The sequence below is a fragment of the Ambystoma mexicanum genome, chromosome 3q (assembly GCF_040938575.1).
Source record: "Ambystoma mexicanum isolate Mex_15411 chromosome 3q, UKY_AmexF1_1, whole genome shotgun sequence".
Lineage (NCBI taxonomy): Eukaryota > Metazoa > Chordata > Amphibia > Caudata > Ambystomatidae > Ambystoma > Ambystoma mexicanum.
Window position 1 is genome coordinate 510,244,983 of NC_090926.1, and position 144,179 is coordinate 510,389,161.

Sequence of the window (144,179 nt, forward strand, 5' to 3'; positions counted from 1 at the left end):
ATGCTCAGGCACCCCAAATCTGCAGTAAAACCGTGCACGCAACCCTGCAGCCTACGTGCGTGGATTCAACCTCCCGCAGTACGCGGTGGCACCCAGTAACACAAATAACGCGTACGCGTGGGACACACAGGCTACTATGACATCGAAAATTGGTGCGATACACAGGGGCACCCGCAGCGGGAAAAAGAGCGTGTGCGACTCACCGTCTGACTAGCACGATGCAGAAAAACACGCATAGCCAATACCCCCACCAAAAGAAGAGATACGTCCTTGATAGCTGTGAAGTTGTGAGGGCGCGCGAAACAACAGGAAGCAGCAACACACGTCGGTCTCCACGAAAGGCACGTACAGCGAACTGCTGGCCCCGCTCACCTTTAACCCATGCTGAGGGAAACGCCTGCACGCGTCACGTCACTTACGCGCATGGGCTCTTTCCTCGGATTACACGTGGACGTGCAGTTTGTCACGTGTGCTGAAACGCCCATGCACGCCTGCGCGCATCACGTCACAGAGGTGCTTGCGCTTGAAGGGCCTTCTGTCCAATGAAATTGCGTATGCGTGCAGACGTGCTTAAGTGCTAAGGGCCTTTCCTCGAATTACAGGCTGACGTGCAGAATTTTCACGTGCCAAATCACTCCGTATCAAGCTGGCCACGCGTAAGCACACAGAAGACCACGCTCCTGCCCAGAAGGCCGAATTACTGCCCCCCAGAGCCCCGAGCACGCTGCCACCTGCCATCTGCTGCTGCCTGACTGCCTGCTGCCCACGTGCCCTGCCATTTGCTGGCTGCACATCAGCAGGGGCGCTGTTGCTGTGACCACCCATGCTGGAACCGAAGACTCCCAACTGGGATTCCATCGCTCCACAGCCCAGCCCCAGGACCCAGTTGCCCACCCACTCCTGCCTCTGCGGTTGTCATGTCGGGCACTGCAACATCTGGCACCACTGACAACCCCCGGCCAGAGAGGCAGAAGGGCACCAGCTTCAGTGCCAGGGAAGTTGGTGTCCTGGTGGAGCAAGTCCTGGGGCAGTATGATGCCCTCTTCGTAAGTTCCCGCGCCGACAAGGAAGGACGGACTTGGATCTGGACGGACATCATGACTGCCATCAACGCAGAGGGGGTGGCAGTCCGCGACTTCCTACATGTCAAGAAGCACTGGGAGGACTTCAGGTCCAGGACCCTCAACAAGGCCCAGCACCTCTTGAAGGCAGCGGATGCTAAGGGGCATCGGGGCCACTTGTCGGAAGATCAGATGAGGGTCCTGGAACGCATATCCCCAGCGCTCCACGTCCAGGTCCTTGAGAGGCAGACCCGTCTGGAGTCGAGCGGTAAGTGTACATGCATCCTGATTCTAAGCTGTGCGTGTGGTGATGTTTCAGTAGTGTGCAGGTTGGACATCTGTTTGTATGGGCCGAGTATGGGTGGGGGTGTACAGGGCGATGAGGCTAACACATGCGAGGGCTGTCATGTGTGAGACATGGATGGTGCTTGTGTGTGTAGGCTTGAATGCCAAATGCAGTTGTGTGGGCACACATGTTTGGGTGAATGTGTATGTAAGTAGGCATGTTCGTGATGTCACGCATGTATGTTGTTTTCAGATGCATGTATCAGCACTGTGTACATGTGCATGTGTGTTTATTTGACAAGGGTGCAACAGTGATGCAACATGGATGCATGTGACAGCAGGATGTGGAAGCCTGATTGGCAGATGTGACATGGATGCCCATCTGAACACTGCGACAGTTGGCAGAGGTGTACACATGCATGCAAGTGTGGTGGTGTGTGCATGTGTAGTGCACTCCCTGTGTTGCATGTGATGTCTGGCTCACCTTTGCCTGCTCATGCTGTTGTATGTGTATGGATGGTGCTGGCAGTTGCGATATGGCTGTGGTATGGCTCATGTGTGCAAGTTGAAATGACATGTGTGTTGGGGATTGTGATGGCATGTCTGAGGTTTGCCAATGCCACTCATGTACAACTGTCTTGTGTGTATGTGTCCATTGTACAGTGCCCTGATGCCTGTGTTTCATTTCTCCCTGTCTTCAGAGTCAACTGATGAAGAAGGCGGAGAAGGTGCTGTGGAGCACAGCGGCGGGGATCCCACCGCCAGCCGGAGACGCAAGGCCCGGCTCCCCTCCCAGGTTGTGATCTCGTCGGGGAGTGAGGAGTCCGGTGCCGCGTCCCAGGCCGCAGCTGCCGGGGGGAGGTCCAAGAGGCGGAGGTTGGAGTTGGACTCCTCGGCAGCAGAAGGGGCAACTGGGACCCCACAGGGCCCAATGGGGGAAGATGGCACGGAGTCATCCAGGTTGGTGGGGGGTTTGGTGGAGGAGGAGGCCGTGCAAGCAACAGAGACGGCGTCTGGAGGTGGGGATTCCACTGGTTCTAGTGGTGCAGTGCAGGACCAGGGACAGGAGGCAGCACAGGCCGCCGCGGAGGTGCCTGTGTGCAATCCTGTCCCTGATCCTGTCACTGCATCATCTTGCACCAGCAGGGATGCCTACGTCCAGACCCGTTTTCAGGCAGGGGATGAGCTCACGACAACTGGCCTTCCTCTGCCTGCGGACGTGGCTATCCGGGTCCGGGTTGAGCCTGTCCTGACTGGTGTGGCTTTGCGTCAATGGGCCATGCGAGGTGACCTGCAGTCTTTTAATGAGGAGACTGCACGTCATCTCGAATGGCTCATTGACCGCGTCGGCCTACTGGGACAGGTCACCCAGGCCGGATTCCTCCGTTTGATGGGACTTGCTACGACCCCCTCCTCAACTGAACCCCCTATGCGCCAGTCGTCCTCCGTGCCATCTTCCCACCCATCAGTCACCTGGGTGCCCTGTGGAGCTGCCTCTGACGGTGCAGCCAGGCTGGTGGAGGAGGCATCCCTACCACAGTCGGGAGTTGGACGTCCAGTAGGGGTGGCCACATCAACGACTGCACCCCAGCCAGCGTAGGATGTGCAGGCAGCAGGAGGCAGTGCACGGGCAGAGGCACAGCAGCAGCAGCAACGTGGTGGGAGCCATGATGGCTCAGGGCCTTCGACATCAGAGGGGCAGGCATCGGCCAGAGGGCAGGAGGACCCAGGATGGGAAGTGTCTTCCGTGTGGCAGCGGTTGGGCCACGCCATAAATGCGGAGCGGCAGCGGGCGGAAGAGGCACGGCTCACGATGGTCAGGGCGGAGAACTCCATGCGGAGGGCCCTGAGGTGGGCCGAGTGCCTCGAGGCAATCCGCAGGGGGATGGAGGTGGACACGTCGACGGCCCTGCAGACCCTCAGGGCCATGGAGGAGGACCGCCTCTGGGACATTGAGCAGGAGTTCGATGATGCCCTGGCCCGGGACATCCAAAAGTGAGCCGTCGGACTAGCCCGCTGCCCTTGTAAATAGTTCTGTAGTTAGTGTTAGGTTTCCTTTGGTTTTGCAATTTTTTTGGACCTTTTGGACAATGGGCCACATTTTTGTATATAGTTTTTTTTATTAGGTAGTGTTATTAGATAGGTTTCATTTCTTGTGTTGGGATCATGGACCCTGGATTGTTTATCTGTACATAGTTGACTGTTGGATTTTCATTTTTTTTTACAATTTACCCATGGAGCAATGGTTTTCAATTTTAATTTTCCATTGGATTTACTTTTGTGCACTGTGACTTTGGACACCTTTCCTTTGGATTATGATTTGTGGTTTTGCATTATTTCACGGACATGCTGGTTTTTATTATTTTTGAATTCCCATTTTTGTTTGTTAATTTTTTATTCAATTTATGTTTCTTTTAATACATATTTTTTGTTCAAACTTCAATGTGTAGTATCATCTCATTGGTTTCGAGATTCACTGACACCCATTGGGTGTATGTAAGGGACATGTGTTCATTTCCAAACTTGCAATTGGGGTTCTATCATGTTATTGCCATTTAGGTGGATGCAATACTCGGGTGGGTGTTTGGCATTTGGAGGCTGAGCATAAGGGCCAGGGATCTAGATTGTGATGACATGTTGGCTGGGGGACATGTGTGGGGGCCTGGTGGAGGGTGCCCCACAGTGCTGGGGGGTGGGGGTGCAGGGGGACATGAGTTGGGGCCTGGTGGAGGGTGCCCCACAGTGCTGGGGGTGGGGGTGCAGGGGGACATGAGTTGGGGGCCTGGTGGAGGGTGCCCTGCACTGCTGGGGGGTGGGGGTGCAGGGGGACATGTGTGGGGGCCTGTTGGAGGGTGCCCCGCAGTGCTGGGGGTTGGGGTGCAGGGGGACATGAGTCGGGGGCCTGGTGGAGGGTGCCCCACAGTGCTGGGGGGTGGGGGTGCAGGGGGACATGAGTTGGGGGCCTGGTGGAGGGTACCCTGCACTGCTGCGGGGTGGGGGTGCAGGTGGAGATGTGTGAGGGCCTGGTGGAGGGTGCCCCACAGTGCTGGGGGGTGGGGGTACAGGGGGACATGAGTTGGGGCCCTCGTGGAGGGTGCCCCACAGTGCTGGGGGGTGCGGGTGCTGGGGGACATGAGTGGGGGTGCAGGGTAGTCCCCCGTGGTGTGGGCTGCCTGCAGGGGGCCGTGGAGGTTGTGGAGCGAACACCTGGGAGGACCCACATGGCCAATTCACGTGTAATACTCCACGGAACCCCCAAAATACACGTACCCAGGACATTCACGTGTGGAACTTCCAGCGCACCCCTGATATACACGTACCCTGATGGAATCGCGTGTAGAACTTTCCGCGCACCCCTGAAATACACGTACCCTGCTGAATTCACGTGTGTGACTTCCCGCGTACCCCGAAATACACGTACCCAGGACATTCGCGTGTGGAACTTCCAGCGCACCCCTGATATACACGTACCCAGCTGAAATCTCGTGTGAAACTTCCCGCGCACCCCTGAAATACACGTACCCTGCTGAATTCACGTGTGTAACTTCCCGCGCACCCCGAAATACACGTACCCAGGACATTCGCGTGTGGAACTTCCAGCACACCCCTGATATACACGTACCTTGATGGAATCGCGTGTAGAACTTTACGCGCACCCCTGAAATACACGTACCCTGCTGAATTCACATGTGTGACTTCCCGCGCACCCCGAAATACACGTACCCAGGACTTTCGCGTGTGGAAATTCCAGCGCACCCCTGATATACACGTACCCAGCAGAAATAGCGTGTGAAACTTCCCGCGCACCCCTGAAATACACATACCCTGCTGAATTCATGTGTGTAACTTCCCGCGCACCCCGAAATACACGTACCCAGGACATTCGCGTGTGGAACTTCCAGCGCACCCCTGATATACACGTACCCAGCTGAAATCGCGTGTGAAACTTCCCGGGCACCCCTGAAATACACGTACCCTGCTGAATTCACGTGTGTAACTTCCCGCGCACCCCTAATGTACACGTACCCAGCTGAAATAACGTGAGGAACTTCCTGCGCACCCCAGTGATACACGTACCCCGCTTGCAGTGCTGGTACAGGGTTAGCGCAGCCCTTTGCACTGGATTGGGGATTTTGATGGCTTTTCCCTGCGCAAGGGGCGTTCTTGGGGGTGTAACTGGCGCTGCTGCAGGGTCGCTGCGCCACTGTGCGCCACGGCTGGTTTTGGTGGCTGGAATCCATGAATACGCTGTGCGTGGAAATGTATTTTGGCGCACGCGGCTGGCACAGGGATTCGCACGCGCACACTGTGCACCAGCGGAGTGCGCCACTTGTGCACTGAATTCTATGAATTACCCCCTTAGAATCTAGAGAAATCATTAGGCCTATTCATAGTACATCAAATACTCCTATATTAGGTGTACTAAAACCCAGTGGCCAATGGCGCTTGCATGCAGATCTACGAGAATTAAACAAAAAGGTACCTGTATCAAGGTGGCCTCTTCCATTTATTGATCAAGCTCTTGCACAGATTCATGGGTCATAGGTATTTACCACCTTAGATCTTAGAGGCAGATACTGGTGGGTCCCACTGACTGAAGATATTTAAAATGTATTTGCATTTTGATTTGAAAAATCACAATATGCATGGTCCCAGACCTCTTTTGGATGTGTCAATAGTGGCAGTGAGTTTGGGATATTCCTGAGCAAGGCATTCCCAGATGCAACTGAAAGAGGGACAATTGTTAATGTGGATGATGTGCTAATCAAACATGAAGATCTGAAAAGGTATTTGAAAGCCATTTCAATGAGATTCAGTCAGCTAAAGAAGGCTGGGACAAAAGTATCTTTAAAGAAAAAACAGTGGTTCAGAAAAAGGGTAAGCTTCCTATGTCATGAAGTGAGAGAGCATGGGATAAACCCACAAAAGAAAAAGGTCGAAGCGTTTCAAAAACAAAAAGATCTGACTAACTTGAAAAGCTTAAAGAGCTTGTTAGGAATGACAAGTTCCAACAGAACATGCATTGAAAATTATGCAGAGATTACACAAACATTGATTGAGATTACTGAAGCAGGGTGTTCCCTGGAAATGGGAAAAAGGAAGAAAGTGAGGCAGTGGCCATGCTGAAAGGGTGTCTAATGAAAACACCATGTTGGCATATCCAACATAAAAACAGGATTTATTTGTAGAAATAGGATTCACAGATCAATGCATGTCAGCAGTGTTATATCTAAAACATGATACAAATAACAAAACCATTACACATGCTAGCAAAGCATTGTCGCAGGTAGAGACCAAATTTAGTGAATGTGAAAAAGCGCTTCTATCCACTTTCTGGGTATTACAACATTTCCATCTCATAATTCAAGGGGAGTGGGTGATTGTTGAAACAAATCACCAGCCTCTGCAATTTTTGCAAAGTAAGAGAATCAGATCTGGGAGTTTGGCCAAGTCAAGAATAACTTCATGGACATTAGCACTTCAGGGATTTCCAGTAGAAGTGAGATATCGACAAAATAAAAAGAGCTCAGTTGCTCAAGGGCTAGCAGAGTTGCATGATTGTGCAGCTGTTTGTGTGCCTGATGACACGGAGCTAGAGACAAGTTTGAATGAATTTGAGCAACAAGACTTTCAACAAAGAAACATGTAAGAATTTACCAACTGTGTATGCAGATGGATGTGCAGACCATGTAGAAAATGATTCTGAGAAAGAACTTGTAGCAGTCATGGGGAAAGTATGATTTAAATGTGAAAGCATTCCAAGAGTAAGCATAAGGATAAGCCCTAAAAGCAGTCGAGTGGCAGAAATGGACGCTATTTATAAGGCAATAGCTACAGCAGTAGAAAATAGACTCAAATAAATAGTTTTGGTCATTGATTCTGATTATGCTTAAAATAGTTTTGTGGAGTATATACCTGTCTGGGCGGCGAAAGGGATGCTCACATACAACAAGAAGCCACTTAAATATGGCAAGATGATTCAAACTATAGACAAACTTGTGTTAGAAAATGACGTGATAATACATTGTAGGAAAATACATGGTTATTTGAAAACACCATATGAGAATAAGGAAGGAACTAATAAGGCAGATCAATTAGCCAAAATTGTAGCTGTAATGGGGGAGTTCTTTTCTATTGAACAACTGCTTGGTGAAATACAGGTGGATGCAATAACACGTTCAAAAACTCTGAAAACTGTTGAACAGCCTGTGGCATAATGGAGCTTTGATACTCCAGGTCAAGTCTTGATTAAGGCACAAAAGGAAGATCTTATTCTATACCCATTTTACAACCATTTGCTAGATGTAGAACAAAGTCCACTGACTGAAGAGGACTGCAAAGGGAAAGAGGAATTGAGAGTGCTATTCAAAAATAAAACGAGAATTAGTTTACAAGATGGACTAATGATTATAGAATCTGTGACAGGCCAAATTCAATGGGTAGTGCCTTTGTAATTTTGGGGATTGATGTTACATCATGCCCACGATGCCATAACTGCAGGACACAGAGGTTCACAGAAGACTTTGGATATTTTAAAAGATTATGCATATTGACCACACATGTCTCAAGATATTTAGCTCTACACCAGAGGATGTTTAGTGTGTACACAGTTTCAGCCTGCGTCACCAGCTCATAGAGCACCATTAATGAAAAGGGGTTTGACACTCCCATGGTCTGATTTACAAGTTGATCATGTTGGGCCTGTGAGGAGATCATCAAGGGGAAACAGGTACATGCTGGCAGTCGGTTCTCTAATGTCAAAATGGGTGGAGTGCATTAAAGCTCCAAACTGCAGTGCACAATCAGCTGCCACTTTACTTGTAAATCATATTTTTCCAAGATTTGGTTTACCTCAAAGAAAAGAATCAGACATTGGAAGTAATTTCACTGGTGCATTAATGACAAAAATCTGGCAAATTTTGGGTGTGAAGAGGAAGCTACACATTTCTTACTGGCCCTTCTCTTCAGCTGGAGTGTAACAGTGTAACAGATCGATAGTTGATATGCTGAAAATGTTTGTAGCTGAAGCTGGATCTAGTTGGGAGTCATGGCTTCCATTGGTATTAATGGCTTTCAGGTCGACGGCATTTAAATGAAATCAACAAATCTCAGCCCCCATATAATTTTGACAGGAAGAAAAATGGTTTTGCAACAACACTTACTTTACAGAACAAATGAACAGGTTCTTGTAAATGCGTCCACAATTTATGAATATGTGGAAGAACTGAGAAAGCACTTGCAATATGCATTTGTATTTGTGCAGACATTTTTTAAAAGGCTGCCTACAGTGCAAAGACATATTACGATAGGAAGATATATTTGAGAAAATATGAAATAGGAGACCAGGTCTACAAATATAATTTTGGGAAAAATAAGCACAAACACTCTAAGGGGGTAATTCATAGAATTCAGCGCACAAGTGGTGCATGCGGCTGGCGCACAGTGTGGCCATGTGACTTTCTGAGCCAGCCGCGTGCACTAAAATCCATTTCCGCGCACAGCATATTCATGGATTTTAACATCCAAAACCAGCCGTGACGCAGAGTGGCGCATCGACCCTGCAGCAGCGCCAGTTACGCCCCGAGCCCCTCCCCATGCGCCATGTACAGCGCACAAATACCGCACATGGAACACAGGCTCACAACCTCGAAAACGCCTGTAAAACTCCCCGCACACCCCTCCGAATACACGTACCCCGCTGCGCGGGTAGTCTCACACGCGATTGGCCCTGTGCGAGCGGGGTATGTGTATTACTGGGGTTCGCGGGAAGTTTCACACACGATTGGCCCTGTACGAGCAGGGTACGTGTATTACTGGGGTTCGCGGGAAGTTTCACACGCGATTGGCCCTGTGCGAGCGGGGTATGTGTATTACTGGGGTTCGTGGAAGGTTTCACACACGATTGGCACTGTGCGAGCAGGGTACGTGTATTACTGGGGTTCGCGGGAAGTTCCACACGTGATTGGCCCTGTGTGAGCGGGGTACGTGTATTACTGGTGTTCGCGAGAAGTTTCACATGCGATTGTCCCTGTGCGAGCAGGGTACGTGTATTACTGGGGTTCGCGGGAAGTTCCACACGCAATTGGCCCTGTGCGAGCGGGGTACGTGTATTACTGGGGTTCGCGGGAAGTGTCACATGCGATTGGCCCTGTGCGAGTGGGGTACGTGTATTTCGGGGGTGCGCGTGAAGTTTCACACGTGATTTTGCTCTCAGAGCGCGGTACGTGTATCCAGTGTGTTGCACGGGGAGTCCTACACGTGAAATGGCAGTGTGGGTCCTCCCAGGTGTCCCCTCTACCCCCTCTATGGCCCCTGCAGGCAGCCCACACTACAGGGGAATACCCTGCACCCCTGGTCATGTCCCGATGGCAGTCCATCCACCATAGGAATGCCCCCCAGCCAAGCCACATGTCACCTTGCAATATGATCACCAACTCATGTCCCCCTGCACCCCTACCCCCAGCAGTGAGGGGCACCTGCCAGCAGGACCCCACTCATGTCCCCCAGCACTCCAACCCCCCAGCGGTGAGGGGCACCTGCCAGCAGGCCCCCACTCATGTCCCCCTGCACCCCCACCCCCCAGCAGTGAGGGGAACCTGCCAGCAGGCCCCCACTCATGTCCAACCCATGTCCCCCAGCACCCCCACCCCCCAGCAGTGAGGGGCACCAGCCAGCAGACCCCTCTCATGTCCCCCTGCACCCCACCCCCAGCAGTGAGGGGCACCTGCCAGCAGGCCCCCACTCATGTCCCCCTGCACCCCCACCCCTCAGCAGTGAGGGGCACCTGCCAGCAGGCCCCCACTCATGTCCCACTCATGTCCCCCAGCACCCCCACCCCTGGCAGTAAGGGGCACCTGCCAGCATGCCCGCACTCATGTCCCCCAGTGCTCCCACCCCCCAGCAGTGAGGGGCACCTGCCAGCAGGCCCCCACTCATGTCCGACTCATGTCCCCCTGCACCTCCACCCCCCGGCAGTGAGGGGCACCTGCCAGCAGGCCCCCACTCATGTCCTACACATATCCCCCAGCACCTTCACCCCCCAGCAGTGAGGGGCACCTGCCAGCAGGCTCCCACTCATGTCCTCCAGCACCCCCACCCCGCAGCAGTGAGGGGAACCTGCCAGCAGGCCCCCACTCATGTCCCCCAGCACCCCCACCCCCCAGCAGTGAGGGGCACCTGCCAGCAGGCCCCCACTAATGTCCCTCTACACCCCCACCCCCAGCAGTGAGGGGCACCTGCCAGCAGGCCCCCCTCTCATGTCCCACTCATGTCCCCCAGCACCTCCACCCCGCAGCAGTGAGGGGCACCTGCCAGCAGGCCCCCACTTATGTCCCACTCATGTCCGCCCACCCACTCACCCACCCAGCAGTGGCATGCCCATCTCATGACACAAACCAAAAGTCAAATATGTACATCAACACATGTCCGTCACACACACACACACACACACACACACACACACACACACACACACACACAGGTTGCCGTTGATTGAGTAAACCCACATGTCAACATACATAAACCCAATGAGTGAATCTCAAACATTGAAGTAAAAGATTAAAATGTATTAACATGAAAACCAATTGAAATTACTTAAAGCATAAAATAATGGCAAACATGAAATGAAATGCATGTCCAAATAAAAATTAAAAAAATCCTCAAAAAAACAAGTCATCCAAAAGAAAAATGGCCACCAAACCAAATCCAATTGAAACGCAAAAAGGTAAAACCATTGATCCATGGTGCAATGAAATTAAAATGTCCAAATAAATTCAACGTCCAACTATGTACAATACAATTTTCAAGGGTCCATGAGCCCAACAAAACAAATGAAACCTATCTAATAACCTACCTAACAAAAAAACTATTTACAAAAGTGTGGGGCATAGTCCAAAAGCCCCCCCCAAAAAAAAAAAATAAGGAAACCTAACACTATAAACTATTTACAATGGCGACAGGCTGACGTTTTTGACCCAGGGCATCATCGAACTCCATGTCTATTTGCTGGAGGCGGGCCTCTGTCCTGGCCCCTAGGTCTCGCAGGGAGGCACTCATGGCCTGTGCCAACTCCCTGCGAGTCGCCTCGAGGCACTGTGCCTGCCTCAATGCCCGACGCATGGAGAACTCTGCCCTGACCATGGTGAGTCGCGCCTCTTCCGCCCGCCACCGCTCTGCACCTATACGCTGGCCCAACCGTAGCCACACAGAAGACAAATCCATTCCAGGGTCCTCCTGCCCTCTGGCCGATGCCTGCCCCCCAGATTTCGATGGCCCTGAGCCATCATTGCTCCCACCTAGAGCCTGCTCCTGCTGTTGCTGCTGTCCATGTGCCCTGTCCGATGATGCCTGCACATCCTCCATCAGCTGGTCTCCAGTTGTGGTGTCCACCCCTGCTGAACCGCCGACTCCTGACTGTGGCAGGGATGGAACTCCACCAAGCTGGCTGAGTTGGCCAGCCCAGGTCCACAGGGTGCCCTGGTGGAATCTGGGCTAGAAGACTGCAGGGAGAACAACTGGCGCATAGTCTACACAGAGGAGGAGTGGTCCGCCAGAGTGCGCGTCACATGTAGGAACCCACCAACCAGGGTCCCTCCCAACAGTGCCACGTCGCGGCGCTGCTGTTCGTGATGGCGTACGTTGTCCACCCAGGAAGAACTCACATCATCACGAATCATCACGAATGTCACGCGTGCGCAACGCAACACCAATCAGGACTGAGCCCATACGTTCATGGACCCCTCGTCCGCAGGTAGTGGAGAGGCAGATGACATGGCACTCTCCCCTACCTGCGACGGGCCTGGGACGGGGCATCCTTGCTGGTGCATGGTGGTGCAGTCACAGGGTCAAGGACAATTACATGAACAGGCCCCTCCGCTGTGACCTGTGCTGCCTCCTGACCCTGGCCCTGGACTGCACCACTTGCACCAGGGGTACTACCCCCACCGGGCCCCATGTGCGGCTCAGTAGAGGGCTCCTCCTCCTCTGTGGAGACCACCAACCTGGATGTCTCCGTACCGTCTTCCACCATTGCAAGCCCCTGTGGGGGCTCACCTGGCCCTTCCGCCACAGCCGTAGTGGCGGAAATGGCACCAGCCCGCTCTCTCCCGGATGATGGCAAGTCCTGGGAGGGTGGCTGGGCCTTGCGTCTCCGCCCAGTGGAGGCATCCCCACCGCTTGGCTCCACAGCGCTATCTCTGCCCTCTTCTTCACTTGACGCTGCGTAGAGGGAAATATAGAACACAAGCATCAGGGTACAGTACAATATTCCCCTAGACAGGAAGTAATAACACATGAATGGCAGTGTCTAACGTCACTTCCATCCTGTCCCTCCACAACACATGGGTGAATGCACGCAACACACATGCATAAACAGGCATGGCGCCTGCAATCAACATCAGCATCCATGTACAAGGGCCTCTATTAATCAAAATGTTGCCTTCAAATTCACATGCATCATGGCTCACACTGATCCCATGCACACACATCACCGGAGGGTTATGCATCATGCCTTGTACACCACAGACACAGTGGATAGACACAGTGCATACAACGGGGACCACACTGCATGAGTGAATGTCATCACAGACATGTGTCATGAATCCATGGCGTATCGAAGTCACAGACACACTTCTCAGACACACACACATGTGCACCATACATGTACATGACAGCAGCACCCATCCCTCACACCCCCACCATGTGCAAGAACAGACAATGGCATGCTTTCATGTGTGCATTTGCCATACAGCTCCCCATGTAGCATTGGAACTCATGCACCAACCATGTTGTTCGCACATTACTGGTCTCACATGCATGACCATGATGTCCCTGCACACACACATCCATACATGGCCCATGTCACACATACAGGCAAGTATTAGACTACCAGCACACTGCAACATGTCCTATCTCACACACCAATGCATGGCCACTTACCGCTCAACTCCAGACGGGTCTTCCTCCGAAGGATCTGGGCGTGGAGCGTTGGGCATACGTGTTCCAGGACCCTCATGTGGATGTCACTCATGCTGACCCGGCACCCCTCCATGAGGCGCTGGGCCTTGTGGAGGGTCCTGGACCTGGAGTCCTCGCAGCGCTTCTTGATGTGCTAGATGGAGTTGCCTCCGTGTTGATGGCAACCACTATGTCATCCCAGATCCTCTCCTGTCCTTCCTTGCTGGCGTGTAATGTTCCGAAGAGGGCATCATAAAGCCCCAGGACATGCTCCATCAGGACACCAACTTCCTTCACACTGAAGCTGGTGTCCCTCTGCCTCTCTGGCTGGGGGTCGCCAGTGGTCTCAGATAGTCTTTGCCCCGACATGGCGACCCCCGAGGCAGGCATGGGTGGGCAACTGGGTCCTGGGGCTGGGCTGTGGAGCGATGGTATCCCAGTCGGGAGTCTTCTGTTCCAGCAGGGGTGGACACAGCAACTGGAACTCTGGCTGACGAGGAAAGGCCCTTAGCACGTAAGCGTGTCTGTGACGTTACGCGCACCGGCGTTTCCCTCATGACGTGGGCATAGTGGTTCAGCGTGCGTGAAAAAACTGCACATCTGCATGTGAATGCGTGTAATCCGAGGAAAGGGCCTATGCGTATGTGACGTGATGCGCACGGGCGTTTCCCTCAACACGGGTGCATGATCATCATACACGTCCAAAAACTGTACTTCCGAGTGTCAGCTTGTGTAATTGGAGGAAAGGGCCTTAGCGCGTACACGCGTAAGTGACGTTGTACATGTGGGCCACTTTAAAAGGTACGTGTAGGACCCCATTTCCTTGTACGTGCTTTTCGTGGAGAGCGAGTGGGTGAATTCTGTACTTCTTGTCGGTTCACACGCGATTACTTCACAGCGTTTCAAGTTCGTACTCCCTGTTACCTCTGACAGCATTCATTTTATTTTTTGGGCCTGTTTCTTAAAACAGTGTTCACTTCTTCTTTTGTCCTGTCTCCTCAAACTGCGTACAATTCTTCTTTTGACGGGGGTGTTGCAAACGCACGCAGACACATCTTTTTCATGTTCTTTTTCCAGGCAGACGGTGAGTCGTGCACGTATTTACCAACTGTGCTTACCCCGTGTGTCGCGTACCCCTTCAGAGGTCATTGTAGGCTGCATGTAACACACGTACGCTTATTTTTGTGTTCCTGGGTGCCACAGCGTAGTGATGGTTCATTTTTCCACGCACGTGGTCTACGAGGGGTGTGTGCACGTTATTTTTTGTTTTCGGGGTGCCTGTGCATTGCATGACCCGTCCTCTTCCCCCAGGGGTCACAGACAGCCTTGCTAGAGCACTAGGGTACGATTTCCATCTAGTACCCTACCCCTTTCACCCCCAATTGCCCAGGACAATCGTTTACTGCTACTCCCATACGCACAACAACATCAGTGCCATGGTTGGGAGGTAAAGGTGGCCGACCTCCAAAAGGTGGGTGTGGTGGGCACGGTAGGGGACGTGGTCAGGATTTGCAGGGTGCCCCTAGACCCCCATGTGTGGAGGACCAATCAGGGACACCCATGCCCCCCCCATGGTTGTGGGAAACATAGCTGACACCATCCCAGCTCAGCCCTTGTTGGACCAATCCATTGTGGCACCTGAACCGACACAGGATGACTCCCAAGCTGACTTCCAGGTCAGCAAGTCTAAGCCATGTGTGGTGGTGCAAGTTGGTGTCACCAGGCCACGTGGATCTGGGGCAGCAATGTCATCTGCTGCCCCAAGTAGGCAGGATGGGGAGGCTGCAGGGGCAGCTGCAGCTATATCCACCCCAGCTCTGGGTCTCCCAGCCGGGACAGTGTCGGTCCAGGTCCATCAAACCGACGTTGCCCCTGCCAACATCACACTTCAGCCAATGCCTGCACCAAGACCTATGGTCATTGATCATTCGCACACTCCTAGTACCCAGTCCACCGGCGCTATCGAGGACCGCATAAGTGCCCTTGGATTTGTGAGGCGCACAGTTGATGATGGCTACAAGCGGTGGAATGACCTGAAACGCAGAGCAAAGAACAAGCTGGCCTCAAATCATGCCGCTACTCTGGTGACTGGCGGTGGGTCTCCACCAGAGGACAAGGAACTCACTGAACATGAGTCTGTTTCTGGGACCTTCGTCACAGAGGAACAGATCAAAGGCGTTAGAGACCTACCTGATTACGACGCATTGTCCGGTGAGTGCCCATGCATGTGTGTGTGATCCATGTGTATGTTGTTTGGGTGACGGGTTCTGATTGAGTGCCAGGTGAGGGTGTGTACTCCTGAGTATTATGGGTCACCCATGTGCTTCTTCCAATACATTCACGTGCCTTTGTTTTGGGTATGACAGTATCCCTTCTTCCCACAGTAGCCAATTAGCCCCACATTACTGCTATTGCCCTTCAACTATCATCTTGCAACAACATTCTTCTGATTTTTTCTGTGTTCATTCAGGCTGATTGTTTAGATCATATGCTTTTTTCATCCCGAATGCCACATATGTGACATGCTTCTGTCATTGTTTACACCCCACATTGTGCCACATTAGTTACCTGGTTATGTGAATGATTAGACCATTCAGGGCGAGAGAGTATTGGCCTGCTGAAATTTACTTTTAGGGCCTGTTTGCATGTGGAACATGATAGTTGTTTCCTGTCATGTTGAAGTGATCAACCGTTGATGTGTACATCTGCCTACAATCTCTGTATTATTGTACACTGGATGTGTTGCAGTGTGTGGCACATGCATATTTTGCAACACTATTCTGCATTAATCTTCTCATCATGTCCATGTGACATGGATGTGTGACAGTACTCATTCACTGACATATCACTGTAGTTGTCTAATTTACCATGGCTATGCTACATGACATCTGTATGCTGGCATATGTCATGTATGTGTAATTGACATGCCACTCACAGGCGGATGTGTGATGCCAGTGCTACACGACATGCTGCAAATGTGTTGCTTTTCCATCTTGGTGTCCTCATTGTCTGCCTTTTTGACTCCCTTTCAAACTCATTGACAATGCATGCATGCCAGGGTTATAGTCAAGTGGGACATGTGTAAAGCATGTACAGGGACTCTGTCTTGGAGAACAAAAGAAATTCAAATTATGGAGAAAGCAGTTTCCACTCTCCTAAGGGAAAATGAGTGCGTTATTTTTTTTAAAAAGGAAAGGTAAGTTTAAATGGGCTTAGAGAGGTTGCCCATTCATAGAGACTTACTTGTACAAAGGTCTGTAGCGGAGATGGGGCCAGGAAGAACAGCTTTCTGACCGCATCTTCCACGGCTCTGTTTTTCTATGGTAAGTATTTCGTATGATAGTGACGTCACTCGCGCGAGCGACGTGAATATTGTGCATATGGATGCTGGAAATGTCATGAGAGAATGTAAATGGTAATGATGTCACTCGCGATCACGCGAGCGACGTCACGTCTTATGTGAGTATTGCACATTTTAATGTTGGAAATGTGTCTGACTCTCTGTTTAGAGAGCAACGCGCGTGCACGGCTGGTGTGCACAATGATGACGTCAATCTTGGCACATGTAGACTATCGAAAATAAGGAAAGTGATGGTTGGAGCCAGAAATAAACTCAGTTGGTAAAACAGACAAAAGCCTGGGAGCAGGCATGCTAAAAAGATTTGTATAGAGTAAAGAGGTGTAAAAAATTAAATAGACAAAAGCTCAAAATGGAAATAAACACTGTGTTGTCAAAACAGACAGACATGTGAATAAAGTGGTATTCTGGGTGGGAGCTAGGTAAACTCGCAGACAAAGAAGTGATAAAAGAGGGATGAATCACAAAAGAAAATATGGTTAAGATAATGACAAAGTGGTGGGTAGCCTACTTGTCTGAACACGGCTACTATATTAAAGCAGATATATGTGAGGAAAACGGCCTATTGAATTTACTTATGAATCCTAGCACATTTTGAACTTTGAATCTTAAGAGATACTAACCCAATGTCAAAAAACTCAAACCTTTTTTTTGATTAACTCATTTAGGCTCTTTGCCTCTTAGAAAGTGTGCAGGGGACGCAGTTCTCCATAATTTGGATTTCTTTTGTTCTCTACTATATTCTGGCCTAGATACCAAGGCTGAGTCCTTCTCCCCTTCACCTTGAATATTATCACTTCACCTTAAGAATGTATATTGTCTATGTTCCATTGATTTTCTATTGAAAATTGGTGTGCAAGTGTAAATCCGTGTTTTGTCAGGATCTCTGTCTTGTTAGGCCTATGTTTGTGCTATGGTGCTCATGCCTGTATCCATTTCTTGTATTTCATGTTTTTGCAGGTGACGACACACTTGATGCTGGTGAGGTTCAGGAGATGGTGCAGACCCAGGAGGATTCTCAGCCACGACCAAGCACCAGTGGGGGACGTGGTGTGGTGGTGGGTGAAAACACTTTGGTACTGCAGACCATACTGTCGAGGGGTGTCTCTGGGTGCAGCTCCCCAGACCTCTATTCAGGTGCTGAGTCGGATGATGAGACTTATGTGCTGTCGCAGGTCAGTGCTTCTGGCAGGGATTCTGTTCTGTCCAACCCACCTGCACCAGGGGTAGAACCCTCTGTGGGGATGTCAGTGTTGATAGGTCTGCCTTTGGTGGTTACGGATGCAAGGTCACACTCCACAGCATCTGATCCTGTTCCTGGGCCAGCAGATCAGAGGGGGAATGCAGTCCTGCAGCCTCAGGCAGTGCCAGCACAGCAAGGTGCAGATCGCCTTGCCCCGAACAGGTGTGGTGCCCGCCGACGCGGTGGTCGTGCGCCACCAGGCAATACTGTATGGGAAAACTCCATGTACGGTATGGCAACCCAACAGGCAGCATCAGTAGAAATGATGGCTCAGGCAATGGAGAGGGTGGCCACTTCCATTATCCCCCCTGAAAGGCAGATGGAGCAACAACAGCAGGCAACAGACTCCATTTGCCAATCACACAGAGAAGACATGTTGGCGTCCAGCAGGGTCCGACAGGCGGCACAGGAGACTCTGTGCGAATCCATATCAATAGAGTCACAGTGCCACAGGGAAGCCCTGAGGGTAAAACTCCATAACCTCAGGCAGAGTCTGCTTGAACATGAGGCTTCCCGAAATGTTAGGGCAGCACAGCAGCTGGAACAGCTCACACGTTCGCTCTCAGCTGAGCTGCAGGCAACACTGGAGGAGTTCTGGGCATCACGCGAGGCCATGCGTGCAGAAGTGCAGGCAACCCGTGAGGTGCTGCATGGGGATCTCCACACTTTAATCCTCCAGAATCAGACCTTCCAGAACCGCATGCTTGCTGCCATGGAGGACCATACCAGGGCATTGCGTGGGCTGCCTCCCATAGTGCCACCACCTCCTTGTGCAGCAGCAGAGGGTGAAGAGAGCCACAGCAGTTCTCCCACAATGGCATAGCCATGCAGGTCATGAGCCCATGGAGGTATTTTTTTTTCTTTATTTTTCGCAACATCCATGCAGGTGGGTGTTGGTGTGCACCCTGTCCTCGAACCTCCTGGGTGCCCCCCCCCCGGACACCCACATGGCCATTTTTGATTTTTTTTTTTTTTTTACAATGTGTTGCCTTGTGTGGATCCCGTGGGCATCCACTGTATTCCGGCTGGGCAAATGCAGGCTTGTCCTGAGTTTGGGTTAGATGCTTGGGCTTGTGACACACACACCCTTCCTGCTTCCCGTTTCCATGGGCTTGCACCGGGTGTGACCAAGTGACAGTGACTTACACAGTGACATTGGGCTCCCATGAGCTGTGTGGGCAGTCTGTAGTCAATACTGTGTGGACATCCCTAGTGGGTATTTTTGTTGTATTGTACACTGCATGGTGTATTGATATGTGCTTGTGCATCCATGTCTTCCTCCTAATTTGCAGGTTCCTTCCTTATGTCTTCACAAGGCCGTCTCCTTTGCAGATGGAGTTCATGTTGTATGCAGTACACTGACACATTTGCGTGGCAGCAACACCCTACAGTTGGAAGGGGTCGATGTGCTGGCTTATTCAGGTTGTAAGACTACCACTACTTTGACTTAGTACTGTCATGTTTTTGCAATGTGTCATGGTGTGTTGCTGTATTGTGTTGGTGGTAAGTATTTGTTCATGTGTGCTGTTTGTTATTGATTACTGGGAGCATATTGTCTGTGGGCAGTTTCCATTTGGGACAGTGCACTTTGTGACACTTGTGTCAGGTCTTGTGCATTGCTTTGTTTGCTTTCACATTGCATGACGTGCCATGGTGTGTTGGGTGGCGGAGCTGGGGATGGGTTGGGTGACATGGTGCTGTTTTCATGTTGTATTTTGCAAGGGGGTAATCAATTTAGCAGCATAGATGTATGTCTTATAATGACACAGCATTGGTGGTGTTTCGGTAGGTAGGGATGCACACAATGTAACACTTCCAGGTGACCAATCTCAGGCTGGTATGGTTGTGACAGTTGACTGTCCCTTATGTCATCATCATTGATTGTCAGCTGGTATGTGCCAGGGCTGTGTGCACTCCACAGGGGTGTGATTTTAGGTGAAGTAATTAGCCACCAGCTACGTACGGGCTGCCTCACCACGTGCCCTTTCCCCTCCCATGCGCAGCGGCCGTGCATGAGGTTGGGGATGTGGGGGCACCACCATGTCCACCCGCAGGCCCCGCAACGTTGTGCAGGACACATGCTGCCACCATGATCCTGCACACAACTGGGGGAGCGTACAACAGCTGCCTGTCAGAATCCTTTAGGAACTGCTTATGATTGAGCTTGTCGTGAAGAAATTAGTTCTTCCTACCAATGTGATTCTCAGGGGTACGAGAGGAAAGACTGAGAAACCAATTGGTCGGAAGATGTTATGGCGACACTGGGAGACCCCGATGGCTGCTCGATGTTATGGAAATACAGGAAACTCTCGATGGCTGAAGAGGAAGACACATCTAATTACCAACTATATCTGACAATCTCCAAACAATACCTAACAAAAGTCGGAACACTAACCTGCAGAGGAATGTAGAGTAAGCCAAAGACTTGCAGTCAAAATCAATCATCAAGGAGGATGGGTTGTGCAAACCACAAAGAATATGTTTAGCGTAGCAAGGGACTAAGATACCAAAGGACAGGAAGAAGAATAGAAGCTCTTACCAGTGTGCACAAAATGCGAGTTGTTACCATCTGATGTTGTGGGCGTGAAGTCTCTTGTAAACAGGATACAGTCCGAGAACAACTTGACTCCAATGCACCTACCCCGACGGCACGAGGACGCCTATGGTGCCCAGGCAGTCTCAAGTACAGCACCAATCCTGTACCCGCCGGCACGAGGATGCCTACGGTGCCCAGGCAGTCTCTAGTCCAGCACCAATCCTGTACCCGCCGGCACGAGGACGCCTAATGCATAAACAGAGCCAGACAGAGACTCGGAGAATAGGGGCAGGGGTGTGTGATAGTAATAGAGGCAAGTGGAAAAAATTAGCCCAGAAAAGGTAGACAAAAGATGTGCCCAAAGAGCACCAAATAAGCTAGTGGTCAGGAACCCACCCAAATCGAGATACGTGAACCAAGTAAAAACCAAACCATTAAGTAAACCAATCCAAGAACAGTCCGAGGTCGAGGTATCCAAGAAAGCAACAATACGAGGGCAATCCAAGCGAAAACCAGGTGAAACAGGCCGAGGTCCAGAATAACGAAAAATCCAAGAAAAACGCTGCTGTTGGAACATCGATCAGAAGCGCCGGCTGGAGAGTGAGGAGGAGTTAAATACTGGAGTTCCGGCACTATTCTTATCACGTGATCTGCAGCGTGCGGGATCACATGAGATGCGACGTGACCATTGCTTCAGTCGCCATGGCAACTTCCAAACGAAGTGCCGAAAATTCGGGCCCAGAAGGGAGCGTCTGTGAAGGTCGGCTCGCGGACAAAACGCCGTCCTTCGCCGCGTTATGCCAGGTGACAGTGCCCGCTGCTGCCTGCCAGAGGATAAGGTACCGGGGGGAACGTTACGTGTCTGGGAGCGTTTCCTGACAGTATCCTCCCCTAAAGGTACCCCTAAACCCCAGAATGCCAAAAAACGGGAAACCAACAGGGGAGCATGAATGTTAGCCGCGGGTTCCCACGTACGCTCATCCGGACCCTAGCCTTTCCAATCCACCAAAAAGAATCTCACCCCATGGGAGACTTTAGAGTCAAGGATAGTGTTTACTTCATACTCCTCAACGCCCTGGACTACCACTGGAGAAGGAGGAGCAGTGATTCTAGTTTGGTCTATGCAAGGCTTGACCAAGGATACATGAAACACTGGATGTATTCTCCAAGAGCGGGGCAAATCCAATTTGACCTCTAAAGGGTTCAGTCCTTCCTTTATAACATAAGGACCAACAAAACGTGGCAGAAGACATTGACGTCCCGGAATACGAAGATTTTTAGTGGAAAGCCAAACTCGAATTCCCGGGACATAATTAGGTGACTGGCGGCGTTTACGATCTGCGTATAACTTGGCTTGCGCTTGAGCTTGTACTAAATGTTCCAAAACGTTAGCATGAACCACTGATAAATCTGTGATACATGAATGTACAGCCGGGCAGCCTGCGGGGAGCACCAAGTCCAAAGGCAGGGTGCGAGGGTACTGACCATATAATGCAAAAAAAGGTGTTGTTCCAGTAGAAGAGTGGAATGAATTATTATAAGCAAATTCTGCCATAGGGAGAACCGTTAACCAAGATTCTTGATGCTGGAGAATGAGGCATCTGAGATATTGTTCCATTGTAGCGTTAACACGCTCAGTTTGGCCCTCTGTTTGGGGGTGGAAAGCAGAGGAACACTGGTCATCCACACCCAATGAGGACATGAGATGTCTCCAGAAATGTGACGTCAATTGGGACCCCCTGTCAGAGACCACTATTTCCGGAAGCCCAAAAAAAGAAACACGTGTCGTAAAAACATTTCTGCAAGCTTAGGAGCCGACGGTAATCCTCGGCAAGGAACAAACAAGGACATTTTGGAAAAGCTATCCACCACCACCCAGATGACATCGTACCCTTTGACCAATGGTAGTTCTATTACAAAATCCATAGATATCATCTTCCATGGTCTGGTTGGTATCGGCAATGGTTGCAGCAGCCCCATTGGCTTCGTCGAGGTATATTTACACTGGGCACAAATTGCACAAGTTGAAATATATTGGGTGATGTCTCGCTGTATTGATGGCCACCAGCACCAGCGTTTGAGGAACTCCAGGGTCTTGCGAGAACCGGGGTGAGCTGCGATAGCCGTGTTGTGACATAATGCAATAGCTGCATAGCGAGTATCATGATCGGGCATATAAACATGACCTTGGACGTATGGCAAACTCTGAACAACGTCCATGTTGTATTCCGGTATCTCAGCTGGTTCCATAGTTACCCAGGCTTGGAGAGCTGTTTTTAAAGTAGGTTGTAACATACAACCGAAAACCACTTGTGTAGGCAACATCCGCACCCCATCCTGTAGATGTGAAACAGGTTCCCCATGGATTCTAGATAAAGCGTCGGCCTTGGAATGCAACGCTCCTGGACGATAGGTCAAGACAAAATTGTACATAGAAAATAATTCATGCCAATGGGCGTGCCTGGCAGTGGTACAAGTCAAAGATTGTAAAGGCAGTAGGTTTCTGTGGTCCGTATATACTTGATCCGGAATATCCGTACCCAGGAGGTGATGCCGCCACACTGTGAAGGCTTCTCGAATCGCCAGTAATTCTCGATCCGTGATAGTGTAGTTTTGCTCATAAGGTGTTAGCTTACGTGAATTGTAAGCAACTGGGCGGAGGTCAACTGAATCAGAACACGGCTGTGACAAAACTGCGTCAATGGCAACATCAGAAGCATCTGCCTCAACATAAAAAGGTTGCTTGACATCCGGATGTAGTAGTACAGGGGCACAGGTTAAGGCTGATTTCAAAACCTCAAATGCTTGTTGAGCCTTATTGCTCCAAACAAACGGTTTCTTGCTACTAGTTAGTTCAGTGAGTGGGGTTGCGATATACGAGAATTGCCTAATGAAGCGGCGATAAAAGTTGGAGAAACCTAGGAAAGACTGTAACTCCTTCCTAGTAGAGGGTACAGGCCAATCTAACACTGCCTTGATCTTATTTCTACTCATCTGAACTCCTTTATTAGTGATGTCATAACCAAGGAATTCTAAATGGGTAGCGTGATAAAACACATTTTTCCAACTTCACGAAAAGTTGGTTGTCTCGCAGGCATTGTAAAACTTCAGAGACATGACGCACATGCAGCTCCATGGATGGTGAATAAATGAGTATATCGTCGAGATAAACGATAACAAATCTATCTATCATATCACGGAGGACGTCATTAATAAAGTTCTGGAAAGTGGCTGGGGCGTTGCAGAGTCCAAATGGCATTACCAGATATTCAAATAGCCCATATCTGGTCTTGAATGCCATTTTCCATTCGTCGCCATGACAAATCCTCACCCAGTTATAAGCCCCTCTAAGATCCAGCTTAGTAAAGATCACAGAGGAACCCAACTGGTCCAACAAGACATTAATTAGAGGAATGGGATATTGGTTCCGTATTGTGATTGCGTTAAGCTTGCGGTAGTCAATACAGGGTCTTAACTTGCCTTCTTTCTTAGGTACAAAGAACAAAGGAGAAGCAAACGGAGACTGTGAAGGAGGAATAAACCCTAACTCAAGAGCCTTATCCAGATATTCCTTTAGAACAGCATCCTCCTTTTGAGTAAGAGAATAAATGCGTCCTGACGGCACCTTAGCATCTGGTTTCAGATCAATCGGACAGTCGTATGGCCGAAGAGTAGGCAGTTTTTCGGCTTTTCCTTTATCAAAGACATTGGAATAAATGGTATATTCTGCAGGCAGGGTGTTATTAATAACACCGCCAATAGTTGCTGCTGAATCCAGTAAAGCCAGACTAGGAGCTGTAGGTACATGATCAGCCGATTTACAATGCGTGACACACTGCTGAGAATCAAAGACAATAGCACCCGTACCCCAATCAATCCCTGGGTTGTGTAGCTTAAGCCATGGTAGTCCCAAAATCAACTTATATTGCAGTGCCGTAATTACATCAAAAGTGATGGTTTCCGAATGCTCATTAACAATGGTAAAATTGCATAGGCACAGTATGCTGCGTAACCAATCTGGAAAGAAGAGTAGTACCGTCAACAGCATTAACCACCTCTGGGACTTCCTTAGGAACGAGGGGAATATGCCACTCTTGGACATACTGAGCATCGAGCTACACAGGAACCCTGCATGGAACAGCTCGGAGTAGGGGTTCCTTCTACTGCCGGGATTTGGCGTTTCCCGACTTGTGTTTTTTTTTAGGGCAGGCACGAAGCAAATGATTAGAAGACCCACAATAAAAGCACAGATTGTTCTGTCTACAGTTTTCTCTCTCTTCCATTGACAACGGGCCTCTGACTGCACCTATTTGCATCGGCTCTTCAGAATTAGTCTTGGGGACAGACAAACCAGCGGGTTTGGTTGGAGTTGTCCTTTTTTCCCCTTTTCTCTTGGCCCTTCGGAGGTCAATCTGGAGTACCAAATCAGGAAATCAGGAAACGACGTAACAACCACAGGAACAGTGGCTATAGTATCCTTCAGGGAGTCTGATAGTCCCTTATAGAATAATGCCGCCTTCTTCTCCTCCGGCAAACCGGTTTCTGCAATCAGTTGATTAAATTTGGCAAGGTACGACAACAGAGGAGTGTCTCCCTGACGAAGATTTAATAGTTCCAAATCAGTGGCCTGTGTCTTGTATCGAGTATCAAAAACCCGAGTCATACCGTTAATTAACACGTCACAATCAAACAATAAAGGGCTCCCCTGTTCCAACAATGGGTTAGCCCAAACTGCGGCCATACCTCCAAGGTTAGACAAAACAAAGGCTGCTTTAGTAGTGGCATCAGGAAACAAAGAAGGCCAACACAGAAAATGTAATCTGCATTGATTAATAAAAGACCTAAAAGTCTTGGGGTCCCCAAAAATCTTTCGGGGGGAGCTAGAGGAAACTGAGCGGCCATGTACACAAGCGCAGAGTCTGGTCTAGCTGTGGTCCCCGCCTGACCTGAAACAGAAGCGGACATCGGAGACGGGGACCCCATGGTAACCTCCCTCAATCCGGCCTGCATTTCATCAATGCGTCGATGGGTATCAGTGTGTGCGGCTGTCATATCCGTACGCAAATCAGTCACTAATTGGACCAGTGCGGGCAATGGGTCACTTGCTGTAACCATAAGAGCGGCTTCCGATTCTGTCAGAATCCTTTAGGAACTGCTTATGATTGAGCTTGTCGTGAAGAAATAAGTTCTTCCTACCAATGTGATTCTCAGGGGTACGATAGGACAGACTGAGAAACCAATTGGTTGGAAGATGTTATGGCAACACTGGGAGACCCCGATGGCTGCACGATGTTATGGACATACAGGAAACTCTCGATGGCTGAGGAGGAAGACACAACTAATTACCAAATATATCTAACAATCTCCAAATAATACCTAACAAAAGTCGGAACACTAACCTGCAGAGGAATGTAGAGTATGCCAAAGACTTGCAGTCAAAATCAATCATCAAGGAGGATGGGTTCTGCAGACCACAAAGAATATGTTTAGCATAGCAAGTGACTAAGATACAAAGGACAGGAAGAAGAATAGAAGCTTTTACCAGTGTGCACAAAATGCGAGTTGTTACCATCTGATGTTGTGGCTGTGAAGTCTCTTGTAAACAGGATACAGTCCGAGAACAACTTGACTCCAATGCACCTACCCCGACGACACAAGGACGCCTATGGTGCCCAGGCATTCTCTAGTCCAGCACCAATCCTGTACCCGCCGGCACGAGGACGCCTACGGTGCCCAGGCAGTCTCTAGTCCAGCACCAATCCTGTACCCACTGGCACAAGGACGCCTAATGCCTAAACAGAGCCAGACAGAGACTCGGAGAATAGGGGCAGGGGTGTGTGATAGTAATAGAGGCAAGTGGAAAAAATAAGCCCAGAAAAGGTAGACAAAAGATGAGCCCAAAGAGCACCAGATAAGCTAGTGGTCAGGAACCCACCCAAATCAAGATATGTGAACCAAGTAAACACCAAAGCATTAAGTAAGCCAATCCAAGAACAGTCCGAGGTCGAGGTATCCAAGAAAACAACAATACGAGGGCAATCCAAGTGAAAACCAGATGAAACAGGCTGAGGTCCAGAATAACGAAAAATCAAAGAAAAACGATGCTGTCGGAACAACGATCAGAAGTGCCGACAGGAGAGTGAGGAGGAGTTAAATACCAGAGTTCCGGCACTATTCTGATCACGTGATCCGCAGCGTGCGGGATCACGTGAGATGCGACGTGACCATTGCTTCAGTCGCCATGGCAACTTCCAAACGAAGTGCCGAAAATGCGGGCCCAGATGGGAGCGTCTGTGAATGCTGGCTCACGGACAAAATGCCCCCCTTCGCCGCGTTATGCCAGGTGACAGTGCCCGCTGCTGCCTGCCAGAGGATAAGGTACCGGAGGGAGGGTTACGTGTCTGGGAGCATTTCCTGACACTGCCCACCGGAGCGGTCAAGGGAGCGAAAGCATGACTTGCGCACTCCAAATGTGTGCTCCACTATGCCCCGGGTTGCAATATGGGCTGTGTTATATCTTACCTCGGGTGGTGTGGTGGGGTTCCGAATTGGCATCATCATGTGGTGCTCAGAGGGTAGGCACTGCCCCCTCGGGAGGTGGTGATGGGTATCATTAGTGGGGTTGTGACATTACTCAGTATCTGACATGCATGCATGTCCAGTGGCATTTATACTCACCAAGCAGCCATGTATCGCCATGCCGCCCAGCTTCTAGGTCCCGGTTTAGGGTTGACATTCTGTAAATGAAACTGTCATGGGTGGACCGTGGATAGTTGGCATATACTGAGGTGATGATTCCCTTGGCATCACATACTACTTGCACGTTGATGGAATGCCAGTGCTTGCGGTTTCTATAGATGTGCTCCGTTGCCCTGGGGGGACGCAGAGCCACATGGGTGCAATCAATGGCACCTTGCACTTTGGGGAATTGTGCCACCCTGTAGAAATCCTGGACGGCAGCCTGCCTTTCTGCAGGTGTTCTGGGCAGGGATATGTGCCTGCGGACTGATGGGCGTGCAGTCATGATGGCCAACACCTGGTGTAGGCAGCGTGACTGCGTGGCCTGTGACACCCCCCCACTATTGCACTTGTCCGCTGAAATGATCCAGTGGCCAAGAAGTACAGTACATTAAGCACCTTTTCCAGGGGGCTCAGTGCTTGGGAGCAAAGGGTGGGTGATGTGAGGTCATCCTCCCACTCACTCACCAGGTCGAGTATTACGTGAGGTGGAAACCTGTACCTCCCATACATCTGGTCATCGGGTATCCCAAAAAGGCTGGTTCTGGGTGTAAAAATTCTGGGCCTGACTATCCTCCTCCTCCTGCGGTATCCCACGACCACTGCTGCAAGGAACGGTATATTCATCTTAGCGTCTGAGCTTGTTTGTTGTTTGCGCACACTTTTATGCTGCGCGGGTTCATGTACGCCTGCTTCCTACTGGCGTACGTGTTTCCGGATTAGCGCGTCTTTTCTGGCGCACGCATTAGCCCCATTCGATTCCATGAATATGTGTTTTAGACGCGCATGTGGGCATTCCGCACATTTTCCTCCTGTACTTCCCCCGTGACGCCCACATTTTCATGCGTTGTTCCCCATTCCGCATGTTACGCCCCGTGTTATGCCTACTTTTGTTGAGTGCGCAGCGCTGTGTGCACTTTCGCTGTGTGCTTTCGCTGTGCGCGTAGCGCACGCTGTTTGAAGACGTGTGCGCCAGCATGCGCCACGCAGGATTTTGGTGCACATCCATGGATTTACACGCGCACGGATTTCCATTAATCGCTGTGTGCGGGTTTCGCTGCAATTTTCGCACTTGCACTGCGATTCACCCACTTTCGCACGCTTGCGCGGACATTTTCAGCGCACAATAATTCCATGAATCGGCCTGATAATTTCTTGCAGCATAGCAAGGGCCATATAGAATTGTAGATGAGGTTTCACCTGTGTTTTACAGAATTGCTAAAAGTGAGAGAGAATTAACAGTAGAACAGTTTGTCCATGTTAATCAAATGAAGCCCTTCCACCAGAAACATGAAGTGAAAAGACTAGAGGGAATTGAGACTAGCAGGGAGTGAAAAAGTAAAGAACTTACTTATTAAATAGAATTACCATAGCAGGTGCACAGGTGTAAATAGTGTTAAGAGAAACAAATATATAAATAAGCAACTAAGAGAAAGGTGTGTTGTGTTTGAGACTGTTGCCTGAAAAATACCATGTGGGATTAGTGTGCATAATTTATGTTATTTTCAGAAGGTCCTAAAAGATGTCCTCACTGCATTATATGGTTTGATACAATCTGCATTTGTGTGCATAATATACATTGATATCATGGTGAGAAAGGAAAAGTAAAGTGTTTGTTGTACTTGATTCTTAAGTTGTCTTTTCTTTTTACTCTAGAAAAATAATAGTTTTCCCCATCAGTGTATGGGATCCTTGGAGTGTACCGATCCCAGAAGGGGGCCACTGGAATGGAGTCGCCTGGAAAAAACCCTGACCCGAAGAAGTGGGTGAAGATGAACACACCTAAAGATGTCCCACCTACAAAAGATTGGAAGTTCACTTCACCAAGAACAATTTCCTGAACAATTTCTTATCTACAAAGGATGGAAGTTTACTTCACCAAGAACGGTTTCCTGAACGATTTCTGAATTGACTGTTAAAGACTATATTTTTGTTATTTTTACAAACTGATGTTTACTGATTCTTAGAGCAGACTGAGGCAACGGACACAGTCCTATGTACATATGGTTGTTGAAAGGGACAATATTTCCTTTTAATATTTTTAAATACATTTTTAAAAAGTTTTTTTTAACAGGTGCAAAAAACAAATAGGAGATCGCCAATGAAAAGACGGTAAAAGATAAAGGGTAATCAAAAGATAAATATAAAAAAGGAAAAGGAAAAAAAAAACTTTTGAATATGACTAGAGATATATACATAAAGGTTTTTGGTATGAATATTTCCAATTCCATGTTGTTTCTTGACTATTAAGATCAAGGTAAAATGTGGTGAAGATGGGATTATTGCATGTTTGTTTTTTCCTGCAGTGTTTTTTGTGGTGTCCCAAAAGGAGATACAAGGTAGCTCCGCATTTCATCATCCACATTTTATCCAATGGTTTGAATTTTTACTAGGGCCAAGGGTGTGAGACTCATATGTGTAACTCATGGGTATGATACTCTGGATGAATCTAAATAGATGCCAATGCACATAACACATTCTAGAAAATAATCACTTTGCTCCATGATGTCACAGTTGAGAGTTGAGTTGCACATAAAATAAAACTAACATGAAACTAACATACTAATTCACCTTACTCATTTAACATATAACAGACTTCCACCCTAACATTTAGTGAAAACCAGTCCATGATATAAACTGGGTGCAGATTGTTGGAAACGCATGGTGGTCTGGAAAATAAAAATAAACTAAACATGCAGTCTTAAAGCTTCGCTGTGTTTCAAAGTGTGGAATGTAGATCCGTTTGGCCAAAGACATTGCATTGTCTCAGGGCAGGAAGCACTGGAGGAATGTAACACGTTCTCTTCAGTACAGGGAGTACTTTAAGCATGTGATTTTGCCACCTCCATATTGGGCGGTTCGTCAGAAAACACTGCATGCAATCACTGATGTTGTGTTGGGAAATCACAGCAAGAAAACATCAATGAATGCATCCAGTGCATTTTGTGCTGCCGTCCAGGCAGCCATGGAGGTGAGGAAATCCCATAGGAGCTTATTCTATGGAGATCGGAATCACTGGCGTAGTGGGGCTCCCTGCAGTCCTAATGGTGTGGGCTGCCTCCACACCACATGGCTCCTCGGACTACAAAAATAAACCATTTATTTTTGAAATCACTCTGCTTTCATAAAGACATTATTTCTGTTACAGCATAACAGAAATAATTTATTTATGAATGCAGAGTGATTACAAAAAGGAGACTATTTCTTTTTGAGGTCCGAGGGCTGCTCCCTCCTCATGTTATGGAAGCCTCCAGGCTGGAAGCCTCCATGTCACGGGGTAAGGGAGCCCCATGACTTCAAAAAGAAATAGTTCCTTATTGAAGTAATTCTGCCATCATAAAAAAAAAGATTTCTGTTATGGTTCGGTCCTGTAACAGAGCTAATTTCTTTATGAAGTCAGAGTGACTTCAAAAAGAAACCATTTCTTTCTTAAGTAACAGGGCTCCCCTCAACCCATGTCAGGGAGGCCTCCAGATCTTCTCTAGATGATGGGAACAAGTGTTCCTGGCTTCAGCAGGGAGCTGAAGACCTTGTTCCCTGGAACAACAGATTAAAGGTAAGAAACTGTATTTTCTTTAAATGTTTGTGCATGCATGTATATGTATATAATGTAATGTGTGTGCATGATGTATGGGTGGCTGCCTGGGTGTGCCTGTGTGAGTGTATGGTTAAAGGATACACACTTAAATGTATGTGTGGCTGGGTGTGTATGTGTCTATGATGAATGGTGATAGTGCTTGTTTTCAGTGAAACCAGGGGGCGGGGCAAACCTGTCAAATGTTGGCAGAGGCACTAGCTTTGGGGGCGGTGGGTTAGGGGCACCCTTATTTCTGTGGGGGTATCTAACTTCTTTGCATATTCTAATGAGACCATTGTAGTGCAGCTTCAATGTTACAAGCAGTTAAATCTCTCCTGAAAGCACACACTTAAGGACTGCTGTCAGAATGAGAAGTCTCCTGTCCGCTCTTTACCCTTCCAATCACTCCCCTGGCATGCAAGTACTAATCCCACATCACAATTTTGATTGCCTAAAACATTATGCATTTGAATGCAGGTACTAACAGCGAAATGTTTTAAGTTAGTAATGGCTAACAGTGAAACCCAGGCACCATTTAACATCAGTGTCCTGTTCTGTCCGGCAATGGCTCTGGAGGTGAGCCAACATTGCCCAAAATTCAAAATTTCAATTGGTTGAGGCCCGGTTAACTCAATGGTGTTGTGCCACTGCTTGTGTTTAATGCCTTGATTACTTATTGGCAATTTTCATTTACTCCTAGCCCTAGTCTTCCTCGTCCCAGTACTTGTGTTTGAGGCACTTTGCCTCATACACAAGTACTGGGATGACATAGAGGGACATAGAGGTAATGCCTGGCTTAGTTACCTGTAATCTTCATTACTCATAGTCCCACGTGTCCTCGTCCCAGTACTTACCTATGAAGCAAGGTGCATAACACATAAGCATCGGGACAAGGAATGGGACGTGGAGGTACTTGTGTGCAGAGGAGCTGATTTTGGGTGTTGTAGCAGGACGTGAGAGAGAGAGGGAATCTGTTGGGGGCTAGGGCCACCAGGGATTGTGCGATAAATCATAATGGTCAACCATGTCCAGGCTAAGCAGGCATGATATGTGGTGTAGTAATAGTGGCTAGAGATGCATTTGGGTGCAGCCAGTCCAGTCTTTTCTTAGTTTGTCTTGACTTTTTTTTTTAACTGGGCTTCTCTGATAAAGCAGTCCTGCTAAGTGTATTTACCTGTCTAGACTGGCATTTGGGTAATGCAATACTAGCCATTTCTTACTGTGGCATTGTATATTTTTCAAGCCATCAGTGATTTAAAAAACGTGATAAGTGGTATTGCTTTGACTGGCATTTTGATGCAACCACTCTAGGAATGTCTAAATGTGGCCTGGCCTGGCATGTTTTAATGCAATATGTTATTACGTGTCTAGACTGGTCTACATTGTGCAGCCAGTGAGGCATGTTTTCATTGTGGCATGGCATTTTTAATAGCAAAGCATTACATTAATGAAAGCATTAATGTTCCTGTGCACTGTTGGTGACTTGCATGTATTGGAGTTTGCAATGGCTTTTTTGCCAATGTTTCCTCAGAAAGTGTGCTGTATAATGCATCTAAACACATTTATATATCTTTCTCCTAGTGCATTGTGCAGCATACCCAGGCAGCAGCACGTTTGTACGCATTGTGCAAGCGTGGTAATCTAGGCCATCACAGAGTATGGCGTGACCTGTGATTTGTTGCCTAGCTGGGGGGGGGGGGGCTCTCAGCATGGCTCGAAGGTGGGCCCCCAAATCATGTGCTACTCCAGTGATCGGAATATACATGCAAACATTCCCCAGTCCATTCTGCAGATATTAGTACAGCCCTGGATTTAAACCACATTCTGCATATCCCAGAATACAACGGCTGAACTGATATCTCCTGAATGGAAAGACGCATGTTGATATGTATGACCTTGTATTAGAATTCCCTCACCTCTGTGTTTGTGTGGCTTAGTCAGAACACACTACATGCAATCATAGATGTTCTCTCACTTAAAAATCTGTGTTTCAATTGTCTGTCTGTGTTCCTAATATACGATCCTAAACTAGTGGTGTTACATGCATTGAAAACGAATTTTGCCCTGAACATTTATTTTAAGTATGTGATTGGGCTATTCGTTGGCTAGTTCCTAACTCTCGTTTGGACTATAAATGGGTTTCCCGTTCTGGCAACTCTGACTGGAGCTATCGACTTGCATTTGGCTACTTTGCATAACCCCATTGTGTTTTCTTGTGATGGCTACGGGTCAGCCATGTGTGTCTGGTCTCAGATGGCTTATGCTACTGTATTATTTTACAAAGCCAGCAGCAAATTCACAATATTGCATTCGCAGTAGTATCTGATCTCCCAGCGTTTCATAGCACATCTGAGAACTGTTTACATGACACATTCTAATTATTGCGGGTGGGATCTCATTAAGCACCTCGGAATCTGTTTTCTTTAGAAGCCCAGTGGATTAAAGCACTCCAATTTAGAGACAGAATGCTTGCTCCCTTTCCAGGAAGGGTAGCTATTATGTGAGGGTTAGGTCCCTTGCTGCAGCGGGGTATCCTCAGAGTTCATATTCTCCTAGCTTGACTACTGTCCCATGTGGATTCACAGACGAGGTGTGAATTGTTAAGTAACGGCAAGTATCTCGCCGCCTAAAAGATCACACGTGGCACAAAAGAACATTCTAGGGAGATTACAGCTTTACTATCCAAATGAGAATACATCCCCTTCACAGCTAAGGCGTAAAAAAAGAAAAACAATGTTGTATTTATGCTGCTTTCCCAGGAGGACCATGAGAGACGTTTTCTTTTTTCTTTTTTTTTAATAGATGTATCTATTATTATTCTTATTTGTATTAATATTATAATTATTCATGTTATTTTTATTGTTATTATAATTAGTAATATTATTATTAATTTGTAACGCGCACCATCAGGCCCGAGGGCATCCGGGGTATTATTATTGGTATTATTATTGATATTACTATTTTGATGGTTTTGTTTTAGGCGGATCGATAAGATAGTTTACATTTATGAACGTCTTGCGAATGGTTACGTTGTATCGCTTATTATGCGTTTGGTGAGCTGAGCTACGTGTTTCCTTTCAATAACAGTTAACTAAAGACGAGAGTTGCAAGCGAGTGGGACGCCAGTTTGAGGACCAGGAACAGCGCCTTTTCGATATTCACCAGGGAGATCGTTCAACTGGAATGCATTCTCCGAGGCCCTAAACCACATGCTCGAAAATGTGTGTTTACAATAGCTAAGACTGATAATTGGCCCGGTGCGTACACACACATGCAAATTGCACAGTCTGAGATATTTTCGCCAAAAAGTCTTTCCCTTCGGAGATGCATTTCCATAACAGCGTTGTTCAAGTAAATGGCTGCAAAGTGTGTTCCGCTTTGGCGGCGGTTCTACCATTAAGAGCACTTTTGCTGCTGCTGCTAACGGAGTACCCGAATGGAGACGACAGCAATATCTTATCCGTCAGCTTGGCACTAACCGGCGCTGATGAAGTGCGATTGCGCTGAACCGACATGGGGTTTGGTCTCCAGTGAATGCTTTATTTTAGGAAGATAATGAGTCAAGGGAAGGGATTGGGGAAAATTCAAAAATTTCGGAAGTACTTGAGTTCATGTTAGGTTAGGTTATAGGTACTTATATATCGCACCTTCACCAACTGAATTGGTCCCCAGGCGCTCTGGCAGATCTGTAAACAGGAAGGAAGGCAGGTAGGGGTAGTCGGGAGGAGGGGATGTACGATTGCAACTATGGATGACATATAGTGGTGACATGTATAAGATGGCACCCCTGTACACATTCTACATGGTGTAGCCCCACAGGTTTCAGTTGGAACTGTCAACTACAAACCGCCAACAGGGGTGACAATGGCGCCTAACATGAATGGTTTATTTGTAATGTCAGCGACTACTCACAGAGAACTGATTGCATCCACCGCTAATGTGTAAGACTACTAAATCAAACTCCTGCATGTTCTCAATTCGCAGCTGAGTGAGCAAGGTGTCCAAGGAGGCATGCAGAATCCTGTGGTGCTCACTATGTGGAACACGCAATGTGCGTATGAGAAGGCTGAATGGCAAACAGTGGCGGAATCATGGCATTGCACCGAGGAGTGATTAGAGACGGGCTACACGGGCGACGTGGAAATGGATGATCCCATCAAGAAACTTTCCAAGTACTTTATGCCAATAGATACATCATGTTCCAAGAAGGGACAGGCATTTGTGCATAGCATGCATCACTCATTTGCGTTGAACACTTGCTGAGGTTGCAAGTACTTCAACATGGCTGAAGCCTGTTTCGGTAAAATGATGTATGTATAAGGTTCATCATGATACAATCCGACGTTTGGATGCTGTATCTAACGTTGGAACATTGGAACATATATATATTTTTTAATTATGTGCTTTTGTAAATGTTATTGAATTTTATATTCGAAATAAACTTGATGATTTATGTATGTATTGTTTGCTTGTTAAGTGCTTATACAGGAAGTAAATACTGTTTCAAAGTGACCACAGCTCAGCAGGGAGGGGACATGGGGATGTGAAATGAAAAAAATTAATACAATTAAATGCATACGAAATAGTAAATACAGTGGGTGGGGGGCGATCCTATTATGCCAGTGTTCAGAATGTGCAAGTACAGAAGGGAGGAGTAATGGGATAGGTGCAGTGGTGCTCATGGGTGAGCAACAGGTAAAGTGCTATGTAGGGTAAATGCGAGCCAGCATGGTGGAGGGTTAGCCGGGGCAAGTGCTGAGGAAGACTGAGGCTGGGGGCAATTTGGTGAGGGAGGTCAGGGCACTGAGGATGCATAGGGTCCCTGCACATAAAACAAGCAACTGTGTGATTAGCAGAGGAGGGTGAGGGGGAAGGAAGAGGTAAAGAGTAAAGTCTTAATGAGCTTCCAGAATTTAAGAAAATCCTGCTCAAGATGAAGAGGGAGAGGGAGGCTGTTCCAAAGAAGGGGCCAGCAGAGGAAAGCGAACAACCACCTGCCCTCTGTTTAGCTAAACTCTTTACACACAAAGAGCTGGTGCCAGAGGAGTGCAGGGGTCTGGAGGGTGAATATGTAGTAAGAGAGTGTTGCAGATAGTGGGGTCCCCAACCCCAGACAGCCTTGTGGGTGATCCAGAGGAATTTGAATTTAATCCGTGAAGCAACCGTGAGCCTGTGAAGGCTTTTTAGGGCAGGAGAGTTGTGGACCCTGGGCTTGAGGCCAAGTATAAGTCTTTCTGCCCTATTATGGATTAGCTGCAGAGGTTATAGAGTGGAAGAGGGGAGATTCATGAGGAGGCTGTTGCAATAGTCCAACCTAGAGAGAACCAGGACTCGGGTAACATTGAGCTTCTGGGGGAAAGTGAGAAAAGGTAGAATTCCTTTGAGAAGGAAGAGCGGAAAGTGGGACATCTTGGCAATGTCCTGAGTGTGAGGGAGGAAGGAGAGAGAAGAGTCGAAGATGACTCCAAAGTTTCCGGATTCAGAAGAGGGAGCAGTGGGAGAGCCCAAGGAGGAAGGCCAGAGTGAAGGGATGAAGTTGGTGGGGTAAAAAATAGTCACTGAATGCCAGAAATAAATAGGCCAGAATGATTTGTGAAGTCCCATCGAAGTATAAGGCTAGCACAAAAATGATGTCAGACATTGGACCTATTGAACCAAAAACAAGCCTAAATCTCTGAGGAAAGAAAGTGGGCTTAAATCTCAAAAGTGTGAAGACATGCAAAGATATGCGCAATGCAGTTCAGCAAGGAAAAGAAAGACATGTGGCTGACAATGCTGTTTTACTAAATACATGGAGGGCTACACTTTCTACTTAAAGAGACAGATAACAGTGTGTACATTACCTTCTCCAATTTAATACCAGATTGTGCTCCTGTACTCTTAATTGAAACCAAGCTTCTTGCATTCATAAGAAATACAATAACTTTCTTTTTCCTCATCCAATTGACAGTATGCAGAGAGAAGTGGTTTTCTCACATAACTGCCCTATACATATGGACAATCCAGAAGTGATACTCATGTATTTTGCAACTGTGAGATTAAAGAAGTACATTGCACATGGATAAAAGGCCCAAGCGCCTTATAAAATGTCATGTAAAATGCATTGGGTGTGAGTTTAAAAGCAATTTCTTGCAGGATTTTACCTGCAGCTGGCCATTTTATCCTGAAAATGAAACTTAACCTCCAAGACCTTTCCTCTGCTAGTCCTGGAGAGGGAGGTCTGGTTGTTAAACATCAATCAGGTCCATCACTTGAAACAATAGAAAGAAATACACACCCTGGAGATTTAAACCACAGTGGAAATAGATGTTCTTTCAGCAGAAGTGACTTTGAGGTCACAACTCCCATAAAATGTACATTAGAGTTCAGCCAGGGCCATTACAAGGCCACAAAGGGACATATGAAGATTAACATGAACCAGCCTTTGGCTGATCACATGCTTAAGGGGAAATGAAACTTAAGGAAACAAAGGAAATGCTGGTGTTCAGTTATTGGAAAAATACAAATGATTTCATGAAAGGGCAGTGTATATGCCTCTACGGTCATTGCAGACTTTTATCATTGATTTGTGTGTGATAAACATAACATAAGTTATTAATGAACATTTGATTTGTGCCCTTGATTCTGAGAGATTTGAAAGTCGGTGTAAGGGTGAAGGACAAAATGAACATGAGAACTATGAAGTGGCATATTTTTCACTGATACGCTCCTGAGTAAATTAAGAAAAAAAGCATCTCTGCATAGGAAGGGCATGCTGACTTCAGATTAGCATCATCTGATTTTCTTCAAAATGTAGTTCTTAAAAATATATCCATACATGTAACGATTTGAAAAATTATGGTACTTGCCATGTGGATAGATTTTCAGAGTTTTAACAACCCAAGCCCACATGTCAGCTTGGGATGAACAAGCTTTCTCCTGCCACAGCTTTCCTAACTCACACCCCTCATTTCCTTGTCCTATTAGAACACAGGGGGGAGCTGGGTAGAGAAAACCAACCAATCCCTTTTTGCAGGAAACATGACAAGTTTCTGATGTCATTTGCCCCATAAGTAAACCAGTTTGTATCAGAACTAGGCTTTTTTCGACTTATTCAGAGAAGTAACCTGCTGCTGTACTCTTGTGAGAAACACCCAAGCTGAGAGGCCCCAATGCTTGCATTGGAGACAAGGACAAGGAAACACAGGGCCTCATCAGAGTTGGGCGGTATCCCGGCTGTAATATAGCCTGACTGTAATAGCCTTAGCACCCACGGTCCGGTGGCAATACAGCCGGATTACGGGTTGGGTGTTAATGGTAAATCCACATTCCCATTGAGTCCATAGGATCCAATGGGGCATTTTCTGCGCTAATACTACAGGCTAATATAGCTGGTGGTAATACTGTCAAAAACAGGGCGCTAAATGGGATTGTCATCTCCAGAAAAAAGCTGGTGATAAAAAAGCCAATTTAGCACCCAACTCATGATAGAGCCAGCCCTTAAATGCGGTGGTAATACCATTACTGTCACATTTAAGGGCTACAGCCCAATTCATGATGAGGCGCATACTGAGACCACTTGGAGGTGACAGAGGGGACTATCTTTGACTGACACCCTTGCTGTTCCAGAGGTGCCCTGCTGTTCCCTCATACCCATTACAAGGCCTCTCCTGTAAATTAAAATATCCCAAAACCATAGATTGTGTAGGCCCTGCATTTGTTCTCAAGTTTTGTTCTAGCAAAATACCCTGATTGTATGTGTAGATCCTTAGCATGTTTAATTAAAGTAAATCAATTAATTCCCCTATAGAAATCACAAGATGCGTGTTGTGAGCTAACAAACACTCCTCAGTGTGTTTTGAGCCGGTATAAACCTAAAGATTTGCCAAAATAATTAATCCCAATACCCTGGTTCCAAGTGAGGGCCCAGGGTGCAAAACAAAATTCCCCATTGAGCCCCTTCATTTTGAATCAGAAGTGTGAAGCCTTGTATTTCCTTTGCATGTGTGATGGGAAAAACTAAATTGTCCCTTTGTTCCCATTGTGATCTGACCCAAACCACAAAGCCCAGCCTGTGGTTTTTAAGAGTGCATTTTATCAGAATCCAAAAACAATGTTCCCATTGTGTTCCCATTCTCTGCCACTTGCCTTCAGTTCAGAGGGGTCAAGTCTAATTGATGTTTGGCGGATGGGGGTTGCTGGGAGAAAAACAGTATTATAACCAAAACACCAATCACTGTGTGTTTTTAAATTGTTCTTTTTCTGTACTGGTGTGGGTGATTTAAAAATAAAGCTGTGGGAAATTGTGACTGCATATCTCAGTATTACCTCTGTGTTGGTACCATTACGGAAGTCATTTTTGTTCTTGCATTGCCACAGCATTAGTGGCTGATGTTAGTCTGTTTGTCAAATTTGGTTTAATTAAATTAAGAAATCTATGTTCTTACTACACTCCGGCCTGGTACCTAGTCCATTGTGCCACCGGATATTTGTTGGGGTTCAGTGCGAGACAGATTGGAGGCCTTACCAAAGTGAACCTTAACAAACTTATAGTGCTTTGTTGTGTGCCACCTTGATTGGCAGTAAAATAACTCCCTCAGTTGAATCTGACTGCATAATAAACCGCAACAAGTCAGGAGCAGGGGTACTAATGGGAAGGATCTCTGTTTTGCTGCCATTTATTCAGAGATCATTGGAGGTGCACCAGGCCTGGATGGCAGAAGGACAATCTGGGATGATGGAGGGTGCAAGAGGTTCAGCAGGGAATTTAAAGAAGAGCCGTGTGTATTCAGCATAACACTGGATGTTGGGGGAGAAGGAGATGTTTAGTGGCAGCTGGGAGAGGTAGATATTAAAGAGCAAATGCGAGAGAATAGAGTCTTGGGGGATGCAACAGGTGGAGTAGGAAGTAGGAGAGTATGACTTGAGAGGATGACTTCAGAGGATTGATCAGTAAGGAAAGAGGTCAGCCAGTCCAGTTCCCGCTCCGAGATATGAAGGGTGTCGTGGAGCCTTTGTATGAGGATGGAATGGTTGACCGTGTCAAATGCAGAAAAGAGATGAAGAAGAATGAATTGGAATCAAGGGATGAGAGCAGTTCTTCACGGTTGTTCAGGAGAGCAGTTTCCATGACTCTGGATGCTCGGAATCCAGATTGATGATCGTGGAGACCACCAACTAGTTCAGTGTGAGAGTTGAGTTGGGACAGGGCCACATTTTCCAGCACTTTCCGCAGTAAAGGGGTGATGGAGATAGGGCGGTAGTTGACCAGACAGGTAGGCTCTGCTGACTTTTTCTTAGGAGGGGGCACACAAGAGCGTGTTTGAGGGAAGAGGGGAAGGAGCTTGTCACAGAGGAGTGGTTACAGAGATCAGCAAGTTCATGGGCAAGAGAGCCAGTATTGTCCTGTTTGGATGAGACCTTCATGGAGCGGACAACTCTGCTGACTTCAACAGGCAAGAGAGGGGCTAAGAAGAAGAAGGATGAAGGAGTCAGGTGAGTGGCCAAGGGAGACAAGGGGGTGAGGGATGGGTTTGGAGAGTGTGGAACAGGGCTGTTCAGGATGTCCTGAGATTTGGTGGAGACATGAGTGGCAAGTGCATTGCAGAGAGCCTAAGAGGGAGTAGGGAAGGAGGATACAGGATTGTAGTCCTCCAATCAAATTTCTTTTCAAACCCGGTGCGAATGCGCCGGCGTGCATGGGCAGGCACAGTCTGCTTCAGCATAAAAGCAGTGTGCCAGGCCAGCCCGAATTAGAATCCTTTGAAAAATAATTGCTTATCAATTGTTAGCTGGTTTAGGTCAGATATTTTAATTTAAGTTTTATTAGAAGTGCTTTTAAGATTTTACTAGTCAGTTCCACTATTTTACGTTTGGTTAAGCATTGATTCCTTTGTTAACTCATCCTGCTGAGCTTACCTTGTGTTTGACTGTAAAGACAGCCGTTGCTTTATTTCACTGCAAAGTAAAGCGAGCAGACTCTTTGCAACGCTGCTCCCGGCACGCGTTTTCAGACGGTAGGAACTACAATCCCCAGCAGGATTGTAGTCCTCCAATCAAATTTCTTTTCAAACCCGGCGCGAACACGCCGGCGCGCACGGGCAGGCACAGTCTGCTTCAGCATAAAAGCAGAGTGCCAGGCCAGCCCGAATTAGAATCCTTTGATAAATAATTGCATATCGATTGTTAGCTGGTTTAGGTCAGATATTTTAATTTAAGTTTTATTAGAAGTGCTTTTAAGATTTTACTAGTCAGTTCCGCTATTTTACGTTTGGTTAAGCATTGATTCCTTTGTTAATTCATCCTGCTGAGCTTACCTTGTGTTTGACTGTAAAGACAGCCGTTGCTTTATTTCACTGCAAAGTAAAGCGAGCAGACTCTTTTCAATGCTGCTCCCGGCACGCGTTTTCAGACGGTAGGAACTACAATCCCCAGCAGGATTGTAGTCCTCCAATCAAATTTCTTTTCAAACCCGGAGTGAACGCGCCGGCGCGCACGGGCAGGCACAGTCTGCCTCAGTCTGTGCAAGGAGGTGCAAGGTGGTCCCGGAGGTAAGAGAGGCAGTACTCAGGAGATCTTTACACCTATCCTATTTTGTGTTTTGGCAACCTTATACACCTTAGAAACCCTTACCTGTACCCTTGATACGTACCTAAGCACCTTTACGTTCTCACAGGGCGGGTCTAAGGTAGAGAGAGGGGTGAAACTACCATAACGTTGGAAGTATGTGTGAAGGCGCTACCCCTCAGCAACTCCCACACTCTCCACTCCAACAAGATGTTACAGGGAGCACAGAGTCACACACTAAACAGCATTATAAAAAGGCAAGGCTGAGAATAGATGGTACACAAGACAACACAAGATTGAAAATAGGTCTGTTAAATACGCGTTCACTAAGTAAACATGCGCTTAGCGTCCACGACCTTATAAAAGAGAGCGATTTGGATATAATTTGTCTAACAGAAACCTGGCTGAAGGAGCCTATTGGCCCTGTAGCTTCAACCGCCGTTCCAGAGGGATACATTATGTATAATAAAAATAGAGACAAGGGTCTGGGCGGTGGAGTGGCAGTTATAGCAAAAGAAACCCTGCATTTCTTTAAAGCTAGTTTTAATTGTACGGGCTGTGAGTCAATTCAATTAAAACTGACCCATACACCCAACAAGTGTTTGAATGTTATTGTGGTCTACAGACCCCCTGCGCTATCCTCAGATTTCGATAATGAGGTGGCCAGTCAAATCAGCAAGTTAACCTTGGTAAACTCTGCCACCATATTAGTAGGTGATATAAATAGGTGGAGGGGGGATCCGGCAGATAAAGAGGCATTGGCATTTGAAAAGTCCTTGAATAACATGGGTTTTTATGTTATTAACAATGACCCGACCACACCCCAAGGGAACCAGCTGGACTGGGTTTGCACAAACAATGTACAATCAGAACACCTCACTACTGAGCCGTGAATTTGGTCCGATCACAGTCTGGTTACCTTCGTAATAACACTAGAACCACCCCCCAAAAGACAGGAAAACCCACACATAGTAATCCGGAGTAGTAATTTTAAGAACCTAGGGCCAGCACTCCTGAAACCATGCCTACAGCAAGTCCTAGAATATTTTGTGGAAAATGATAGCTGTGAGACTATGCTAGCAAAATACAATACTGGGCTGGAACAATTAGTAGATAAGCATGCTCCATTAAAAAACAAGTCTGTTAGGAAAAACAACAACCAATGCAAATGGTACAGTGACGAAATTAATACACTGAAACAAGAAAAACGCGCCAAAGAAAGAGTTTGGTTTTGAAACCAATCACAAGAGAATAGAAATGACTGGAAACTTAAGGACCTAGAGTATAGAAAGGCAGTCAAAGAAGCCAAACTAAACTACTATAATAGAGAAATAGAGTCAGCTTCTAACTCTACAAGCAAACTTTTCGAAATCCTCAAGTCTATCGAAAAACCTAAGGCACTTTCACTACCACACAATCCTTCTAAAGAAGATTGTGAGAAAGTACAAGAAGCATTTGCTGCTAAAATATCAAAAGCCAGAACGAATATAATACAGGCAAGGGAGTCCACTATTATGGAAACCTGCACCATGGAAGAACCTAGACCGAACAACGGAGAAGGCTTTCAGTTCAAAGTAACGGAGGAGGATTTCTGTCTGTTATTGTCCAAGATGAAACCCACATCCTGTGCGGAGAACATTCTGCCCACAAAAATCATCCTGGACAATAAAGAGCTTTTCGCACCTACCCTCACTAAAATAATTAACGCCTCATTTTCCGAAGGGAAAAAACCCAACAACATTAAAAAAGTAACAATAACTCCCTTGGTTAAAAAGGCAGGCCTGGATCCGAAAGACCCCAGCAACCTACGCCCTATAACAAACTCTAATTTTGTACTGAAGATTCTGGACAAAATCGCCACGAATCAGTTACAAAAACACGTGGAGACTTTGGAGATGTTACACACACAGCAATCAGGCTTCAGAACAGCACACAGCACGGAGTCAGCTATGCTCGACCTACAGTCCCACATGTTAGAGCTGATAGAACAGGGCAAATCAGGGATGCTCATGCTTCTGGATCTCAGCACAGCATTTGATTTAGTGGACCATCAACTACTTCAAGTGGCACTAGATAAGATCGTAGGCTGCTCTCCATCACCACTGGCTTGGATAGCGTCCTTCCTAAGTGATAGGAAGGCACGTATTCATTGGGGAGACACATTCTCTGATGCAGCTCTCATCATCTTCGGAGTACCGCAGGGAGCCAGCCTGTCTCCTCTGCTTTTCAACATTTATATGCGTAGTCTCTGTGACTTATTAGAAAGCATCGGTGTGTTTTTCACTAACTACACCGATGATACTCAGTTGGTTTTCGAAATGACGGAGATTACACCACAGACTGCGCAAAAATAGAAGAAGTCTATAAAATCATCGACATCTGGATGCAGAAGCACTGGATGTGTCTTAATAACAGCAAGACCGAGCTCATGATCTTTGGTTCTAAGCATGTAAGATCCAAATTAGGAGACCAATATAGGGAGTTCATGATAAAAGGAGCCAAAATTGCAGTGCTACCCCAAGTTAAAACATTAGGGATGCTGGTAGAAGCATCAGTGGGGGCCAAAGCTCAAGTAAATTATTTGCAGAAAAACAATACATACTACTTGCGACTGTTGAGAGCAATCAGACCCTATATAAGTGAAGCTAATGCTGCAAATATCGCAAGAGCGACTATTCTGTCCGTTTGGACTATGGTAATGCGATGCTAGTGGGCGCCACCAAGAAGGAGCTGCAACGATGCCAGGTTATGCAAAATGATGCCGTTCGCATTGTTAAGAAAATCAAACATGGAGAGCACATATCGGCGGCAAGGAAGGATCTTCATTGGCTCAGAATTGAAGAGCGAGTCCTCTTTAAGGCCTTGACGATCGTTCATAGATGCCTACATGGCAAGGCCCCAAAATATTTTAAGGAGAAATTCTCTATCTACACACCTAAGAGAAACCTGAGATCAGCCGACACAGGCCTCCTGGTCGTCGCATTGGTCAAACGAGCAGCAGGTGGTGGCAGAGCTTTCCCGACTAGAGCGGCTAAGTCCTGGAACAGCCTTCCAGTGAATTTAAGACTGGAAGGTAACTATAGCAAGTTCAGGAAACTATTGAAAACACATCTTTTCCAATAACTTTCTGACTCTACAGGGCCACCTTAGGTAGATATATGACTGACCTGTTTCTCGCGATCCAACATTGGTTTATCTTACAGTCTTAATAAGCTACTTTTACTCTCGGGATGTCTCCGCGCCCTGATGCCTGCGGGCTGTTGGCGCGTTACAAACACATAGAAATAGAAAATAGAATACTGTAACAGGGTTTGCTAGTTCCCTGCAGATCTTGAAAAGTTTAACCATGTTGTTGAATGCGCCAGATATGTGTGCCTGAATGTGGTCCCTTTTCTTGGCACAGATAGAAAGTATGTACTGCTTTTGGAGCAGACGGCAGGCCAGTTTGTCAGAGGGTGTGCCCGTGGTTTGCCACATCTGTTCCACAGCTCTATACTACATTTCAGGGCTGCAAGTTTGGAGTCATACCAGGTGTTGCGCTTAGAGAGGGGTTTCAAGTGGATACTCATGTCTGGGGCAAGAATGTCAAGGGTGTTGGAGATGGACAGGTGGAGGTTGCTGAGAGCATAGTCTATGGTAGAGTCTGAGTTGGAGGGATAGAGGGTATACAGATGGAAGTCATTTCATCGGGCGGATGTTCAAGAACGGGAATGGCAGGGCATTTGGAGGTGATGTCACAGGCCCATTAGGACTCAGGTGGAAGGCAAGAAGGCAGTGGTCTGACAAGAGAGATGGGTGACCATGCACGATGAGAGAGGGAGGTCAGAGTGGATGAGGGCCTCTGGAGTGTGTCCAGCAGAGTGGGTTCGGACAGAAGGTAGAATGGATAGGGATAGAAAGCAGCAGAGGTCAATGAAAAGGGTAAGGGTTGTGCCAGGGGAGTCCAATTGGATGTTAAAGTCATCAAGGAGCAGCAGGTTTGAGGAGGCAGAAAGTAAGGTAGAGCAGAAATCAGCCCATTCAGACATGAACAGGGAGGTAGCTCCTGGAGGCCAGTAAATCGTAGCAATGGTCAGGATGGAAGAGGGAGAGATAGCCAATTTGCAAACCAGCCTTGCAAAGGAAGAGTAGAGCTGAATTGGTAGGATGGAGGAAGGAACACACTCCGGGAAGATTAAGGCAACTCCACAGCCACTACGGTGAGGTCATGCTTGGAGATGATCTTAAAGCCATCAGCGAGGCGGGATAAGGGAGTCAAAAGTGGCGGCTGTGCTTGAATTGAATCATTTTTTAGTAAGAGAGAGAATATCAAGGTCAGTGTCTTCAAGAAGGAGGCAGATGTCAGCAGAGTGTTTGTTGCCTGAGCGGGTGTTAAGCTTCGCCAGGTAGAGGCGATCACTGCCTTTGAAGGTTTTGTGAGGTTGACTTCAGGGCCATGGTACTTCAGTCAGAGGGGGGGGGAAGTAGGGGGATAGGCTGGGGAAGGAAGAAAGTTAATGGGGGATAGAAGGAGGAGGTTGGCCTTAGGACCCTGAAAAGAATAGTGCCTGTATGTTAGACATTAATGATGCAGTGTGAGGAGAAGAAGCCCGCCAAGAGGACTTTCCACTTGGTACCAACATTAATGGGAGAGGATGTGAAAGGGCAGAGAGTAGAGATGAGATGATAAGTCCATACATTTGGAGAGAGGGACAGAGAAGAGGATATCAGTGAAGATCTCTCTGGAGGATGCACTCACATAAGTCTCTGCATTGGGAAGGCCATGATTTGCACCGAGGATGTCTTTTTTGTGCTTTTTCCATTCAGTTTTCGAGATAGAGGGAGGATAGGTGATAGTGTAGCAGTTACAAAAGATGGGAGAGATGTTGAGCACCATCTCGGTGGTAAAGGATAGACGAGAGGAGGAAAAGGAAAGGATGGGGAGGGGAGGTGGTGCCCTGCACAGTCCTGGGGCCTTACTCACATGTGGCCTAGTAGTTAAGGATGCAACAATACAATGCAGAGTAATAGGTGAGGTGCATGCAATGAAGGATACAAGAATGCAAGAAGTGAAGCAGGTACAATGCAATGCACAAAGGGTGGAAAGTAGAATGGAAACCCAACTATATTTGAATTATTTAAAACCCAAAACTTTGCAATGCAAACAGGATGGAAAGCAGAATGCAAAAACCCACCAAGATTCAGATTTTGAAAAAAAAAACCACAATGTTATGCAATGCACAGAGGATGGAAGTAGAATGCAAACCCACCTAGATTCAGATTTTTGAAGAAAAAAAAAACACAAAACTATGCAATGCACACAGGATGGAAAGAAGAATGCCAACCCACCTAGAATCGAATTGTTTAAAACCCAAAACTTTGCAATGCACAGAAGATGGAAAGTAGAATGCAAATCCACCAAGATTCCAATTTAAACCAAAAAAAAACTATGCAATGCACACATGATCATAATAAAATAAAATAATAATAATAATTTGGCAGTTATATAGCGCTACGAACCCTCAGGTATCTGAGCGCTTACACAGGATGGAAAGTAGAATGCAAACCAACCTAGATTCAAATTTTTTAAAACCCAAAACTTTGCAATGCACACAAGATGGAAAGTAGAATGCAAAACCACCTAGATTCAGATTTTGAAAAAAAACACACAACTATGCAATCACACAGGATGGAAAGTAGAATGCAAACCCACCTAGATTTGAAATTATTTTTTTTTAATGATATACAGTACAATGCAATGTAGTGCACAGAATGTAAACGCAAGTCAAATGTAATGCACACAGAGATGAGACGTTAAATGATATTTCAGAATGCAAAGCACAGTTTGTCATGACGAATGGAAGAGACTAGGGAGAAAGGCAGCAGTAGGGAAAGTCAATGTTACTGTAGAGAACAGAAGGAGGCAATATGAAGTTCAGCCATCACTCATGTGTGCCCAGCCAGGGGGGCCTGAGGAGATGATGCCATTGATCAAGAGGCAGCAAGAAATGCACAGGAAGCGGCAGCATAATGCGTCGGGTGGCAATAGTTGTGCCTACGAGCCCAACCAGGCCCAAAGAGGCACAGACAGGACTGTAGGCGAGGGCCTTTTTAGATGGGCCGGCAAAAGTCTGCCGGCTGCCTGATAGGCCGAAATAAAGGCAGCCCAGACCAATCGAATTGTGGGAGATGGGAGCAAGTGGCAAGCAAGGTAACTTACTCTGAGACACTGAAGGAGGCAGTCATGATAGAAATGCTGCATGGAGCATCAGACACCATTGCCACACTGGCTAAATAATAAAGACGCAAGCTGTGCAGTGCTTCATACGCACAAGAAGTGAGACCAAGTGGTAGATGCACAGACCGAGTAACCCCAAAGCAATATCAGATTTCAAATCCTTATTTCCCCCCTAATTTTCAAAACATGGCTGCAATTAAACGCATACCGGTTAGGATGGAAAGGAATGTGTTCATTTCGTTGAGCTTGCACCTCCCAGGTGCTCTGATTAGGAAAGGAGTCCTTTCCTTACATCTTCTCTTGCTGCAGGCTCGATCGACAGAGTCCCAGGGCCTAGAAGAGGGCCTTTGCAGATGAGCATGCTAAAGCCTGACACCTTTTTCTCCTGAAAATGCACTATAGTGGATTGCGCTTCTGGTAAAAACTGTTATTGACACCAATTATTATTTATTGCAAAGAAATATTTATTCTTTAGTGTGTTTTTGCTCATATTTTCATTGCAAAATTAACCTTTTTCTTTCTTAATTACAATAACTTTCATGTAAATCACATTCAGATTTTTCTTCAATTGCATTATGTGGGATGTTTTTACCCATGCATCCGAGCCCTACCAAAAAAAACTGTGCATTACTGGCATTGAAAACATCATGATGGCCAGAGCTTCCCAGAAAATGCACAGGGAAATGCATGAAGAATAGGCTGCCACCCATTTTTGACTATGTTGTGAGCACAGGAGGGCACTGCCTAAAACCACCATTGGGCTACCCACACAGTAGCCTGAAACCATATCGAATGGCAATGCTGATTGCCAAAAGCAACCTAGAACTGTGGGGAATTCATTTTCTTAAATCCCAAAAATGGTTGCATTACCAGTACTCACCACTATCAGAAAGCCGGCGTTTTAAAGCAACACCAGACATTTGTGTAAAACTGAATAAATGAACCCAAAGCAGGCCAAAGAAAGACTTACTAAGAGGTGGATACAATGTAAAGTTATATTCTGAAGTGACTTTAAGGTTTATAACAAGACTGGCTGAGCTCTGCAGGTCTGCAGCGGCTTAAACTGAAACTGGATTTAAAATGACCAAAAATCGAAATGTGTAAATAAACTGAGGGACAGACTTGTGACTGCCACATAGTTTGTCACTGTTAAAATGTCATAGTTTTGACTTAGAATCAGCATTCTAGCTGCATGTGTAAAAATTGTTAGTTTCATTTGAATGCAGAAAACTGGGTAACTAAAAGTGACATTAGCTGGGGCCTGGCTTAAGGAACTGGATTCTGCCTGACAACTTCCCCCCAATTGGAGTGAAACTGGATCCACAGCAGTTCTCAGGCCTGGCTGCATTCTGAGGGGAGGTTACCCCTCTCTGAATGAATTACCAAGGGACTGCTAGAGACTAAATAAAGGACCCAGGCAGAGGGTTTATTGGGGGGAGGTCATAAATGGCTTCCTCTTGAACAATGGGCCTTCCAGGGCCCAGGCAGATGGTTTATTGGGGGAATCGTAAAATAGCTTCCCCTTGGCAGAAGCTGGGAGGGGCAGGGTCTCTGAGCTTGGCAGAAACTGGATAAACTGGTTTCTCCACCATGTGACCTAGGAAGACACACCCCTGTTGGCCAGAATATGATTTTAAGAAAGATGTATAACTCATGGTGCGGACTTGTCAAAATTATTTAAATGATACCATAATTCTTGTGATTTTTCTGTGCACGTTTTAAGACGCGTTGGGAATTTGTGTGATGTTCTGGGGCAAAACCCTGCTATTTATGTATACTACAGACTCTGTGTTTAAGCTAGAGACATGGGAATTTACTGGAGTATGTATGGACAGGCCGTGTATATGTGTATAATTTTTAATGAAATACCAAAATTGCAAAACCAGTTAAAAAATGCAAAATGTTGCTGTTTCTGAATGCAAGCTCTTAGAAACATCAGAGTTTGAACAGAGTATACCTCATGTGATACGTGATGGGTGCATGTAATTTCAAACCACTGTGTATCTATGAAATATGTCTTTAGGTCAAATATAGATTTGTGGGCAAACTGACCAGTCGAGGATCCTCTGACCCATAAAACCTACAGCATCACCATGACACACATTTCCTTCCCCCAATCAAAGCAGTGCGGAAAGCTTGACCAATGGGCAGTTGAAAGAGGGGCTGGCTAGTGATGCTGCACACACACCCACTTTCAAAAGACATAAAAAGAGCCACTGGAAGCTAGAGAGGACATTCAAATCCAGTTGCTGCAACGCGCTCTGCCGGACCATACAACATCCAGAAGATACCAGATTCAACACTTAGACTTTAAAACTCCAAAGAACTTGATTCAGAACTCAAAGCAAGGGCCTAAACCCACAAACTGAGAACTCTTCTCAGTAGGCCTCAGCATCCAGCAAACCTAGCAGCGGTAGCAGCATCCAGGAGCCGTGCAGATCAGCGCTGGGTCCAGAGAAAGCTGTGCAGAAAGATCCAGAAGCAGTGCTGTACCCAGAGAAAGCAGAGCAGTATCCAGAACCAGAGGCCATAGATCCAGAGTGACCCAGACCGCTGTTAGCAGAACCAGAGAGCTGACCCAGATCACTGTGAAGTGCCGAGACCAGAACCGGAGTCCAGTCCAAAACCTGACCAGATCCGTGGGGAGGCCTATTTCAAAATATATTGTGAGTACCTAGCAGAACTGTGCAGAACCAATCTCTTAGTTAAAATAATATAATTCAATCTATTTTAAATCTAACCAGAACTGCCTCCTAACTGTCACCTGTCATTTGCAAAACTGTCACCTGTCATTTTCTAGCTGCAAGCTGTAACCTGTCGCTTTGAACTTTTAAAATTTCAAATCCGAAAAACTACCTTTATTTAATCGTCCGTATCTCTGGAACCGTTTGTGCTAGGAACTTGGTTTAACTTTCCTCTAAAAGCTTAGAATCTCAGCTTTTCAACAAGCTTTAGAATCGACTTGCTACTCCATATACTTTTGCCGTAATCACGATTCTCGCACTCGCGAATTTTGCCGTGATTTGCGATTTGGCCCGATTTCTTTACTTGTAAAAAGATAGCTGCTTTTGCCTGAACTGCTAAATTTCGTGTGCCTCTTAAGAACCATCCCTGAATCATTGCTAGAGTGAGCCTGAACTCATATTAACTAGATACCACTCACCCTGAACCTCCTGAATGGAATTAAAAGCATTTTCAGCATATTTCTCACTGCATTGTCATCATATTCAAAGCCTTTTGCCTGTGTTTCAAACTTCTGTAGTCTAAGCTTGCTGGGGTGAACTGAATTACATTTGATTGCATTTCTAAGAACTGTGTGCTACTCTTAATTTCCTTACATTGCATAAGGGGGGGGAGTGGATTGCCAGAGAAAAGTGATTACATTGTTTTGTTGAAATCATATTGAGTATTTTCTGTACTGCATTTTCATTCAACATTGCATTCATCTGAAACTAGATAAAGCATTTTCTACCACCTTATTCTTCTGTTCCTATTCCCAAGCGTGCTACCTCAACTTTTATACTACTCCTGGGTAATCAAATCAGTTTATTAGTAGAACATTACCCATTGTTGTTAACTGCTCATGTTCTGAAGTGTGATATTAATTATTAATTTATTATAACGTGTGATATATATATATATTGTTTACATTCTCAAATAAACCGTTTAAACTTGCAAAACAGAACTACTTCTTGGCTCAGTGGGGTCAGGGGGGTTCCACGAGAGGGGTGTTATATAGGGGTAGTCATCCAGAACTCATGAACTGGACATAAAGATATATCAATAAGGGTTTCCATTCAGTATCCCAGACTAGGCATTAACTTAGCTGTAGTGCTGGATTGAATCCTCTTACAAAGTGGGGGCTCGAGCCGGACGTTTGGGTTAGATCTATCACTTGTGCAGATTAATACAGTGTGCCAGCTGACCAGATACACATATCCGGTCGGATCACCACGCTGTGTTACGCTGTAAAGCACTCCTCAAAGGAACGCTCTAAGGAAAAGGTCTGTTTTGCAAAAATAAAATACAAACTTCTGTAAGTCAGGAAGGAACTCAAATTCCAGAATGACGACCTGGGTAGATATGAAAATAGCCAGAGAGCACTTCTTACATAAGCTATTTGTGAGAGGTGAATGGACTCATCAGGACCAGATGGTCTGGTTGCAGGCAATCGCACCCCAGATCACTGAAACAGGGTCAGATAAATGGAGAGACCAGGGTCCCTTGCATGTGGCCCTGAGTGAACTATATATGTCCCCTAAGGCCAAGGATGAGCACAACAAGATTGCCAGGGTAGCGGCATATTTATATTTACATATGGGAGCCATGCAGGACAAATGTGCTGAAGGCCAAGATCTGGCGAGTAGGCAACTGCTGGCATTACAGAAGCCTCAATCTGATCTGGACTCTTCTGAGCAGAGGCTGCAGAGGAGCCAGCAGTCAGAAAATGATAATAGGCAGTATATCATTAAAATGAAAGAGGACATGGATATACTGCAACAGGAAAAGGCTGACCAGGATACCAGAATTCTGGCCTTGCAGAAGGAACGCCAAGACAGTTTGGACTCCCTACTGCAGAGCCAGAAAAAGCTGGAGCAACGGATCAATTTCAACAGGGCATGCACAGAGCAGGTAGCCACCCTGCAAATCCAACTAGACAGAGAGAAAGAGGAGAGCAATAAACTGATCCTGAAAGACCTGGATACCCAGGCAGAGTTTGATCAGGAGCGCCAGAAAGCTGGTGCCTTCCAAAGGCAAAGGGACGACCGGACGGTACAGATGCAGACTCTTAGTCAGGAAAGGGACACCTTAGGCCAGGAAGTCTGCCACTTAAAAAGAAAAATGGAAGAAAATCACCTGGCCCACCAGGGACTGGGTGACCTCCAAAAAGAACACCAGGACTTGCTAGAGCACACCAGGAGGGTGGAGGAGGCTCTGGCAAGACAGGAGCAGGCCAGTAGGGATGGGACTCAGGAGGTAACCCTCCTGCAGCAAAGACTGGCCCAGTGCTCCAGGACCAATCAAGAAACGCAGAGAGAGAATGAGGCTCTCTGCCAGCACAATGATAGGCTCCAACAACAGGTAGCAATGCAGGAGAGACTGATAGAGTCTAGTAAGGCCTTAACTGAGGAACTGAAGGCGCAGGCTCTTGCATTGCAACAGGGAGCAGGGGCGGATAGAGATCAGGTTCGCTGGGAAAGGGAAACTCCTGAGCATAACCTCAGGAGCCCTAGTACCAGAGGCCTTTATCTCTCTCAGTCCCTGGACTCTGCCACCCCCATGTCCCCTGGCGCACATGAGCACCGGGCCACAGGGATGGCAGATTACTATCCAGCCAGAAGCATGGGGCTCATAGGCCAGTACCTCCCAGGAATGGATGGGCGGGCATCCGCGTATGGGCACCTATGCACAGTGCAATTTAGTGGGGAACCCCAGGAGAATAGGCCCATTAAGGGCATCCTGAAAACTTCTGCCCAGTTAGGTCAGTGGGAGGGGTACCTATGAAATCCTGGCAGCAAGGAGGAATCTGAAGACTCCTCTGAACGGCGCAGGACACAGGAGACCAGGTCCCCACATTCTGCCAGCCAATCCCAGGCTTGCAGAATCCGGGAAAACCTGGAAGATCAGACAGGAACCTCTGGGAGCAGTGCCTCTGAGTCAGAGGATGAATGGACCAGGGTTACACGAACCAAAAAGGCCAATAAGGCAAAAAGGGCCTTGCTTAAGGACCCATTGAAACAGATTAAGGCAATCAGGAGTGTCATCACGCCTTATCATAAGAACGCCAAGTACTCTGTTTGGGAACACTTGGAGCTCTATGAACAAATGATGGAGACTTTTCATTTGAAGGACAGCCAAAGCTGTATCCAATATGTAAAGTGGACATTCTCCCCAGAGTACTCCAGTTTCTTTGCGGGGCTGGAGGACCAAAATCATTTAAGATGGTCCACCTATAAGGCGGCCATCTTGAAACATTTTTCTGTTCACAGAAATCCTCAAGAGGCTCACAAGGCAGCCTACAATTTGCAATGTGGGGAGGATCAGGCCCCACAAGAATTCGTGCAAGAACTGAAACGTGCCTTTGCGCAGACCACCAGAAGGGTGCGCACAGACAGCAGAGAATTTGTCAATACATTTTTCCATGCCTTGCCCAAATATATAATGACCCAGCTCGTGAGAGATTTTCATGAGAAAAGATCTTTAGACTGGGTCATTGAACAGGCTACCCGGATCTATGAGGTGCAGAAGCCCATAGAAAATAAAAGCAATACCCAGAAAAATCCCAAAACCAACAGCACCCCTGCTGCTGCCAAGGTGGCAGAGGTAAAGGTCACCCCCGTTTTGGATTTGGAGATGGGGGGCCTAAAAACCTACCTGCACCTAATAATTCACAGCCCAGAAGGCCCTCGGGCCAGTCACAGACAGGGAGTCGAGGAGGTAGTCCCACAAATGGGGTCCCCCGCTCCCCTGACTATGTAAGTCCCCGCTATAAGGGAATCTGACCAATCCTGGGTTATGTGTAGACTCCTCCAGCCCAAGGGGGGGATCCGGCCAAGCACCTAACCCAGGGAACTTCCCTCCCAACTTCCCACAGGAGGGCAGAAATTCTCCAAATCCTGGGCAGAATTTTTTCCCCATGTATACGCCCAATTTCCAGCCCCAAAATCATCCATCCTTCTTTCCCCAATTCCCTGAGCCCAGACAACCTAATCCGGGAGAGGGGAGGCCAAGGGTGGAGGGGTACCAAAATCTTCCCAACCACGGGTACTACCAGAGAAGGAATAGCTACCCTTCCTGGGATCAGCCCAGGGGAGAAAATAGAGCCCCGTATCAGCCTGAGCGGGTTTCCCAGTTAGAGCGCCAGGTCCAAAATATGGCACGGGATCTGGGTCACATACTGAGGGCTCAACAGAACCCTCAGATGAGCATGCCACCGCAGAATGCCCCAAACTCTGGACCTGGTGCTCCAGAACAATGACGGGGGCAGCACCCCGATAACACACCGGTTCCCAGGGAGGAGGCACAAGGGGAAGGGGGGTGTAAAGCCTTGGAGGAAGCTTCATTCCCAACTTGTAAACAGCTCCTAGAAAACCAGGGACCGGAAACAAAATCTCCTACCCCTGAAAGCCTGCCTCCCAAGGAGCAGAGGGGGGTAGGAGAAACAAAGGACCCAAACAGACCCACTTTGTGGAGGAGGTACAGGTCTTCCAATTTGAGGGAGAGGGATCCTCAGAGGATCCTGGGGAAAGGACCTTCTCCTTCAGAGATGGGGGAACTCCTCCCAAGGAAAAATGGGTCCCAAGGGATTCCAATCCAGTCTGGGGAGATATGGAGACTGAGCTACTGCCGCCATCAGCTCATCCCGGAACCCACAATACCGAAATCCCCTGGTTCAAACCCATCCTGGTGACTGCCTCCAAGAAGGGGGGAGCAGCCCAGAACCGGAACCAGGGGAACCCACAATGGCTCTGAGCTCCAGTTGCCAACTTTTTCTTTCAGATTCCCAAGGCTCTCCACAGAATTCTGCCCAAATCTCTTCGCTAGCAATGTCCAAAACCAGAAAGTTAGCCCACCAGTTGGCCAAAAATGTGCATTATCTGTGCCCCCTTGAGGAGAAGGAGGGAAGATACTATGCCCCAGTACAAGTACAGGGGCAGGGTACAATTTTGGCACTGGTGGACACTGGATCCCAAGCTACCCTTCTGTCCAAAAGGGCCTTTGATGAACTAAATGCAGGAAGGGGGAGAATTACCGTATTCCTCTCACCTCTCTTCCTGGACAACTGCAGAACTTTGACGGGAAGGAAATTCCCATTGAGGGGACTGCAGACTTGGACATTAAAATTGGGCGACACAAGGTGAAACACCCGGTCATAGTATTGACTCCAGAGGGCACCCCTTGTTTACTAGGGAATGACCTCCTGAGAAGGTTGTCACCCCTAATAGATTGTGTAAACAAGGTCCTCTGGACCCAGACTAGCCGACCAATAAAATTAAAACAGAGTGTCGACCATGTTAGTTTAAACGGCACCTGCCACATTGTTGAACAAAAATCTGACCAAGTAGAATTTCACTTCCAGAACAACCAAATTCCAGACGTGACAGTAATAGCAGTAGGACAACAGACTGGTGATGGGGGGTCCTCTCTATTTCTGAAAATCAACCTTCCTTCCAGTTTAAGGTGGTATTCCACACTCGAAGGAAACACCCTGAAATTCTTTACTAATCCACAATCAGAAACTCCCACTCCTATAGTCCAGAAAGATGTGAAATCAGCTCAGAGCCTGGCTGATATTCAGCAAATTGGAAAGCAGTTGTTCATCCCTGTTTAGTTAAATGATGGGAAGGACTCTGTTCTCGCTCGAGTGTGTGTGAACAACGGTAAGAGCTTCATCAGCGAAGCCATGTTCCGCCAACTCCCAAAAGATCCAGCTATTCCCACATTCAAACTGATAGACAAATGGGAAATGGACCTAGAAGCACCTAATTCCAAACATCTCCTGCCAAGCAGGTGTATGCTCAAAATCTCCATTGGCAACAAGAGCGTAGTCCATAATTGTTGGGTCGTGCGAGACGTCACTGCCGCCTTTTACTTAGGCAGTGACATTCTCAATCGCTTTGCCATTAGTTTGGACCTAATAAACTTCAAAGCTTGGTCCCGATTAGCGGATAATCCCATGGGCTTTGATGATCCAGAAAAAGCATTTAGGTCAGCTCAATTGCTACCTTATGCAGTTGAAATTCAGATCAAAGAGGAAGTCACCATCCCAGAAAGGACCCGCCAATTCTCCCTGGAAGTCAAAGTTAAAAGAGGACAAAAATTGCAAAACCCTGATGCTTATATACATCTAAATGCTTTTCTCCAACAGCAAGGGTTGGGGGTAAACCCAACACCATTAGTCAACATAGAACATGACACCATTCCAATAGAGGTGGATAACAGCGACTTAAAGAGTATTACTCTAGCCGCAGGCACCATTATTGGAATGGCGGTTGATGACCGACATTTTTCCATTGATTTAGGAAATGAAGTGTTAGGACCAATCCCCAAGGACTGCTTTGACAGCGACAGTGATGACAACACAACACCAGACAGGATCTTCACCCGGCATGGGGGGAACTTCCTGGTGTACACTTCTTGCCCTTATGCTAAGGAAGATGTGACTTGTGACTTCAGGAGGGATGAGGTGATTTTCCAGGTCCATGAGGGTTGCCTTTGCCACCTGAGGCCTCCAGTCCAAATCAGCACTCTGACCAGGGACTTCTCCACCCAGCTGGAGGAGGCCGCTGAGATAGCCAAACCAGAAGTCTTTCCAGGCTTCAGGCAGATGGTGGAAGAGAGAGTCAACCTAGCTAGTGCCTGTGTGACTCTGGAACAGAAGCAAAAGTTGAAACAAGTTTTCTTGGATTTCCAAGATCTCTTTGCGGTAGACTCATATGACTGTGGCCGCACAATATCCACTCAACAACAATCCCCACGGACCCTGGCATGACTCCAGTGTTTGTGAAGCAACATCTCTTGCCTCTCGCATCAATGGAGTCCCTTACTGAAATAATTAAGAACCTTGAGTCCCGGGGAATAATCCGTCCAGTCCACAGCACCTTCAATAATCCGGTGCTGGGAATATTGAAGCCAAACGGCCAGTGGAGACTCTGCGCTGACCTCAGGGAGCTCAAAAAACAGGTCCATACTTCCCGATGGCCTCTGCCCTACATTGACCAAGGGCTGGCCCAGATCCAGGGGTCACAGGTATTCACTGCAATAGACCTGACCAATGGATACTGGACTGTGCCTGTCAGTAGGGAGGACCAATACAAGCTGGCTTTTACCTTTGGGGGCCAGCAGTACACATGGACCCGGACTCCCTTCGGATACCTCAACTCCGGCAATGAATTCAACATTTTCCTACACAAGGCCATGCCCGACCTGGGTGCAAGGGGTAACCTGGCTTATGTAGATGATGTCCTCATCAAAAGTTAATCTGTGGAGGAACACATAGCGGAGATCCGCTATGTTCTGACCCAGTTGAGGGCCGCCGGAGCAAAACTTTCCTTTCAGAAAGCACAGTGGTGTAGAACCCGTGTTAATTTCTTGGGGCATGAGATTACTCCTCAGGGTCTCTGTCCCCAGGAAAAGAAGGTGGGAGCACTCCAAAAACTGAAAGACCCCATAACTCTGCGGGAACCAAGGAGCCTCCTTGGACTGACTAATTACAGCAGAAAGTTCATTGAGGGCTACGCAGAGATCACCAGACCCCTGATTCATCTCCTGAAGGGGGGGGGTCAAGTGGGAATGGGGTCCAGAACAAGCCGAGGCGGTAAAACAACTAAAAAGAAGCCTCTCACAAGCGCCTTGCCTAGCTCACCCTGTCAGAAACAAGGAGTTCTTCCTGGAGACGGGGTTCTCTAATACGTGCTTGACGGCAGTATTATACCAAAAGCATGACAAGGTTGTAAGGATATTTGGCGTGTTACAGCACAGAGTACAGCACTACTACACAGGTAGCAATTTTTTTTTTTGCAGCACCACCACAAGGGTGCGGTGCATTGCTATGTGTGTTACCAGATTAACAAGAAAAGACAGGCTATTCAGTCAAAAACGATTTTAACATATAAGATGCAAATCTATTTTTACAGTTAAAAGCACATGTGCTCATTTAAAAATGCACACTATTTTTACCTGAAATGCCTATGGTGCGAGAGACACATTTGAAAATAACAACTAACCTTACTGATAACTAACCTGACTAATGAAACATAATCCACTAATAAAAATGTGTCTCCACTGCAGAATTAGGCCTATTCTGAAAGTGAACTTTTAAACGCACATCCATTTTTTTCTCTATTCTCTCTGCTGCCCTGTCCACATAATTACAGGAAGCAAATGGGCTCGAAAGAACAGGAAATCAGTTGGTTACAAAGTATTACTATAAAAATGAGCCATTGTGTAGAGAAGGAGGAGATGGCGTGATTAATTCTGATTGGAGCAGCGTCATAGCAAGTATCATGCTAGAGGGAGTGATCAGGTTTTTGCTGGGGGGAGTTTGAGGAAGAAGAAAGGCAGTCAAGATTTGGCAGAGCTGGGAGGAAGACCTTTTCCTGGTTGGAGCATTCCTATCTGCAAAAGCTGAGAATTCCAGGCAATGACCCCGGTTTGAGAAGGCAGGCGATCCTTTTACTGGGGTTAATCTTCAAGGGAGCCACACTCAGAAAGAGAACAGCTAAAGAAAACTTCACTGAACAGATAAGGTAATTACATAAGTGTGGGAGCTTAGTGTGAGCGAGAATATGCAGTCAGTGTAGGATTCCTGTGCATGCCTTAATCAAATGCTAATGTTGCAATTTGAGTTCTGTTCTCCGCCACTCTCTTTGCAGTGTGTCATAGACAAAGCTGTTACTGTGCTGTTTTAGTTATTTCTGTAAAGAGTGAGATCGTGTTTAAATGCAACTTTTATAATACAGAAAAATATTTGAAAGCAGACGGGTGGTGTGTCTTCTATTTACCAAGACAGTGCTGATGAGGGGAGATTTTTAAACAGTGCAATTGTCATTTTGCATGATCAGATTCAGTATGAACATTTGTGAGTGATTGTAGCATAGCTTGCTGGAGGTACATGAGCCAACGGGAAGAGAGACTCTCTGGACATAATTCCCTACCGTATATAAGGTAGTGGAAATTACCACATATAGCTCTCTGTCGTAAATAAGTCAGTGAGATTGCCCATGGTGGCACACTAACACTAACACTGAAAATGTGGTATTCCTGAAATGTAGGCCTGAGGTCTCTCTAGTGATTACACGAAAAATCTAAGCAAAGATAAGGGATTCTGGACATTGGGGCCACCAATAAAACAAGGGAATAATGCTCACCAAAATACCACCAAATACGCATACCAACCACGCACACCAAATATGCATGTCTGGGTGCTGAAATAATGCATGTCCACTGTATTATTGTTGTACAGGGCCCAATCTGAATACGAGGAGTGATTATTGCTAGGTTATTTTTCGGCGGTAATAAAATACCGTCAGGCCCCAAATCTCCACAAAATACCCTACATATTACCCTGTCAGAAACAAGGAGTTCTTCCTGGAGACGGGGTTCTCTAATACGTGCTTGACGGCAGTATTATACCAAAAGCATGACAAGGTCAATAAAGTAATCTCCTATGCGAGCAAAACTTTATCCTCTGTGGAGGAAAAATTCAACGATTGTGAGAAGGCACTCCTGGCAACGGCGTGGGCATTGAAGAATTACCGCCCGTTTATCCAGGGGGAACACATCATAGTGGAGACTCCACACCAGCCTCTGCAATATCTCCAAAGTGACAGAATCCGGGTCGGAAATGTGAGTAATTCCCGAATTACTTCCTGGATTCTGTCAATGCAAGGCTTTCCTGTGGAGGTCAGATATGGCCAAAACAAGAAGAGTCCCCTCGCGCAACGTCTGGCTGACTTGCGTGATTGTGCCAGAGAAAACTGTCTCGAGGACGAAAGTCTAAAAATCAAGGACAACACGGAGGCATACCTTAATTCCCCACACAAAGTCTTTGAAGAAGGGGGGGGAGTGGATTTCCAGAGAAAAGTGATCACATTGTTTTTTTGAAATCATATTGAGTATTTTCTGTACTGCATTTTCATTCAACATTGCATCCATCTGAAACTAGATAAAGCATTTTCTACCACCTTATTCTTCTGTTCCTATTCCCAAGCGTTCTACCTCATCCTTTATACTACTCCTGGGTAATCAAATCAGTTTATTAGTAGAACATTACCCATTGTTGTTAACTGCTCATGTTCTGAAGTGTGATATTAATTATTAATTTATTATAACGTGTGATATATATATATATTGTTTACATTCTCAAATAAACCGTTTAAACTTGCAAAACAGAACTACTTCTTGGCTCAGTGGGGTCAGGGGGGTTCCAAGAGAGGGGTGTTATATAGGGGTAGTCATCCAGAACTCATGAACTGGACATAAAGATATATCAATAAGGGTTTCCATTCAGTATCCCAGACTAGGCATTGACTTAGCTGTAGTGCTGGATTGAATCCTCTTACAATTAACTTTCATGCAGTTCTTGGTTTCATATTAGCTTTTTCCTTGTAAAGTTAACGGTTTATTTCAAAATTGTATTGACTTTCATACAACTCAGAGTTTTTAATTTTCATCTTTCATTCCTTGTTATTCACTTGTTCCAAAATTATATTTTCAAACAACTCATATATTTTTTATAGTTTTCCGCTTTCATTCCTTGTGTTTAAATGTGTTTCTCTCAACACGTCTTTCCCCACAGTCTAAAAACCGTGGTTCTTCAGGAGAGATATTAGAGTGATTTTCTTCTTTGTTAAAAACTGAATGAAGATGTCTCTATAGTTTCTCATTTATTTCCCAATAATCAGTATACTTTTATCTTCTGGTTTCTGATTCCTAGGTGCGATTGCCTCTCAAGTTTGCCTCGATCCACGCTGATAGGCTCAAATAAAGGCAGACTGGCTCAATCAAATGGTGAGAGGCAGGAGCTGTTGGCAAGCAGGGCACCTTGCTGGAGGTGGCCATGAAGGACATGCCACATGGAACACCAGGCACCATTGCCATACTGGCTAAATAATAAAGATGCTAGCTGTGCAGTGCGTGCTTCATATGCACAATAAGTGAGGCCAAAAGCTAGAGGCACAGAAAGAGTACCCCCAAAGCAATTTTCAGATTTCGAACACATGTTTTCTTTTTGTTTTGATGATGAAAATGGCTGTGTTTTATGTGCTCTTTAGGCAAACTACTTACCTGAACAAATATACGTGAGGGTTTTGGTTGACATACATATAGCTTCATTCACTTTGTCAAATAATATACATTTGAAAAGATAGGCTCACAGTTCACAGTTTAAGTGAACTCATGTTGAATTGATGTCCATCGGCACTGTGAATTGCAGTCCATCACTAATGTGACCTTCGTGGTGAATTGTAAAAATTGAACAGTGTTGGGATATTTCCATGTATTTTGCAGTTTTGTCTTGCCAACCATTTATTTTCTGGCAGTTTCTCTTCTTTTCATACACTGCTGATGATGGTTTGGTTTCTCTACTTACCTAAGGTGACTTGTCCACCTTCTATATTAATTTGACCACAACTCAAGTGGTCCGGCGAACAAATATAATGATTTGTCACCCTAGAAGTGATTATTAATAATCCTTCTATTAGGATTGTGAATTAATCTTTTTTCACGTTGAGGGTGATTATTTAGACTCTTGATAATACTGTCATGGTGACTGATTCTCTCACCCTCTTTTCACGTTAGAGGCTGCCTACCTCTGCATATGTTAAAATGGTGAATGTTGTTGAGCTAACTTTTTGTGATTACTGAGAATTTAGGGTGTTTTTTTGTCCCTTGTATCTTGCAGCTGGTTTTGACTACATCTGTTGGTGGATGTGCTTAGGACCCCTACTGCACAATATTGAAAGAATTTTAAACTACAGAAAAGAAGTGTTTGTTTCCCCTGAAGAGAGTTCAGCCATTTTAAGGCACCAAGAACTGAAACATGTTACATGTCGGGAATATATGCATTGTCTGGAACACATTTGTTTTATGATATCGTGATTTGCTGCTAATGTTGTGTTTATGTATGTGGTGTAAATGTTTTATATAAAATGGTTTTTATGTGAACTGAGTAACTTTACTGAATTTTTCTACGATCAGTTATTGTGCTAAATTGTGGGTCTTTTTCTCTAATTTTTCATTTTTTATGTCTAATAAACTCATATATTTTTGTATTTTTTGTACTTTATCTATTCTTTCAAGATACTAGTATGTGATTTCTAGTCATAAATGCGTGTAGGTTCTCAGTACTAGACTTGGATTTTATTATTCCTTTGTCCTATCTCTTTGTTTAAGTATATGAAGAGGACAGAGACCAGCTTTTTTCAACAAGGGGGTGATTGAGGTGTTCTTAATACTTTTCGGGACCTAACCATCCCTAAAAAAGCTTTAACATATTGACATAATGTCATAATTAATGCTGAAGAACAAGCCTTAATGGCCAACGCCGGCCAAACATCCCATTTACAAGTAGTAGGTTTTAGTTTTTCTATGATCTGTGCATATTCAGGTTCACTGACAGGTTTAAAAGAATATTGTTCTTCTATTTTCCAGCTTCTATGGGTGGTATTCAAAATTTAGACATCTTTAGTAGATATGTCTTTCTTGCATATTTCAATCTTATTCTTAATACTGTTTAATTTATTACACATGGCATCTTGTATTGAAATACACCATTCAATGTCTCTGGTGACTACATCATTATTGTCCTGACTTGGATGTTCTAACTCTTTCAGAATTTTAAATAGATCCCGCGGTTGGGAGTGTGCTTTTTTAATGCGATCATCAAAATATGATTTTTTAGCAAGGATGACAAGTAAATTAAATCTTTTAGCTGCCATCCTATATGCCTCTTTGTCAGGCTATGTGAGAGATTTTTTCCACTTGTAAAGTGTTTTCCTTTGTCTGCTTTTGAGTGCATGCGGGTCTGGGTTAAACCAGGGGGCTAGCACCTGCACAGGCTTCTGCAGAGTGCATTGAATACCTCTGCGATTTTGGAAAGGAAAGATCATTCATGTCTTGATGTAGGGATGTGAGCCATGGACTACGGGCCTGGTGCTTAAGATTTTTTATGTTTCTACAAAGCGCCATGGATTTGAAAACTTTCTTTCTTGCCACCTTCTTCTCAAATACAACCTCAAAATGTATGAAGAAGTGGTCAGACCAAGGGCAAGGGTATAGATTCTGATTTGCTAGAATAACATTATATCCTGCTATTCAATCAAGCGTGTTGCCGTTTGCATTCGAGGGGGTCTTCACAAATTGTTTGAACCCCATGTCTGCAAAAGATTGGTCAAGAGATCTAGCCCATGAGTCATTCCCATCTCACAGCCAGTAAGTAAAATCCCCTAAAAGTGTGTTCTAGAGTTGAGTTTAAAAAAGAGAGAAGCAAATCACAAATTTGGTTAATAAATTCATACATGAGGGAAGAAGGTCGATACACGAGAATTATTTTAAAGGTGCACTCGGTATCTGTCCTAATTTTAATGTGAATGATATCACAGTCACCCAGATTAGTGGTGTCAAATCTCCATATGTCTAGCATGCCTTTATAAATAAAAGCACTCCCCTCCTTTTCCATCTAAACTATCCTGAAAGAGGATACTGTAGCCCTGTGGTATGGCCAGTGCAAGTGATGGCCCGGCAGCTGTAAGACTCCAAGTCTCAGTGAGCGCACAAAGATCTATATCCTGAGAGGCTAGATATGTTGACACCTCCAAAGCATGCTTCAGGAGGGAGCGTGTATTAGGCAATAAACATTTCAAACCAAAGTTAGTTCTGCTAGTACCTCCCCTGGTAGCTGGAGTTGCAGGTTCGCTGAGGTCCTTTGCAAACTGACTTGGCCCACCCTCTTTTGTTGTTCCCTGAGTTTTATCCATCATACATTTTCCCTCTGCATCTTTATTATTAACGTGGCATTTAATTTGACCTGTAATATTACAAAGTCCTCCAATATCTTGACTATGAGCAGGAGCCTTAGGGCCAGAGTGCGTTCTCGTTCTTTGGTCACAGTTTGTAGTCACAGCTCCAGGTGTATTATCTTTATCTGTGTTGACTATCTGTATAAAACTATCCCTGACCGGCCAAAAATCCCATGCTCTGCTGAGATGAGAGCAGACCGGAGCTGCTTTACTTTTTCAATTGCAGAGTTCTTAACAAGGAATCTGCATTGGCTTTCTCGATCATGGCCGATACAGATGCAACGCTCATAGTGACTTACCTAAGAAAAGGGCAGAGTGGCAGCGTAGCACCGAAGTCACCAAAGTCACCCGAGCGCAACAGCCTACCGCAGAACAACCAGGCAGCATGGGTACTATAGTTTAATTACCTCAGAATAAACAAGTCATGGCTGATTCAAAACCCGATAGCGGGATGCAGACTGTGGCTCAGGAAGTAAAAATAAAGCGCAGAGGGAGGCAGATGAAAGCGCAGTTACTAAAAAATAAATCTATATGCAAACAAAGATAATACAATCCGAGCACAATAACAATAGTGATGAAAGCAAATGTGGGACAGAACAATTACAAGCGATAGCAATAAACTCAAGGAACTACAGCACAAGTTAAAACTGAAGTAATGCAGAGCAAATATGGATATGATTATATAATGGGCACAAGCTCAACAACAGACTATTTAAATACTTACCACAGACCGATTGGTGGTCTTGCGCCTGAGCTCTCTTGCCTGAAATGCAAAGAAATATGGTGCGAGAACCACCAGGCGGCCTGGGTAATGTAGTTTATTTACCTTAGAATAACATGGGTCATGGCTGCTTCAAAACCCGATAGTGGGATGCAGTCGTGGCTCAGGAAGTAAAAATACAGAGCTGGGGGGGCAGATGAAAGAACAGTTACTAAAAAAGAAATCTAGATGCAGACAAAGATAATAAAATCTGAGTACAATAATAATAGTGATAAAAGCAAATGTGGGACAGAACAATTAAAATCGACAGCAAAGGTTAAAAACGGAAGTAGAGCATAGCAAATATGGATAAGATTATATAATGTGCACAAGCTGAACAACAGGCTATTCAAATACTTACCACAGACTGCTTTGTGGTCTCGCGCCGGCATTCTCGCGCCTGAACTGCAAAGAAATACGGTGCGAGAACCACCTGGCAGCATGGGTAATGTAGTTTATTTACCTTAGAATAACATGAGTCAGGGGTGCTTCAAAATTCATAGCGCAATGCAGTCATGACGCAGGAAGTAAAAATACAGCGCTGGGGGGGCAGATGAAAGAACAGTTACTAAAAAGAAATCTAGATGCAGACAAAGATAATAAAATCTGAGTACAATAACAATAGTGATAAAAGCAAATGTGGGACAGAACAATTAAAATCGACAGCAAAGGTTAAAAACGGAAGTAGAGCAGAGCAAATATGGATAAGATTATAACATGGTATGGAAAGTGTCAGTATAAATTACCTTATCCTTGTTAAACATTTAAGGATTTTTAAGTGCTATAGCTCAAACTGGATGCAGTTTAATTTAGGAATTTGTTACAAGTATACAATGTCAGTTTTTCACGAAAGGTTAATGTGTTGGCTGTTTTTCTTGTTTAAATATTGTTGGAAAATGTTGCCACACTAATGATGCTGAGCCACACACCAGAAGGAATATGAACTAGTTAAATATGAATTTTAGATTCATCAGTGTTCCATACATGTGTGGTACTAATAACACCTGTAATTGTAGCTCTTTAAGTAGAGGCCAGAGGAATCTGTGATTAAGCACTTTATATGAACACGTTGTAGTTAAGAGGTGTCATGCTTGACTTCCTTATAATGGTACGTCCTGGACCAATGTGATGGTATACAGTGCATTTGCATTTCTTGTTGAGTGATGATTAATTGCCTTCTTCACTGACAATTGGTGCCAAATTATTTCAGGGTGGCCATAAACGAACATCTTTGAGCACTTTGATTTTTTAACTCAGGGATAATGTGCCCCACTGCTAATTTTCCCATTGAAAATCTGCCTCTGGAATCCTTTTGCTACTGAGATCATTTTCTGCCACTGGAGGAGACCTTGACACTTTGATACTTTGAGCAGGGAGGTTTTCCCATCTGGATAGCTAATCATTGGAATATTCTGCCATGGTGTTACCTCCCCATTGTAACAACTGACAACAGTAATGTCAGCCCACTGCTTAAATCTTCCACTGAGATATTTATGTACACTGGAATACTCTTCCACAGGATACATTCCTACTGGAATACCTCACCACTCTGATCATCTGCCACTGCAATACTTTGCCACCTGGACACTTTCCCATATAGATAAGCTTAAGACGATGCTAACCTCATAGACTGCGCTCAATCATACATATGCCACATCTATGTAGTGTTGGTTTGGTAGAGTTTGGGATTGTTTTAGAGAATAAGTAAGTATGAGAGACACCTGGTAAGCGTTTAAAGAGTAAGGTTCCTGTATTTCAAATTCAATAAAAAGACAAAGGTATTATTTGCATACATTTCAATTTTAACCAAAGAAAGGGGTGAAGAACCATGTTTTGGTAGTCAATAAATCATGCATAGGAGGAACCTGGTCACACTTTACATATGTGCTGGATATGCATTCAAAAAAGAAGAAACTTGTTTTCACCAACACGTGTTTCAACCTATCTAGGTCGTCATCAGGACATAAAGTTAATAATGGTTGATACAATTAACATATTCAATCAACAATCTTTGTTGGCAGGGAGAGTCTGGTGAGGGAACAAACACAGGCGGGGAGGGGCGGTGAAAACATGGGAGAAGACCATGTAATGATGAAGCACAAAAAAGAGAAAAGAAAAAAGTAATTAAGTATTAATGACTGGGCATATGAACTCGACCATATAAGTTAACATTTTCAAAATAACTATATATATTCCAATTAGTATAATTCTTAATATTCAACTGTGGAGCTTATATATAACAAGGCACTGACATTTGGCATTTCCCAATGTGTTGTATTTACTGCATATTAATACAAAACAAGGCGAATATTTAGTTTGAATCGATCAAAACACCATACATACAAGTTGCTGTGACTAAAAGGAAGAATCTAAAAGGCCATCCCTATCGTGAGCAAATCTCAGAAAAACGAAATAGTGTTAAATTACCTTTGGTGCAGTTATGACTAACGTCTATAGATCATAGGCTTTCTTTTGGCGTCAAAATGTGAATCACATTGGCAAACCAGAATTAGTTGTTAACCGGAAAACAATTTCCTAAAGGGACAAGAAAGTTTGGTGTGAGCCTGAAAGTTGCAAGGGTCCTCACTTTATTTTGAAATACGAGATATAGATGCTACAGCGAGTTTAGCTCTTTAAAAAAAGGTTCACTTGAAAAGTTACCTGAAAGGTCAATAATTTTGTTGCAAGTCATTGCAAATGTCCAACATGGTTTCCTATTATATATTCATGCCGTATTCTGAAAAAATATAAAAAGTATAGGTGTGTGTAAGTTAAAGGCATTAAGAGTTTGTTTAGCCAGTTACGTACGATTATGAGTGAAAAAGTGCCTGGCATGTTTTTGGTCGGAGCTTACCGGCTGGAGTACACTCTTCCAAGTGTTATCTTGCGCCGTCGGGCTGAAACTGAAGCATCGGCGAATGCTAGCCGTTGCTAGAGTAGCATGACAAATTTTTCCGGTCACGTGATACATCACGTGTCACGGAAGTGAGTGAGAATAGCAGTCAGATTGTAAAGAAGGGCGTGCAAGTTTTAATGTCAGTGGGCTAGTTTCGAGAGAAATGGGCGAATACGTGATTGAACTGATAGTAATGTTGCCGGTATCTCCGTACTTGAATATCCGCAATGTAAGTTCTCGGGGATCTAAGCGGTAATCTTGTCATGTGATCGGTCACCTGTCCATAGTTGCTAGGCAACTGTGGTTAAACAGGAAGGGTTCACCAGTATTCTAATTTTTCCTACATGGCCTTGTTGTATGTGTATGACTCAGATACAGAGTAAATAGAGCTGATAATTATTTGTTTGTGAAATAAAGCTTATAATGTCACTCGGCCTGTTTTGAGGAAAGAAGTGCTTTAGTAGAAATCAAAGTCAAAGTGCGGTATATCAACCATATATAACAGATTTGCATCAGTTCCATATATCTCTAAAATGCTTCATAAAAAAACATTTAGCTCATGCTCTTTGTTGAGACCGAGTGACAGGCATCGGAGTTTGCAGATTATTTTTGCTTCCTGTTGGCGTAGTTTCAGCTCTCTGTCACCTCCTCTTGCATGTGGTTGGATTTGTTGGAGTCCGACAAATCTAATGTCTTTAGCATTATCCATTTGGTGATGTTCTTGTCAATGAGCTGCCAAAGGTAATCTAATATCTTGACTATTCAAGCTGTTGAGATGTTCCCGTATGCGGAAGCATACTTCTCTTATGGTACTACCAATATACATTTTTTGACAAACACATTGTATTCCATATATAACAAATTTTGATCGGCAATTAATAACATCCTTAATCTTAATTTCCAGGCCACCATGGCATTTGAAAATTTTCGTAGGTGATAGTGTATATTTGCAAAAATTGAACATTCCACATTTATAAAATCCTTCTGGCTGAGTCCTTGATGTTAGCCAGTGCTCTTGTCCAATTGGCTTTGATTTGAGGAAAGAAGGGCATGGTAAATTTCTCAGAGTGGTTGCCTTCGTGAAGATGATAGAGGGGGATTCCGAAATATAGTTTATAAGATCTGTGTCCAAAAATAGTAAATGCCAGTGTTTCTTCAACATTTGGTAAATTAGTTTACTATCTTGTGAGTATTTGGTAATAAAGTTTACAAATTTGGGATATTTGGTTTGCTCTCCTACTGGTTTTGTTTCTAATAACGTTTGTCTATGCACTTTTTTAATCGAATCGGTAGTTTGTCTTATTAGGCTTTTAGAGTACCCTCTTGCCTGAAATCTTTCGCCAATGGACTTACATTCTGTTTGAAAACTGCTAAGTTGGCTGCAGTTCCGTCTTGATCTGAGAAATTCTCCTCTTGGTATGTTTTCTACAATGATGCGTTTATGACTGCTAGATGCATAAAGAATAGAATTGACAGCAGTGTCCTTCCTATGTGTACAGGTCTGTATTGCCTCACCATCAATTTTGATTTTTAGATCTAAGAACATAATCTCATGTGTATCTATTTGTCCTGTGAAGTTAATCCCAAAGGTGTTGTGGTTGAGGTAATCCAAAAAGCCCTCAAATTCATTACTTGTGCCTTCCCATATGGCTAGAACATCATCAATGTATCTTTTCCAGGTAATGATATTATGTTGAAAGGGATTGTTGTTGAAAATATATTTCTCCTCAAAATATTAGATGAATAAATTGGCTAGACTTGGGGCGTATTTTGCGCCCATCACTATACCCTGGGTTTGTGAAAAGTATTCACCATTGAAAATGAATTGGTTATGTGTTAAAGTAAAGTCCAAAAGATTTTTGATCAATTATACATGTGTGTAGTGGGAAGCAGAAAAGGTCCTGAAGCTAAAATCTATGGTTTCTAAGGCCAGGGTATGTGGAATCGATGTGTAAAGTGCTGACACATCTAGTGTTACTAGAGCATAAGTCGTTTGCCATTTAATATCCTTCAAAATTTGGAGAGTGTGCATAGTGTCTTCAAGATGTGCTGGAATTTTTGGTACCAGATTTTTGATGCTGCTGTCAATATAGTCAGCTAGTGCCTCTGTGGCCCCTCATTATCGGTCTTACTGTTGGTAGGTGCACAAAGGGTTTGTGAATTTACAGCAAAAGTATATTGTAGGCATTAATGGTTTGGTTACAGATAAGTATGTCTTTTCATCGTCAGTTAGAAGCCCTTGGTTATACCATTCTTGTAACATCAGTTGTAGTTCTCTCACAGTCAAGTTAGTAGGGTTGCTAGGAGGTTTCTTATAGCAGCCAGGAGTAGATAGGTGTTCCTCTGCCATTTTGCTATAGTCTGTCCTGTTAAGGATGACTATATTCCCCCCTTTGTCTGCCTCTTTTACAACAATAGACTTATCATTGCATATTTCTTGTAGTGCTTCTCGTTCAAGCTTTGTCAGATTAGACTTCTTGCTATTAATACTTGGTTTAATTCGATCCATATGTGTATGAATGTCCTTAGTGACTGATTTGTAGAAAGTGTCAATCACATTCTCACCTACAAATGGTGGCATGAATTTTGATTTCTTTTTATGTTCTTTCATGTCCAAATTGCGAGGGTGTATACCTAGTTCTTTCTGTATATCACACATGGTTTTGGGATCTTCTTCAGTTAGATTAGAATGTAACTGTATATTCTCTTTTTCTTGGATACTTCTTTTGCTGATAGGTAACATGGTTTCTGGCTGTGTCCATGTAGTGGGCCTATTATGAAAACAATTCTTTAATTTGTGCTTCCTAGTAAATTTATATAAATCAATTTGAACTTCTGTCCTGTCTGATTCTGTACTTGGTGCAAATGAGAGGCCATAGTTCAGCACTGCTAATTGTTGGTAAGATAGGTGTTTATCTGATAGGTTGATGACTAGACTTTCAGTATGGGTTTTGGTCTGACATTCTTGAGACTTGATCTGGTGAATCTGTTTCCTGTATTTCTCCCTTCCTCGCCTGTTTGCTCCTCTCCCTCTTCCTCCTCTGATGATGTTGCAGTAGTCGGGTTTTTGGGTCCTAAAGGGACATTCTTTTGGAACCATACTTGTTTGTTCTGAGTATTATTCAAAGTTTGGTTTCCTTTCTCATACACTTTAATTTGTACAAGGAAACTTCTCCTTTTGAATTGTATGAGTTCAGCTGTTGTGTCTAATTATGGGTTTTCAGTACCCTCAGGGATTTCTGATTCGGAATCTGCATCAGAGGTAACTGGTGATATAGTCAGAGTTGCAGGTAGTGATAGGTCTCCATCAAATTTGGGTTGATAAGTGTACACTCTATCGTTTAGGTAATCTTTCTCATCTCTATAAAATGTTCCAAATTTGCATAATTTGATTTCATCTTGGTATTCCACTAGTATCCGATTCATTATGATAACGTTTTTCTCTTTTGTACTGTCAGCATTTGTCATTGCTGCGATTTCTGCCTTCATCTTTTTGATTTCCAAAGTTACTCTGGAATGTTCCCGCTCTGCATGTATGACCAGTATTTTCATCATCTTTTCTGAAATGGTGGTGATATTGGCCTCCCAATCGGCTGTCAGATCTTGATCGTCCTTGTTTGTGAAGTCTGGAAAGATTAATATTGTCATTCCTCTGGGTATGATATTCTGGTCAATGTAGCTTTGAGGGAGACTTGTTCCTAGTATTTATTTGTCTCTTTTTTTACATAAGCATTCTAATTTAATGAATTTTTGTACTAATGTTTCAGGAACATTTGGTCTTGTTTTGAAAGAATTAGTATCTGTACCTCTGGGTGCAAATAATGCAGCACTGTATTCTTCTCTATTTCTAAGATACTCATCCATATTTTAATTAGTAATGTGTCTGTACTTGGACACAAGTGTCAAAATCACAATAGGGCCTGTGAAGTAACAAATTAATATTTTTTGTGGAAAACGTGGCCTCAAGGGAAGGGTTTGTGGGTGCGCACCACTGAAGTAACAGAAACTACCTTTGATTTTAAAGTGATAGAGGCGGCTGGAGCCGTGTGGTTATACTGGTGATTTTCCACTATCACCTGTATAGAAGTAAAGCTTAAAACGATGCTAACCTCACAGACTGCGCTCAATCATACATATGCCACATCTATGTGGTGTTGGTTTGGTAGGGTTTGGGATTTTTTTAGAGAACAAGTAAGTAAGTATGAGAGACACCTGGTAAGTGTTAAAGAGTAAGGTTCCTGTATTTCAAATTCAACAAAAAGGCAAAGGTATTATTTGCATACATTTCAATTTTAACCAAAGAAAGGGGTGAAGAACCACGTTTTGGTAGTCAATAAATTATGCATAGGAGGAACTTGGTCACACTTTACATATGTGCTGGATATGCATTCAAAAAAGAAGAAACTTGTTTTCGCCAACACGTGTTTCAACCTATCTAGTTCGTCATCAAGGCGTAAAGTTAATAATGGTTGATACAATGAACATATTCAATCAACAATCTTTGTTGGCAGAGACAGTCTGGGGAGGGAACAAACACAGGTGGGGAGGGGCGGTGAAAACACAGGAGAAGACCATGTAATGATGAAGCACAAAAAAGAGAAAAGAAAAAAGTAATTAAGTATTAATGACTGGGCATATGAACTCGACCATATAAGTTAACATTTTCAAAATTAACTATATATATTCCAATTAGTAAAATTCTTAAAATTCAACTGTGAAGCTAATATATAACAAGGCACCGACATTTGGCATTTCCCAATGTGTTAATATTTAGTTTCCGCATTTTAATAGAGAACAAGGGGAATATTTAGTTTGTATCGGTCAAAACACCATACATACAAGTTGCCATGACTAAAAGGAAGAATCTAAAAGGCCATCCCTATCGTGAGCAAATCTCAGGAAAAAGAAATAGTGTTAAGTTACCTTTGGTGCAGTTATGCCTAACGTCTATAGATCATATGCTTTCTTTTGGTGTCAAAATGTGAATCACATTGGCAATCCAGAATTAGTTGTTAACCGGAAAACAATTTCCTAAAGGGACAAGAAAGTTTGGTGTGAGCCTGAAAGTTGCAAGGGTCCTCACTTTATTTCGAAATACGAGATATAGATTCTACAGCAAGTTTAGCTCTTTAATAAAAGGTTCACTTGAAAAGTTACCTTAAAGGTCAATCATTTTGTTGCAAGTCATTGCAAATGTCCAACATTGTTTCCCATTATATATTCATGCCGTATTCTGAAAAATATAAAAAGTATAGGTGTGTGTAAGTTAAAGGCATTAAGTTTGTTTGGCCAGTTACGTACGATTATGAGTGAAAAAGTGCCTGCCATGTTTTTGGTCGGAGCTTACCGTCTGGTGTACACTCTTCCAAGTGTTATCTTGTGCCGTCGGGCTGAAACTGAAGCATCTGTGAATACTTGCCGTTGCTATAGTAGCATAACAAATTTTTCCGGTCACGTGATACATCACGTGTCCCGGAAGTGAGTGAGAATAGCAGTCAAATTGTAAAGAAGGGCGTGCAAGTTTTAATGTCAGTGGGCCAGTTTCGAGAGAAATGGGCGAATACGTGATTGAATTGATAGTAATGTTGCTGGTATCTCCGTACTTGAGTATCCGCAACGTAAGTGCTCAGGGATCTAAGAGTTAATCTTGTCTTGTGATCGGTCACCTGTCCATAGTTGCTAGGCAACTGTGGTTAAACAGGAAGGGTTCACCAGTATTCAAATGTTTCCTACACGGCCTTGTTGTATGTGTATGACTCGGATACCGAGTAAATAGAGCTGATCATTATTTGTTTGTGAAATAAAGCTTAAAATGTCATTCGTCCTGTTTTGAGGAAAAGAAGTGCTTTAATAGAAATCAAAGTCAAAGTGCGGTATATCAACCATATATAACAGATTTACATCAGTTCCATATATCTCTAAAATGCTTCATAAGAAAACATTTAGCTCATGCTCTTTGTTGAGACCGAGTGACAGGCATCTGAGTTTGCAGATCATTTTTGCTTCCTCTTGGCATAGTTTCAGCTCTCTGTCACCTCCTCTTGGATGTGGTTGGATTTGTTGGAGTCCGACAAATCTAATGTCTTTAGCATTATCCATTTGGTGATGTTCTTGCCAATGAGCTGCCAAAGGTAATCTAATATCTTGACTATTCAAGCTGTTGAGATGTTCCCGTATGCGGAAGCGTACTTCTCTTATGGTACTGCCAATATACATTTTTTGACAAACACATTGTACTCCATATATAACAAATTTTGATCGGCAATTAATGAAATCCTTAATCTTAATTTCCAGGCCACCATGGCATTTGAACATTTCCGTAGGTGATAGTGTATATTTGCAAAAATTGCACATTCCACATTTATAAAATCCTGCTGGCTGAGTCCTTGATGTTAGCCAGTGCTCTTGTCCTATTGGCTCTTATTTGAGGAAAGAAGGGCATAGTACTTTTCTCAGAGTGGTTGCTTTCGTGAAGATGATAGTGGTGGATTCCGAAATATAGTTTATAAGATCTGTGTCCAAAAATAGTAAATGCCAGTGTTTCTTCAACATTTGGTAAATTAGTTTACTATCTCGTGAGTATTTGGTAATAAAGTTTACCAATTTGGGATATTCGGTTTGCTCTCCTACTGGTTTTGTTTCTAATAATGTTTGTCTATGCACTTTTTGAATCGAATCGGTAGTTTGTCTAATTAGGCGTTTAGAGTACCCTCTTGCCTGAAATCTTTCGCCAATGGACTTACATTCTGTTTGAAAACTGGTAAGTTGGCTGCAGTTCCGTCTTGATCTGAGAAATGCTCCTCTTGGTATATTTTCTACAACGCTGCATTTATGACTGCTAGATGCATGAAGAATAGAATTGACAGCAGTGTCCTTCCTATGTGTACCTGTCTGTATTGCCTCACCATCAATTTTGATTTTTAGATCTAAGAACACAATCTCATGTGTATCTATTTGGCCTGTGAAGTTAATCCCAAAGGTTTTGTGGTTGAGGTAATCCAAAAAGCCCTCAAATTCATTACTTGTGCCTTCCCATATGGCTAGAACATCATTGATGTATCTTTTCCAGGTAATGATATTATGTTGAAAGGGATTGTTGTTGAAAATATATTTCTCCTCAAAGTATGCCATGAATAAATTGACTAGACTTGGGGCATATTTTGCGCCCATCACTATACACTGGGTTTGTGAAAAGTATTCACCATTGAAAATGAATTGGTTTTGTGTTAAAGTAAAGTCCAAAAGATTTTTGATTATTTGTACATGTGTGTAGTGGGAAGCAGAAAAGGTCCTGAAGCTTAAATCTATTGTTTCTAAGGCCAGGGTATGCGGAATCGATGTGTAAAGTGTTGACACATCTAGTGTTACTAGAGCATAAGTCGTTTTCCATTTAATATCCTTCAAAATTTGGAGAGTGTGCATAGTGTCTTTAAGATATGCTGGAATTTTTGGTACCAGATTTTTGATGCTGCTGTCAATATAGTCCCATACAGATAAGCTGCTAGAAAAATATCTAGATAACTAAGACAAATAGCAACAGACACACAAAACCCGACAGGATAGAGGCAGCCTGCATTCACCAGATCCCTCGAGAAGCTACCTACACGTATCACACCAAAATACCCTGATTATGGAAAAACCGGCAGGCATAACTTAGCCATAATGGTGCAAGCACCAGTCGAGTGAGCCAAACATAACAACCAACACTTCTTGGAACTTAATACTCCTGGAAACCTTGCACAAAACCTTATCAAAGAAGAGAGCCAGTTTGCAACATCTTGACCAAAATTTTTCTCTGTTTCCCAATACCTATCCATCTATGAACCTTCACAACCAGTCATCCTCAGAAATCTTAACCACACAGGTAGAGAAGAAGAAAACTCGATTTATGAACCAGTATCAGAAAACAAGGAAAGTACCAAGCCATCTGAGCACACCATTTGTCAACATAGACTGCATGACAACAGAATAGCAAGTTCCAAACCCACAAGCACCACTGAAACCCTAATTGACCCTACAGGTAACATGCTCAAGCTTCTCTATTAAGAACCAGATACAAGGAGGTGCCAATGTCAAATCACCATATCCCCGCCCCCCTCCACCCCGCCAATGGAAAACCAATCCAAGAAAACAAAAATAATCCCTGCAATCTGGTCAACAACAGATCAATATCAAGCATAGCACAGAGATACGCAAGCTCTCCAGTGAAGGGGCAAATGGTTTAAGGAATTATGTATGAATCCCTCCCAAACAACTTCAAACTCAGACAGGCCACCGTGAAAGAAAAGGAGAAGGTGGACTAGCTAGAACAGTCACAGATCACTGCTGAATTACAATGATACTATCTTTGAAGATCTAACCATGTGAATCACTATTTCTCCTCCTAACTCTGGACCATGAAGCCAATCTATTCTTCCAACACATCTACAAACCACCTACATGTAACCCAACCTTTGCAATTAAATGTGTAGGTGCCATAACCAGCAATGCAATGGAAGACAACCACTTGATCATACTAGGAGACATTATCATTTTATTTGAAGTGGAGAATACCAGCTCTGCAAAATCACCAAACAAACAACTATCCACCATGCATATACAACAGATGGTGAAATGTGGCAACCCACTCTACCAGATACACTTTGGATGAACTCTTCTGAAAAACAGCCTAACTTCAATTTCACCCCCAGAAAATGGAAATACATCTACACCATGGACATCAACACCAGACATCTATCCAAATAAACAATAAACAGTCTCCTCAGCAAACCTCCATCAGATGAAAGAATCAAGACACTCCAGAAATGGATAACAGAAGCTCTAGGTGCTGTAGGACTAAATACACTCTGCCTGCTCCCAAATGTAAATGGCTGCTAGATGGTTTACGCCTCACCTCAGAGGTCTGAAGAAAATAAATATGAAACTTGAACACACTTGGAGAAAACATTACAACCAACAGGACAATGCTGCATACCAAAATCAGACGTAATTTTATAAAGCATAAATACTACACATCTCAAAAGCAAACAATGCACAGAAAGAGATGTTCAACATCATAAATGAGATATGAAACAATCTGGCAATAACGTCCGACCTTCCTTGCAGAAACTCGGTGATGACCTTGCAAAAACATTAAAATCAAAGTCATAAACATTCAACAAGTCATCAACACTGTGCTCAAGGCCATAAGCAACAATATGCCACATCCTGCCACCCCGCAGTTAACTACAATACTGAACTACTTCACATTGATCTCAACAGAACACTTCACTAAACCAGTGAAAAAAAGCAAATTCAAGAATCAGAGACACACACAAAATGGCACTACAGTGGATGAAATCCTTCCCGACTGACAGAATGGAAGAAATCAACTGGCTACCACTCTTCAGCTCAACATCATGCACACTTCCCTTCAGGGTCCGGCAAGGTTCACCCTTCTCATCAATACTCTTCAAAATGAATATGATCAACTCATGAAATTCACCAAGGGACACAGACTCAGATGGTACAAATATGCAGAAAATATTCAAAAAACCTACAAAATTGATACCAGCGATTACATGGTACGAATTTCGGTTGGGTGATATTGTATGTAAATATGTTCTCTGTAAAGCGCTTTGGATTAAGGCGCTATATAAATAACACATCATTATCATTATCATTACGTGGAAAAAACCATGCCAACTGCCTGTCACAAATCAACCTGATTGGCAACAGCAGCTTTAATCTAAACCCTGATAAAACTGAAATCATGTTCATGCCCATCATCCTCTCTATAAAACCACATATAGCATGGCCGAGTGAAAATGTTGATGGATGGACAACAACTTAACACTGGCACCTCAAGTCAGCTTAGTAGTAAATACATGCTTCTTCCACCTATGTACTCTGAGGCTGATATTACCCTTTCTCACTTTACACACAGATAGCATGCCATCATTTCCTTCATACAGCACAAAGTACAAAGGCCCTCATTAGGACCCAGGCGTTAAGGGGTTTACGGCGCCGTAAACGGCGCCGACCCTTAACGCCTGATTCCAAGGTCTCTGCTTTTTGCAGGCATTAAAACCCATGCCGCAAAGGGACCTTGGTGCTAATTACACCACCGTAATTTACGGTGGCGTAATTAGCGCCTTTCCCCATTCCCATTATGCCCTATGGGGCAAAAATGGCAAAGGGGAAGGGTAAAATGGGAAATGGGGATTTACCACCCCACTCACCTTGGAATGGGGCGGTAAATCTGCCATCCACCATGGTGTAAACTTTGTTTACACCATGGTGGTAAGGGTACGACCCAGGCGGTAACTTACCGCCTGGGTCGTAATGAGGGCCAAAGTCTTGGCTCGGGATTCCCAGATCAAGTGAGCCAAGCAGATTGACCTGCCAGAGAAAGAGAGACTCAACATTGTTAACCACAACACATTTGGTTTGACAGAATCATTTAACCCTATGCCCTGGTATTAGGAACAACCTCTTCTGCTCAGATAACCCTACTAAAATTCTCCATATTCCGGCAAACAGACGACACACAATGCAACTACACAACCCTCTCAAGACAACCAAAACAAACTACTACCCCACTGGAACCATAGAGCAAGATTCCACCCCGAAATAACTTGAACAATCACAACACATCAATTAATCCTTTGCCATGGGCACACAAGTCCTACTGTACGTGCTCAAGCACCTGCATGCCCATCAACTAATATCACATGGAGGCAAACCTACACACAGTAATTATTTTTTCTGGATGGAAAATACAAACACAATAAAAAGAGTAATTGTGTGCTCTCCCACTAACAACCACCCACATATTCCTCTTTTTTTCAGATCCACCTCAGCATATTGCGGCCATGTAAATAGCAGTAGTGTGCAGTATAAATCCCATTACCATAAAATAACCTTGTTTGCTAACTTGTTTGTTCACCACCGCTGACCTGCCCTTGTCCTCGTCTTTTGAGTATCAATATTACTTTTTCAAGGGACACTTTTCTGTGACTTTGCTTGTCATTCAAAGTACTCCTTGTCCAGTTAAATCATTCTGTGACAATCTTAACACATTTCTTTCTGTTTGTCGTCCCTTAGTTGCTCCTCTTATTCTAAATGACGATGTTAACCATCTTTCCTTGTCTCACTTCACTGTTCCCCTTAACTCTATGGTCGATTCTTATCATGTTTCCTTTGCCCTGACTCCTCCCTTCCATATTTCTAGTTCTTCTCTTGATCTAATATTTTCTTCCCAGAGCTCTACTATCTCTGTTTCTGCTCTTCCAGTCTATTCTTCTGACCATCATCTTATTTCTTTCTCTACTTTTCCTGCTCCCCCCACTTCTTCTGAGCATGCCAAATCCTTTCGATATTGCATTCTTCAACACCCTTTCCTTTATTTCTATGTGTACATCTTCTCTCCCCTCGATACCTGATTTTGTTTCTTTCTCAACTGACACTGCTGCTTCTTCTCTCTCGACTCCCTTATCAGTGACTCTTGACTCTCCGTACCCTGCATCTGCTTTCTCACCTACACGAAAACTCCCTCAGCCATGGCTAACCCCACAGCTCCGGTACCCTCTGGTGCATTCCCTGTGGGCTGAACGCTACTGGTATAAATTTGATGCTCCTTCTGATTCTTCCATTTGTCTGTCTTTTCATTCTGCCTTCAATGCTGCCCTTCTCTCTGCAACCTTACTATTTGTCTCATACTCACTGTCATTTTCAAGCGTTGTCTCCTGACCAGGCTCTCTCTTCACCCCTCTCCGCTGATGATCTGGCCTCATACTTTTCCTGTAAAGTCACTCTTCCCCGTTCAGCTAAAACACCTTCTCTGCCCCCCAGTATTCCTATTCTTTCCCTGTATCTTTAACTTCATTTTCCTCCTTTATCCCTCTCTCATAACCTGATACAGCTGCATTACTGACTCAGGCCCACCACACTTCTTCCCCTCTTGACCCTCTTCCATCTTCTCTTATTCTTAAAGTCTATCCTCTTCTCCTGTCTTTCCTAACAGCCTTGTTCAAAACTTCCCACTTGTCTTCTTTTTTTTCTTCCTTTAAGCATGCTACTATTCTCCTATTTGAAAAAAAAAATCCTCCATGGACTCTTCTCTTCAATCTAACTTTTGTCCCATATCCCTTCTTCCCTACCTGTCTAAGCTCCTGGAGAGTGAAGTCTATTCATGCTTCATTAATTCCAACATACTGCTTCCTCGGATTCAATCTGGCTGTCGGTTTCATCATTCTACTGAGACTGCTCTACTTTCAGTGTGTAACTCTCTTTCTTCTGCTTGCTATGTTAATCATTGCTCACTTATATTGCTTTTTGATCTGACAGCAGCTTTCAATACTGTTGACCACTCTCCTCTACTTTCCTCCCTTTTTTCTCTTGGTTTCTTAGTTTGTTTAAATGTTGTCTATCTAATTGCGCATACTGTGTTTCCTGGGTAGGCACTATCCCTCCAACACTTCCTCTTCATCACAATGTCCCACAGGGTTCAGCCATGGGTCCCTTAATTCTTTCTCTCTACACCGGTCCCCTTGCATCTATACATTATTCCTTTTGCTATATCACCATTTTTATGCTGAAGACACCCAGCTTTTTCTATCCTTTCCTTCATTTCTCAAATGAATCATGGAACCAGATCTTCTTTCCTGAAGGCCATTCAATCCTGGATGGAAGACCACTATCTTGTTTAAATTCCTCTAAAACAGAGGTTATTTTCTATTTCTCCTCCTTTCCAATCAGCCTCTATCTTTTTGTATAATTAATATTATCTAACTAAACGTTAGCTAGTTTAGTTAGCCCTAGTGGTGAAACACATTGTTTGGCTCACCAGAGTCCAGTGTATCTTTCACTTGCCATTATTATTTTTGTGAAATAAACATGTGCAATTTGTTGAACCCTTCAGCTGGCTTTTACTGTTTTCTGCGCCGGAACAAAAGTCTCGAGTGGTGAGAAGCACAAAGGGAGCCTGTGAGTGTGGGGGCAGAAGACAGAGAGCTGTTTCCTAAAAGTTTGATAAATTACAGGGCCTGCTCCACCGGCTCTGTAGTTAAGGTTAAGTTGCTGAACCCCTAGGAAGAGCACTATCTGGGCAGCTTTTAACTTCACACCACCCACTTTATGGATCCTCATGAAACTTTGCACAAAAAAAAGTAAATGTCTCCGTCACATTGATTCTGCAATGTTTGGTGAGGTTTCGTTAAGTGGGGGATGCAAAGTTATAGAGGGTGCCAAAATGTGTGTTTTTCCCATAGATGCAATGGAAAGAAAATGTTGCACATGCCCGCATCCCAAACTGCTGTTTGGATTTTCACCAAATGTGTGGCAGTAGCAGCATCTTGGTCCCGAAAAGCTTACTTTTGTACATTCGGTGTAAATCCATACAGTAGTAAAAAGTATGTTTAAAAAATTGTGATATCTGGGCTCGGTCCACGGGCGGGCCTCCGATTGGTCCGGAGGGTGGCATGATGTCCGTGGACATCGGACACGTCCGCTGATTGGTCAACAAAAAAGGCGAGGTGTGTCTGATTTTTGGAAATGCCTGCCATGTTGGATTCGAAGACAGCATCCGTTGTCCGCGGACATTGCAGTAATAACATATTAAAAAACACAACATTGCACTTGTCAAACTTATCAAACCATCTCTGATGAGGATGGGATATGGCCTTAAAAAGAAAAAAAAAGGTGTTTTTCTTCCCCGATGTCCGTCAACAGCCCGGGACCGTCCTGTGATGTCTGCGAACATCTTTGATGTTCAGGGTATTTATGCTTATTTGTACATTACAGGGTTGGTGAAAAGCAGTTTTCGATGGCTTATACCTTTGGCGCCACTCAATTAAGGTACCACTCTTGAATTCTCTGATTCAGCATAACAATTACCATTTCCAAGTTAAGATCAGAGGTCCAATATACATCAATTGATAATACATACACCAATCCCCAGAATGTTCTACAAAATCCTCCATTCCTGAATATTATTTAACTCTCGCCCCTTTTTAATTGCTACTCCAATACCTTCCTTTGGCCTTCCCTTCACACCCTACTAAGCACAAATATTGGTGACCTCAAAACCATCCCAAATTATATTTGCAATAGCCCAGGTTTCTTGGAGAAAAATTATAATATCATTTTCTTTTATCTCCTAAGATGCTTTTACATTAGTTAATACGTGCTTATGTCCCCTGGTGTTCCAGGTGAGGAACTTGAGAGTCCAATTATTTTTAACGTGGCTGGCTTAGGGATTTCAATTGAGCAATCGATTCTTTCAATGTAAGTGCTAGTAACTCCAATTCGGACCCTCACCACTCGGTGCTCTTTGACTCAATTATTCCTTCTTCTCTCTCGGCCTCTCCCCACTTTCTAAGTCTTCCCTCCATCTTGTATCATCCTGAATGTACATTTCATTTTTAAATATTGAAATAACATATCCATATTTCTGCAGACTGAGTGTTTCTTTCAGTATAAGATTTCTTACCAGGGGGGATTAAATGGTAAGCCTCACAAAATCATAGCTTTGGGGGGCGGAGGGGGTAAATCAACCAATTGGATGTCAGCAGATGTTATCAAGCATAATGCAGGGATCTCATCAAAGAGTGCAAGTATTTCCATCCTATGCAATGAATCAGGCCCCACTTTATCAAATAGATCATTCAAAATTAGACTGGGGGTTTGCATAGCTTTGCTACTTGCAATCTCACATTTTCTTCACCATGCCTATAGTGATGTTAGTCCGTATCTTTTTAACTCTCCTACCCCCTGAAATGAACCCTAATTTTCTCTCCATTGCTCCCCTCTCCTTTCTGAGTTCATGCCACCTGAATTTATTTTGACAACCTTCTTTGATTCCTCTAAGTTTTCCATCTTCCAGAATATTTCTCACTAAACTGCTCACTTTAGATTCGAAGAGAGCAAGACATTTCATTATAGCCCCCCACCCCAACTGCTTTTTCCACCTCTGTCATCACCAGATTCACAACAACTAACTCCTATTCGTCTACTGTATCAATTATCTTTTTTTTTAGTTTCCCCCTTCCTATGTTCACCTCCTCCTTGGCAATATACCCCTTCTGGTTCCACCAAAGGAGAATCACATTCTCTATCCATCTCCCAAATACATTCATGCCCCATATGTCGGCTAATATAATGGGGCCTAGGCAACGGCATGATTGAATATATCGTAGAAGTGTTTGATCTCCTCTGATTTTGGTTTATTTGTTTCCAAATCATCTCCCCTCTTTTTATGTTTTAGCAAATCTCTTTTCAGCATTGATGTATTCACATTGTTTTATTTTCCTTTGATTATGCGCGATGCATGAGCCCTCCTGTTTTTATCATGTTCTTTCTCATATCTTAAATATTCCTCTTCCTCAATTAGTTCCTGTTCATTACTTACATCCTTAGCAATATTACGCAGAAATTTACAGGAGGTGGTCTTGGAGGTTTTGAGTTATGATGCCTTAATCAAACTCTTTTTCGCCCCCTTTTTTTTTGCATTTTTAGATGTGACAGTTCTTCAAGGCTCCTCACCTTCCCTTTCTTCCATCCGTTCTTCAAGGCTGATCACCTTCCCTTTCTTCCAGAAGGCTCCTTGTTCATCATCCGGAACAACAATCACTTCCTTCTCCTAGTCCTTACTCCCATCCTGGGATTCCACGACTAAGGGGGTAATTCATAGCCGCAGCCGCGTGCGCCAAAACCCATTTCAGCGCACAGCATATTCATGGATTTCAACATCCAGAACCAGCCGTGGCGCAGAGTGGTGCAGCGACCCTGCAGCAGCACCGGTTACACCCCCAACCCCGCCCTGTGTGCCATGAACAGCGCACAAATCCCGTACATGGCGCACAGGCCAGTGGACCAGCATACAGCCCCCCAACCATGAAAACTAGTGTAAAACTCCCACGCACCCCTCAGAATACACGTACCCCTCTCGCGGTATCAAAATCACGTGTAAAACTCCCTGCGCACCTCCAGAATACATGTACCCCTCTCACGGTAGCGGAATTGCGCGTTAAACTCCCTCCACATCCATCGGAATACATGTACCCCTCTCACGCTAGTGGTGTGGGTAGCCTGTGGGGCATGCACTGGGGTAATGGCCTGCCTGTGGGGAATGTTGAGGGTGGATGGGCTGCATGCGTGTATTCCGAGGGGTGAGCGTGGATTTTTACATGTGATTTCGCTGGCCGAGTGGGGTACGCGTATTCGGAGGGGTGCGCGGGGAGTTTTACACACGATTTTGCTACCGCGAGAGGGGTACGTGTATTCCTGGGGTGCACGGGGAGTACCACACGTGAATTGGCAGTGTGGGTCCTCCCAGGTGTGCCCTTTCTCCCTTCCCCAGGCCCTGCAGGCAGCGCACACCACAGGGACTACCCTGCACCCCCTGACATGCCACACATGCAGCCCATACACCCTGGGCATGTACTCATCCAGCACACATGGCACCATGCACTAGTGAGCCCTGACTAATGTCCCCCTGACCCCCAACCCCAAGTATTGACGGGCACCTGCCAGCAGGCCCCGACTCATGTACCCCTGCACCCTCACCCCCACAGCATTGACAGACACCTGCCAGCAGGCCCCGACTCATGTCCCCCTGTACCCCCACCCCCCCAGCATTGACGGGCACCTGCCAGCAGGCCCGAACTCGTGTCCCCCTGCACCCCCACCCCCCAGCATTGACGGGCACTTGCCAGCAGGCCCCGACTTATGTCCCCCCAACACGTCATCACGATCCACAATCATGGGCCTTATGGCCACCCAAATCACACCCCACACCACCCCTGTCCAAACACCAAACCAAGTATTCCATCCACCCCATATAGAAATGGCCATTACATGATACAACCCAAAAGTATGCACATCAACACATGTCCGTCACACACACACAATGGGTGCAAGTGAATGAGAATACCACATCGTGACATGCATGAAACCAATGACAGAATACCACGCATTGAAGTATGAAACAAAACTTTATTGAACACAAAAGCAAGGGGATTAAATCAAATCACACAATAATGAAAATAATAAAGAAAAGCAGCATGTTCCAAAAAAACAAATACAAAATATGAAAGCAGAATCCAAATAAATCCAAATGAAAATGGGTCCAAAGTGTCCGTCTAGCAAACCAAACCCCAAGAAAAAAAAATTAAGAATAATCCATTGCTCCATGGTGAACCAAAAAAAGAAGTCTTCAACTATATACAAAAATCAAATCCAGGGTCCATAAACCCAACTATTGAAAGGAAACCTACAAAAAACCCTACCTAATAAAGGACTATCTAAAAAAAAGGTGGGGCATAGTCCGAGCGTCCCAAATGAAAGAAAACATAAATGAAACCTAACACTAACTAACTATATACAATGGTGACGGGCAAGTCCTACGGCACACTAGTTGATTTCCCAGGCCAGGGCATCATCAAACTCATTTTCAACGTCCTGGAGGCAGGCCTGTTCCCTGGCCCTGAGTTCTCGCAGGGATAACGCCATGTTCACCTCCAACACCCTGCAAATTCCCTTGAGGCACTCAGCCTGCCTCAGCGCCCTGCGCATGGAGTTCTCTGCCCTGACCATAGTGAGCCATGCCTCCTTCGCCCGCCGCCGCTCCGCATCTATCCGCTGGCCCAACCGTTGCCACAAGGAAGACACTCCCATTCTAGGGTCCTCCTGCCCTCCGGCCGATGCCTGTCCCTCTGATGTTGATGGTCCCGAGCCATGATGCCTCCCACGTTGAGCCTGCCGCTGCCTCTGACGCAACTGCCTCTGCCAGCACGACAGCATCCAGGCTGACGGAATCCTCGGGCGCCATCGTGCAGATGCCCTGCCCGATGATGCCGGCACATCCTCCATCTGCTGGGGTCCAGTTGCTGGGGTGTCCACCCCTGCTGGACCTCTGGCTCCCGACTGTGGCAGGGGTGGGATCTCCACCGTGCTGGCTGCGTTGGTCGGGGCAGGTCCACAGGGGGCCCTGGGGCTATCTGGGCCGGTTGACGGCATGAAGAACGACTGGCGCATAGTCTCCAGAGTGGAGGAGAGGGCCGCCAGAGTGCCGACACATGTACGAAACCTCTGAAAAGGCCCCTCCTGACTGGGCCACGTTGGCACGCAGCTCTTCGTGGTGACGTGAGTGCTCCCCCAGGAAGCATGCACGTCATCAAGAATGTCACGCATGCGCAACATGACACCAATCAGGATGGCCTCCATACGATCACGGGTCCCCTCGTCCGCAGATAGAGGATTGTCAGATGACGTGGACCTCCCCCCTACCTACGGATGAGCCTGGGATGGGGCATCCCTGCTGGTGTATGGTGGTGCAGTCACAGTGTCAGGGACACTGACATGCACAGGCCCCTCCACGGCGACCTGTGCTGCCTCCTGCCCCTGCCCCTGGACTGCACCACTTACACCAGTGGTACCACCCCCACCAGGCCCCATGTCCGGCTCAGTAGCGCCCTCCTCCTCCTCTGTGCAAACCACCAACCTGGATGGCTCCACACCATCTTCTGCCATTGCAAGCCCCTGTGGGGGCTCACCCACCCCTTCCGCTGCAGCCATAGTGGCAGACGCAGCACCAGTCCCCTCGCTCCCGGATGATGGTAATTCCTGGGAGGGTGACTGGTCCTTGCATCGCCGGCCATTGGAGGCATCCCTGCCGCATTGCTCCACAGCGCCGTCTCCGCCCTCTTTTTCACTCTCCGCAGTGTAGAGGGATACATAGAACACAAGCATCAGGGTACTGTACAATAGTCCCCTAGACAGGAAGCAATAGCACATGAGTGGCACTGTCAAACGTCACTTCCATCATGTACCTCCACAACACATGGGTCAGAGCAGGCAACACACATGCATACATGTCCAAGGAACTGTTGAAACATATGATGGTGGTTTGAAACTCACATGCATCATGGGCCATACTGATCACATAAACACACATCACCGTAGTTTCATCCAGGGGGGATTGAATTATAAGCCTCATAGCATAGCTTTCATCCATCTGGCCTCGTACACCCCAGACACAGTGGAGAAAAGGATGACTAGGCTGCATCAGTGAATCAGAACATTGTCACGGACATGTGTCATGCATCCATGGTGTTTACAAGTCACACACACGCTACTCATACACATAGATGTCCTTGACAGCAGCACCCATCTCTCACACCCCATCTATGTCCAACAACAGAGACAGGCATGCATTCATGTGTGCATTCCACATGTTGCTCCGCATGTTGCATTGTAACACATGCACCAGCCATGTAGTTCACGCATGACTGGTCTCACATGCAGCACCATGATGTCCCTGCACACACACATCCATACATGGCCTATGTCACACATACAGGCACATAGCTGACTACCAGCACACTCCAACATGCCCTGTTTCACACAGCAATGCATGGCCACTTACAGCTCAACTCCAGACGGGCCTGCATCCTGAGGATCTGGTGGCAAAGCACTGGGCAAATGCGCTCCAGGACCCTCATCTGCTGGTTGGTAAGCTGGCCCCGGTGCCACACTGCATCCTCAGCGTCTAAGAGGTGCCGGGCCTTCTTGAGGGTCCTGGTCTTGTAGTCCTCCCAGTGCTTCTGGACGTGTTTCATGTTGCCGGGTGCCACATGGCTGTACCACTGAAGGGTCATCATGTGTCCTGCTTTCTGTCCCACCATCATCTGCTGTGTTGTCAGTTGACTCAGATGACGCAATTGATGCTAGCCATCACTGTCTGCCAATGCACAGGTCTCTGGTCGCCCTTTCGCTGCCATGCAATGCATCCCTGCATTTTCACTTAGGGGGGGGGGGGATTTGCTTGTAGCCATGAAACACATTGCATACACATTGCATGTGATGCCTGAACTTGCCCTTGCACTGCCTTCAAGTTAATTGATACACATCATGATGTACTTGTTCATGTAGATAGTGGATAACGTACACATTTTCTGCACTGCATCAACCCACTTCAGACCCTTGTTACACTGTTCTACATGCCTACTCCCTGATGCTATGCCATGCATGCCAGGTTCACATTTGTGTGTGATGTGTTTGATTCATGTGTTGGCTGTGTGATGTCTATGTGTGTGTGTGTTATGTGCTTATGACATGTGTTCTAATGTAAATTTTTCTCCACTTTCCAGATGATTACGCAATGGAGCCAGAGGATGGTGTTGTCATGCGAGGCACAGATTTGCTATCACACCAGTAACCCGGCACAAGTGAGGGTCGTGGAGTGGTAGACCACGAGAACCCACATGTGTTACAGATCATCTTGTCTGAGGCTGGCAATGAGTCAAGTGGATGATCACTCTGACGACAATGTCGAGTTGGATGTGCATCGGATCCATTCGTCAGGGGTGGGTAATTCTGATGTGGACGCTCCTCTGTCCGTGACAGTTGCACAGTTGACAGTTGACAGTTGACAGTTGCACTGAGGGGCCAGACGGTTGTTGGGGGAATGTAGTCGGGATGCAGGGTCACCCTCCACACCAGTTGCTGAGGTGCTTGGGGCATCACGTCAATGGGGGAATGTAGTCCTGCAGCTGTGAGCAGTGCCAACCCAAGAAGGACATCGGCGTCTTGGGCCCCACAGGTGTAAGCCCAGCAACGCGGTGGCTATGCGCCACTGGGGTATACTGAGTGGGAGCAAGCCATGGTTGCCAATTCAGAACACCAGGGGGCAGCAATTGATAACATCGCTGAGAGCATGGAGCGTGTGGCCCAATCCGTGCTACCGCCTGCTAGGCAGGAGGAACTCTAGCAGCAGGCGGCACAGTCCATGGCACGCTCGCTCAGGTTGGGCATGGCAGCCTCAGGCAGGGCATGCCGGGCTGAAATGGTGTCTTTGCATCAAGCAATTGCTGCTCACGCCGAGGCACACATGGAGGCCCTGAGGGTTGAGTATGAATCCCTCAGATCCACTCAGGGTGTGCTCTTGAGGTCCCAGAGGGAGCGGTCAGAGAAGAGTTTTGCACAGCTTGAGCATACCTGATGGTCCAGTTCAATCTATCGGGAATCAAACTATCCAAAACCGAAATACAGGTCCTAACCAAGGGTCTCTCGTTTGTCCCGTCTACTAGAACCAACTGGTTCCAACTACACCAGGAAATTGCAACCTTTTTCAGAACTATAAGACGAAAAGCATTCTTTCAAGACAAAGAACCCATGGAACAAGATGAAGATTTGGGCCTGAGAGTGCCCTCCAATTTCAATTCTAGAGAAAATGAGATTGCGCCCCACATTATAACCTTTGAAAAATGTGTTTGAAAAGAGATCTTCAAACTACAGGGCAACACATTAAAATGTATCCAAAGAAGAACACAAAGCCCTCAAGCACCTTGCCTCCAACAACCAAATAGTCATCAAAATGGCAGACAAAGGAGAGGACATAGTAGTACAAAGCCTTATCCAATACAAGGGCATGGTACAAAACCTTCTAGATGACGATGCCAACTATAAAAAACTCAAAAAGGATCCTACTAAGGAAATTAAGATCAAAATACAGGAGGCAACAAAATTAGCTTTGGAGCGAGGGTGGGTATCAGAGAAGGAGGACATTTTCCTCAACACCTCGGAGGGCAGAACTCCGGCATTTTATGCCCTACCTAAAATACATAAAATCCAACAAGACCGCCCAGGTAGACCCATAGTTTCGGGCTCTGGGTCCATTCTCGAACCAGTCTGTAAGTTTGTAGATTCTCTGAGTCAGGAAACTCCTACCTACCTGAGGGACACTATGGCGACAATTGCCATCTTTGAAGACCTTACCTTCCACCCAACAAGAGAACTTTTGGTATCCGTGGACATTGCCAGCCTCTACACGAGCATCCCACAAGATGCAGCTGTGGAATGCATCCGCCAGCACCTCACACAACATATGACACAAATGCGGGTCCCAGTTAACTTCATTGTAGAACTGCTGTAACTGGCCTTAACGAACAACTTTTTTTCATTTGATGACAATTTCTATCTGCAGGTTAGTGGGACTGCAATGGGAGCGGCCTTTGCCCCCAGCCTAGCAGTGATATTTATTTCAGAATATGAACAACAACATATTCTCAGTCACCACAACCCATTTTTAGGTAAGATCTCGCATTGTTACTGTTTCATCGACGATATTATCTTTATTTGGCAGGACATTGATACCCCAGTTGAGAACTTTCTACAATGGGCGAATGGACAAACTGAAGAAATCCAATTTACACTTAGCAAAACCAACAAAATGATCAACTTTCTGGATTTAGAAATCAGTGCCAAAGAAGAAAAATTGATTTGCTCCCTATATAGGAAAGAAACCGACAGAAACACCCTCTTGCATTATAGGAGCAACCACCCCAGGAACCTAAGAAACAATCTACCGTTTGGCCCATTTTTACGGCTCAGACGTAACTGCACGGAACTGGAACAATATAAAGAACAGGCCAGTACTTTGAGGAATAAACTTCTCAGCAGAGGATACCCCAAAAAACTAATTTGCAATACCACCAAGCGAGCACAATACACTCCACGTGAGACCACACTCACTCCTAAAATACGCAATATGGAGAACCAAGAACTGATGACATGTGTTACAAGCTTTGGGCCCAATACAACTAAACTGAAGGCTATTATCAAAAAATGTTGGCCATTGGTACAACTGAGTCTCCAGAATGAACCAACTCCGAGAATGGCACTCAAGCGAGTAAGAACCTTAAAGACATGCTGACCCATGCAAGGCTCAATAAAAAGTCTCAAAGGACCAGATTTTGGAATAAGAGAGAGATAATGGGTCACCACCCATGTGGGACATGTAATGTGTGTAGATTCACTACAAAAACAACATCATTCGATATTGAAGAAAAGGAGTGGAAAATCAAACATTTCTCAAATTGCAAAACCACAAATGTGGTGTACATTATTGAATGCCCTTGTGGGCTCAGATACGTTGGCCAGACTCAGAGGCAAGTCAACAAAACAATTGGTGAACACCGTTCCAGGATTCGTTGTCGAGTCCACTCAGCACCTTTGGTCTCGCACTAAATGAATACCAACACAGCGCAGACGACATACATTGGTGGGTCGCAGACACAGTAGTTAACACCACCAATGCATCCAATGCACTGAGTCATAAGGAATCATGGTGGATTTTCAAACTTCAAGCCACAACAAAGGGTCTCAACGAGGCCGTGCCAACAACCTACGGTTGATTTAGTAACTTCCACCCATATAACCTCCACCTGGGTTTCTCATATCTATGTCTTCACACTAACAGGAAAACCTGTTATGCCATTCTATTCAAGTAACGAGTCAAGCGTGCCTACTACACTTGCCAGCAACACAAGTTGCAGTAGGTTACACCACATGACCACCCGATGTGAGGTGTGTCACTTTGTTATGTCTAGTATAATTTCAGTCACGCACAATGTATTTAAATGTACATGAGTCCTTATGCAAATCAATGAATGCTGTACAATTAAGTATAAATGTATAAGGCTTCCTTTTATTCCCAACATTGTTCTCTCCAGATGTGTCATTGTGTGGTTTAAAATTACAGATTTACATATATACACATCACTACATGTTTCTGCAAAGCAGAGTAATGAGTAGGAGTACTAAACCTTTGTAAAAATGTGTTGGTTACATTGTGAGACACACAGCCACTATGACTAGACAGTGCCATACGATCCGCACTTGTGGCTATCCACGAACAAAGAGGGCTCTTTATCTCCACCTACTTGCTGCCCACACTCTCAGCCCATGTACAGCCACCCGCATCCATCCACGGCTTTCCCCTTTTCCCTAATTTTCATTCACGCAGCCAAATACACAGATTGGCTGCCATGCCAACCCCCGAGCGCGATCTAAGCACGCATGCGCCAGGGGCCAGACACTTTACACCCGCACATGCGCTGTGCGCTCCCTAGATACAGCTTGTTCCTGCTACTGCAGCTACGACGGCTTCAGAAGTCGGCACTCACAGCTGACTACAACGATTCTCTCGTGCAGGGACCCATAGGTGAGAACACCCTGCTGTTACAAGCCATGGTGGTGGTGTGAACCAAGTGCCCTCATCCTTGCAGGCACTTTGAGTTCACAGCCCCCCGCCCCTACTCTCAGACTAAATGGCATACGCCACAAGAAGGTGCACCATTGCACACCATGCTCTGTGCCTATCCTCTTTCTGTCACACTACAAGAGCTACATTTCTAATTTTATCCCTGGTTTGTATAATCCATACTGAGGAACGGCCATAGGCTGCATCCAGCAGTCTGAAACCTTGACTGACACGTGAGCGATTGCCTGCACACCAGCCACGGAATATAAGGACTCCACAAAAAGGATTCCTCTTATCTGCAGACAGCCCCACACGGCTGTTAATAATCGGGAACCAGGTACTTTTTTGGTATCCTTCTGTTCATTTTAGTACAGTACTAGACCTTGAATAACTATTTACTTTTGGTATTTACACGTGGTCTATACACATATACTTTTGTTTCGACCCCACCATCCAGCTCTCCCAGTTTACTGCCATCCAACTGCAGTTACCACTTTGAAGAGGTCAGCCACATTACTAACCCCTGTCAACTACGAGTGGAAGTCAACATGCATCCCGGACTTCCGTCCAGGTCATTAACTAAGTGCCAGCAAGCGAATGGACAACGCAACTGTTGTACCCATAGTTGGTCCTTATTAGATTTTAATGCATGCCAGTAACACTAGTACTAGATTGTATCGCCTTTTAGATGAGCTCCACACCTATTTGATCCCCATTTTTTTCTTTTTCTTTTCCTTTGTTTCTTACACAGGGGAGACCCAGGAAGAAGGCTTCACACCAAAACGTCACGGGAACACATTATTTTGAGGGCTTTATTCCCACAATCCTGTTCCATAACTCGATCTATGTCTAGACATTGACCAACGACTAGGTCCCTTTTCTCAAGATCCAAAAAGGAGAAAACCCAGTGTTAGAAAGAAAATAATGCCTTTTTTCTCTTGATTTCGCACATTACATGTAATTGTTTGTTCTGTGACAAAAGAATACACCAGGTTTCTTTGCATTTACTGCTCATTGGGACAAAAAATACTAATGATGGTGTATGTATAATTTGTGGATTTGTGAACTTTTGCTAAACAATATTTTTCACTTACTTTTCTCCTTTTTCAATGCATTTGTGAAATAACATAAATGTTCCTTGATCTAAATGTACACGGAAAACAACAAAGAAAGTTTTTGTGTCTAATCCAAACATATACAATTTGATTTACATTCATTACCACTGGCAAAATAAAAAAAGCTTAAGTGTTTTCTGAAGGGCTCTTCTGTCCGTCTTTTAGAATATGTATGACAGTAGCTTAATGAATTAGCTATTGCCATACTTAGCATGCCAAATAAATCAGCCTTTATCAAAATATATAGATAAAGAGACTTAACAGAAGTGGCAGGACACCATCCCCCCTGTTCTAAATGAGCGTACCATCTCGGCTGAGCTACGTGCTTGCCGGGAGGTGCATTAGTTGTCCAGCCAGGCCACGCAGGAAGAACTCTGTGTTACACGTGTTACCTTGCAAGAGGAAGCGCGCGAATCACAGGAGGTTCTGCATGCTGACATACGTGTCATCGCCACACAGAACCAGGCTCACCCGTCCGGCAGACTTGCTGCCGACAAGGGGCAAGCTGCGCCTAGGCGTGGTCTACCTTTTCAGTAAGAGGCTGACTCGGACGACGAGATATCTCCCACACAGGTCGGGCTGTGCAGGCGTTGAGCCCATGGAGGTTTTTTTTTTCTCAACATCATCACATGTGGGTGTTGAGGTGCACCCTGTACCCCGTCCCCCTCCTGGGTGCCACCCCCGGGTCCTATGTGGCCATTTTTGATTTTTCATTTTAGTTTAGTTAGTTAAAATTGTTTTTGATAGTTAGTTTAATTAGGCAATGTAGGTTTTCTACAGTTAGTTTAATTAATTAATATAGTTTAAAATTGCTTGTCTATTGTGCATTCATGTGACAGTGTGGTGCTTTGTGGCTTTTGAAAACATCCACTGTCTGTTCCAGCTGGGCCCTTCAAGCTTGTCTCGTGTATGTGTTTGCAGCTTGGGGTCCTGACTCACATAGGCCACTCCTGCTTCCCTTATCCATGGGCTCGCAAGGATGGTTCGGTGTTACAGTCATTTACACAAGGGCTTTGGACTGTCATATCTGTGGCCTGTCTGCTGCTGCACTACTTGTGTTCACACCCCTAGTGATGATTGTGGGGGTTTTATCCACGGCATGTCTGTATTAGATTTGGGTGGGTTCATGATTGATGTGTCCATTAATTGATGTACATTGTGATGTATGTTTCTTTTCTTTGATGTACATGTGCGTGATGCACTTGATGCTATAGACAGTGGCCGGCACCCTTTGCCTGTCAAAGTCACACTGATGGTGGGAGGAATTCTGATGTAGGTCTCTGACATGGCCCAGTCACAAACAGCATGAAGAGACACACACAGGGAATTTCCAGCATTAATTATATGTTTTGTACCCTTTCTGCAGGAGAATGAGCCTCCAGACCACCTTTGCCAGCAGACATGGGGCATAGTACTACATACAGCTGGCCAGGTGGGGCAGACATGCGCATGTGTGCACAAGCCGTGGCACAGGGCTTGTGCTCATGTGTCCAACAGAAGCAGACATGTTCCCAGGAGATCCAAGCAAGGTGAGCAGCACAAAGGGGCCACACCACAGCCAACCTTACCAGGCCACTTGCACATGCATGCTAAGTAGCGTCACTGATGGGGAGCTTGGACAGATATTGTTGTTGAAGTGCACAGTAGAGCTAAGATGCTTTGGGGGATAAATGGCAAGTTGCTTTCTTAGTTGTCAGGGGCACACACAGGGGCTGTCGCATATATCCTCTGGTCCCCCCTGCTCCATAGAAGCAGAGTTATTAGCGCAGATACTTATACAGCGCACAGGGACACCCAGCGAGCCACAGACTCGTGTGCAGTGCATATCATTGGCATGTGCAAATTGACATGTGCACAACCTATTGAAATCTGCGGATGCCAGAACACAACTTGTACTGAAGTCGCACCTCGCTATATGCGTCTATCTGCTCACCCAGGGACCATTGTATGATGTGTGATTCTTGACGCATTGGTTTTCCATTTCCCGTGCACCCACGTGCACCTGCCTTACTGCATTGACAGTGTATGAACCATCACGGGGGCAAGCTAACCTCTGGGGGCAAGCTAAGCTATGGGTACAAAGCAGCAGACAAGAGTGTTTGTTTGTGGAGGAGTCACTTACTTTGGGGCATGTATGGTGTTGTGTGTTTGTGTTGTAAACACACAGAGATTAGTAACTCACACTCTCTTTGCAGCATTGAACTGCTCCTGTTACCGGACCTGAGAGTGCGCAGGCAGGAGGCCAGCACTCACCCAAGAGATAAGTCTCTCTTTGGCTTGCATATGACTCATTTGGTACAATGTGCATGATGAACATGTTTTGTCTGATTGAGTATGTGTTATTGTCAATAGTTGTTTTTTGTATTTTGCCTACTTTCCCTTGACAATCCTACTCCCCTCTCCTGCCCCTCTTTCCGTTTATCCTGAATACCAATGCCTGTCCAAACAACATATCCCTGACCCTCCTTCCATGCCGGGGTCTCAGAGGCCTGTGTAAGTTTGACCTTGAAGGTGCCCAGACCATGGAGGGGGTGGTTGGTTCGTGCCACTCCTACACCTGGACACCGGAGCTGTGACACTACCCATCAGTTGTTGCATCATCATTGTATATTATGTACCGAACATGGTACCCATCGTGTTGGAGCATTGTTGAACTGTGCTACCTTGGTTGTTTTATCATTGTTCTTGGACATGTGGTTGGACATTTTCTGCCACTTCAAGCCATCTAATGGAGACCCAACCAGGGTTTTTTTGGTGCCTATAGGTTTTTTCCCTGGTTTGTGGTTTGGCTCCTTGGAGTTCTCTGCAATTTGGTATTTTTACCAGTCAATGTGGCCTCTGAGGGGGCTGGACCCTATTTACACGCAGGGTGGAACATGGAGACCAAGGGGTAGGGTGATCCTGTAGCCAGGTAGACTTGAAGGAAGAAGGGTACATACCCCAGTTACACTTGTTCAGTAGGTCATAGTGATGTGTAAATGAAGGAGGGCCTTTTGTTGTTGGACAGTTGGCTTGGGCTACAGTGTTTTGGGGACTCTGACATTGTAATTGTGGGGTACATGATGTGTTCTGCCGGTCAATGCCTTTTCCTGTGTTGTCTTTACTTTTCAGGTTTCAGGATTGGTGTGGTTTGGCATGCTGGGGTGTGCACATGGGCAATGTTCACATGTGATGTGTACAGGACACTGAGGGTCACTTGATTTCACATGCATGTATTGAGTGCATGTCCCTACTGACACACTCAGTTGCACAATGATCCATCACATGTACAACCGCCCTTCCATGGCCACAGGTGCACAGGGATTGCCTTCTGGGGCCCGCTCTGGCCCTGCAGCGCATGATCTATGACCATTTGGGGATCCTGTACATGTGCCAATTGGTTATTTATTTAATTATTCCTTTGCATGTGATGCTCAAGGTGTATCTGCAACACAATGGCTGTTTACTGTGCTATGTGCTGAGCATTGTGTTGCAGGAGATACACACAGCACACAGGTTCTGGAGTAGGGATTTTGCCTTGCCCAATGTGCATGTGAACAGGCATTCAGTGTTATGTTCATGCTACGACTGGTGGAAAGCATTTGTGTATGACTTGGTATGTGTGGGAGGTTGTTGGTCAGTCATTTCATCTGATTCCATGTCGGGTGTCATTGTCTCGAGCCACTTTCCATTTATCACATGCCACTTCGTATCTTATTGGTCATGTGTTGGGCTTTTGCTATTGCATGCCATGTCATGGAGTGGCAGACAAGGGTGATGAGGGTTGAGAGGGTTTGGTTGACATACCAGGGATTGTCATGGCCTGGTTCGCGGGGGTGAGGGGTGATACACACCTTGCATGTGTTCATTTTGGTCACACAGGATTGGTTAGGTTTAAGTAGCTAGGGATGCACACAATTTAGCACTTCCATGGCAACATTTTCAGGGTGGTAATGTTGTGACAGTTGACTGTCTCTTTGTCATCATTGATTGTCACCTAGTATGTGCCAGGCCTGTGTGCACTCCGCAGGGGTGGGCGTTTAGGTGAAAAATGTGGCCACAAGCTGGTCCGGGATGCCTCACCACGTGCCCTATCCCCTCCAATGGGCAGCACCTGTGCCTGTGGGGGATGTGGGGGCACCACCATGTCCACCGGTACACCCTGCGTGTTGCACCATTGTGCAGGACACATGCTGCCACATTGCACACTACTGGGGGTGCATATATTAGCTGCCCGCCACAGCGGTCAAGGGAGCAGAAGCGTGACTTAAGCACTGCTAATGTGCACTCCACTTTGCCCCTGTTTGCTATATGGGCAGCATTGTATCTTACCTGGGGTGGTGTGGTGGGGGTTCCGGATTGGCATCATCATGTGGTTGCTCAGAGGGTAGGTACTGTCCCCTGGGGAGGTGATAATGGTTGTGATTATTAGGGTTTGTGTATTTGTCTGTGTGTGACATGCATGCATGTGCACAGGCATTTGTACTCACCTAGGAGCCATGTGTCACCATGCTGCCCAGCTTCCAGGGCCCGGTTTAGTGCAGACATTATGTATATGAAACTGTCATGGGTGGAGCCAGGGTAGTTTGCATAGAAAGAGGTGATGATTCCCTTTGCATCACATACGACCTGCACTTTGATGGAATGCCAGTGCGTGCGGTTTCGATAGATGTGCTCAGTGGCCGTAGGTGGAAGTAGGGCCACATGGGTGCAATCTATGGCACCAAGCACTTTGGGGAAGTGTGCCACACCTGTAAAAGTCCTGGACCACGGTCTGCCTTTCTGCAGGTGTTCTGGGCATGTATAAGTACCTGCGGACTGAGGGTTGCGCAGTCATGATTGCCAACACCTGGTGTAGGCAGCGTGACTGAGTGGCCTCGGAGACCCTTACCCCCACTATGGCAGTTCTCCGCTGAAATGACCTAGTGGCCAATTAGGACATTGAGCACCTTCTCAAAGGGGCTCAATGCTTGGGAGCACAGGGTGGGGAATGTAAGGTCATCTTCCCACTCCCTGACCAGGTCTAGGATGATACAAGGTGGAAACCTAAACCTGCCATAGACCTGGTCATCAGGCATCCCAAAAAGGCTAGTCTGGGGGGAAAAAATGCAGGCCCTGGCTATTCTCCTCCTCCTGCGGTGTACCAAAATCAGTGCTACGACAAATGGGGCATTCATCGTAGCTGTATATATGTGTTTGGTGTTTGCATGCACTTTTATACTGTGCGTGGGGACCCTTCTGCCTGCCTTCATTGGGCGGACGCGTTGACGCCAGTGTGCGTATTTTAGCGTGCGCGGGTTTCCCATATTCGTTTCCATGAAAACCTGTTGTTCACGTGCGTGTGGGCGTTCCGTGTTTTTCCCTGCAGTACTTCCCCAGTTACGCCTTCTTTTTCATGCGTGTTATGCCCCGTGTCCCACCCCCTTTTTGGTGTGTGCGCCGACGTTGTGCGCTTTCCCTGTGCTCGACACGCACGGTCTTCAGGATGTTGCAATGACGTGTGCGCCCGTGTGTGGGCACACACGGATTTGGCGCACATCCAAGGGAAAACACGTACAGACCCTTCCTTGAATCACGCGTGCGCTTGCATTTTCACGCTTGCGCCAGCTTGTGCCAGCTTGCGCATAGATTTTCGGCACACATTTGTTCCACGAATCGGCCCCAAAATGTGTCCCTGTTTCTTTTAACTTCTTCCCAATGAGATCATGTACAACAATTCCTTCAATTCCTATCCTGTTTATGTTTCTACTCTGGTCTCTTACTGAGAGGCTACTTATAATTTCTTTTAAGTAAACAGTGTGTGAACTTAGTTCACTCTTTACCTATGTTTTCAATTCCAAGACGGAATGTAATATCATCTTCAGATCTTGATTCCCAATTCGCTGGTCTCTTGCCTCTCCCTCTGCCACATCAAACTCCCCCAGCTCTTTCAGGTGTTCCATCATGGCCAGCTGTATAATTTCTCCCCTTAAAAAAAATGGGTTGGGTGTACATAAAAGAGTAGTCCTGGTCTTGTCGCCCCTCCCCCTTCAACCTGTTCACCATTATCAACCCCACCCTGAGCATTTCTCTCAACCTCTTCTTCATACAATGATTGTGAGTGACCCGGCACCCCTCCTCGAGTTGCACCCCCCTCTTCCATATCAATTAATGCTTCTGGCATTTGATCTTTGATCAACCACCCTGCGCAATTTGGTCAAACTCAAAATCATGGTCGATAATTGACTATTTTTGGGCATCTGAAAACCTTTCCTGCCAGGATTCGAATCTGGTAGTATGTAAGAGGACAAATAGCGACCATGACCTCTTGCGTTTCTCCTGTACGCTTGAATGGACATGTTACACAACGACTTATGCAACCCCACTACTGGTCAATGCAGGGGGCAATCGACTGCGGATCAATGGCTCTCAAATCCACACTATGAGCCGACAACTATTTAATCAAAACGCAGTCCCGTCTGTTGATTACGCTCCACTTCTTGTCCACTTTTTCACCATCAAAGTGGCCGACAGGGTGATGGGCATCTCTCACAGGCATCTTTCGTCTACATTAATAACAACTGAAAAGAGATTAATGCGACGAGACATAAGAGCCTTGAAAAAGTCTTCATCTACAAAGATGAGTGGCTCTGATCTCAATGCTGCAATTCGATCACGAAGACAAAACTACAGGAATTGGTTGAAACTCCAAAAAATGATAATTGAACAGGACAAAGCTGAATCAATAATGAAACAACTGATTCAAAAGAACACACGTGAAATATGGGCATTCTTGAATGCAGGAAACTCACGACACGCTGCGTCTTTGACAAACGAAATTGAAGCAGTCAAATGGGAGGCGCATTTATGGAACATCTTTAGCGCTCCCCGGAACGAACCAACATCTGATCCACAAAGCAAACAAATTTTGTGGGACTTGCAAATCCCTGTGGATGACATCATGATTGCAATACGAACATTGAAAAGCTTGCACACCGCAGGCCCTGATATGATATCAAATATGATGTTAAAACAAAACATCGGTCAATGGTCAGTCTTCATCGAAGCTCTGTTCTCTTTATTGTCCTCTTCAATGTTGGTTCCCGAGTCCTGGCGTGAAGCAATCATTGTGCCTATATACAAGAAAGGCAATCGGGCTGATCCTAACAACTATCGCCCGATTGCCTTGCTGGATACCATCAGAAAGATCTTTGCTTCCTTTTTACGCCAAAAATTGGTTCGATGGTCTGCGCAAGAACAGATCTACGACGTCCGTCAAACTGGATCTACCAAGGGAGTCGGAGTAGAAGTTAACTTACTGATACTAAACTCATTGAAACTTGAAACCTTGAAGGCAAAAAGAAAACTATACTTAGCATTCTTCGAACTATGGGGGACCTTTGACAGCGTCAACCGAGGTGAGCTGTGGCAGAAAATGTCAAACTGGAACTGCCCTCAAAACCTGCTGCAACCAATAAAAGCCCTACACTCCAACACCGTTATACGGCTACGCCTAAACAATCAGGGCGACCTATCAGAGAAAATACGCACGGAAAAAGGAGTGAAGCAGGGTTGCCCATTGGCTGTTGAACTTTTCAAACTATTCATCTCTGATTTACTGATACAATTACAATCTGTTTGTTGCTTTCCGCCAAAAATTTACAACACAGAAATTCATTGTATAACTTATGCCGATGATCTCGTCTTAATGGACCTTACGCAGATTGGCCTCCAACGGCTCTTAACCAAGCTATATGAGTACCTCAGCATGAATGATCTTGAATTAAATACAGAAAAGACTAAGATCATGACCATTGGGGCTGCAGGAACCAAAATGTCTAACATCCTCCAGTGGAAAATCAACGGAACTCCTCTAAGTTTGGTAAATTCCATCAGATATATCAGCATCAAGTTCAATACATCTCTCAGAAACCACTATTGGAACCTCAACCTCGTCAATCGAACGACGCAATTCAGTATCCAAGGCCAAAAATAAACAAGTCTTACGGAAAATTCACGCTCACCCCAGTTCTCATTTTTTATGTTTTAAGGTTCTTCCGGCAATTACCTTTGCGTCTGAATCATCTTGGAACATCGAACCCCAGTTTTGGCGGAAGCTAGTAGGCATATTCTGGCGCCGGGTACTGAGGCTACCACTGTACATCTCGATGAGCTCACTCCGTTATGGACTTACATTAAACTCCATGCATATCTGTGTTATGTGGAAATCATTGATGGTGATGAGAAAGATGAAACTGAATCCCTTGACCCCGTCGTATCGAATCTTTGAACACATTCCAGGTCGTGGGAGTCCAAGTCTCCTAGACAATTGGTGATCATCGTTAGAGGCAGTCTTAGCCAATGCTAATCTAAATCTAGCTGATCTGATTTCACAACCCCAATATGTTAAAAGGAAGTTTGAGTCCTGGGGCTGGATTCAGAATTGCGATTTGTGACAGAGGATGCCATCTACATTGAAATCGGGCATCAGTGAACACAAGCTCAATGTCCAGTGTCGCTATTTAACAAATTGTCCATCGCGACATCATCGCAATCAATTTTTGAGGCTACGCCTTAATGCTTTGAAGACCAGGGAGATGCAATTTCGCCGGCATTTCAAGGAAGTAAACGATGATCTCTGTCGCTTTTGCAACGTCGAAATTGAAACCTTAGAACACTTAATAACTGGATGTCCTGCAATAACCTCACGAGGAATGCGTCACCTAGGAGGTTTCCGACCCGTGGAATCCAACGATCAGAGCTGGTGGTCATACGCCATTGCGGGTCACAATGTTAAACTAACCGGTGCAATAGTGGACTTCCTGGATTCTTTACATCTAAATGAGAATGTTGCCTCAAAATGAATAGTAACATGAACTCTTGTGGATTCCCTAGAACTAGAACGAGATTGTTGGTTGCAACAAATTTCCCTACCTTAATTTATGCTATGGTAATGGAGTCTTTTTGTTAGCCTCATAAATGAGGCTGATGTTTTTTATGGCTTGGTGACCAACCTGTTTGTAAAAGAGGAATTAGGTTGGGAGAATCTGTCCTAACAAAAGTTCGGCGTCCTGTTAGCTTGCTTTCAGGGTTTGCTGAGCTGGTGTTTAAAAAAAAAAAAAAAATTGATCTTTATTCCACTCACCCTCCTCACAAACATTTTCCTCCAACTCTGATTCAATTTCAGAAGAAGGTGGGAGGGGCAAGGCTAATGCTCTTGAAAACGTGTTTCTCCTGCTGGAAAAGACAAACGGGGCCACTAATATTTCTTTACGGCTGCTCATGGTTTTTTTCTTCATTTTTGGACTATGCAGCCTTTTTTTGGCTTTTAAAAATACGGGTCCACTTGTTGACAGCAAATAATGGATGTGTCCCCACATTTAAGTAGTGTGATATTTGTAATCAAAAAGTCTTTTTAAAATACCATCAACCACCTTGGATTAACCTCTGGCCTTACCCAATTCAGAACAGAAAAACAGCGTACTCTCGAGCGTACTACTGATGCGCCCAAGAGTTTTATCTCCCGCCTTGTGAGCATAGCCTCACTTGCTCGTTTAGTTTCTAAAGATAAATAAAGTAGTGGAATGAAATTAGTTTCTCTTTATAAAGCAAGTTGCAGTCAGTGTTAAATGTCCACAAGTCTCCCAGCACTCTCACCCTGGAGATTTAGAGTTATATAAATTGACACAGATTCATGCTTCTTTTAAACGCAGCGTAGAAAACATCAGAGGGATAGCGTTTCTCAGTCTTCTCATCAAAACAGCTCACTCTTGAGCGTAAACCTGATGCGTGCGTGCTGATGCGCACGGTCCAAGAGTTTTATATCCCGCCCTGTGAGTGTGGCCTCACTTGCTTGTTTTGTTTCCTGTAGATTTAGAGTCATATAAATTGACACAGCTTCATGCTTCTTTTAAACACAGCGTAGCAAACATCAGAGGGACAGCGTTTCTCAACCTTCTCAGCAAAACAGCGTACTCCTTGCAGAAATGGAAATCCAGCAACAGTGCTGAACTGGTGGTACAGTGGCGAGCGTAGCACCTGGGATATCAGCAGGAAGGATGCCAGATGCTGAGCTACTGGAATGGGCCCAGGCAGCAAAGGAGGAATTTGAGATATAAGTTATTTTGATTGGTAATTGAAAATCAAACATCGGTGGCTTGCTGGTAAGTTCTATGACTCAATTTGTTTAGGCAATGTTACATTTAGCATGAAGCAGAATTTTGGAGTTTATGTAATATTGCTGATATTCACACGTTTTGGACGTATGGTTTGCTATAAACAAAAAAAAAAACACATTAAAAAAATCGGTTGTTGGTGTTGGCGGTGCATGCATTACCACACTCAGCCAGCAACAGTTACAGTTGAAAATCCAATTGTGGTGACACTGTAGGGTCCAATTCTGTGCACCAAGCCACGATATTGCTCAGGCCTCTTAAAACATGTTGATCCCTGTCACCTGTTTATTTACAAATCAAGCACTGGAGAAGAATAGAATTGATGTCAACAAGAGTAAGAGAAAACGTGAGAAAGGAAAAATTAGGAAGAAAGCACAGAAATTGGAATAGTGGTGGTTATAGAGACAGAGGGAGAAGAGAAAGAACCCGATAAAGAGAGTGAGAAGCTACAAGGCAGCGGAGGATAGAACATGATAAATGACATGAATTGTAGGGAGGCCTGATGATTTTGCACTGAGGATTTTAGCAAAAATGTGTGTAGTAAACAACGTGCGCGCTTGTTTACAGGTGCTCATGCTATTTGCACTGTTCTTCAGTTGGAAATATCGATGCACAGTTTCCAGGCACTAGTGCAAAATGTGTTGCCACAGGCTCGTTTCATGCGATCGTCACAGAGTGCTGCGGGAGAATGTGTGTGTGTGTGTGCGTGTTCGTATCTGTCTTGTTGATTATGTGAGTCTAAAGTCACATCCCGACCACCCCCCGTGCAGTTATGCTGCCATAAGCAAAGTGAAGTGCAATTTGTGCACATGCACCCTCATGGCGAGGCCACGTGCTGTTGTTAGGGCAAACATTGTGCCGCTTTTGATGCTCAACAGTCGTGCCCCAGGGCACTGCTTTTATTATTGCTGTGTTATAGTGCAATCACTGGTTCCGTTTGCTTTACAGAAAAAAAAAACTATGACATGGGTTCTAGAAACGAAGGATTAAATCGAATGGACATAAACATATTGGTAAAATGTTTTTATTGTTCTTTGAAGTGCCTGTGGCCTGAACCACCTAAAATCAAAGTTATTGGCGTTAAGTACAGTGAATGTACGCACCCCAGCATGCTTCCCACAAAGCATCAAAGCAGGAAGAGAAATAATCTAGCCGATCTAACTTTCCTGTATATTGTTTGGTAATGCTCGCGGGACATGGAATTTATTCATCATTCATGACAAATGCTCACAAAATACTTTCAAAATTTCACAACCCAATGATAGTTTAATTCATCAAACCTATCAACGAAAATGGCCTCCTCAACTGATGGATCTCGCGCATCTTCTCATTCCCAGGCATGGAAGATTAAAATGATAGCACGGTAATCAAGGGTTTCTGGAGCATATGGCATGTTGTGGACTGGGGTCAGCCAATCTCATCCTGGGGTCTTTCTGATCAGACCTCGGAGACCCAGAATATAAATCAGATTGTATTAGTTGACACAGATGACTTCCGCATATTATTTTTTCTTTTCATTCTCCATAACCTGCTCTGCCTGTCAAGTAGTTTTGGCTACAATTTACATAGGCACATGATGATTTTTTAACATTGAAAATAAAAGAAGTATCTCAAAAGGAAATAGTTTCTTTTCAGGATGTTCTTCCTTGAGATGATATTGATTATTGCACAATATGCCACTGGCATATCTCGGGTCTAGCTGTTGTTTCTTTTCAAAGGTAATTTCAAACTGTATCCAGTATGGAAGATGCACTAAGGTTAACTGATGTTCATACTGGGCACAAAGGAGCCAGCCAATCAGCACCCTTGAATGTCAAGTGGAATCAAGGATGAGTGCCCACATGTTGGTGGATCTGGATGCTGCTCCCGCGTGAGCTGGGCCCCACCATGCCCCCGCCTTAGCCCTACTGCCCTTTGTTCCGATCCCGCTCCCCAATAGGGGGTGTTGGAGGTTTGTCCTTTGCCCCATGCGTGCCTGCAAGCCCCCACCCTGAAAGGACCACACAGCTCACACGTCCTTTCAGTTCGGGCTTCCCGGTTGCTCTGCCGCGGCCGGGAACGCCTCATTTATTTATGCAGCACGCGGTGGCGTGCAACGTCACGCCGCCGCGTGCGCGTCCCACACGGGGCAGCGCCACACTCCTCCTTTTTCAGGAGGACACACAACTGCTTTTATTACTAAACACTACAAACCACACAACAAAATAACAGCAACATTTTACGCCCACGCCCCTTTAATGTCAGCCGCCCGGGTCCCCTTATTCTGGCAGACTGTCCAAATGTCCCAGCACGTATTCGCTGAGGTAAGCAGGTTTCCCTCACCTAGCCCTCTGGGGGTATCTCCCGCTTACCTCTGGCACGGGAAGTCCTTCCGCAGCAGTTCCCCGGACAGGGGAATGCGGTGTGCCCAAGGGAACTCTGGCGTCCTCCGGCACCTCCGCCAAATCCGGGTCCAGTGGTGGTTCAGTTCATGGATCACCCAGTTTCTTAAAGAAACTGACGTTTTAGGTGACGGCAGATCTTCCATCCGAGGCCGTCACCATGGACCCCTTTACGGCTACCACGTCCAATGGCTCCGGCTCATAGGGGAGCGAGAGCTTCCCATGGGGGTGTCGGTTGCGAATGAGCACCTCGTCTCCCGGTTCCAGCCGCTGGGGGCGAAGACCCCTTCGCAAATTCTTCTGGTCAATCCTGACCCGCCTGTCGGCCTCAACCTGCTGGTTGTCAATCACTCCCGGCTCCTTCTCCCGGACCTCTGGCAGTAGGCCCCGGGGACATCGCCTGAACAGAGCATCACCTCAATGGCTGGTTCTCGTTGTACGGGAGAAGCCGCCTGGCACCACACACAGGCCGCAACAAAGTCATCCACCCTTCTCTCCAGTTCCAGGAACCAGACCTTCAGCCGCAGTCTCGCCTTGGTCTTGGCGGCGCCCTGATGTCCATGGTGGGCCAAGGTGATTACCTCCTTTATCTTGGATTGGGGGACCGCTATGCGATCACCTTGGAGCAGGAGACCCGATTCCGAGAAGGACAGCTCATCCTTGACCTTCCACAATTGCTCGAGCCCTGTCCTGGTCTCCTGGGTCCGCCCCACCAGAGCCTCCAAGATGGACTTCCAGGAGCCGTGCTGCATTGAGTGCTTTAGGATCTGGAAGCACTCATCCTCGGCCGCGGCAGCCTCCAGCTCCGACAGGGGCATTGCATTCGGCGTGGCCCCCTCCACCACCATTCGAATGTGGTCTTCGGCCTCTTCCGCACAGATGTCATACTCCTCTCCCCTGCACACTCCAGGATGCCGGGAGAGGTAGTCCGCTGCGTTGTTGGCCCCTGGCCGATACACCAGGGTAACTCCATACTCAAGCAAGGCAAGCATCCACCTCTCAATCCTAGCCGGGGGCTTCGAGGATGACCCAGCCAGAATGGGAAGCAGGGGCTTGTGGTCTGTTACCACGGTCACTGGACGCCCCAAGACATAGAGTTGAAAATGTCTGCAACCCCAGAGGACCGCCAGTGCCTCCCGCTCGATCTGGGCGTATCGTTGCTCCGTTTCCGAGAGTGCCTTGCTGGCGTATGCCACTGGGCGGACGCTCCCGTCCCGGTCCACCTGAGTCAATACAGCCCCCAGGCCGAACGGACTAGCGTCCACAATGATCTCTGACGCCAGCGCCGGGTCGAAGAACGCCATGGTGTCCTCTGCTGTTAAGGCGCTCTTAATGTCCTCAAAGGCCGACTGCTCAAGTGGGCCCCACTGCCAGATCGACTCCTTCTTCGTCAACGCCCTGAGCGGCTCGGACCTTGAAGCGAGATTTTGAATGAAGCGCCCACAGTATGTCACCATACCAAGGAAGCTCCTCACGTCGGACACCGACTTGGGGGGCTGCGCCTTCTTAATGTCCTGGACCTTCCTCGGATCGGGCGACACCCCCCTCCTTGAACACGAACCCGAAGAATTCCATGGAGGGGCGCAGGAACTCACATTTGTCCCTATGAAGGGTGAGGCCCAACGACTGCAGCCTGTCAAAAGTCTTTCCAAGCCTCCTCAGATGGTCCACCTCTGTCCTAGTGAACACAAGAATATCATCGCTGATATTAAGGACACGCTCCAGATCTGCTAGGGCGCCCCGTATAATGTTCTGAAATACTTCTGCAGCCGATGACACCCCAAAACTCAACCTCTTGTACCTGTATAGCCCACGGTGGGTGGTAAACGTTGTTATGTACCGGGACTCGGGGTGGAGGAAAACCTGATGATATCATGCTCGTAGGTCTAACTTGGAGAAGAAACGGGCCCCTTGTACTTCACCGATAATGTCATTGATGGTAGGGGTGAGATGCCGCTCCCTCTTGATGGCCTTGTTGGGCAGCCTCATGTCCACACAAATCCGGACAGAGTCAGGTTGTTTAGGTTTTCTAGCCACAACAATAGGGGACACACAGGGCGTCGGGCCCTCGACCTTCTCGATAATGTCCAGGCTCAACAGGTTGTCTAACTCCTTGTCCACCTGCTCCCTCAGATGGACCGGTACCCTGCGGTGCTTCAGGGCAATGGGCTGTACGGAGTCATCAATGTGCAGCCTGACCGGGTCACCGGTCATCTTTCCAATGCCGTTGAAGAGGGCAGCGTACTTATCAAGGAGGTCATTGATGTCCTCCAAGTACACCGAGTACGCTAAACTGACAATTCTGAGAGCCTCGGCAGCAGCACAGTTTAGGAGAGTGTTGTTATTCACAGGGGTCACATAGAACCGAGCCCTGATCCGGGAGCCCTCATGCTCAACACTTGTCACGAAGGCACCGTCCAGCGGTATTGGTTGTAGTCCTCCAAAAGCGAATATGCAGGCTCTTGGCGTAGCCAAGTCCGGGGGTGGGTCAAGGGCGTCATAGTGTCCCCTAGCCATTACATTGACCGAAGCCCCTGTGTCCACCAGCACCGGGACCGGAGAGTGGTTAACCTCCACCACACACCTCGGCTGACTCCGGCTCTTCCCTTTCAGGACTCCCACACTCGAAACAAAGAAGATGTTCTCTTCCTCTTCTTCATCTGCCTCGTCCACCTGGGCCTCCTCTTCACCTTGGTCTACCTGGGCCACATTTGGTGGTCGGCTCTGGCGCGGAGTCCACGTCCGGGCGGACCTCTTGTTACCATCACGGGCAGGGAAATGCACACTCTAGAGAAATGGTCAGGCAGGCCGCGCCTGCCACATGTTCTTCCCGCTGCCAGGCTCTCTGTCGGGTGGGGAAGGTCATAGCCACACTCTGGCATGACTCCCCTGATCTTCCTGCTCTGTCCCGCGGTCCTCCACCAGGCCTTCTCATTCCTCTGCCGCCTCACCACACAGCACACACCTCCTCCGACTTTATTGAGCGGGACCCCGCCTCCATCTTGCTTGCGCGAGGAGTGATGCCCGGCTCTCTCAGGACCTGCCTCCTGAGCTTGCCGGAGGAACACGCCTGAATCAGCATTGTGCGCATCATGTCCTCCGCGTCCCCCCATGCACAACCCAGGGAGAGGCGGCGCAGGCGACCATAAAAGGTGTCCAGTGTCTCATCGTCCTTTTGTTTGGCCGACAGCATAACAAATCTCTCATAGTCCACGTTGGCAAGGGGCAGAAAGTGCGCAAGGAGCACCGCCTTGGCCGCATCATAGGATTCGTCCACCGGAGTAAGCGACTCAAACATTTCCTGGACCGCAGGCCCCGCCGAGTACAGCATAGTGGCCACCATGCTGTCGTCGTCCGTCACATGAGCAGCCCTGAAATACATGTCAAGGCGGCCAACCCACCTCCTCCACCGGGGCCCCATGCTGGAAGGTGGGCCCGATGCAAAAAATTTGGGGATGGGTTGCAAGGCAGCCTGGGCTCGTGCCTGAGCCATGATGGGGAGTCTATGCTGAGCACCTGGCTGTGCCACCGGTAGCACCTGGGGTACAGGAGCCTGAATACCTACTTGCGGGGGCAGCTGTAGAGCCGCCGCTGGTTGTTGAACTAGAAGCACTGGGGGCTGAAAGGCCTGCTGATGTTGTGCCGCTTGGCCACCGTCCTGAGGAAGCTGTGCGGCTATGGCGGCCTCACCCTCTCGATCATCAATGTCACTCCTGGGCTTGAGCGCACAGGCACCCCCACCTAGTGTCCTGAGGGCCGCAACTCAACCACCCACCACCACCATACAGACAAAACCTCCCCCCCCTCTTCCAGGCACAGCAACAGTCCAACCTGGGGGAGAGGCGGTGGTGACTTGTCCCTCGCTCACCTAGGACAGCTTCCAGCCACAAGACCAATGGAAGAGAAGAAGACACCCACTGCAGCCATCCTCGTGATGATGAAGGGGACAAAGAAGAAGCCACAGCATCCTGATGATGAAGGGGACAAAGAAAAACGCTGTGTTTCCACCTTGCCGTAGTCCACAGGGGTGTGGGTGTTCCAAAAATTAAGCTACAACTGTGGAGTGGACCAAAACAGGCCCTGCCATGTTAGTCCTTCCCCTAGCTTTCACTCAACGTAGGAGTCCCAAAACTGGAGTAAAATTCACAAACCAGGCATGGGCGTGCAGGCTAGTCTGCCTGCAACCAGAACATCAAAAAATTAGACCTGGATCACCTTCACCCTCCAAACCGGAGCCTGATGAAGTTCCACGGCCTCAGAGACAAAATGACCGCCAGCCGCGTGTACAATCCGCAGCCACGGCGTGAAATGAAACATCCGAACGTTCCGTTTCAAGGAAAAAATTCCGGAATGCCTTCACCGCCGGGCACGGGAATCCGTTAACACTCGTCGCCACTGTTGGGGGTTTGTCCTTTGCCCCATGCGTGCCCGCAAGCCCCCACCCTGAAAGGACCACACAGCTCACACGTCTTATCAGTTCGGGCTTCCCGGTTACTGTGCCACGGCTGGGAATGCCCCGTTTATTGATGCAGCACGCGGCGGCGTGCAACGTCACGCCGCCGCGTGCGCTTCCCACACGGGGCAGCGCCACAGGGGGGAAGGCTTTGATGTCAGCGAGGGTTGTATGTTTGTTCATGGGGCACCACTTAGTATCATTGTACTACTTTGCAGGCAGCTGGAAAGGCCCATTGGGGTATCAAAAAAGCCATCTCTTGGTGACCACTTACTCAATCCCTCCATTTGCTCCACCACTGGGGACAGATTAGAGCTCACCAGAATGAATGTGAACGGGTTAGCTTCCAGCTAGTGCACCAGAGATGGAGTCAGTTTCGTCTTCCATGGTCTTTTACAAATGACCTGTGCAGGATCAGAACACTACCATAAGGCAATGCTAACTAGGCACCAGCCCACTTCAACTGTAAGCAGCACGTGGCAACCCCATGAAAGCGCTGCACCCATGGTTCTGGAACAACTTGAATCAGCTTCTTCTCAGAAAACTGCCAGGAAAGAAGGGTTTGAGCCACAATGACAGCACACAAGAATGGATAAAACCATGTTGCACAAATCCAGGCACGGCAGACTAAAGCGTATCGCTCCCAAATCCAAACATAACTGCAGGTCACACGTTTGACTCGCACTAAACAGATTCTAAAGTTTGAGTTAGTGGCTGGAAGGCAGTACTTTGGTGTATTATGAAAAATTCACATAAACCATTCAATAATACCGTCTTGAAACTAATCGCTAAGGCCAGCTTCTAAACGGAGCTCACTGGAGACGTGCATTTTGCAGGTTGCCAGTTTCCTGATCTAAGGGGTTGCCCGTAGCAGACTGGGCGAGTAATGGGGCTTGTTGTTGTTCTTTATGCAGCCTTTTTAAGAAGAGCTATTTTAGTAACCTCTCTAGAGAAATCCCTCGGGAAACGCAAGTGTTTGTGTTTCCTAACTTCCCCGCCCGTTAAACACGTGGAGTTTAACCGTGCATGTTTATTTTTTTATTTTTTTTTTTGCAGCCGTTAAAGAAGAGCTAATTTAGCAGCTTCTTGTCCCAGTGCCAAATGGAGGGACCAACACAATGGGCGGTCCCGTCTAGAGGAGCAAGTTAAAACAGCCATCTGCTATCAAGACTGGGTCTTTTTCCTTTTGATGTAAGTGTCATCTGTAAAAGGTCCCTTGCCCTCTGCATCGCAGGGCACACGTTTTTGTTGTGCTACTGTTAGACAGAGAGGCCTGCTTAAGCATTATTTTAAATGTTGGGAAGCGGCTCACTGGATGAGTCCTGTGCCATGGAACAAGGTGGAAGGGTAGTAACAGTCACGTCTCCGTTGTGCTTCTGCCCCAAAGTTTAATTGGGCATACGATGGGGTTTAACTACGCATTGAGGAGCTAAATTATAAGTGGCTTTTAGACTGCTAAAATATATGCTGAATATAAAATGGGCATTTTATAATGTCTTGATAGTGAATGAAGAGTAGTGCTTGAAACCTGGAGTTTGGTATGTGGCACTTAGGGTTGTTTGTTTTTCCAGAGCTACATAAAGACAGTGGCATCAGTGTACGTGGTGTTGACTACAACGGTGGGTCATTTTACTTTGGAAAGACGCCTACGACACCGTGGACAGCTTAATTTATTTGCGCTACCACCGTTAGTCAACTTTAAGAGACTAGGCACTCTAAAGTTGGTATTACATATGATTCAGTAACAGCACAACTCATTGCTGTTTTTTATGCTGTCCCCCATAGGGTTACAGAGGAACATGATCACACACAATTTGAGAAGACCAGGAAAACCTGTTTGTCCAATTTATTCCCCTGAAGAAGTTCTGTTATTTGTCTGATATTGTTTAAAAAACTAAAAATGTCGGGCATTGAGGTTGCTTTATTAGAAGGCAACACTGTTTTAAGATTAATTAAATTAATGAGAATCTTTGTATAGGATTCGCTAAATAAGGACACGAACGGTCTGGAGGGAGCAATTCGGAATTTGCGAGCTCTCTGTATTGTGTATTCGACAGGTGTCTGTATAATATTGTATGGTGAAGAGAATGTGGACTAACATCGGTATGTGAGGTGTGTTAGTAGAAAGGAAGCATGATTGCACTTTGTGAGTTTAGATTTGATTGGTGTGAATTTTAGGTAACCATTTGTCTATGTGAAGTGTTTTTTTATAATTATGGAGTATGGATTGTTTAAAACAATTTTAAATCTATTATCTTAATAAAATCATGGTTTGTAGTATGCAATTTTCTTAGTGGTCTTGTGTATTTTGTTAATAAGTGTAGGTATTGTGATTCAAGAGTGTTCCTTATCCCGCCTGTGGGGCGCATCATAAAGGCAACGGGATTCCTTAGTTTGGAAGCTTGCGCAAGCCCTTGTTAAGTGAGACGGATCCCGGAGCGATTCAATCATTTTCCCCTCAATCTTTTGATTGTATACGTCGGTAACGGACTGGGCCTGATTTACAAAGCGTTTTTTGAATGGGACTTTCACATTTAACAAACACGCTTTTATAAATTGGGCCCGCTTTCTCAGTCTGTGCAAGACACCTGTACTTGTAATCATATAACAGAAGACAATGCTGTAGAACATCCTGCCATATTTTGCAAAGCAGCGCAGTAGCTCAACATATGTATAACATGCAATGGGCCTCATTTACAAAAGTGTTTTTTGAATGGGAAAACCCCATTGAAAAAGGCTTTTTTAGCAAAGCCTTTGCATGCCCAATATCTTTTACACCATAAAAATACACACAAATGAATATTTTGGAACATTTAAATTCTTCCAAAATACACTGAATTTATCAATCAAAATAGCATGGCTACAGTGGCCATGTTCACATAACAGCAGAAAATGGTATATTTTGTAATATCCAAATATGTAGTCGTCTGTTGAACTGCACGTGTGAAACTTACAACAGAACCAATTAAATTCAGCTGACGCATGAAGGGTTACCAGGCATCCTGCATTAGCATAAGAAACAGGGTACAACTGTAACAAGTAACAAAATGGCAATTTGCAAAGCTCTCAAGTTTCCCAATTACCTGCGTGAGGAAATACTTAAATAGGACCTTTTTTTTTTTTTTTACTTTTTTTTACAAGTTAACAAAACACAGAATAATACATGTTTATACTACCAGACAGAAGAGATAATATTACATGGATCAAATTAACAATACAATTGTATACATTGGAGGATATAATTAATGATTACTGATCAACTGATTCCGCACCACCTCCCTAATCCCCACGCCTACAGATACACTTCCTAGTTTAGTACAATGAAAGAAATTTCCCCAGATGTTTTCAAACAATCCTTTTTTTCCCTCTCTCTTGTACAGTACCGTCTCCATTTCTGCTAAAGCATGAGTGCATGTTGTCCATGCCTCAATTTTCAGAGTCAAAGCAGATTTCCAATTGCTCAAATTTGCTTTCTTACCAATCATAGCTCCTCTGAACAACCACTATCCATTCAAGAGAGATTTCTCCTAATTTGGGCGCAACTAAACCTTTGTTCGTCATTTCTTTGTCAGCTTTACAAACATATAAGTTAAACAAAATAGCTGCTAACTTGCAGCCTTGTCTCAGGCCATTGGGAATTCCAATCTCAGTTGAGAGGTGACCCTCTGAATTCAATCTGACTTTAATCTTTGTGTTAGAGTATAGTTCTATAATGATTTCTAATAGATGTCTAGGAATTGATAAGTCTCTCAGAATTGACCATAAAGTCTGACAATCTACAGGGTCAAACGCTTTGCTAAGGTCCATAGAAGCAACAAAAATAGAGGATCCTTGATTCCTTAAGGCTTTAGATTGTAAGCTTTTCAATACAAATCCACCAAAATCGGTTGCTATCTTCTTCCTGAAACCTATCTGTTTACAGTCTAGTATGTTACAACTACTGAGCCATTCTTCTAATTCTTCTAATATAATAGATGTAAATATCTTATACTCAGGATCTGAAATAGCAATTGGTCTATAGCTTTCTGGTGAAGTTCTTGGACCGTTCTTGTAGATCGGGATCACAATGGCTACTCTCTATGATTCTGATATCAACTTATTTAAAAGTATATCTTTAAATAATATATTTAAGATGTTTCCCCACAATAAAACATCCGTTTTCAGAATTTGATTAGATAGATGATTTGGTCCTGGTGCAGCTGATTTTTTTGATTTTGTGATTAAACTACACATTTTAATAGCAGAAATATCTAATATCCATACTTGACCTTTTATATAGTGGGACGTGTCATTGTTATTTTTCCCATCATACATTCTAGTAAAGTGATCTTTCCATGTTCTTTCACTAATCTGTGTGAGAAGTATCTCTTTTTGTGTTAACTGTATATCATTAATCATTAGCCAAAAAATTTGAGATATCTTTTCCTTTAATATTAGCAAGCATTTTTCTCTGTCTAATTGATCCCTTGACGCTTTGCAGGTAATTTGCCAATTCTTATACTGTTGTTTGATCATTCTTATCTTCTTGCTCGTTTCACCTCCAATATATGTTGAGTTCAATACACTACGGATATCTCGTCTCAGCTGTTTTTTCCGGTTTAAAGTCTCTAAATCGAAAGCATGCGTATGGTCAAGTCTCTGTTTCGTAGCATTCTTATTCAAGCATGTACTGAGAGTGATATCATTGATATAGTTGGTAAAAGTAGTAGCTGAAAGATTACATAGACATTCCTCATCAGACATATCGTCAAAATCTTTTAGTAAAACAGATGTAAACCTTTTTGTTTTTGTATAGGACCATCGTGTGCGGGTGCCTCTGACATTCATGATTAAACCTTCATTGTAGGTTACAATACGTTCTGTTGTTTCTGTGTGTATAATATCTATCCACAAAAGATTATGATCGCTGGTGGACATTTTCTCTACAGTAAGTTTAGGTATGTATTTGTCCAAACCATTAGTCACAAAGATATAGTCTAAGATCGAACTACAACCTCTGGCATTCCATGTATGTTTAGAGTTTGGTATTTTCACTAGGCCCATGACTTCATGTATCGCTCCTCTTAACTTTCCATTACCATTGGCGGGTCTAGCTTTGTTACTAACAGATTCTATGTCACACATTATAGCATCAATCTCTATGCTGCTGATATCGCAGTCTGCATTTAAATCGCCAGCTATCATAACTAGCCCGTTCACACAGGCTCCACGCCAAGCATCAATATTCGTAGTTATATTGCTTAGTTCTTTAATCAACTGAATTTTAGTATATTTGAGAGGGTTCCAGTATACATTAATAATACATATATCTATGATATTATGACCCACCTTCATACTCCATGTAACAACTAAAAAAGAATTCAAGATTGACCATACATTAGTTTTCTCTGCTTCCATAGTATGTTTACATGCAATCTTTAAACCTCCCATCGGTCTACCTTTGGGGCCTTTAATGGGGGGTATTGCCAAATATCATATCCTTCCCATACTAGATGGATAGTAGCCCACGTTTCTTGCAAGAGAACCAAATCAAAAGATTGTAGAATATCTGTGACTTTAATGTTATTAAGCAAATGTACATGACCTCTCGAGTTCCAGCATGCTAGAGTAGATTTCCCAACATTGCTAAAGTGGTTTAGCCAAGGCCTTCAGAGAGTTAATAGCTTCCCTAAGAGCAAGGGTCAGCCCTCTCCATTCCTGATTGTCAATACAGTCATCAACTGTGTTGTTAACCTTGATCTTGTTGAGATTTATATTTCTGTTATCCACTATCTTAGTTGTTGCATATTTCAAATCATTCTTTTGTTTGATAGGAATATATTCATAAATATCAAAGCCTTTACACTGTAGTGTCTCAGCTTCTTTCATAAGCACATTTCTAACAAGTGGTGAAAAAATTACCAAGTGTACGTAATCCAACCTTTATTTATGTATAAAATCAACAAGAACAATGTTCCGAGATGATATCAGTGACAATGCAGGAATGGTTGCAAATAACGAAAGGATATACGGGCGGTTCAGAGATATTTGTTTCCCTTCCCTGAATAAAGTAGTCAATATCAGACTGGGTAATTCAATCAACGCTGGTTTACTTAGGTCTTGCATGCCATTTACCAGCTCAGAACTTTCATAAGCTTTTCGAGGATGCCTTGTCAAGTCTTGTGGTGGACCTTGTTTGTCGGGAGGTGACTGCCCAGAATTTTCTCTATTATTAAGTTGGCCTTCTAAAATTTTCTTCACAATAGTTGCTGTTTCATCTTTTCCAGTGATATTATCAGTGACCATATCAACCCCCTGAATATGATGTTCAGTACCATTCAGCAAAACATAGTTACCCCCTCTTTCATCAGCTAACAGATCTCCCACTTGTGTTTTGTCTGTATCCGGCTTGAGCGTTTGATCACTGCCTGGAGCTGGAAAATTGCTGACACAAGAAACAGGAAAAGGGCATCTAGCGTTGGGTGTATTAACGATACCATCGCCTTTAAGTTGTCGTTTGTCACCTGGCACAGTAATCGCCGTATTCGGTGTTGATTTCGTTTTTGACAAGAGATGTGTTTAATAGATTGTATTTCACTGAGTGTCCCATGTTTCAACTCTTTACCTAATACCCCTTTGCAGATAACCGGTTCTTTAATTACTGTATCAGCAATTATTTTCGAGGTAGTCATACCTGCAGTAATCATTGAGTTTGCTTTAAAAATCTCAAAAATATCAACCAGACCGGACTTTAGGGATGACGGCTGTGAGGCAATGTCCGTCGATTCATTTTTCTTTTTCATTGCGTCAGAAATTGAATTTTCTGCTTCACAGTAACCGTCTCGCATCAATTGCGTAGCAGGTTTAATATGTTTATTGATTTCCCTATCTTCACTAACTTCAGAGGGTACGGTTACTTTTCTTATATCGTTGGTTTCCACCATCCCATCTCTATCCTCATCAATCATATTTTTAAAGGTAACATCTCTTAGATATTTTCGGGATGTTTTACACAGATTTTTCTTTTGGTTTTGATTGTCTTGTTGTACTTTTCTCTTTTTGTCTTTTTTTAAATTTAAGTTAGTGAGGTTGGATATTCCTTCATTAACTAGAGGAGATTGTTGCTCTATAATCACAACAGAAACCTCTATAGCATCATTCTTTAAATCAAATACATTTGCTTGATTCTGTGAGTCTTCAATCATAATTGTGTCTTTAGAGGATATCTTTTTAGAGATTAAAGGGTCTATTGGATCCAAGACATCTTTACCATTCTCTGCTATACCATCATTTTTAGCTAAACTTAGCATCATGGTAGACGGAATAAGGAGCATTTCATTAACTTTCAATGGAACCTGTTGAACAGAAGTATTAATTCACGTTAACAGCTCTGTTCGCCGTTTTAACTCGCTAAGGGTCAGTCTGTTAAAAATTCCCATCAAGGTACGTATGTCCGTGTTGCTTGAATTGTCGACTACGGTATCGTTGACGTATCTCCAATCACCTTATCTGGGAAATCAAGGTTGTTATCTAGTTGGAAAGCATCTATATCAGCTGTTTTGGTGTGTCATCAAACGATTGTTTACCTATACATAAATCACCCTGGGTCTTTGTCATTTCACTCCATAGGCATTTTAACGTGTCTTGTTGTGGGTGAATTACCAGATCTTCAGCATAAAGGGATTGCGAACATTTGTTCGATTCCAAACAATTGTTTGGTGGATCCTCATTTATTTTTAACTGATTGGAACATGTTTGAGCGCATTTTAGCAGCTCCTCCTCCTTGGTGCATTGGGGTGGAAGAGGTAAAGCGGCCGCTCGCGCTAGACTTGCTCTGCGCATTGGTACTGCAGTAAACAAGTCTGCGCGAGGGTCTTTCATAATATTAAGAGACTTCAATTTTTTACCCTTCATGATAAGAATGCTAAACACAAATCGTGGTACACTAAAACAGTATAACAAGGAACAGCTGTTACCCACAAGCTGATTAGTGTAAATCTCAAATTACTGATAGTAGTGTATGTAACTGAATGTATGTAACTGAATGTGGGCTTTACCTTTCAAAACACAAGTGCAATACAACATAAGAGAAATTCAAACCTCCTATACCTTGCCTGCCAACAGCCATACTTCTGATGTATTTCAAACCTTGTGGCAACAGGGCTTCTCACTGAACACTTTCTAATAAAGCAAGAAAAAAACATCAAACTCTTTTTTAAGCGAGCGTTCACCATTCTCCGTTCACAGTTAACAGTGAACAGTGTGCTTAGAAGTGCTTGGAGGTGCATGCGCAGGTGTGCTGCTCCCTTGGTATTTGAAAATGCTGGGAGGGACTGCCAAGGGGTGGGACCAGTGACACCACACCAGTCACTGGCTCTCTACAAATCAAAAAAAGGAGAGAGAATGTTTAAACACGAAAACACGGATTGTTATTGATGCTTGTACCTGAAAAATGATTCAGTCCGTTCAGTCCGTAATAGTGTCTAACCAATTAGGGTAACACGACCATAATCATGAAAAAAATGAAAATGAAAATCACCTAAGTCAGGCAACTTCCGTGTTACATGGGAGAACGTCCACTTCTTGTGCGGCGGTCCGCTGCAATGAATGACGGCTGTAATTATTCCAGACGAGAAGTCCTCATGCTGTAACAGCGATCCGAAAAGCGTTCCGAACAGTGAACAGTGTGCTTAGAAGTGCTTTGAGGTGCCCCTATATCTTCACTAATGCCACACTGGAAAACAAGAAGGGACTCACTCCTGAGCCCCTCTCACTTTTCCTTGCAGTTATCTTTGCTTACGCTGAACTTCCAAAGGATGAAAGGATTTGAAGAGAGGAGGTTGAAATATTCCCCCAACTGAAAGAAGAACCAAAGACAATATGGCTGCCGATTGCACAAGCTCACGCCAACCCCCACTGCACACATGATGGGCAAGTACCATAAGAAGTATCCCCTCAGCCATCCCTACAACCCCAGAGCAGTACAAGCACTACCCAGAGTGGAGGAAGATGCACAAGACGGAATCACAGACATCTATATGAACAGAATCGATTAAAGTGCTGATAAGCCATGCCTCAAGTCCTTAGAGACTACATGACCAAGTAACATTAGACATGAAGCAAACGTGGCATCCGCACATTCAGGACACACACTCAGACCCACATACACGAAGAACACATGCATACAGTTCTATGAGATAGAGTACGGTGACATATACATACTCTGCATTTTTATTATTTTGCCACTTGCTTATCGCAGCAGCACATAAATGCCAGAAGCAAAGGAGCACGTTTGCATGCTTTCAGACGCTTACTTGCAAATAACCCCATGCAATGGCAGGAGCACTCAAGGGACATGACCAAGCCATAACGCACTAACCTATGGATGCTATATGGAGGACACACACAGGGAAAACCAGGCAATGGATTAGGAAATCATAGTAGACCATAATCGTCCCAGAAAACCTGAAGCCCGCTGAGTGCTGTGCAAGCAGAACTACCCCGGTGAGGAACGAGGCCACTGCCAAGGTTGCACTGTTGTAAAGTGACATTATTTAGTCTGAAGCGAATTAACACCAGCAGTAGAGAGGCATAATTCTCCTCAAATACAGAATAATGCAGGACTCCAGAGCTCACAAACGGGGTCTCTGAGCATGTGACCCAGCTGAGCTGAGCTGTAGGGGAGCCAAGAATTGGTGGCTGAGAAGCACAGACGTCCCATAGACCAGACGATGGTCACAACAATATTTTACACATGAACTACAGTTGTACGTTGGGGAAAGGAGCCTTCTCACGGCAATAAGGGTCCTCACACGGCTACATCGCAGACACATAGTTGCACATAGCACTGTGAGCACGTGCAGTCCGAGCTGAGTATTGATTTGTCCCAGGCCTGGGGGCTCATGGCTCAGCCAATCACAGTTTACCGCCCTACAGGTAGGTAGCTGGGGCCACCGACCAATTATTGGGTTCACATACTGTAACAATTAGCAAGTGTCATTTTGGAGGATGTTCCAGGCCTAACATCTGACATGTTGAGAGCCTATCTGACAACCTCTATAGGTGCTACGATATGGGGACTACAACTCGGCATCCTATCCAGAGTGTAGGATTGAGGCCTAGGTTTTGCAGTGCAGTGGGTTTCTCCATGTAATAAACAGAGATGGAGGCTACACCTAGTTTGGAGAATCCCGTATGGTGGGAAAGAGTCCTAGGTTTCACAATGCAGTAGGTTTCACCATATAATACAGTAGGTTTCCATAATATAACAGACATATGTGGTTTGCTATACCTAGATTCTAGAGTACATTTGTAGTGGGGGATAGCTAATATTGACAATTCCCTAAGCGAGTGATGCAGGCTAACATTCACAGTGATTCCTTAGTGGTGGTTGTGTGCTACCCTGGGCTACTTATCTCATTGCTTATTATTAAATAATTAGCAACTGCTGTAATCAGTACTCCAAGAATGTAACCTTTTACATGTTTCTGAGCCTTTCTTTGAAAAGTGGTATACACATGCACAAGCAAATCCTGCATTAATCACATTTCTTGCAGGAGAAATATGTCTGCAGTAACCAACAAATAAAGGCACAGACGGTTATCCAAAAAGGATCTGTATTCCCTTGAATTCCAGGATCTGATGACAATATGTGGATCACTAGAGTTCTTTAGTCACTCTAACCCATCGTATTCTGAGTAGAACTCTTCAGAGCCATGACACATGGCTTTTTTTCTTTTAAGTTTAAGTGAGGACAGATCTTGGCTACAATGTAATTAATAACTTTCTCTGGCAAGTAATCCTCAAGGATTGTTGTTATAGGATTGTTTAAACTCCTCAGAACTGCTTGTATCACCTTGACCAGTTTGTATCCCACACGCAGAAAGCAACTAGCTTGTGTCATAATAAGTTCTGTTAGAATAGGTGATACAAAATGGATCACTGCCCTGTTTTGTTCCAAAGCATTCCATGAGATATCTACTTGTTTTAGGTCATGAGTGGTTATCATTTTAACAGTGTTATTTGGTGAAACAACTGTAACACATTTGATCGGATCAGAAAGGGACTAGCCGTTCTGGCATATAAATATATTATTTGTATTTTATTTGTAGAGATGTTCATTGTTTGAGTTGATAAATAAGCTAGGTCTCGCATATTACAGTCATCATGCTAAATTAGGTCAGAGGCAGCAGTATGTTCGCTCTCATCATCCCAATGTTGTAACTTAGTGCCTGTGATAGGACTTACGACTGTCGGATGTATCTCTTTATTGTCCCATTTAGTATTTGCTACTGAGAGAAAGAAATTATATTTAATTGACTTATTTCCCGCTATCATATCTTTCGAAGGACAGAAGTCATTCTCCAATTGAAGGCTGGGAATGTATCCTTGAGTTTTCCTTGTCTTAGCTGCTTGATCCATTTTTGATGTGATTGTAAAACCTTTAGCGGTTTCTTGACATTTCAGATTTTTTAGAACATCTGCTGCTAGAACTTTCATTGCCACCATGGCATTAGTGATGTTTTTATCATTCATAACTGCATGGTTTCTCTTTTGTGCGCATTTATTGCCAGTTGTAGTTACTTTCAGTTGATTTTCAGATTTTGGGTGCACCTCAGGGGGCAAATTAGTGTTTATCCGTTTCTGAACGTCCTGTGTGATTAGGGACTGTTGGTCTTGTGTATCTTGTATAATAATTGTCGAAATGTCTGTAGATCGTGTATCCGTGATGACCTTCTCATTTATTACTGGTTCCATTGCAATCAGGTAGCAGCATTTCTGCCAACTCATTCAGATCTTAATTATTTATTTGCTGTTCTTTATGCATGGAATTGCAGAGCGCAAACAGAGCTTTAAGTGTGGTCATACATTCAGGTTCCATACAAGGATTGTGCAAAGTTGAGCCATCACTTGAAGAATAACTCACTTGATATTTATCTAAGGATGCAAAAGCATTAATTGCGAAAACCATTAAATTGGGGGATTTAGCAGGTCAGAAGCTGGAATTGGGCATGGGTCCTCTGACCCTGTACTTTGTTCAACCATGATTGTAGTCTGATTATCAGTGTTCGAAACTGCCTGCAGATTCAAACACAAATTTAAAAGGGAATTGTTGTCAATTGGATTATTCACAGACAAATTAAGATCAATGATCAATGTTCTAGTTGTTTTTTTCTGAAACTACAGCTAAAATAGGATCAGTGTTAGTTATGTAAACTGTGATCTTTCCAAGATTGTGGTCTTCAATCTCGTTTATGTGCAAAATTGACTTTCAGACAAAACACAGAACATGAAGCACCTTCTTTAGATCGAAGTAAATAGCTGCAGCTAGTAGCAATCATCCTAGCATGACCTTTACATTTAGCAACAAGTCATGGATTGGTTACATTCATACGTATCAAGGTTCAAAGGCAAGATGGCCTGCAGTCACCTCTTGTGTGTTTATGTTATAAATAAACTCTTTGAAACAGATTACAAATAAATTAGACGGTCAGATCCTTTTGCCAGAGCGCTTCGTCCATCTCTTTTATCTCTTTAAGCTTTTTGCCCCAAATACCAGCAGTCCCCTAGAGCAGACCCAGAACCAAAGAATGGAAACCAGCTCTAATTGGTACCTGGGTTTCCTACATGTGCAACGTTATAGGACTCACCCAAGCCTGCAAGCAGTTAGTAGCAGATAAAGAAAAGATCAGCTACCAGTTGGCAGATGGGTATCAGGTGCATGTGGATTAAGGTCACCTGGCCTAAGCACCACCCACCTTCTTAGTCCTGCCTCTCCCTTCCTGCTCTTAACTCTTAGATCAAGGGCATTTCTGTTTGGACCTGTTCGGACCAGGAGGATCCAGGGTCCGAACCCCTGCTCAGACAGCAGGTAAGCATTCAGCAACATGTGTTTACTCCCTCTGTTCACACAGGCCATCCACACCCCCTTTAGTCCCCCTGTGATGTTCCCTTGTGTCCCCCTCCCTTCTCGCACACAGGTGTTGCCTATTTTGCTTGATTCTATTACCCTGCTCCCCCCCCAGCCTACATTCTGATTTCACCATCACCATCTTGTGGCCAACGCTGGACTTGACTTTTATGGACTTCATTGATTCACGCTGCTACACCCTTTCTCAACTCTTATGCTGGACTTGCATCTTGTACTCATGGTGGCCCTGAATCATGCTGTTCCCATCTTCATCTTGTATCCTGGCTTGCAATATTATGTATTACTGCTGACTTCTGCAATTGTATTCACCCTTCCCTCTTGCTTATCCACTCTTTTTGAATGGGTTCTCTCTGTTCTCTCCTCCTTTCCCTTTCTCCCTTTTCCTATCTCCTCCCCTCCTCCCCTTACTTTCTTCTATGAACTTAATCTATCAGAATTTTCCCTGGACCTAGTATGATAGCAACCTCATCTGTCTCATCTGTCTCCTCCTCCCTCCCCTTGCTTCCCCCTTCCCCTCTCCACAATGATCTGATTCGCTTGTCATGTTCACTCCCCTCCCTTTCTGCAACCCTCTCCCTCACCTTTTGTTTTTCTACGACTCTACCAGAAATGTCATCAGGCCTAGTACGGTAGTCACCTGTCTGTTTCCATGTCCTTCCCACTATCCACCTCCCTTCCTAATCTATGTTTTAGCTCTTGCAATGAAATGTTGTCAGGCCGAGTATGGTAGTTAATTTCACATCCTTACTGCTCATGGCCTGTAAGAATGTCATTGTATTTTCCCTTGTTCACTCCCCTGCCATGAAGCTCTATGAAACACATTGTGTACAGGTGCTATATAAATAGACTATCATATCATATCATGACTCTGGAATGTCCAAAAACACCAAACACACAAAACACACCGTGCAACACACCGCAGCAATAGTACTGCAGTTCAAATATATGAGAAATATCCTCTTAATTCTCTATACAAATACAACTAAAAACAGAAACACACTAATACCGCTGCTTGGCAACTTCCAATGGGTTGATTCAGAATGAAGATGAAACACTTTCAAAGGAATTAGTCAAAATGGTTAAATTTGTTAGATGTGCTGCAGAGATTCAATGAGATTCTGCAGCAGTGTTCAGGTCTAAATGGCTGGGGAATTGGCAGGTGGTGGTCAAGTTGGTGGCTTAAAATGATCAAGCCAGTTCAAAGAGATTCAGAAATGCAGTGCAGCAGTGATCACCTTGTTATGGCTGGAGAAACAGACAATGCTCAATTTGGTGGCTCGATGTCTCAACGTGTTTCAAAAGGTGTTGAGTGAAAAAGGCAACAATGTGGGTTTGTGAGCAGATTGTAGATGACTCAAAAGTAGTCATGTCGGTTCAAAAGTAGTTTGAGATGGGAACCAGTGCCCATTGTTTTGCCTTTGCTTCTGAGGTGCTGTGAGATCCAGTCCTGTGTCTCAAAGTATAAGGAAAGTCCATATTTGGCACTTCCCAAGCAAGAAGGTTACAAAAGATCACGTGAAGGCGCTGCCACTTCCTGAATTCCAGAGTCTTGCGTTTCAGTGTCCAGTCAGCAGGCAGGCCTTATCTAAACAGGAGGTAACTTCATATGGTCCTTTGGAAGTGATTGAGAAGGTCTTGATCCTGCCCTTGAAGTAATTTCCTTCCTCTTTTTGTCAACGGACTTTGGACAGACTATGCTCCAATAAAGGTCAAGGTGGCACCTCCTTCTTCTTGTGGTCTAAAGATGATTAAACTAAGAGGAAGGGTACCACACCCTTAAATATTTACTTTTGACATAGTGGAAGGGTGCATTTTTAATCTTCTGTAAAGGTCCAGTCCAAGAAGCTATGACAAGAGTCTTCACCTGGTTATGTCAGTTCGAGACTGCTTTTTCTTATGAAGTTGAGATGGGGCAATCGGAAGTGTGGGAAACCTATGAAATTCCAAGACAGTGGAATCACTCTTCTGGGGACAATTCTACTCCTCAGCTACCTAAGCTTCCTCCTCTACTGTATGTCCTACCTCAACAAGACACCAGTCATACCCCCCTCTTGTGATATCCCCATTGTCTGGCAGAGCATTCTGTGAATCAAGGGTCCCACCTGACCCCCTGTGGCTAGAAACTTTTCCTTGTCAAAGGTGTCAAGTCTTACAAGCAACCAACAAAGGGTGCCTCTAGAGCAGGAATTAACATATATTGCAAGGGAAACACAGCATTATACAGTAATTTTCAAAACGCTGACAATTGCAGGGGTCACCGGAAGACCCGTTTAATAAAATACATCAAAAGGGTTTTGTCCATTTATAATTGTGGCTTCCCAAAGGCCACTATATCAAGACAGGTATAACTTTATATGTATTTATCAATCTGCCAATAGGTCTTGGGAATTACAGTTATATATCTTTTGCATCATGGGTGACCACTGTTAACAAGATGCATGAAAGGAATGATCTTAAATTCTAGCAGGTTGTTTGTCAGGAATTTGCATGTTGTTCTTTGGCTGCCATGTTGCCAAACTACACGGCTGTTTTTGGTGTGCATGTAGATAGGAACAGTCCAGAGAAAATGTGCTTTATATTTGTTTCAGCATAGAGCATTATGAAAGTGAGGCGTCTTTAACAGAGTTCACTTTCTTTTTTTTTTTTTTATTTACTTGATTTTAACCAAAAGAAATGATTTTTACAAGGTATAAAAAAAGGCATAGCATAGGTGCTTCTTTCATTGCCTACACCGCTTGTGAAGTCTGTTCGTTTGCTTTCGCAGGTTTCCGTCTCAGGGGCTTTTGGTGTCGGGGTCGGCGACGATAATGTTTTTTAAGGCAGCGTCGAAGATCTTAACTGCTACTGTAACCCATTTTGTTTTTTCCCCCGCAATCAGTCTACACCACCAAGTGTGCTCTTCTTTGAGAGGGGTGTCATAAAGTAGTGGAAGTAAGAATGCTGTCCGTAGGTAATAGGTTTTCGGACAGTTCAGAATCAGATGCCTTGCTGTTTCTGTAGAGTCTGGATTTGCACATAGTCTGCAGATTTTGTTTTCAGATTTAGTGCGAATAGCCCGGATCTCTTGGGTTGGCATCAGATTTAATCTTGTTCTCATGAACAATTTCCGGAGATTCTTATTTGTGAATTTGATGCAATAGTTCAGGGGGAGGTTCAGTTTGTTAGTAGTAGGAGGAAGATGACCAAGAAGTTTGTTTGCGGTTGCTAATTTGCATGTAGTAATCCAGTCTTCTTGTGCTACGTTAATTTTGATTTTTTCCGGGTTGTTGATCAAGTCCTCTTGGGTGCATGCAAGGTCTTGTAGTTTTGCCGTTAGTTTTTTTTCCCAGGCGGTCAGTGCTTTGCAACGCCCCACCTTTAGTTCTTCTAGAATCGTTTTGTAGATAGGCAGTGAGTCTGGGTCGATGATTTTCCTCAAAGCTCTCATTTGGCTTTGTTCAATGGATGCTGCCAGGGATAGTAAATCAAGCTCGCGTCGTATGGCTGCGATGGAAACAGATTTTGGTAAGCCCAGAACAGCTTTCCAGAGATATCCCTCAAGTGTCGGCCAAATTGACTCCTGAATGTTGAGTGCCACGTCCATTCCATAGATTAATGACGGTACCACCTTTTGCCTGGATCGCCGGTATTAAAGAGAATTTTCCATATTTATTGTCAATTAGCCTTGTTTGAGTGGTGAGTGTTTTGACTTTGGACCACAAAGCCACAATGGTCGAGTTTTCAGTTTTATGTTCATCAATCATTACACCTAGGTATCTGATGTTTGTAACTATTTCAATCTTTACGTTGTTTAAGAACCAGGAGCCAACCGGTTTGGATTTTGAGAGCTTTTTCCCCAAAACCAAGACTTTCGATTTCTCTGTGTTTATTTCTAGGTCATTTTCAGAGATGAATCTAGCCAGGTTTGCCAACTGGCGCTGGAGACCGACTTGGGTTTGGTCCATCAGGATCATGTCGTCGGCATAGAGTAACCTAGATACTGCAATGTTTCCAACTTTCGGTGGGAATGCTCTCACAAGGGTTTGCGTATATTGAAAATCACCTAGAAATGCAATGAACAATGAGGGGGCTAAAGGACAGCCTTGTTTGACTCCTCTTTCAACCTTGACTGCTTCCGATAGCGTGCCTTGCCGGCTTAGACGGACTCGCATAGTTGTATCTGTATGTAATGCGATTATTGGGTTCAGGATTTCCTCAGGACAGTTCCAGTTGGTCAATTTAGACCATAGTCTTTGCCGGCTTACTTTATCAAAGGCCTGAGATAGGTCGATGAAGGCAAGGAAAACTTTCGGAGCCCCGTTTTTTACATTGTCTTTGATGATGTTCAAGATCATGATGTTTATACTTGTTGAGGCTGTTTTCAAGAATCCCGTTTGAAAGTGGTCGGTTGCAGGCAAAGTTCTTACCCAGTTTTGAAATTTTGAGAGGAGTAGAGTCGCAAATATTTTTCCCATGATGTCCAGGAGGGCTATCAGTCGATAGTTCGCCGGGTTATCTCTACTTCCCTTTTTAAAGATGGGTACAATGACCGCCTCAGTCCATGTTTTCGGGATTTGTCTTGCTGCTATGCAGTGATCGAAATTGTTATCAAGATGGACCATTCAGTTTGGTTTTGCTTTAAATCTATATCAGTCAGACCATCAGGCCCCGGTGCTCTAGAAGTTTTTAAATTTGAGATTGCTGACTTTATTTGGTCTTGAAGTGCTAGGTTTGTCCATGGTACTTCATTTTGGGTTATTGCATCAGTTACGGTTGAAGAGATTGGGGCAAAATGTGCTGAATAGAAAGATGTCCAGGAGGATTCCGGTATCGAATTGAGGAGTTTGTCATCATTTCGGATGCCTTTGTTCTTTATTAACGCCCAGAAGTCTCCTACGCTTTTTGAAGATAGCGTTTTTAACATCTGTTCTGCATCTTTCTGATAGAGCACCGCTCTGCGATGTCTTACCCAGGTTCTATAAGATCTAGTCGGCGCAGTCAGCAGTTAATTGACGTTTTCGTTGGTATTTCTTTTATATTCGCGTTGTAATTTTCTCAGTTCTCTTCGTTTTTGCACTAATGAATCGTCGTATTCATGCTGACCAGTTGTTGTTATGGGCTTGAGACTCTTTTGATTTTTCGTGTGGAGTAATAGAAGAGGCAAGTAGTTTGGCCTTTCCATGCTGATAATGTAATTATTTTGATAATCAACGTAGCTTTGCGTTATTTCTTTAACGTTGAGTGTTGTAAACTGAAGCCGCCTTTGGTTCGCTGCCAGTTCCACCCCTGGTGTGTAGCTCAGTCTCGGCGCATTTATGGATTCCACCGTCATGGCTAGAAGGTTGTGGTCGCTTTCTTTCATTTTGTAAATCTCAAACGTAGTGACGTGAGATAGTAAAGCGAGAGATATGAAGATGTAGTCAAGCGTGGCTGTTGAGGAGTCACGCTCCCACGTCGGGAAAGCAGGAAGTTGGCCCTTCACCATAGCCACGTTATGAAAATTTCTGGCTTCCATCACGTCTAACTACAGATCTCCTCTTCCTTTTGCTGCTGTCGCCAGTACCGAGTGGCTAAAATGATCGCAGTTGGCGTTCAGATCGCCACAAATAATGATGTAATCAATGGACAATTCAGCCGTGATCTTGTCTAGTAGCGTGGTCATTTCTTCACACAAGTCCTTGTTTGTGGTTCTTTGCGGATTCCAATAAGTATTGATGATGGCCAACTTTGAGTTTTGGTTTCCCTTGGGACCGGTTGTTGGATGGCGCCACTCCGTCTGCAGGGCGAGGATGCCATAGGATTCTGCTATCTTTCCCTTAACATCGATTCCTGATCCAATCCTGATAGAGGTCAAAAGGCCTGACGATGGTCTGCCTAAAATGCCCTTTGTCGCTGGAGATATTTCGGTGGTATAGCCATCTAGAACTGGTTTTTCCCTCAGCCAAGTCTCTTGGAGGCAGATTATATCAAATTTTGTTAAGTCTTGTGCTTCCGGGTTTAGCAGATGGTCGTGGCCTCTCGTGTTCCATGAGCACATGGAAATGGTTTGGGTGATGGGTTCGGTGGTTGCATACGACGACTTGTCTGACTGTCGTGAGTCGTTGTTGGATAATTGCTAATTTTGCGGATTAGGCTTTAACACTTTTCTTAACCACGACCAGGGGCCTGAGGGAGCTTGTGGTTGTGAGTGGTTCAGCAGGTCTTTATGATCTGCCGGGCAATCATCCGCTGAGTTTCTGTCTGACCTAAGACAGGTTTTTTTTCCAATTTTGGCCTCCTTCTGGTCTGAGGTGGTGGGCTCTGCTCGTCCAGGTCCGTGGGGTATATTTAGGTCTATCACGTGGATGGTCTCGTGATTCTACGTGGTGGCTTCGGTACTTAATGTTCTGTTGCGTTTGTGAGGATCGTTTGTAATTTCTGGTTGGAGAATTCGTATTGTGTTGTGTTGGTCCAGTTTGCGTCGAAGGTTGAGGAAGTTGCAATTCTGATAAACCAAAGCCCAGTAGATTTAAAGTTTCAAGCGTTTATTTTGTTGGCTCATGTCTGGGGATGGTTTTTACGTGTAAATATGCTTTGGCCTTTTTCTGTCTATGATAAGGCTCGATTAAGATGAAGTTGTTAGAAGACAGGTGAGTCAAACTAGGGATGTTTGCCAGTATTGTAAGGACTGTTTTTATGTTCAAAACTAGGAAATTCTTTCCTGACACTAGTTGTTCCACTTTAAAAAGGCGAGTTTGTCTCGTAGTTTGCATGTCTGTAACAGGGGCCTTTAATGTTTTGTTTGATTCTTGGTTTGACTGGGGGACTATTTTGGTGCCCTCTTTGTCACTTTTCTGCGAATTGTTGTCATCACTGGTCATTTTGGCCTTGACTGTATGGTGCCAGTTTCCTGATCGTACTTCAACAGAGGGTTTTTTGACCATCTTTGGTGGAGACGGTGGAGCTGGATTCGATGTGCCGACGGACACTTTTATTTGGCCCAATGTACGAGAGGAAGTGGCGAGATTTGTTGTCTCTGTAGGTGGAGGCTTCCGCGGTGTAAGGTGTGTATTTGAAACATCTTTCGGTTCCAAGTGTTGTGTCAGGTTCATCAGAGAAGAGTCTGGCGAGGATGAATCAGAGTCATCCACCTCAATTATTGGTTCAATTACTAGAGACACTGTGTCTTTCTGGAAATGTCGTGCCTCAGCTTGTGGCGGGCTTCTTTTAGGTTGCGGCTCCCCTCCTTGCTTGCTCCAGCTAAAGATTTCTGCAACTTTAGTTTCGGTTTTTTTTGTTTCCTTTTTGCTCGTCTCTGTGGATGGCATCGATTTTCTAGTAGATTCAGCTACACGTCCATTTGACTCTCTGACTTTCTGATGTACGTCTGCTTTTGGTGTTTTGGTTACGGGCATAGTTTGTGTTTCCCTGATGGATTGACCCTTCTTCGCTTTGTCCACTTTTTCCTGTGTGGTTATGAGTCCATTTATGTTTATAAATGGACAGGGTATCTGTGGTGGTGCTACCGCCTCCTTCCTGAATTTGGCTTCTAGATGTGCCATTCTTTGCTCCCACTGATGTTCACGCTCCCTGTTTTTTTGTTCGGAAGCCATAATTAAGCCTTCCAAAAAGATCACTTTTGAGTTTGTAGTAGCTGCTATTGCAACTAGATCTTTCATTGAATCTTTGAGCGATTCATAAAGCTTTACGAATGGGGACAGGCCCACCGTGATAGCTGACATCACTGCAAACATGCCTGTAGACTGGTTTTTTGATCCATGGACTAGTTTCGGAGGGGATAAGTCACCAGTTTTGTCTATCCCCGGCGTGGAGGAGCTTCTCTGAAAGTCTGGATGCTGCTTATTTGGAGTGAGTTGGTTCGTGGTGGTTCTTTGAGGTAGGTCATCGTTCCTAGTAATTTTTGATAGCTTGGATTTGTCCAGGTCCGAACCGATGGTTCCCAGCGGTCGGACTTCAGATGATTCGGCGGGGGATCTCAAAAGTGATTGTGTACTTCCATTTAATGAATTAAGATGTGAGAGGTCCAGGTTACGCTGAGACTCGAGTACCCTCACTGGAGAAAGGCGTAGATCGATTAAGGGTAGAGTTGGTAAATCAATCACTCCCGTTTTCCTTTGTTTAGGATCCGGGGGAGTTTCAGCAGTTGCATCCAATAATTCGGCGTCCGAAAGTTCGACTTCTCTCTCCAGTTGTCTCTTAGTCTGCCTGGCAAACAAGTCTTTTAGCGCATGGCATGTAAGCGGTTTAGAGAGTAATGTTTTCCCAATCTCAATTTTTTTGGCTGATGCTCTCTGTTTCCTTTGGTAGTAGTTTGTATTGACTAAAATGCCGGACTCCCATGGTTTCTGCTGGTGGAGTGCTTTTCTTTTTAATAAAGCTATAGCCGTTTGTCTTTGTAGGGCATAGGGTTCTGTCCCCGGCAGATTCCCAGAATCTACTATTGAATCTACTTCCTTCGATGTATTAAAAGGGGCCACCATTGGAGAAGAAGTTGGGAGACTTTCCACTCTCTCTATCGTTGGTAACATTGCTGATGGATATGATGATAGAGTGGTAGACGATTCGGTGCAGTCTCTTTCGCCAAGGGTTGTCGTATAGCCAAGATTTGCATGCAATTCAACTTGAATGGGAGTTCCAGACTTAACACACACCCCTTGGATTTCTTGCAGGTTTCCATCTTGTGGTAGAGGCGTGTCAGTGTTTCGCTTATCAAAAAGTTGTCGGGCGCTTGACTTGACTGAACATTTCGAGATCTGTTGATCATCCCAGACTGGGCTGCAGGGGTCTTGCCGGCGGCGCCCTCCGGCATCGTCAGGCGTGATCCCACTCGCCGCGACCGGGATCACGGCGGAAGCGGGCCAGTTAGGAGGATTTTGTGGCTCCGGTAAAACCAAGGCGCGAGGATCATTCCGACTGCGCCCTTCGCCGTCGTCAGATGTGGTCCCACTCGCCGCGGCGGCGGCAAGCTGGTCATCCAAAGTCGTGCGATAGTTACGTGTTGGAGAACGCGGGGTGTTACCCAGGCTGTTCGTCATCAGCGTTGTGCCATTTTCTATGGAGCCAACAGGTAAGTGCGCCCCTGAATTGTTGTACGAAGGTGCTTGGGTAGTGTCAAGGGACTGATCAAAAACTTTGTCCCTCACTGAGTCCGGTTCAATAGGCTCGACGTTTCCCTCCCCAACGTCAGCCCGAGACCTTGCGCCCAAAAGAGCGGGAGTGGCTGGTGCACTTGATCTTGACAGTGAGGAGGAGGAGGATGAGGAGGAGGAAGTTGAAATAAGTTTAGCCCTCCCCCTTACTCTTTCTTGCGTTTGGGTGGAAACTGAGGTTTTCTTTACCTTTTTTATTTCGTAGGTCGATTCGCTCCAAGCGAGTATATTGGCTGCGTAGAACACGGCCAAGAGGGGTTGTCGGCACTGGCGCTTGATTGAAAAGATCCAAGGCAGCCGAAGAGGCCATTTCGGCCTGGGCTGCCTAGAGTGCCGCGGACTGCCGTAGACTGCTCGCAACTCTGGCGAGCCAACTCTGCGTGCCGCTTCGCGCTGGGTCGAGGGTTTTAACTGCTCCTCCCACAACAAGAAAACAGCAACTGTGGAAAGACTGTCGAGACCGCCGTAGAATGCTCGCAACTCTGGCGAGCCAACTCCGCGTCACTTTCTGAGACTGAGTTACCTGAATAATTATTGTTACTAAAATCAGAAAAGGCTTGGGATTGCTCAACCATGCAGAGGGCAACTAGCCATGGTGCTACCTCAGATGGAGATTCATACTTCAGTATCTTGCCTCAAGTCCTCACAACTGGGCTCAGACTTGTCCATGTTCCCACAGTCTAAACCTATGGCAGAAACAAGGCAAATCCATCGACTAGCTAAATACTTGCATTACATATTTTGGACGAATGCCACTATTTCTCTACTTTGGACAGCTTTGGACAGCCAAATGACCTCGGATGTCACAAAAGTATAAGTTAATTACTTATGTTGAAGCGCAGTTTTTCATGTTGCTTAATATTTTTGAATGCGGAAACTATGTGAGCTACATAATACACACATATGATAACTAATTTTGCTATGTGTGGTTAATAGCTTCTTATAGGTGGCTACATTTACTAAACTGAAGGATATAACACAGATTTCTAGACTTTATGTGTAGGAATTGCATCTATTCTTAGTACTCAGACAATGTTTACAACTTGAGTAAAATGTATATATTCATAGAAACTCTATACGTCAGTGAATAACACAATACTAGCATTCCTACTACTGTTGTTCCAATGTATGATATGCTAGCACAAGCAACAAAGATTGCCTTATTCCTTGTACATTGCATCGTTCTTGCATTTCCGTATATGTCCACACCTTTGGTGTTTATTCTGACACTGCAATATAACTTTCAGGAGTATTGGCATGCCTACAGGCTAGTAAAACAGCCTAGTGAGTTATGCACTCGTTTATGAAATCTGTGTGTGTGTATTGGAATCACAGGTTACACTCCTAACATGGCTTTCCTAGTACACAATCCTTTGATAGGTTGAGTACAATTTAGTAATACTGACTGTTATTATTGTAAAAAAATTCTGATTGTGTCATGATGCCTACCCCCGGTGAGCCAGACCAAGTCCAGCAACCCCAGAAGCAGGAATCAAGTTACCCCAAGCAAGCCCATCAACCCCTATTTGGGTGCCTATGGCACCAGGCTCATATGGAAAGTCAGTCGTGGCGCCAAAGGTGCCAGGCTCATAGATTAAAACTTACCTCATGCAGACCATGCTGTAAGAGCTCCAAGCCAAAAGAGGCTTGGAAGGGACTATTTTACCTAGGGACTATTTTTCCTCGGGTGGGGCTGGGGAGGAATACTTACCTGTTAATACTTTGGAGGCTATTTAAACCATGCCCGAAGAGCAGCACACACTTTGCATTATTCTGCATCCAGCAGCGTAACGCTCAACGTGCCTGCAAGTCTGCATCCAGTCTTCTGCCACGCCCGCCTCGAGTTTGGAGCTCCTAGAAAAAGGGAAAAAGAAGGAGAAAAGGTTAGAACAAGAGCAATACCTTTGATCCTTACCTGAATTCCCGATTCATCACGCCTTCGAGCTGGAAGAAAGAAGTTATTTTATGCGCGTCCCCTCGCCTACTGCAGTGCCGCGCTGAACTCACCGGCCTTCGCAGCATCTTCACATTTCACCGCATCCTCCTGCATGTTCCCGCTGCACTCCGGCACCTAAGGAGAAGACAAGATCAGCAAGGTGAGCCAAGGGAACACACAGAGGAATACCCCCATAGACTTACCTGATTTTACCACCGGGGGTACTATTCTTCTTCACGGGTCGGCGCAGCTTCCACTGCATCCTAGCCGAACCCCGGCCCTAAGGGGAAACAAAAGGACAGCAAGGTGAAACAAGAGATTAACAAGGGGAACCCTCCTCACCACTAAAGACTTACCTGATTTTACAGCTGGGGGCATTATTCCCCGAGACTTCATACTTTCTCTCAGTGCCTGAATAAGGGAGAAAGCAACAGGTTACATATGGACATTACTTTATCGAACTGTGTTGGATAATACAAATCCATACCAGAACATTACCGGTTGCCACGAGTAAGGTTAAGCTGCAACCTGCAAGGAATCGAACAAGAGTGAAAGTCAGGCATTTGAACTCTTACGAACTACATACTTACGGCATCTTGCCGGGAATATTGGAGTCAATATTGTCCTGGAACTCAGCAATTCCTTCGAGCCAGTGAAGCAACTGTTTATCTATGCACCTCTGCGCTCAATGCAGGATGGAGAGCTCATATTTTCAAATCATCAGGTGAGACTATAAGAGGGGACATCCAAGGTGATCAGTGGGGAGAACAACGGGGTGGGGGGATTTATGCTCAACTCCATGGGTGATTAATTCCCTTTCTCCACTTGTAGAAGAATATTCCTATGGGCCAAGCAAACGAAGCTAGGTGGGCCAGTCCAGTCTGTCATCTCGGCTCTATGCGTCAAATTGGTGGAGATCGCAGCAGTCCAGTCCAGATCGACGCCTCTGTGGGAGCCAGGTGAGCATAACAGATTGCTGCAGATGGAGAACAGTGTGTAAACAGATGTGCCTTGCAATTCCTCATATTCACTCTGTTTTAATAAGAATGGCATTGAGTGTTGTGGAAACTCTGCATTGGGGCTGTTGTGTAAGATTCAGGAATGGCTCATGGTATAATTGTGGAGAAAGGCACAGCAACCTGACAAAACTGGGTTTCCATGCTTTTCACCAGAAACGTGCAGTGATTGTATGATCCATCTGTGCCATGGATATAGATAAAGTGGAATACAGGGGAAAAACCATGTGGATGCCCAATTCACTTAGGCCATCAGAACAACTCAATAAGAAGTTGAAGGAATCTAGTGTGGGATATGTTGACCCACTCCAATGTATCTCACTACACCGCTTTACTGTAATGGTGAAAGAAACAGCCCAAAACGACCGCACTGACTCCTGTGCACACCAAAATCTTTAAAACTGCATTTGTGTCACAATCGGAAAAAGGCTGCACACCCTGCAACAGACAGTTCAGGTGGGGTGAAAACAGAGTCCTCACTGCAGGAGCATGCCAGTGTGCTCTGCCATAGTCAACATGGAGCAAAGTGAATGAAACAGCATAATTGTTCTGAAAACCCAAAATGCCTCTTTTAAATGTCATCTTTTCAACTTCAATGTGCTGTTTTGCACCAAATCCGTTCATTTCTCATAATCCACTATGATCAAAAAGGCCCTGAAATGCTCAGGATAATCCATTGTGGCTCACAGTAACCGGGCCTAATTGAATGACAGCTCCTGGCAACAGTATCCTCTGAAAAGCAGACCAGGGACTGTGGTTTTATTTTCCCACTGGGACGGGGACGGGGCGGGGGTGACAGGGCTGAAATTTTGCAACAAATCAGCTGTGCAGAGAGAGACTCTAAACGAAGGCATGATACATGTATCCATGCTGCAAACCATTCCAGCACTCAAGGGAAGGACCAGAGCTGACAAAAATGGGTATTTACTGCAGAGGAAAACCAAATATAAAAGAAACAAGTTAAATGTGCTTCTTCCTGAATGAAAAGCAAAATCGCCTATTTTAAAAGCATGTTATTGTGGAAAGGCTTGATTATTTAAGAACGTAAAAAGGATTTGCTGCTGTTAGAAAAACACATATAAACTGTTTAATTCTATTCTTAAAGTTAAGAGTTAAAAGTATACATCAAAGCAAAAACCCAAGCTGAATGGCAAACTATGTCAAAGAAAAAAGAAACTGCTATCCCAGAGGGCCAGCCCTGAGAAAGTGTGACACCTCATAAACCTGTGGAGCAGGAAATGCTAATTGCCATCATGGGGGTTTTGAATCTTTGCCTAAGGCTGAGACAATAGCAGGATAAGATTCTCACCTGTCAAGTGTGAAAGGCAGGAAATTGCAGTCAAAGGAAAGAGGCCTTCATCCTGTTTCAAAGGATTTTTTACAGCTGCTGCCAGTTGAAATAAAAGAAAAAAAACCTGCTAAGGACAATTTGGTGTTTAAATGTCTATTTGTAATTGAACTCTAAAGACATGTAACTTTGCAGCAAGAATGAGGAGAAATCTGAAAGTTCGTAGATTTAACTCTAATTGTATGCTCTTTCTTTGAAGACGTGATTGAACCCTGTACTGCATAAGGAAAGGAAGTTGTGAAGAATAACTGTTTTTGAGGGAAGTATTACATTTGCGCACATGACATTATGTACACATATCCCAGGGGTAAACACGACATTTTAGGCCAAATCTTTCATGGTTAAAATTGTAAAAATGCAACAGAAAGGCAAAATCAAGTCTCACATATTTGGGACTTGGATAGAAATGTGACCCATGCAATATGTAACATGTGCATCGGATTTTCCTAGAGGTTATAACTACATAAATATGTATTTGTGGGAAAGTTAGATTTTGGCCCCAATAGCTATAGCAGGTTTCCAGACATTGTAAAGATCATCTCATAAAACATGCCATCCCTTTCTGTCATCCAATCAACGAAAAGCAAGGTAGAGATTATGCTTTTGCCCAATCCTAGCAGTAGGTGTGTGGACAGTAGAACTGTCCCTGTCATATAATTTAGTGATGTCATTTGCCATGATAAATAAGGGAACCTCACAGCACACAACACACTGATTCCTGACTTCATCCTGATTTCTGTGTGGTGCCGTGTTCCTGAATTCTCCATCCTTGCTGCTGATTCCTGATGTCATTACAAAGCCAAGGCCTTAGCATTGCTGGCTGAACTCCTTTTCAGCTAGGCCTCAAATTCTAAACAAATCCCAAATTCCAAGGGAACCAACTGACCCAGCTGGCTTGCTGCTACTAAATGCATGCCTGCTCCAAACTCAGCATCCCACTGATTTCCAGTCTCCAGTAACCAGCGCAGTCCAGTGTGCAGTCCGCTGACCAGAACTGCTCAGCTGATCCGATTCTGCCAGATGTGCCCTGCTGTCATTGGTTAGACCGATCCGTGTGATGACAAGAACCCTTGACAGTCCAAAATCTTAAATTATAATGGATTGTAAGTATTAATAGGAAGCATAGAAAATCATAGCATACCTTGGTTTGTTTTATCCCAATCTTTAAGTCATCCTAGCGTTATCTTAAGAACTTGTAACATTGTCACACCCATTCTTGAAACCTTGCCTTGATTCTTTGTGCTAGTGCTAAACTAATTTAAATCATTTTGCCTTGTGAATTCCCAAATCTTTAAATCCTAACTCGGGTAATCAGACTGAGCCAGCCAGGGCGGACACGGGGGTGCTGGGGTTAGTACCACGGATCACCTCTAGAGCTTACTGTTTTTCAATCTGGTAACATAGCCTGAATGCCCTAGTGTAGAGTAAAACTATCCTGGTAAAAGTTGATTTCTGTTTTCTTTTTGCACCTTTATTTCCAAAAATGCCTCTAATTCAACATTGCATAACTCAATCAATTTAATAGCTATAGACTTCATTTCAACTCTGGAGTATACCTAAGACCCATAGCTACCCCCCAACTGCACTCCAAATCTGTATATTTTACCTGTTTTCTTAAAAACTGTTTAGTGAATTTTAGGTTGGAAGTCGCATTTCTGCAAAGTTTTACATGTGTGATTTTCCATTTCACTTATTTCCACACTTCCATTAAGATCCAAAGTGTTTACTTTTTCTCATAATATAGCGTATGATTGTTAGCACCTTTCCAATGTTGCTCCCATAGAAATGTTTATTGATGTAAGGATTTTTACACACATTCATTGTTTTACACAGCCATTTTTGAATGTCATTTTATAAAGTGTAAGATTGCAAACCCATTTTTCTCTGTTTTGGGGAGAAAAAGTGGTATTTAAATTATGTTCACTGTTCGTTAATCCTGAATACCTGGTGCTTCCTTACATCTGTTTAGAATTGCTTATTTGTGGGCCAAGTAATTTTGCAGGGGGAAATCTTAACTCAAGTACTATCTTACAAACAAGCCAAAACTGTTCTTTCCTCTGTGTTTCATATTCTGTGTTGCTAAAAGAGTATTTAACTGTCTTACATACCTACCTATCTGTTATTGTTACCAAATTGGTGATTGCTGCTCCCTATTAAAAAGAATATGTTTTGATTTGAATTTTAAATAAAGAAATAAATAAATATTACCTTTACCAACCAGCCTGATTCCTGGTCCATTGTGACCTTGGAGTATTTTGAGAAGGGCTGTGATATGAGTGGTATATCACTCAGAATATTGAACCTATAGACATCATAAAATAAGTATTTCATTTGTGCGCTGCATACTAGGTTGAGACCAGGGTATATCACCTGATTGAAATACTTAACAGATTTGGGGGCTCATCCAGAATTTTGAGTTTGAGTTACCACCCGTAACAGTCTAACAAAGCAGACTAACTTGCAGGGTAGAGACACCTTGTTTGGTTGGTGTACTATGCTACATTGTACAAGCACCTCTCAAAACAAATACTCCAAAGACCAGGCCGGTTTGTAAAAGTAAAATTAAATCAACCTTGAAATAATTCATAAAGAAATTGATAGTTTCAAAATGGCGATTCTGATAGAAATTAGCATCGCTAGGGAGCACCTCCTGCACAAGCTTTTTGTCAGGGGTGAGTGGCCAGAACAGAATGAACATGTCTGGCTGCGGGAAATCACAGAACAAGTCACTGCTATGGACTTGGATAAATGGCAGGACAAGGGCCCATTACACCAAGCTCTTAGTGAACTGTTCATGGCCCCAAAAGTTAAAGAGGAGCAGTGTAAAATTGCCAGAACTGCAGCCTACCTATACCTCCACATAGGAGTGATCCAGGAAAAGCATGCTGAAAACATAGTTCTGACACAGAATCAGGTTGATGCACTAGAGAGAATCCAGAATGATCTAGACTCTGCAGAGCAAAGGCTACAGAAGAGCCAAGAATTAGAGGCAGAATTTAGACAGTATGTCACAAAATTAAAAGGAAATCTGACTCTCCTACAGAAAGAGAATGCAGAGCAAGACACCCAATTACAGGCACTGAAAGAGGAGTGCCAGGAAAGGGTTGACTCTCTTCAACAGAGTCAACAGAAACAGGTGCAACAATTATATTTTAATAGAGTCTGCGCAGAACAGATGGTTATCCTACAAGACCAGATAGACAAATTGAAAGAGTAAAATAATAAATTAATTGTGAGAGACCTACACTATCAAACAGAATGTGATGAGGAGCGCCAGAGATCCAATGCATTCAAAAACAAAGGGACAACCTGGCTGAACAGAGGGGCAGCCTAAGTCAGGAGAGGGACACCTTAGGCCAGGAAGTAAGCCAATTAAAAACAGAGTTAGAGGGAAGAGAGCTGGCCCTCCAGGATCTCAAGGAATGAAAGATAGAGTATGGGAAGCTACTAGGGCACATCAGACGGGTGGAGGATGCTCTGGAAAAGAACACATAGACCAATGATGCTAAAACACAGGAGGCAAGTCTCCTGCATCAGAAATTGGCCCAGTACTCTCAGACAAGGCAGGAAGCACAGAGACACAATGAGGCTCTCTGTGAAATGAACGATATGCTCCACCAACATGTAGCAATGCAAGAGCAAATCATTGAGACCAGTAAGGCATTGATAGAGGAACAAACAGCTCCGATGTTTGCTTATCACCAGGGAATAGGGGCTGAAAGAGAAAGGGTAGAGAGGGACAGAGCAACCCCTGAGCATAACATCAGGACCCCTGTACTCAGGGACTCAAACCCCTTCAGAATCATGAACTCTGCCAGCTTCATGTCCACTGGCTCATGTGAACCAGGGGCCATGAGGATGGTAGAATTCAATAGAGTTGGAAAGATAAGACCAGTGCCCCCCAGAAATTGATGGATGGGTGTCCCTGTACAGATCTCCAAAGATTAGGGCTAATTTCTCTGACCAGGAAGACTCATATGAGGGGAGAGTCAGGGTACTGGATCCACCAAACTACCACCTTCCAACTTCCAAATGATCTGTTTACAAAGTTTGGTGGGGCACTCCAGGAAATAAAGCCCAAAAAGAGCATCCTGAAGACCTCTATCCAGTTAGGGCAGTTGGGGGGGGGGGGGTATTCCGCCAATCCTGGGAGCAGGGCAGAGTCAGACGACTCTTCTGAGTACCACAGGAAAAGGGAAACTAGACCCCCACATTCTGCAAACCCTTCTCAAGCTTGCAGAATCAGGGAGTGCATAGAGGATCAAGAAGCCACCTCCAGTAGCAGTGCCTCTGAGTCTGAGGACGAGTGGACTCGGGTGACTAAAACCAAAAAGGCAAACAAAATAAAGAAAGCTATGCAAAAAGATCACCTTAAGCAGATCAAGGCCATTAGGCATGTTATAACTCCCTATCATAAAAATGCAAAGTATTCAGTCTGGGAACACCTTGAATTATATGAACAGATGATGGACACTTTTCATCTGAAAGATAGCCTGAATTGCATCCAGTATGTGAAATGGACATTCTCTCCTGAGTACTCCAGTTCGATGAGTGTAATCTTGCACATAAGGGGGCTTGTTCCCTTGCTACAATGCAAGTTTGTCACGTGTCAGGAATTCTTTTAACAATTATCATGGCCTTTTGGCACTTATGGTTATTATTAGTTTCTTACTTCTCTTCTAATACATTTTTCCTTACACATTTTCTCTCTCATGACGACATTCATAGTGACTTTAATGTGGATTTGCAACTGCACATGGTCATCTCTTCCATGCATGTGACGTCATCACGTGTCAAACATTCCTCCTAAATCGTTTACCTGGGTTTATAGATAGGCTAGTTTGCGATCGCAGCATCAGATTTGTTGTGGCACGCCACTTCAATACTATGTATAGCAACTTTAATATGTATTCGTCCTCATATGCGGCTAGAATTTCCGTACATGTGAGCCTGTCATGTAATAGACACTCTCTATCTAAGCATTGCAATTGGCCAGTAAGACGACCATCCAGTGACCGCATTTTCTTCCTGCCGTTCACGCTGAAAGTACATCGGATCACATGACTGTGTCACATGACTCCAAGTAGAGATCAAAAAGCGTCAGAATCAAGGGAGATGCTAGGCAGTAAATATCGACAATAGGGTCATTCGTTCTCCTTTCTTTGTCATGGGTTCTTTAAGATCTTTTGAAATGTCTTTCAGACTACAGTGGAAGGCTTGACACATGAATAGATTGACTAAAAATCTCTTTTTCATCTTTTTATTGTCTTTCTCTATATACAGTGGTGTATCCTGTCCATGTGGGTATCTGCACTGTATTTCATACAGTGAAAGTGTACATATATGGTTATATATGTACCATCCAGTCGATGGTTACAGCGAGATACGGTTCCGCTAGGTTTACTAGCATTGCCGGACGAATGGTTTAGTGCCTGTTGACTTAACATTGGTAAGCATCATGTTTTGATCCTTGAAAAGCTGTACCTTGAGTTCCTGAGCTGTAAGTTAGTGATCTATAATCACCCATTGTACATATCTTTGTTTCTTGAACAGGGTTTACACAACATCTGGAGCCATTGTATCACAGGTTTCCTGCATTTTGGCCATTCACCCTATAGGGTCTTTGGACACATTGAGTCCAGGATTGCTGTTTTTCTTCTTTTTTGATCAGGTACATTTGGTTCCCGTATATTTCCTACACTCTAATGTCCATTTGAGGTTTATGGATATTCTTTTTTGGAGTCACACCTACAGTATGTTAGATGGACACACCTATACTTCTGAATTTTGACTGCATATACTTGATTAAAATTGATGTGGATGGTTGTGGACAATGTATTAATTGTTCCAGCAATTGGGTAAAAATGTGTTAATTTAAATGCACTGTGTTCTTCTTTTTGTGTATATTGTATAATGCTATGATGAGTTTCTGAAACTGATGGTTTTCTAATATATATACTTCCAGATCATTTTGCACCTGAAGAAGGGGGTTTTCCCCGAAACACGTAGAGCCCTTCAGTTCAACGCAAGAATATTGCATTTTGTTATTTCTCTTTATTTGAAAGATTATTATATTTGTAGATTGCCTTGTCTCATTTTGGCCTTTTGGAATTTTTTGAACTTCTTGATATTTAAATTTTAACCAGAAGTGTCTGGTCATAATTTACTTTGTTAAACTTGTTTGTTTTGGCAACTATTCATTTACCTTTTGAAGTAAAAATTATAAATACATTTGACTGATTTTGTATCAGCTTTAATGGTGTGCACGGGACGGAGTGTCTTTAGTTCTAGACACTTTTCTTTGTTTCATCTTTGCGGAACTGGAAGATCAGAATCCCTCAAGATGGTCCACCTGCAGGACAGCCATCTTAAAATACTTCTCTGCCCATAGAAACCCCTGTTAGGGAGAATTCTCATACATGGCTGATGGCTGATTCCCCTTAACAAATGAGTCCCTCAGCAGCTTTGCTGGATTTATAGGATTTATTTTTTCACCAGGTAAGAGTGTGAACCTTCTTCCCACTTTTACATGTGTTTTGCCATGTGTGTTTTTGCCATTTTGTGTGTTCTTGGACTCTGGAGCCTCACCTACTCCATGAGCACCACTTTTCTTTTAGACTTCCCACTGAGTCCATTTTTCTGGGGCTGACTACTGTCCCCCAGAAACATGTAAAGTTGCCATTAACTTTATGTAGTCTATTTTAGACCCAGTACACCCCATCTTACATGGAGTATTGGAAAGGGTTAATTCTTATGCCGTTTTGTCTGTGCCTCTTGGAGCCTTGTTTCGCTCCCTTAACATTAAGACTTGGCTGGTGGCAGTGGCAACTACTCTAACTTTTCTGCCACGATTATCTTATATAAACGGGGTATTGTTTTAGGCTACTATATTAGCCCCGAACATAAACCTGCTTGACCAAATACATTTTATTTTGGCTCCGGCTGGGTTTATTCACCATTTCTTTTCGTTAAAGTCTTTCTCGTGATTTTCTCTGCGCGCCAAACCGGGGATGATTCCTTTGTTCGCTGTCTTTTCGCGGACTCCTACACAGAAGCCCTAACAAAGGCGCCTGAAAGTCTAGGTAGGCAAGATGTGAGGGAGGGGTCTTCGGAACCCTGCCATGGGTTCCCTTGGTAACCCAAGTCGCAGTCTTGTCTGATTGGCTAAGGGGACTGACCTTGCCAGGACAGCCACCCTGTGGTGAGATTAACAGCCAGGCTGTATGAATGGGGGAAAACTGCATAAAAAGCAGGTCTCTGGTACTGGAAAGGCAGAGTCGCCACTGGAATGAAAGAACCAATAAGGAACTGGAAGAAGAGTGCCCATGAAATGACTAAACCTCCCAATGAAGCCCTGCTGCAGGTCCAAATCTTCAGAATCCGACGACAGAGAAGATCCTCCAGGAAACTTCTTCCCTTGAGCTGGTTGGACCAACCAGTTCGCCCAAACTGCAAGCCAGGAACCCTCCTCTGGTCGAATTCCCTGTAGAGAGCTACAGTGTGCCGGATAGCCAGGAAGGTCAGACCCTGCTTCTCTTCCTACTTCGTGTCAGTCCAACAGTCGCTTCAGGAATTGTGACTCTGCAGGAACCACAAGGAACGTTCGCCGCAGCTACAGCCCCCACTCCGTTATAAGGTACTGTGCAAATCTGGTTGTTTGTTTCTTTCAACCGCAGTGAAAGTGTTTGAAACCTTTTGCCAATCCGAGGGCTTGTCCTTCTCTTCTCTTTGAACTAAATTCTCTACCAACCAACCTCATCCAGAATATGTGCCACAAACTTTACTGCGAACTACCCTGAACTGTGTGATCTTGAGCAAAAGACTTTTCACCCATTAACTTTGGCCCTAAGCATTTTCTAGCTGATCTCCTCACTGTAGCTTCTCTTGTTCAATTGCCCTGAGTACTTACCTGGTGGTTTGCCTGTTTTCTAATAACTTTGTCTTTTCCTCCCTTTTAAATTGCTGGAGTGCCATCTTGCTCCCACTTCATTTTGTGAGCTTAACTTGTCTGGAAATTAGGGGAAGTGGTGTGTTGTATTTATGATT